General features: G+C 39.2%; 1 protein-coding gene across 1 annotated transcript; it reads left to right on the top strand.

Annotated features, from left to right (window-relative positions):
* The first annotated feature begins 71,847 nt into the window (after nucleotides 1-71,847).
* MUC5B (mucin 5B, oligomeric mucus/gel-forming) lies at nucleotides 71,848-121,453 on the top strand. The gene is made up of 46 exons (XM_061999692.1): nucleotides 71,848-71,920; nucleotides 73,704-73,775; nucleotides 75,368-75,436; nucleotides 76,337-76,598; nucleotides 77,474-77,588; nucleotides 78,005-78,095; nucleotides 78,552-78,664; nucleotides 79,159-79,375; nucleotides 79,720-79,845; nucleotides 80,979-81,096; nucleotides 81,750-81,888; nucleotides 83,204-83,314; nucleotides 83,703-83,772; nucleotides 84,505-84,642; nucleotides 84,726-84,890; nucleotides 85,611-85,705; nucleotides 86,657-86,783; nucleotides 87,341-87,596; nucleotides 88,182-88,231; nucleotides 88,841-88,941; nucleotides 89,063-89,214; nucleotides 89,763-89,901; nucleotides 90,002-90,115; nucleotides 90,444-90,623; nucleotides 91,107-91,346; nucleotides 91,936-92,092; nucleotides 92,787-92,915; nucleotides 93,263-93,404; nucleotides 94,649-94,692; nucleotides 94,792-94,995; nucleotides 96,260-108,976; nucleotides 109,139-109,362; nucleotides 110,170-110,344; nucleotides 110,527-110,777; nucleotides 112,236-112,419; nucleotides 112,798-112,993; nucleotides 113,951-114,129; nucleotides 114,352-114,421; nucleotides 114,733-114,833; nucleotides 115,154-115,185; nucleotides 118,134-118,256; nucleotides 118,364-118,462; nucleotides 119,090-119,218; nucleotides 120,014-120,068; nucleotides 120,645-120,753; nucleotides 121,228-121,453. Exons 1-46 carry the CDS (start codon nucleotides 71,848-71,850, stop codon nucleotides 121,451-121,453), a joined length of 18,879 nt encoding a protein of 6,292 aa, XP_061855676.1.
* The last annotated feature ends 15,391 nt before the right edge of the window (nucleotides 121,454-136,844 follow it).

Genomic DNA, 136,844 nt, shown 5'->3' with positions numbered 1-136,844 from the left:
ACTATATTTTCACCCTTATGGCAAGTCCTTATCCAACTATTTGCTGTCATCAGACCCTGAACTGTGTGTCAGGTGAGAGACTGATGTTCAGTCTCACTACTGGTTCCATGGCTTTGATTTGAGTTACAAATTACTAACTTCCAGTTAGGATGTCAAAAGTACTGGTGACAGTATCTTATGTGGATAGAGGTGAAAATGGTCCAGGAATATCTTCAGAGTACACAAGGCTGACGCTTCTGGTACTTTTGGTCTTTTATGATCTAAAAGGAAACTGAAGACTGACTTTCTTAGGATGCAATGTCCTACAGCCTGCCATGTGGAGGTTTTTGGAAATTGTTTTGAAGGAAGTGCTTTTGAACTGAACAAGTAGATATGAAATTCATTAACTTTTAGTTTTCCATTTTAAAATGCTGTGGCTATTGAAATCTAAGCAATATTTAATTTAACTCTGTTTCATAATAAAAAAATTCAGCTGATATCAGGTTATTTTCATGGGTACTGTTTCAGTACAATATTACTGGTCTTAAAATTGTGAAAATCCTTGACTTTGAATAGACACTGAAGTTAACTCTCACCTGAGAGGCCCCTGCTTTTTGGATCACCACTGTGCTGCAATAGAACGGTCCATGTTATGCCTCTGAGGATTCAGCTCAGATTGCTTTAACTAATCTATTCTCCAGCACCTTTCTGGAATGATTTATCTCAGCCTAAGACTGGTATAAAAGACCCTGAGAAATTATCAGTTTCTCAGCACTGGTTATTTTAAGAGCCAAGGTGGCCAGTTTAGACAAATGAAGTGAGAGGAGATGGATTTCATCCTTTGTTTTTATTCGATTTCCTTATAAAGAAAAAAAGAGATGCTGGATGCACAGCACTGTATCTTTGGGGAACACAGACAACAAAATCCAACGTCTTTGTGTTGAAGTAATAAATACACTATCATCTATCTCAGGTTGGAAGGGACTCATAGGATCACTGAACTGAACCTAACCCACCCATTCCCAACCTCTGCACTAGTCAGTGGACCAGTTTGCTTGATTATAAATTATTGGAATCTCCAAATAATTTAGTTAACTGTCAGTGCAGTGCAACTCACTTGGAAGGCATGTGTTGCAATTGCTGGACAGTGAGGATCATGTATAAATTTCACATTAGCCCAGAAAACCATTCTTATTAATACAAGTCAAATCCATGCAGCTTTTACAATGGGAAGAACAGCATCAGAAAAAGACCTTCCTTTCATTCTTCCTTCCTAAGGGAGAAGGAATCCTTCCTGAGTGCTTTTGTCATCAGAAGAGTAAGCAGACTCTGTAAGCAGTCAGATACACACCCTGCAAATCAGTCATTGTCAGTGGGATGGCTTAGCAAGAACAAAACCAGAAATCTTTCCCTTCTCTGTCTTATCTTGGAAGGGCATAAAACTTGATTGAATTTTACCCGATGTACTTAGACTTCTGCTTTCCTGTGTGTTGAGGTGAGACTTTATATAGAAACTGAGAATGGCATTGATTTAAAAGTATGATTTCCTGTTTATTTTTGTCATGCATTTTGTTTTTCAGGCAAGTGAAATGTTGGAACTGAAAATATATTCTCATCTCCAGAGTGCTTTCAAACAGAGGATCATGTGAAACCTCTGTCACATGGTCCTTCTCCATTCCCTTTTAGACCTAGGACTTCATTTACTCACTCAGTCTAGTGTTTAACTGGCCCCTGAAATGCTATTTACGGCTCCCATGGCCAGGTATTAAAATGAATGCATGGGTCTTCTGTTGGCAGATGCAGAGTCCTGTTTTGCTGAGATGCAGATGGCAAGACAAAGACTCTTTAATGAGAACTTTCATAGAACTGTAGAATGGGAGGGATTGGAAAGAACCCCTAGAGATCATCCAGTCCAACCCCCTACTAAAGCAGGTTCACCTCAATGAGGTCACACAAGAACACGTGCAGGTGAGTTTTGAAAACCTCCAGAGAAGGAGACTTCACACCCTTCCTGGGCAGCCTGTGCCAGGACTCCCTCACTCTCACAGTAAAGAAGTTTTTCCTTGTGTATAAGTGGAACTTCTTGTGTTCCAGCTTGTGCCCATTACCCCTTATCCTGTCACTGAGGATGACAGAAAAAAGTGTCACCCCAGTCTTTTGACATACACCTTTTAAGAACTTATGTTAATGAGGTGTCCCCTAAGTCTTCTCTTTTCTATGCTAAACAGCCCTAGGTCCTGCAGCCTTTCCTCATAAAAAAAAGATGTTCCAGTCCCCTGATAATCTTGGTAGGCTTGCACTGGACTCTCTCCAGCAGTTCTCTGTCCCTCTTGAGCTGGGGAGCCCAGAACTGCACACAGAACTCCAGATGAGGCCTCATCAGGGCAGAGTAGAGGGCAAGCAGAACCTCTCTCGACCTGCTGGTCACACTCTTCTTGATACATCCCAGGATGCCATTGGCCTTCTTGCCCATGAGGGCACCTTGCTGGCTCATGTTTAGTTTCCTATCTACCAGAACTCACAGATCTCTCTCTGCAGAGAGAGAGGTTAACTCCCAGCTTGTGCTGGTGCATGGGGTTGTTCCTCCCCACATGCAGGACTCTGTACTTGTCCTCTCCATCTCTGAGACAGTCATGGGTCAAACACCAACCTGATCCAGAATGCACAGAAAAATCATCCTGAAAGCTGTTCAATCTTAGTAAAGCATCATATTGGAAGAAATAATGACCCACTTGCAAGCTAGCCCTTCTTGCTGGGTGGCTCTGCCTCTGCATGCAGCAGCAGTGCTGTTTGCACAGGGCAAGCTAAAGTCTATGTCTCCATTAGGCTGTTGTTACAAGCTCTCCACCAGAACTGGAGAAGTTAGGCATAGATGTCTACCAGAAAAAGCTTCCCTGTAAAAGCTTGACTTGCCCATTATCTGGCTTCCCCTGCTGTGTAGCTGGTTCTCAAGTGTGCATGGTGAAGCCCTCATCTGTATAGCCTCAGGCCATCTCTTCCAGTTAGTGACTGGTCTCTGCAAGTCTAACATTTCCCCAACTCAAGAAAAATCAGTGGCACTGCTCCAAGTACTTTTACAGTGGCTTTTGTCAGGTATCCCAAACATGGTTTTGGAGAAAGAATTGTGACAATTTTCCAAAGGCACCAAGACAAAGGTATCAGTTGTGAAAATCTTTGTTTTTTACACTTCAAAGGGACTGATTATTCAGTATCTTTAGGGCAACAATGGAGTCTCAGTTTACCATGTACAAGGCCATTATCACATCCATTTAATTATTTGACAACTGCAACCCCTCAGTTAAGCAGCCCCAGGGAAGCTGTGCCTAGGCCATTGACTGTGTGTCAAAAATAGGGCAGAGTGTCAAAAGTAGGGCAGAGTTTGGTCAGAGACGTTGTAATTTCCTATGCACTTCACTTTTCTCTAGGTGTGAAGATCTAGTTTTCATCAGTAGTTTCTCAGGCAGTTTAATTGATGGTTACTGGCTTTAATTTACTATTTTTTTTTTTTTTATTCAAAGAGAGTCTGTCCAGTGGCTTCCTGTAACTGTAGGATGATGCCTTTATTGTATGGATAGACTTGTTTCACTCAAGCTTGCTTTCTGTGAAAGTCTCTTTTAAAAACTATCCTCATCATGGGAAAGAAAATTACTTAACCACTGATCCCCCAGGGGATCCAGTCCAGTCAGGTCTCCCACTGATATGAGTGAAGAAATCAAGGAGAACTGAGTGAGTAGGCTCTGGCTCATCCTATCTACCTAAAAAAGTGTGTACAAATTAGTATGTATAAATCTTTCAGTGCAAATTTCTATGCATCTTATCTGTGAGCTCAACCATCTTCTGGAAATGGCCCCATGTCTCCCTCTTTTGACTTCATAGGCAATCTAAGTATCTCATCTAAATCCTTTAAAACAAGCTAAGTAGTTGATCCCAAATGCCAATTTTATAGATTAGTAACAGGAAGAACCAGCCATCTATTGCAAATTCTGTCAATCCTATATTCTACCCTGAACATCTCAACCATCTTTAAGACTTTCAGCAAAAGATCCTCTGACTCTGATTTCTAATAAGAATGATGCTAAGAACAGTTTTGGTTTTTTTAATAGGTTCTTTGCAAGAAAGAATGTCTTGCTTTTAACATTTGTAGTGGTCTTGTGAATTTTCCCTTTATTCCATTTTGATGTTTTAAATGTAGTCCTTAGTAATCAATCTCATTCTCAACTGTAACACAGAATTAGTTGTACTTTGACCTACACCAACGTCTCTTAGCATGACTCCAGCAACAAAAAGGGAGTTTAAAATTGGGTAATTTAGTAGATAGGGAGTTTGCTGCTATTCCTATGCAGTTTATACATAAGTTAGATTTAGATTGAATTTCTGAAGGCACTGAATAAGTGCATAACTTTTTTGTGTTCCATCTCTGAAATGTTTTTTTTTTTTTCTGGGTTACCATCTCTTCCTGCACTGCTATTAAAAGACAAGTCATGAGACAAGTCCATTGCCAGTCCTTTACAGCATCTTGCCTTCACTTCTTTACATACCCAGACACTTTTCTATATTGACTGATCCATTTCCCGTAATGTCATAAAAACCTGGCTTAAAACCAGGATTTAATCTGATCCTCAGTGAGCATTATTCTATAAATGAACAGTTACCAAAGTGGAATATAGACATCCCAGCTGCCACTTTATTATCTGGAAGTAGCTTTTCCCCCAAGGCTATTTCTTTCAAATGCCACAGAAGATACCTTCACGTTCTCAAGCACACCAACTTACTTCTAGCTTACCCCCTTACACTTTCTGTTTGTTCTTCATTATCTTCTCTGGCTTTTTCAGATACAGTCATTTCAGATTAGGTGTGGAAAAGATTTCCTGGGTGCGCAATACATGATATAAATCCTTCTTTCTTCACTGTTAGCCTAGGAAAATTTTCAGGAACTACTACAATTTATATTCCTAAATAACTTGTTTGGAAAATCATTCAAAGACTTTTTATAGCCTGCAATACTTGCTCTGCATTGTGAAATGCCTATCTGGAGACTATTTATTGAGAATCAGAATAGCCCCTGTAGTGTGGATGCCTGTTCATCTCCATCACCAAATAAATTTGGGGATCTTCCTAAAGACGTCTGTGCTTTTCCAGCAGCAAGTAGTTGATTTGGTTACGTTTTTGGTATCCTATGTTTTGCTGTGCAGCCTAGATTATAACAGTGACATTTACAGCCTTTGTAAAAGGAAAAGCAGTCTCAAGCACATTCTCACCCTACATCCACACTTTCATAATTGGATAATTAAGTATTCAGTTACTGGTCACGCAAAGACTTCTGGCAGAAACAGAAGCTATGCTTATTAACTTGCCTTTCCCCCCAAGCTTGAAAAACATCTGAAAAAAGTGAAAAGGTTAAAAAAAAAAAACAAACAAAGTTTTCCCAGCAGTCTCGTATTTTGCTTTCAAAGCAACGCTTGGGAGTGTACTCAACTTCTCTGACATGTTTTTATTAATAACTAATTAATAAAGCTCTGTGTTTTTGATGATGATTTTTCACTGCAGAGTAGAAGTCAGTGAAAGGAGTTTGTTTGCATCCTGGACATGAGTGTTACTGCTATGGCTGATATTTGTCCTGGGCCTTCTGAGAACAAAATTGTCTGTTCTAGAAAAATCCCATAGAAATGAGTCATTATTTTATTTGATGAACAGTTCTACATCACTCTGTAACATTACCCTTACTCATGGATACTGGAGGATTCCATAATACAGTTACATTTCACTGTTACCAAATAACTTTTGATTCTCAGGTTTTAAGAGCTTTGAGCCTGGTTCTCTTGTAATGTATAAATCCAAGATAATCCAGGAACCTCCCTGCTAAAAACAGGTCCACCTATATCAGGTAACACAGGAATGCATCCAGGAGTTCACCTTTTTAATACAGGTTTGGAACTGAACAATGTTTCTAGTTTTCATTTCTCTCATAAGGTGGACTGCATTGCCTAGGAAGGATTCTCCTAAGAAAAGAATAAATGTTTGTCATTATCATCAGAAAAAATTAATACTTTGTACACAGAGCTTATAAAACACTTCAGATATTTCAACAAAATAGTCTGTTAATAATGCATGCGAAGGATTATTAGTAATTAAGGACTGTTTCTCCTTGTTCCTGTAGTCAAAAAAACAGAGCAAACATTGAAATATGTAATCTTTGTTGCTAATGAATTCTGGCTGGACAAGCAGGTCCTGTTTCATCTGCACAGCCGCCTGTGAAGGAAATACAAATTAGTTATGTGTCCAGTCTGCACTACAGCTGGAGAGGGTCAGTACTGTCCTTTAGAGGGAAATACATACTTACATCAGCAGAATTTGAAAGTGGGAAAAGCCCTTGCTCTCTGGGAAAACCCCAATCTGTTATTCAATATGATGTTATGATGTGACAGAAACTTGGTATAACGCAATTCCTAGCCAGCTGGTTCACTGAGTGGAATGTTTTTAAAGTAAAAAGGCCTTTTCTCTGCCAAAGAAACACAGATACTTCCAGTTCCCACAGCTGGATTTTACTAGAGTACAAAATAGTAATCTACAAGAGGATAACTCTCAGTAGAGGAACTGCAGATTGGTGGGTGAATCTGATTTTTAAAGGTTTCATTACATAGGTCCGCTGTCAGCTGTGTTTGTGACAAGTTAGTTTTGTTCCAAATCAAATCCCTGCCAGTACCACTGGGGTTGCCAGGTCTCTGCAGGATCCCTGGGAAGCCTCTTTCTCTCCCTTGGCTCTCAAATTTGGCTTTGGGTCTGATCTCATCTGCAAAGTCCCTGCTCCTTCTCTCCTTATCTTCACTCTTATTGGAGGTTCATCCCATATCTTTCACACCCTGCCTAGATCCATTTACCTGCCCAAATCCTCTCCAAGCTAAGCCTGTGCAGTTACTCTCAGGAAAAAAGCCATCTCATCTTCTTCAAGAGATTCTGCTCCAGGCTACACCAAGTATTGAGTAATACCTTCACAATCAGTGCAGAGGGGGTGATGGCTTGACTGAGAGCAGTTCTGGAGATATGGACTTGGAGGAGACCAATGGATGGAAAATTTGACATGAACTGGCAAAGTGAGCTTTCAGAAAGCCAGCTGCACCCTGGGTTACATTAAAAGCAGTGCAGCCAGTGGGTTGAGAGAGAGGATTCTGCCTCTCTGCTCTGATGAGACCCCACTTGCAGTACTGCATCCAGCTCTGGGGTCTTCAGTGCAGGAAACACATGGATCTGTGCAAGTCCAGGGGAGGCCATGAAAAATGATCAAGGGTCTGGAATACCTCCCTTACAAAGAGAGGCTGAGTTAGGGTTGTTCAGCCTGGAGAAGAGAGGGCTTCTGGGAGACCTTACCGTGGCCTTTTAATATACAAAGAGGGGTTATAAGAAAGGTATAGAAAGACTTTTTACCAGGAGTTGTAGTGAGGCGACAAGGGACAACAGTTTTAAACTAAAAGAGATTAGATTTAAGTTGGTTATAAGGATTTTTTTTTTTTGTGATAATGGTAGTGGGACAATTAACAGGCTGCCCAGAAAAGTTGTGGATGTCCCATCACTGCCAGTGCTCAAAGCCAGAATGAACAGCACTTTGGGGAACCTGATATAGTGAAAGATGCACCTGCAGGAAGGATGGACAAGATGAAGGGCCTTTTCAACCCAAACCACTCAATGTATCTATGATTCTAAACATTATTCTCTGCAGAGACATACTCTTTAACAGAATATAGACGAAACAGCAGTTATTTTCACCAAACTGAAAATCAGTAATGATTACTTAGGAGGCTTTTAGTTTTAATAAACAAAAAGATAAAAGTAAAGCATGGCAGTGCTCTGCATGCCTCTTAGGTAGAGGAAACCACTCCAGAAGATCCCATCACGTCCAAAAATCCCTCCTTGCTTGTTCTCCTGTCCCTAACTTGAAAGAGCACACTGTCTGACTTTCTAGTTAACTCGCAGCTGGTGTCCTCTATTTTGCAGAGCCATACCCCAGGCCTTTGACCCACAAAAATATTAGCAAAGTAACTGTAGATTGCAGTAATTTCTACTGTTAAAAAAAAAACAAAAACAAAAAACAAACCAACAGAAAACCCTACACATCATTGTATCACCATGACAGTAGCCTCTTGCAAATCTATTTTTCCTCTTCAGTGACATTGTTACTCCTGGACTCACCACTGACTCAGTTTGGCATCTTATTTATTTCACATAAACCCTGGTCTTCTTTGAGGAAAGATTTGCAACACTGTTGCAGGTACTAACCTTGGTCTGAACATTTTGCATTATTTTTACATGTGACCAATTGCCAAGTCAAGAAAATTCTGAAGTGATTTTTTTTTTTTTAAACTGTTAGACTTAGATTAAATTACTATACTGCTATATTCATAATATTGTTTTTGCTCTCTTTTAAATAGGATATTGTAGACATTCTAGAAACCAAACATTACAAAATGCCAGTTCATTCTCTCTGTCAGGCCTTGCTCATTCCTATACAATATCTAGAGAGCAAAATTAATATGATAAAGCTATTAGCAGAACAAGTTAAAAGCCTAAAAGTAACACCTAAAAGGTGTAACATCTTATTACACCTAAAAGTAGCAAGATGCTTTCAATATTTTGATAGAGGATTAAACTATACTGCATCCACAAATGTGAAATTTTAAGAAAATAAAAAGCCACAGTTTGACTATGTGTCAATCCTGGGGACCAAACCCATTGTCTTGGTTTTCTGGAAATTGGTTTTGGGATTAAGGGAAATATGGAGAGAAATTCTTTTAAAGCCAATTCCAGAGATAAATTACTAGATGGCTTTCTGTTTCATTAAATGTCAGAATATTTAGCATGATGAGGATTTTATTTATAATCCTTTCAGCTGTACTTAACTATTCTTAAGTGATCTTTCACTTTGGTAGATAAAACTTATGAGTTCCAAAGAAGTATTTTGGTAGTCTTTCTTTTTTTTCACTTCTGCTTGCACTAGGATCTAGTGCAGTCATACACTAATGACATTCTCTCAAAACATTTATATCATCAGCTATAGTACATCTTTTATGGATCATCACTTTCGGCATAACATTGCATATATAGAGAAAATATTAGGTATTGCTGATTGTATTGCCCTTTGAATTCATTTGAAACAATCCTAAGTTGTTATTGACAGTGTTACTGCTTTTACTTAGGCCAATATAGACAGAACAAAATCAATTTAAATCAACAGAACTTTAGCAAGAAGAAATTACATGAAGAGAGAGTTATTCTTTTATTTACAGTAAAGCATAGAATTTATTGCTACTACATCCATTTTTTTATACACCAATCCTTTTATTTCTTGTATCCTGTATTATAGTTCTTCTAATTCCTAGTTATAACCATAGTCCTTCTGTCTGTAAATATGAATGTTTGCTGAGAACCAAAATGATGTGGTGCTGACAGAGCTATTTCAGGTGAAGTACAAAGAGATAACTTGCATCTTTTGGTGCACACACCATCTGCACCCAGAAAGTCAATAAAAGAAGGGTGGAATAATTAACAGGTTTGACGGAAGTATTTGCTTTTGTTCTTTAATCTGAAGGCAGGCACAGTTTGTAAACCATCAAAGGTGAAAGGTCCTGTAACAGACTTAGGAAATGGCAAAGGCAAAAAACCTGTTGGGTTTAAGGTACAGATCAATATGTTTATGAGAGATTATTTGATATGATTCCTTCTAGATACAAGAAGGGAGTCTGATGACCTGAGAATTCTGTTCCACTTCTTAATTGCATGGCTAGACTAGCGACATGGGTTTTAGTGGCACCAGTCAGGAGGGCCATATTGATGCTTTTAGTGCACATTAAAGTCCATATTGCCAGTTCGAACAACATGTTCCTGATCATTGGTATATTTCTGTGGAGGAAGCCAAGTTAAACTTCATCCTCTTGTTTTCAGTACATGTTTTGACATAAATCATGGCTACAATGTCATGTGTAGGACCTTTGCCAGCCTAAGCCTTTAACATGGTTTGTTTCCCGAGCTTGCATTCCTTACCCAGCTCCCACACTGCGCTTTCAGCACCACCTTTGTAATTTCTGTAATTTTGTAACTTCTGTAATTGTAGTAATGTCACTGAATGTCACTTTATCTTATCCATTATATTTTCTTCACCATAACCATGCTGATCTCAAAGTTCAAAAGTAAATCAAATGACCTGACTTTCTTTTGCTGTGATCTGAATTTCTTTTTCTGTGCCTGACAGGGAGATGTGGAGGCTTGTAAGGCTGTCTCTGTTTCATGATTCACGTTTGAAGTTCACTGTTGCAAATTCAGACTCTTCTGGATGTTCACATTGCAGAAAAGGTGACTATATCTCCTTCATCTTAGCTCAGCTTATTCTTTTCAGGATAGCATATCCCAAGGGACCAAGTGTTATTCCAGTCACAGTTTGGGAGATCCCAAAGGAAAACATTAGTGAAGCAAATGGCTGTGTGTTACTAGAGTTCTTGCACTGGGCAATGTTTTCTTTTGAAAAGCCGTGTTCAATAGAGGTAATAAATCATTTAATTGCTTTCCACATGTCTGCTGTAGCACAGCTAACCTCCTGTTTAGCTGGCCAGGCAGACTCCAGTAAGCATTGTACACCGCGGGGTGAAAAGGGGCCCAAACATAATGGCAAGAGAAAATTTGTTTCTGTGTTGGCAAAAGCAAATATTTCTCCCTAAATCAAATGCCAGCACAATGGAATCACCCCAAAATACAATATATTGTGTTATTCTTAGGTTTTAGCATGGGAGTCTGTGCCCTCATTGTTCTTTCCCATATACCAGTAAGCAGTAGTGTTTACTGTACTATTTCCATGGGTTCAGCTTTTGTGCTTAGTTAATTGCAAAGTAGCAGCTACAATTTCAAGTCATTGCATTTCTGAAAACAGGACGAAACACTACCAGACAAAACTTTCACGTTTTATAACTGAGCAGGCACTTTTGAACAGTGTTAAAGGCACCATGGTCTTCATTCTTCCTAGGCATGTCCAGCCTCCTCTTCTCTTCTCTTCTCTTCTCTTCTCTTCTCTTCTCTTCTCTTCTCTTCTCTTCTCTTCTCTTCTCTTCTCTTCTCTTCTCTTCTCTTCTCTTCTCTTCTCTTCTCTTCTCTTCTCTTCTCTTCTCTTCTCTTCTCTTCTCTTCTCTTCTCTTCTCTTCTCTTCTCTCCTCTCCTCTCCTCTCCTCTCCTCTCCTCTCCTCTCCTCTCCTCTCCTCTCTTTCCCTTTCACTTCTTCTTTCAAAGGTTTGTTTAAATTTTTGCAACTATTTTATGTCTTGGTTCTCAGTTTATCGTTTTTACAAAGTTTATGCTGGCTTGTTAAAAATGTTTTTTTCTGACAGAAACTAGTATGGAGCATTTGTCTCATTTTACCTTTGCCTGGAATTAAAAAGATATCAAGTGGAAAATAAACTAAGTAGTGAAATCACACCTCCTGTTATGGTTTCTCCACTTATTCTGGTTGACTAGTGAACTTATTGAAAACTTATCTCCTTACAGAAGTGAATTTAGATTGAGGGTGTGTGTATGAATTTAAACTGTGTTGCTTGTCATTGATTGGTTTCCTGGGTGATTACTCTTATCTGGGAATTGAGTGGTCTGTGCAGAATGCCAATTCAGAATAAGACACTCTTTCCAGCTTCAGAAGCCTTTTTTTCCTGATTTATCTTCATCTACAAAGTACTGGGTCACATACAGAGTGAGTGCAAGTCCTAGCATGACATACCCAAAGGAACCAAGAGTGACAGGAAGACACAGGCCAAGCTATTGGCCCTGTAGAGTATCAAACATGAACCTTTTCCCTAACTCAGGAGAGCTTATAACAGTTGAGACAAAAGACAAGTATTTACTGCTGTCAAGTCTCCATATGCCTTCTGTGAATAATTTGGAACCTTGGACAATACTTACTTCCTTATTCATGGGCAATACAGTATTTATAGTATTTTCCATAGGAGTAGAAGTGTTAACAACCTGTCATCCTGGATATATTCCAGCATGAATATTTCCCGTTTGCTTGTCCATGTTAGTCCTGTAGATTCAGCTCCTGTAGCTCCCTAAAGCATTTGCTTCTTCTCCTTCTAAACTAGCCATGTTGCCAGTCTATTGACTCACAGGGCAGGGTGTTCCTGTGGCTTATACTATTATTACATCTGTCTGGCAAAGAAAAGCCTGTTACATCACCAGTGCACAAATCAATTTAGCTAACACCATTTTTCTTCATTCTTTTAACTATTCAAACATTTACTTAAGAAATAAGTATTTTCTGTGCTCGGCTGACAAAAGTCTTGGGGTTTGTTTTGTTTTGTTTTTTTTTCCTGGAAAGTAGTTTCCAGACCTTTTTTCAGAAAGGCATTTTGGCTTCCTGGAATTTTTTTTTCCATCAGGAGTGGTTGCCATTCTTTCTCTTTCCCTTATTTTCTGATCTTTAGATATCATTAGGGCCAAGAGGTACAATTATGACACTAACTCTAAGATCAAAAATAAAAAACTACACGAAGATGAGTAGATATTGATTTAATCTTAGCACTGGTCTTGTGAACATTGCCAATATTGACTACTTCTTCTACCTACATTGGCTAATGATAATAATAACACTATACTCACAGATTCTAAGAGAGAGTAGCACAAATTTTGTGCTCTTATTCCTATTGCTCAGAGTTGTTGAAGCAGTGAAGGTAGTGATGGGATATGCTCTAGTTACAATGGCTGTTTGTCATACATGATGGAAAACATTTCACTGTCCAGTTCCTAACATATTCCTCCAAAGTATCTTTGTTTAAACCTTGAGCAGTAAAAGAAGAATCATTCATTTAAAGCTTATATTATTTTTTTTTTTTGCTTTTGGACTTAAAGAAATATCCATCTCCCTTAAACACTACTCCGTATGTGTTAGTTTTTGATGCAACCATCTCTGTGGACCTACACAAAACTATATGAGTCTTGCAAACCAGTCCGTGTTAACTGAATCAAGATTTTAGAGGATTTTTGTTAGTTCATCTACATAAAGATATAAGGATTGTTTATCTATTTTTAATTGAAATGCTTGGTCTAAATTGCCAGGATGTATAGTTTAGTGGACTAATAATCTAATGTACATCAGGATATATAGTCTAATGGCATTAAACAGTATGAGCTATTTTTAAGACCGTTTTTCCAAAAGTTAACTTCACATACGTTTCTTGAGTAAAACCAGCATGCACCTTCCTGCTTTCAAGACTGGGCAATGAATGCTTACCTCATGTTTTCCACACACCCAGAGTGTCAAGAGCAATGGCCGAGTGGAATCAATTAAGGAGTCTTTTTTTCCAACACCGATGTCTTGTTTTTTTGAAAATCAAGGGAAATCAAACTTAACCAGAATGGCTGAGGCACTGAAAAGAAACAAAGAATTCCCCTTGGAAGATTGCCTAATGCTGCAGATTTCTTACAAGTCTATTTTGGTATTTGATATTTCATAAACTCTGTGGAGGAATGAACAGAGGCATATCTAACAATAAAAAATCCAATGATTTGGTAGGAAAGTTAATCTTTTGCATTAAAGTGTGATTTACAGGCAGAACTGTGATGTCAGATATATTCTGAGTTGAGATAGCATACACACTGTACAATCACTTTATTTCATAAGAGCATTAGGATTCTTGGTAAAGAAAGGCATTATTATAAATGTAATACATAATTACAATTATTAATATGTTAACAATTGTAAGAATAATTTAAAAGGAACTGATTATTGGCTCAAACAATATAATTTTATCATCAGTTCCTATCTATGTACAATATAAATGGGATCAAATCCAGTCCACAATAATGTCAAAATCCAACTGAATTTCATTTACCATGCATTAGGCAGGAAATAAAGGTAGTTTGGGAAGTGTGAGACGTTTGGACTTTGCTTACTTTGGCAAGACCTGTTCCTGTATAATACATTCCTGGCTCACATATTTTTTCACTTGACGTCTATTTTTTATTCAGTGCCAAGAGATTGGTGTGCTTCCTGAAGAATAAGGTTACAAAATGTTTCTAGCCCATGTAAAATGAGGGGGAAAAACCCTCTGTTCCATGTTCTATACTCTTAAAGCCAGTGTTGACATTTTTTTTCACTCTGTTGCAGGTAGTTAATTTTGGTCTCGCTGCAAGTTAAAAAAAAGCAACCCAATGTTTTGAATAAGTGCAGCTGTCATAGAACTAGATAGTCCCTAACCTGAAGCAATTGGGCCCATTTGGCTCTGAGCTTCCCCAGGTAGAGAGGATTTCACTGCTAGCTTTTCCTTTTGCACCTCAATTACATTTTCTTTGCACGACCTCTCCCAGAAGGAGTGAAAGAGCTCCAATGCAACTTTTTCTTCACCATCCCCTACATCACCATCTGCTCTACAGTATCTCCAGCTCAATGAGTTCTCTGGATTTACAGCAATCTCAGTAAGACTTTACTAAGACTTGTCAACACAGTTCTTCTTTAAATAGCACAAAAAGCTTCATGGTAGGTGGATGAGTGTGGGGAGCATGTCCTGAATGTTACTACAAAAGCCTGAATGAATTGCCTGATCTCCTTTCCTTCACCACCTGGGAGCACTCTCTGAGAATGATTCTGGCATCCCAACTCCTTTGTTTGTATGTGGCAGGAGTGATAGATAGGGTGAAAGAGAGAGGGAAGCGGCATTGCAAACTATTTAAGATTATCAAAGGGTCTTTTTACAGACCATGGGTTAATTTCAGCAGCTCTAGGCTCCCCCAGCCTAGGCACCTGCTGATAGAACTTGCTGTGGAACAGTTGAAGCCCCAGCTGTGCATCTACCGTCTCTATATCTGTGCCCATATCTTATAGGACTCTTGGCCACTGAAAAACTGGGGAAATTGCTCCTGTCTAAATTGATGTCCTCTTCCCTGGAGAGGTGTGGGTCATGCAACATGAGGAGGGATGATTAGGAAGAGTGGAGTGGCAGAGAATACCTACTCCAGTTTGAGAGGGCACATGTGTGATGGAACACTGTGGGCCTTGTCTGGCCCTGGACAGGTCTGGCGAGTCCTAATGGGGATGTCATCAAAATCTGTCTTCCTGGGGAACTAAAGGTTGTGCCTCTCCACTGCAGCATATACAGAATTTTCTACCTGTAGCTGATCTCTTAATCATTGACTCACTGCTCTCCAAATAAAGTTTATTTGACCTTATTTGAGTTTGTAGTCAGAAACAGGCTTCTGCATGGCCAAAGTTTACTTCATCTTGGCCCTTTTGCTATCCTCATATATTTTGCAAGTTCTCTCACTTGCATCTCAAATTCCACTGCTCCAAACTCTAGTCATTTTCAGGAAACTAAATGAAAACTGATTACCATTGCATTTTAGTCATTGCTTAGTCTGATCACTAATTGATAGCTCTTTAAGCTGGTCTCTTTTTTAAACAGAGTTGTAGCTGTCACTCCTTTGCTACTTAGTGCAAGAAAAAAAGAATCAATCTTGTTACAATTACAGAAGAAGCTATGTGTTTCTTAAAGGGTCATGGCATGCAATTCAAAATGCACTCAGTACCAGGAAGTTATTACATTTTTGCAGATGTCATATTAGAAGTACCAATTGTTTCATGGACCATATGTCTCCTGATAATGAAAAATCCTTGGTTTGTAAATGTACTACCTTTACAGATCCTAAAGCTGTGTACATTTCTGAAAAAGGGTCATTTTTTCTTTAAAGAGTTAATTACTGAGCTTCTAGCCCAACCCCTCTTGACTGACATATGTTTGAGTCACAGAGGACTGGTGTTAAACAAATATTCCAATGAATTTATTATGTCAGTTATGTTCACTCCATTGTGTCTAATGCCAAAGGTATTGAGGAAATTCTACCAATAAAGCCATTTTCCAGTCTCCCTATGTTCATTGCCAAGAACAGCATCAGCATAGCTGATTACCAGAGTAACTGTTGGTCTGTAGTATACTTTTCAAAGAAAACCAGAGCAAAAAGAGCAGAATCACTGAAATGTAATACATGTGAAATAAAAACCAAAGCTTAAAATATCACATTTCTGGTCCTCAGCCAGTTGAAAGATGTTTAAATGCTGCAAGTGACAGACTCTTCCCAACTGATTTCATGCATGGTTATTACCCTTATATGTTGTCAGACTCTCCTAGCCAAACCATCCAATTACTGTTTTCCAGTGGCTGTGCAGAAGGAGACTGGAATGAGATAGATAACATTCCTTTGTATCAGCTGGAATGTCTTTCCAGTAAAATGAAGGAGAGGATTTAAAACTCATAAAGCTATATGTGGGAGTAATTGGAACAGCTTTCACTACACACCATCTTCAGTTACTAAATAACAGAGGCCCTGTGGGTACGCATGCTATTCCTTATGCCTAAGGCCAGAGCCATTTCCTTCGCTCAAGAAAACCAAAAAGACTTCAGGTGTTTTTCAAACCGGATCCTGGAAACAAACTCAACCAAACTTTAAGGTGTTCAAATTCTGCATTTGGATTTTCTGTGTGGGACCTTTCCCTATTTCATAATTCCTCTGAAAAAGAAAATAGAAATATGTGGCTTTGCACTGCAGAGGCTAATCTCTTTTTGAATTGCCTCTCCCACTGTTTATCTCCATTTCTCTACTCATACTTTTCTATAATATGTGCTTGTGATGCAATTGCAGGAACAGCACGTGGCCTCCACAGCAGAAAAGTTATGACCCCAAGATTACTGCATTTGTAGAGTAGGAAGAGTTAATGAAGAAAGAGTAAATGGTAACAGGCAACTTGAGATGTTAAGAACTGAGGCATTGTTTTCTGAATTAATGGTTTGTACATGGAGAGGAAACTTAAAACTCTTCCTGTTATAGGCAGTTGGGATTGGTAAAGTCTGGTCACAACTTTAGGAAAAAAAATCATAGCAGTTTAGTCCAAACAATCCAAAGTAATCTGAAACTTCTTTTAATCTTCCTTCTGATATGTCATTCAGTGAAGATTTAACACTTGTGATGAGAGCTGTAGTGTTTAATATCTATGATTGGAGTTGTGGCAATGGAAGGGAGAAGTGTCCTGGATGGATTTATGTAAACCTGAGTCTTCTTGCTCTGCTAACCATGGAGGACAGTAGGAGGTGACTGGCTGAAGCTGAAAGGCATGAATGTTTAGACAGGCAATCAAAGCACCTTGAGATACACATAGAAAGCCCAACCTTAACAGTGAATAGCTAAAAAATGGCTCTCCGTTGTATTAACAACCCCTTAAATCCCTCTTCTAAGAAAGATATCAAGTTGGTCAACATAACATTAGCTGGTATGAAGAGCTATCTGTAAAAAAGAAATTTACCTCTAGGAAAAAAATTAGCACAGTTAGAAGAAATGTCTCCAGAAATAATTTTATACAGACTCCCCAGTACCAAATAGTATATGACAGTGTCTTCACTTACTTGTTGACCAGTAGATCTCATTCTCTCCTACACTATGCCTTTTCTTTCCCTAGGTGTCTGATCCTTCCAAAGGTAACTAAGATGATTTCTAAGTACTTGCATTCTTCATGAAGTTACTCAGCATTTCAACTCCATAGAAACACCAGTTTAAACTAATTACTTACCTGTAACCCATAAAATGACTGTGGCCTGATATGGAGAGAGATCCCATTGAAAACAGGTCCCACATTTGACCTTCCATTCTATATCCTGTGATTTATTGTCCAGATCTTTGCAACTCCTTCTGTTGGCTCCTTGGAGGACTGGAATGCTTTGTAAATTCTCTTGTCCACAAAGCTCACAGTCTAACCTGCATTTACATTCAGTCATACAGCAATAGACACAAGTACTGAGTTGAGTCTGCCTGGAGATCACAGATTCTCAGTGAAGATTGGAAAGGCAGTATAAATATTACTTTGGTTTCCAAAGGCAATCACTGATTCCATCTGTCCTGTAAAGTGGATTCCATCCCGTCCTGTAAAGCTGCCTAATCCTAAGGTCTCCCTTATCATGTATGCCCTTGGGATCAGAATCATTTCATGGAAGTCAGCTCAAGACAGCTGATACATGAGCTTCTAGGAAGAACCATATGTCAGCATCCAGGGTTGGTTTCAGCTTCCTGAGCAAAGCAGTCCGTTTAATACAAAACATCAGATCTCAAAGGCAGAGAAGTCAAGGGAAAGATACCCAGTGACTACAACTAGGCTCAGTTCCCATTTTCATTTCACTGCCTCTGGAGATTTTGTGTATCAACACAAAGGGAAAGAACTCCAACATAGGGTTGTAGCAACATGTAATACAGAGTGCCAGGATGGAAGCTATGCAGGGGCTGAAAGATATCAAAGGGCTTTCTTCAATGGAACAGCAGAAATAACTCAGCAACCAAGAGGGCCACCCATTGGTCAATATGCCTCAACATATGTGCTTAATATCCACTGCTTATGAACAGTGATATTGGTCGTAAGTGTCTAGGAACTTCCTGTAACACGATTAAAATGAAAGAATAGTTATTTTTGCAAAATGTCAAGGGTGTCTATATTATCATGAATTCATCAATTTATCCAGGCTCCTTGTATTCCATGAGGAATAGTGAATTTCTCTCCCAGCTGTCTGTCTTCATCCCATTCAACACAGTAAGCTTACACTTACAAAGCAACCATGCTTTGTTGGTGTTATCAGGACACTGAGCACTTTGATACTCTATTTCATGCTACTCTATGAAGTGTCACTTAAAGAAGGCTAATCCTTTTAAAAAATATAGGACTGGCCTACTAAATTCAGCTGCTGAACTTTTTATCCCACTTTTGGCCTCTACCTGTTTACCAACCCTCCACAAAGCCTTTAAATAAAACAACAGTATTATAAGACCCAGGTAAATGAATGCATTCTTTATGGATGAGGTTCTCCTACCAATTTTGGATAATAATAGTATAGGGTACTGTTAAGTTGTTGAACTTACAAAATAATATTGTTAACCCACTACCTTTACATATTAAGATGTTGTTTTTTCAACCACAATTTCAGAAGAACACTTCCTTCTTTGACCTTGTTTCTTAGATTAGAAACATCCTGATTACTTAGAACTTAAGAAAATATTCCTGTCATTCTATATGATCACCAAATTGTTATACAAAACTAAATGTGCATTGATGAATGTTAATCACTTCCGTTTGAGGGGAGATGAAGTCATAAGCAAATTTCCACAGTGATGAAACAATTGTATATTTGCATAGATATACTCAGACTAGAAGATATCCTTTGTTGGGACACTGTTATGTGTTTAAAAACAAACTTGTTCAAGTCTATGATAAACTGACTGTCTGGATGAAGCAGAGCCAGGAGTAACCTCAAAAGGATGAACTGCGTTGCTCAATTTAGATCTAATCAGTTCTTATAACTGGGCAGGGTAGTAGAGGCTCAGTAAGGTCTGTTCTACCACTTCGAGTCCCTTCCCTATCCTATCTCCCCTAATCTTCATGAAGATGCACCCTTCCTATCCATTAATCTGCTTTTACATGGGGATTGGTAAAGAACAAGAGAGAGTTACCAAGCTGTAGGTATCAAGTTTCTCTTAGCAGTGAACATCCCTATAAAGAACTATTTTCCTAACAGTTATCTCCTTCATTTTTAAGATCACATTTATGCTGACAATGGAAGGGACTGAAAATACTTGAGTAGCATCAGCAAAGAGGAATATGGAGCTCACTGTGGAACAGTTTTGCCAAGAAGTCTTTGACTTCTTTCTACTGAAGGAATGACCAGAGCAGACAAGGTTGGAGATTAGTAAGAGTCAGCTGTAACATAAAAGTCCATCAATCACATGTCCCAGCAAAATCAGAAGTGAAAGAAACGTGATCTATTGTAGGTTGGTGAGGTTGATTTTTCCCCTGGGGAGCTCTTCCAAGTATAGCCTGAGTAGTTAAAATACATAGCATACTGTTTTCTTTGTAGTGGCTACTTACGTGACAGCTCTCAGGGTTACAGTACCATAAAGCATACTTTTTTTTTTTTTTTTTTGTCAGATATATATAAATCAAATATAAACAGCGTCCTGACAAAAATGTTACACTGCTGGAATGTACAGAAGTCATTGGGTTTATATGTTTGCAGCTTCTCTTCCACCTTTTCCAAACAATGGAATTTACAGCTAAATTCAAGTTGCATGGGGCTATTTCAGTCTTTGAAGGTCAGTGATATCAATGGCTTAATAGTAACAGATTAGCTAGATAAAGAGAACTGAGGTGCCTATTCCTCCTGATAATATTACCTGATTCGTTCTAAATTGTTTTTTCAAATATTTATATGAAACCATTAACTCAAAGGCTAAGGTGGACCTTACCTCAAAAGAGTCAGTTTGTGCTGGAGTTCTCATAGCACCACTACAGAGTAGGACTAGCAAATCCACAAAGAGATGTGGAAGGCAAAACAGAAAAACTGCGATTACAGAGCAGCAGCCAAAAATTTTACCCAAAGGATTTATCTTTCTCTTTATCTAACAGTCAGAATCCTATTTTCTATGACACTTAATAGTTTAATAGAAATCTGATGAAACAACTGCTACCTTAAGACTGTGAAACGAATGGGTTAATTCCACATGGGAAAGTTTTAGTCCTGCTGATTCTAAGGAGTGCATGGAATTGAACAAAATCTAAATAGGTTACTTTTCAGTATGATCAGAGGTCTTTTGCAGATTTCATTCAAAAAACAAGTGGAATGTTGATTTGACTGGATTTATGGTAGTTTACCTGAGGGCCACTCTGTGTGCATGTGTGTGTTTGGAGTTGAGGGAATGGAACAGATAAAATCTAAGCAATAAACCAATCTTTAAAAAACTAGCAAAAAAATCCCAAATGAGTCTATTCATGTAGTAAAAATGGAATGTTTTGAAAATTACCAAATGCATGTGTATTCCCACTGAGGCTTTCGTAATTCTGGCAACCATGTGAGAAGCTTCTTATGTTTCCAACAGGAAAACACAGATTATTTTATTACAGCAAACATGTAAAATTCATTGGGAATGAATAAATAAATTTCAGAGTCTATCTAATGGTGGCATAACAAGATAACAAACAGAGAAAGATAAAGCATTTATAACAAGTTAGATCCCTTAATGATGTCTTATAAGGTTATGTGAACAGCAAAGATCAGACAAGTTAACAGTGTAATAAAGTTTATACAATATTAGACTTTAGAAATGTTGACACTTGCAGGAAAGCAGAAGGTAGGCTGCCTTATATATCTTAATAAATCTCTATTTAGGCAACACTGTTTGCTTGTCATAAAACCAAACACAGCTGTCTATGCAGTATCCTATCCACACAGTTCGGGATAAAGAGGACTTGTACCTTCATCCCTTTGTTTTCCTTGGCAAGTAGTCAGAGTCCCTCTTCAACAGTTTATCTCTTGTCAACACCTTCTGAACCATGGAAGTTTAGAAGTCATGCATATGACAAGTTTAGATGTCGGAATTTCAATAGAAAAACTAAACCACAAGATACCCAATATCCAGATCAGTTTAAAATGAGTTATTTGATGTGGCAAAAGGGGGAAAAAAGGTGTTTTTTCTCAATTTTCAATTTATTTGCTGTGGTTTTAATATATTTAAATGTCCTCACATATAAACATACTAACACACATAAGCATTTCTCTTAGTATTATAGTCCACACATTTTCTGTTGATATTTTCCCATAACATGAAACATAACCATAAATTAATGTTAGAGCAACAAAAAGTGCCTCTAAAGTCACATTTTTTGCCTTGCTGAAACATTTTTTCTTGATCAAAACTGTCATTTTCTGGAACATGGTCTTGAAAAATATTTCACTTTTCAAGACAAAAATACTTTAATGGCATTTTCATTAATATTTTTCAGATTAGCTCCATTCATGACCTGGAAACAGACTTTACAGTTGTGATACCTTCCCCATCCTCACAATAGCTCCAGGGACTGGATGTTGAAGGAGAGAGTAGGAAGCAATCATTTCCCCTATGTTCCTTCATTCATGATTTGGCTTCCAGGTGTTCTTTTCAGACTCTGAAGTCCCAGAGAATGGGCAGAGCTAAGAGGGTAAAGCAATGCTCATATCACATTCTCTTCTCATAGGTACCCAGCTGCCATAACCTGTTTGACACAGTGTTAAAACAGAGCTTGAGCAGAGAAGATGATTTTTTTTCTCACTGAAGTGTATTAGAAGGGGTTACTAAGTTGGGGGTGAGTGAGGGGAGGTTCTTCTTTTCTCTCTGATACAGTGTGACTCATCAAAGTCAATGGGCATTACAAAACCTACATGCTATTCTTTTCTGTATCCTTTACTTTGTTGTTCATTATAGGATGTCCTTGAAGCTACAGGCTAGGGTGTTTTGTGCATGCTTTCCTGATTCATGACCTCCAGGTGAGTTACCTCTAGGAAAACAGTTTTTCAATATTCAAAAAAGAAACAAGGCAGATATTTCTAGGTAACAAACTATAGTAGGGCACAGTGACATTTTAACTTTATGCCATTTCCCCTATGCAGCAATAGTGACAAGCAGGCATCAGCTCCAGCATTTCCACAAAGTCGTCTGCCTATGTAGCAAAGTTTGTTTTATTGACAGCTCCATGCTTACTTGAGAGCTTTATCCTGCTATCACTGCATTAGATGGAAAACTGATATTTTCATGCAACTTCTCAACATCATCTATGTTTGTTTTAAGATAGGCACCAGAGGACTCTGAGGCTTGTCATTAAACAGTGAGTGATGCCAAGCCTCTCTTTAAGCATATAGTCTCTTTGACATGAGGAAAATTTATGCAAGTAGAATCCATTCCTTGTTTTCTTGGCAGATTTCTGATAAGTTCACTGGGCCTTGATTGAGTTGTCTTTTGCTTTATATAGCAGTATTAACTGTAGTAAACTGGCTAGCCTCTACATATCATTTGCTACATGTTCTTGGAAAGACGCCAAATGCAAAAAGAAGTTCAATTAACCTTTGCAGTCAAGCTGATAAGGCACAAACTTATTTTTCAGCAGTAACACTGGGCTAAATACAGATAGTTAAGCTTGATGGGGACATGAGCCATCAATATATCTTTTAAGCTTTTACTTCCTTCTACATATTATTTAGGTAGTTGCCTTTTATGATATCTCCCCTGCTAGGAAATATTAGATAGACGCACATTCCTGGGAAGTCTGTGGCATGCAGTTTAAATCTCTGCATATTTCTACCCAAGGAGTGAGAAATTACCATTTTTCTATTAGAATGACAATGCTTCTGGCATATGTGTATTGGTGAATCCCCCTTAGGAATCCTTTTCGATGAAAGGTATTATTCAAATGTAAATTTTGTCTTGTTAAAAGTACCATTTCTAACTTTCTGTTAGGAATTATATGAACAGATGTTTGAAAAGCCTGGCTAATTCACTTTGAAATAAAGGGCAGAAGCTGTCACTGTTGCCTGTTTGATTTGAGTCTACAATAATAAGATTCAGGGAGCAAGGAATACTGGAAGAGACAGACAAGGTCAGTAAGGGTCCCCACTCCCTACCTTCTCTTCTTTAGGAAAAGAGACATCACAAGATAAATTGCTTGTTGTCTTAATTCAAATCTGATTCCCAAGGAGTTTTGCCACTACATCGTCAGCTTTGTTTACAGCCTTAAACTTCTCATATACCTTCACTGATTTCTTGACAACATAACATCCAGCAGTCATCATCTCCAGCAAACCTAGGAGTTGCTAAATCTACTACACTCACACATTGTGCACTGCTACATATTTGAAAAGACTTGCCCCAAGAATTGAGTCATTTTTACTATATTCATTAAAGGTGCATACGTCAATTTATAAACACAAGACTAGAAACAACCTGTGTGCCAGAACTGTTCAGTCTTTTTTGGAAGGAGATTAGAGTCTGGATTCAATGCACATCCTTTCTGCAGTTGCTAAAGAGTGGCAATCATTCAGAAGTTACCTCTGCTGATGGTCAGAGTTGATCTGTTTTGTCTTCTACATCATTTCTATCAAGTCCTCTACCCTGTACTGAACCCATACATACTATCTGGATTTCTTAAGACAGCACTAAGCCAAAGGAACATCATCTTGCCATGTGATTTCCATTCCTGTGAGGAACACCTCTGCAGACACTTGCTTCTCCTCCATATACCTCTACCCCACACAGAATGTGAGAGATGATCTGCTGACAGGTCAGAAGCCAGGAACAAGGAATTGTGCAATTCCTGTCCATCAGCTTTCTGTGTTAAGATCTGCACGTGGGTAGACTCCAACCCTGCAGACACGGCCTGGAAAGTCAGCCGCAGCCAGGTCAGTCTGCTACGTGGAGGTGACCAGATCTCCTATCACAGTCAGGCTGCACTGCTGTTTAGGGTCAAGTAAAAAAACTTAGGGTTGAGATGAGAGGCAGATATGGCCCAAGGTCAACATTAAGGACAATGAAATTTTGATGACAGCTACAGTAGAATTATGCTAGACCAGGTGAGAACACACGTACACGGATTCTTCACTTAATGCATTTGTTGGGTCACCATACCATTTGCAGTGGTTAAGCTTTAGGCAAAGCAGCAAGGTGTTGGCTTCCTCTAGAAAAAAAAATTACAAGTGATGATATCTACTATTGACATAGTTGCGGAAAAAAAATGTTGGTCTTCTACTTCCCTTAATCCTGCTACTTTGTAATGCTAGACAGTTAAGACAAAAGTGAACCAGAATGAGAAGGAAAACTACTGGAATACTACTGTTTCAACTATCTAACCTGCAGCCTTCTCTGCATTTCAAGCACATACCCCCAGTAGTAACAGTATCTTATATTAATCAGAGCCTTCCAGTCTCTATGGCTTCACAGTCCTTTTGAGAATATTGTGTAGGCAGGTGATTTCTACTTGTAGGCAGTGCAAAGCTGGGAGAAATACTGCAGAAGAGAGCACAATAGTAGTACTGTGTTTAGTTGAAAATATAGGGTGAGTTATCTAGCCATGAAAATTCCTCCAAAGTGGAATCAGACTACCATGAAATTAGTATCTTTGCTGAATTTACCTCTGATTACCAAATTTTGTCTATATAATTGTTCTTTCAGAAAAACATCATGTTCTAATAATATGCCTGATAGATGGGAAACAATGTTCCAATGCTGGGATAAAAGGTGAATGAGTTACCTTAAGGATCCTTGAAAGATGCTATTCGAAAAAAAAAAAAGGCTGAGATTATGCTATCAGATTGTGTCCAGCAAAAGTAAGGAGTCACAAGTATCATGTGCATTTACTGGCATTGAAAACTAGATAAACAAAATATTAAAAAAAAATTGCTGAGTTCAGATACGCAGTTGTTCTCTGAGGTTACTTCTCCTTTAGTGACGTTTTTGTTCATGATGCTGGGAAATTTATAAACACACAAGAACAAAATATACCTAAAGCAAAGCTCTTATGGGCTGGTCTTAATAATGAACATCTGATCATAACTCTCAGATCTTTTTTCTTGTAGAGTTCCTTTGAAAACTTTGTGGTTTTTGAGAGTTATGATCACAGTGGTTCTGCTCTAAAACACAGTTTGGTCAAGTGGATCCTTTCCATTGATTTTTACTGTCATTTTTATCAAGGTATCTGCACCTAAGACTTTACTGTATTTTCCATTTGAACAAAACAGAAAGTATATTATTTCATATATACATTACTGAGTTTTTAATGGATATGAGCTAATGGCCACTTCTACCTTTCTTGCCCAATTTTTGATAGCTTAGAAGTCAGGACTCATAGTATATTTAACAACTGCTTTACTAGAAAAAATATCCCAGGTAAGTGGCAAATTACTCAAGAGTTTGAAGGACTGCTCCAATTTTTTTAAGTATTGATGGTATAATAAAAGTATACTTAGGAATACAGAGATCATTCTGAAGACATCAGGTATTACCTGATGTTCTTCAGTGACTAAACCTTAGAGATTCCAAAAGAATAAAGGAGCAATATAGTAAAAACTTCCTTCTAAAAGACCTTTCCCTAATCTTTACCACTGGCATTCATTTGACTGACACACAGAGCCATATAATCTCTATGGATATTTACTTAGGCCTTGCTCTTGGTTCACTCTTTTTACCTAGACAACAAGATTCATGGAAACATTCACGTGTCATAGTCTAATCACCAATGAGATACTGTAAATGAGCTTTGCGTGACTGTACTAGAGCGGCTCAACAGGTTTGGTCCATGTCTAATACACTTCTGTCTGCTTTTGATTTATGGTGACATCCCATCAGATTTCCATCCAGAAGGGCAATCTAATATTGATTTGGAAACTACTTACAGTAATAATTTCCTACTTTACTTCAGCAAATTCCTTCTAGAATGGTTTGACAAATTTATTTATTTATTACATGCAGTAAGTAGTGTTTTGAACAACTTGGAAGATGTTTGTTTGTTTGTCAAATCAGAGCAATCAGTCTGAGAACTAAGTGGACACAACCTTCTTTGCAACTGTATTGATCTATTCTCACAATAAACATTGAGGTGCCTTCCTGTTATTGACTCAAGGGTGAGGAACTGATCTTTACTTCCTCAGGTAGGGCATTCTCCAAAAAACAACTAATGTGCATCCTTCCATTGACTTCAGTGAACATACTGCCTATCACTCACTTGTTAGCCACACATCTACTTATTGATCGATGCCTTTGGTATGTTACTCAACCAAAAGGTGTTAGCAGCTGTTCTGTCTACATCCATACACACGTTGATCTGCTAGGGATTCAAACAGCCTTTTTTTTAATTATTATTTATAAGTTAATTAATTCTACTGTACCATCTGTGTTAGGGGAGGTTTTTCTTCTCTGTCAATCAATTTCAATCAATGTTTCTCAAGACTTAACTGAAATCCAGGAGGCTGAAACAAGTGCAAGGAAGATACTCTGGAGAATTTACTGAGATTGTTTGGAAAATCAAATTTTAAGCCCCTTTGGAATTAATCTCAAAAGCATGATAAAGATTTTATGCAATTAGCCACAGAATCACAGAATGGTAGAGGTTGGAAGGGACCTCTAAAGATCTAATCCAACTCCCCCACTACAGTATGTACATTTAGATCAGGTGTCAGAGGAACACGTCCAGGTGGGTTTCAAAAACCTCTAGAGGAGGAGACTCCACAGCTCCAGTGCCTCATCACCCTTACAGTAAAGATTTTCTTTAAGTGGAATTTTTATTGTTCCAGCTTTTGTCCATTGTCCCTAGTCCTATCACTGGATACTACAGAAAAAATGTATTGCCCCATTCCCTTGACATAAACCTTTGAAATACTTGTAAGTATTAATGAGATCCTCCCTCAGTCTTCTTCAGCCTGAACAGTTCCAGATCCCACAGTCTTTCTGCATAAGAAAAATACTCTAGTGCCCTGGTCATCTTGGTGGCTCTGTATTGGACTCTCTTCAGCAGTTCCCTGCCCCTCTTTAGCTGGGGAGCCCAAAACTGGACACAGAGATGAGGCCTCACCAGGGCAGAGTAGAAGGGGAGCAGAATCTCTCTTGACCTGCTGGTCACACTCTTCTTGATGCATCCCTGAATGCCATTGGCCTTCTTGGTTACAAGGGCACATTGCTGGCTCATGTTTAGTTTGTTATTAACCAGGACTCTCAGGTCTCTCTCTGCAGAGTTGCTTTCCAGCAGGTCAACTTTCAGCCTGTACTGGTGCATGGGGTTGTTCCTTCTGATGTGCAAGACTCTACTCTTTATCTTGTCAAAGACATAAGCAGATATAAGTATGTCCACAAACATAAAGGAAGCTTCGGTCTCTCTCTTGTGAAAATAATATTTTTACTGTTGTCTGTTAATCATCAAAGAAAAAAAATACATCATCATCTGAACAAACTAGATCATCGCATATAAATGATCTCAGTTCTTTAAATGGTTTTCAGTTAATTCCAGTTTCTTGGATTATATGGAAACAGGAAAAAAGTGTAGCAAGGTTGTACAGTCTTTGAGATGGTCTAATAGTACTGCATTTCTTATACAACCTCTTTTCCATGAGACCTGAGAACACAACCTTTATGATAACATTCATTGAACCTTCTCTCAGTACTAAGTTATGAATCATGTTGTGTGAACAGTACTATAAAAGAGCCTGTTTCTGTCCAGACATTGCAAAGGGAGGCATAGGCATTTGATGTAAAGACTGCAGATTTCCAACAGGGCCTAAGATGAAGTCCACCGTTTTACTTTTGTCTAATTAATTATATTCAAGAAATAGAAGCCATCTCTGTAAGCTGTTATCATTGCTACAGATCTTTCGGGAGGTGCTCCTTTACGTCATGCCCTTTCATTCAATATTGTTAACGTAAAAATATGCAATACAATGTTGGTAGGTTTGTTATGGTTACTAAAGATAAACATCTACACATTCTTCTCTTGCTTATTTTGAGCTTGATGGTTTTGTTCCTCCATGCATGAGTACAGTATCTCCTGGTACTAGTGAGTCAGTGGGGTAAATGCTACGCCAAAGGGAGAATGATTCTATACATGTCTTTCTTTAAGAGCAGAGCCAGAGAAACTATATTTCCCATTCCCTCCTAGCTCAATGTATCACCAGGTTTGAGTCTGGCTAATCTGATTAACAGAAGCACAGACTAATTTTTAAAGACCCATATTAAATCATTCCAGTGGAAAGAATTTTTGACAAATATGCAAAAGTCTGTAATGCACGCATGATTTCATCACACAGAGGCTGAAACATTTCTGAAAAATAATAGATATTCAGGATTTTCTTGAATTACGTGAAATGTGTTCCCCTAATAAAAATATTTCAGATATTATAGGCATAAAAGTACAGTGTCCAGTTCACAGGTTGGACAGTGAGAAGTAAAAGAAATGACTGCACAAGTGAACTAAACTGCAGCCTCTGGATAGGTGAAAATTCATTATTCACAAATAGATCAAATCTTTTATCTTTTTCATAAAAAAAAAAGACGAATAAAGAGCTTGAGCTACACAATGGCCTTTCTTTTAATAAGACATTTTTTCTTGTGCATGACTCCCTGTTTTTTATGGATCTTGCAAGAATCTAGGGCCTTTGGAATCATGTATCTCTGTCAAATTTCACTGAATTCAGTCATTTACTTTAGGTATTATCTGAAAATAGCAGACAAATAGGAAAACAGATCCACATCGCATCATCAAACTGTCTTAACTTCCACATAAAACCTCAAAGCAAAATGAAAAAGACACGTTTTATTTGGTACAGTAGACCAACGGGAGTAACAGGTTTTTGTACTCACTTTAATGTACATTTGTCCAATATTCTGCTTTTATGTTCTTCCTTCTGTTCCCAAGCCTGGTATGTCATTGAAATGGTGCACAACAACCTAAGGTAGAAAAAGATCTTGAAGGTAAAGATGTAGAAATGCCCTTAGCACAGTTGAATCTTCAAAAACGCTCTGTGGCTTTCAACAATATGCATTTTCCACAGACCTTGCAGCAGAGCAAAGGAAGGAGAGACCAGTGCTGGACAGTGAGAAGCTTTGGCTGAGGAGTAGTGAAGCAAGACAACAACGAAAGGTTTGTTGCTTTGCCTGTGCCAGAAGGGAGCCCGAGCTTTCCTCCTACACAAACTCTTTGCACACTCTTGGTCAATGGACTTCATATGCCTTTACAAAGTCCCTTTACCTGGAAAATCACACAGTAATCTTCCCTCTAACCCCAAGATCAATTGCTTTATAGCACAAAGGAATGGTATAAAAAATCATGCTAGAGAGAGAAGGAAACCGTTGAATCAGAGACTCCCAGTAAAGGATGATCACAGAGTCAGCTCTGGGCTACGTGCTTTGAGCACCTGGTAGGTATGTGTGTTTCAAATTCTTGTTCCGAGGCAGGATCTTGACTCACAATGACAATGATCAATCAGTATATGCTGGAGCAAAATAAATTGTCTTTAATGTGGCATTTCCCTTCCAGCATCCCCTTCAATCTTGTGTGACATAGAATACAGATCCAACAATGAGGACCACTTCTTTTAGTCTATCCTCAACAAACAGCTTCAGTTCCTCATTCATTTCCAAGATGTAGAAGGGATAATGCTCCCCACATAGATTCTGCAAGATGATAGCACTTTATGTTCTTCCATCTGGGATTGTTTCAGCTGCAAAATAATTAGAAGTATATAGGTTGCTTAAAAAAAAAAAAAAAAGTTAGAACTCTAGCCTGTCAATGCTTCACATCTCTTTAGAGTTCATAAGTAACAATATATCCCATGCCAGTATTAGAGTAAAAACAACAATAGATTTCCAGCTGCTTTAAGAAACGCCGCAGAGTACAAGCTACTTGATCATGCTGAACAAGTTCTTTTCAATTCAAATGAGATATAAACCCATAAGATCTTGACTAGATCTTACCATCCTGCAACAGACTTTCCATGAGTGATTGCCTCAGTCCCTTACAACTTTCTGGGAAACAGGATGTAGTTGTTGTAATTTGATTTGAGGATTACAAATGATCAGCTTTAAGATAGAAGGAGTGGGAAAATTATTTTAAAACTCTACTATCATTACTTTAATTTGGTATTTTGACTTAGAAGAATTGTAGCAGCTCTCAAGGCGGAAGCTCTGAAGAGGTGTTGAATGTATTGATTAAGGACACATGCTAGATTATAGTTAACAGAAAGGAAGGAAGGAGTTTTTATGATCAGTACACAACAATCTTTTTACTAAGACAGAAATGAATCCTTGTGCAATTGCCAAGTGACATTTTTGTTTGTTTGTTTGTTTTCCATATCTGTGAAAGCATTTTTAACTTTACAAGTGGCTACTTTGCTGACATTAAGAGTGCATCTCACCAAAAAATAGTGGTCACTGCTGAAACAACAATCAAAATTTTGCTTGGACTTCCATCCAGTGATAAACAGAGGAAATGACCACATGGATAGAATGTCTCTATTTATTGAATGATACAAGTCTAAAAATGACATTAAAACAGGAAGACTCAAGGGAAAGGATGAGAGTATAGACTGATTGAATGTGACTGTAGCAGATCTATGTTTTCTTCCAAGTGTAAGTACTCTATACAACTATTTGCAAAGCTTCACTGCTTTGCTGTCTCTGAATTTCAGCAAATATAACTGAACTATGGATATTTGCCTTCAGCTGTCACCAGAACACAAATACTTCAAGTTAGTATCTACAGTACATACCTAGTTACATATTTAATACCTCAAAATACTGCAAAAAATAGTTCAGTATTAGTTTAATGACTGCAGTGGTAAAGTTGATAAAAAACAAAGGAAAAGGTTTTGACCAAAGGGATCAAAAGGAAAAAAAAAATGGAAATGTAAAGAAAACTAGTTCATAACCTAGCACATGGTGGTTTAAAAACAACTAGCCTGCTGTCAAGATGCCACAATTACTCAGTAAAAATTTTATCCAGGAATATAATTTTTACTTTGTGGCTTTTGAACATCTAAGCCTGGGGCTTTACTAGAAGCTGGATTCTGCCAGTAAGTTCTCTGGTGCTGATAGATCTTTCTAGAGGGTTTCAGGTTTAGATGAAAACATTACACATTTAAAACATTTGTTTTAAAATGGTTCAAAATTTGATTTTGATTTCTTGATCATGAACTTGTAAAAAAATTGCAAATAAAGACATGAAACAAACTAGATACCACATAACAAAAATCATCACTTTCTACATTCTTCCCAAAATCACAAATGTCTCATTAAAAACAAACCAAAACAAACCAAAACAGTTGGTTTCTGCATATCAACAATATTTTCTTAAATAAGCAGTATGGTTAAAAAGGTAGCACAAAATATTGCAGGCATTGTTTCCCTTGCTTGGACACTATGTAGAAAGAATTAGAAACTATCTGTTTATCTAGTGTTTGTCTCAAAATTGTGTGATCTACCAAAAGTAAGAAGAAGCTATACGTAGGGAACAAACATCTGTTTCCTTATCTACTTTTCTTCAGGCCACTGACTCTTAACTGGTAAACAAAAAAAAAAAAAAAAAAGTTTGTGGCTCCAAGACTTATCAGTCTTCATCAGAAACATTTATTTACAAGCAGTTTCTTGAAGTTGAATGTATTATGCAGTGAATTCAAGTGTTTTATAAGCTAAAAGCCAGCACTTAAGCAAACTGATAAAACACCATTTACGTGAACAGCAGCACATCTACATTTTTGACCCAAGGTCTTAACTCATAGCCAGGGCATTAGTCTCAATCTAGAGGTTTTGTTACTCTACAGTAGTAGAATTATTTTTGAGACTGACAAACCAGCTCAGTCTATCCTCAGGGCAAAATATCTGTGATCCCTCTTTTCATTAGAGGTACATACAGAGGCTCATACAGAGCATGCTGCATATCTGTCTTTCCTCACTCGTCACCCTGAACTCCACCAGAGTTACCAAATCCTGCTGAAAAGTCATCATCCCCTGTGTCTCTACTGCTCATTTGTATATCCTTCATATTCGTGTATTTTCTCTCTGTTCCTTTACATAGGTCAACTACGTCCACATCAAAAACAGTAAACAAAGCTGCAAGTTCACCATGCACCAAGTGGCCAGATCTCTCTAGCCAGCAGACAGATAATGAAGATATTATCCAAACCTTCAGGCTCCATTGTCTGAGGAGAGGCAGCAGTTAATTCCTTTTATTGGTGAGCTATTCCTTTTCACAGCCTATTGTGAGGTTTTTTTGCACTTTCCTTGGAAGGTCCTACTTAACTAGTCATTGCCAAAGGCATTTTACAGAATTTGCAGGCTTGACTGCCAGAATTAGTCTGATACCTCTTTGTGAATGTATTCTCGGTGACTGTAAGTGCTTTACAGCAGTTCCTGGGAAATTACAGAAAGGCTTCTTGGACTGCCAGCACTTGAGAAGACTATACATGGAGCCTGCCAGCATCAATTTCTCTGCTTCTCAAAAGTGAGAGTTATTTTATAGCCTGGAGAGACTATAACTGTGCAATGAGGGAAGAAGGTCCTGAGACACCAGACCATGAGTAGGAGAGACAGGTGGTTCTAGCCTTTGAAGGACTTAATCCTGTGAAAGAGGTCATGTTCCTCTGTGAGCTCTAAAGATGACTTTGGTTTCAGATTGGGGTTTGTTTCTTCTTCAGACACTGGTGGTTTTCCTTAAATCTGAACAATGCCTAATTTAGAGAGTCAAGAGACAAAAAATACTCCCTTTCATAATGTTTGTCTTAGAAATATGCACATCAAAGCATATAGACTGTAATTAAAATGATATGTAAAATTATTCCCCTAAGAAGTTTTGTCTGTGCTTATAGTTTATTACAAGCATAGATCCAAATCTATCGAGACAGTGAGATTAAAAATTTCCCAAAAAAAGGAAAAAACAGCTTGAAAAATTAATCTAACAAGAAATCCCAGTCTCTTCAAATCTTAACTTTTTTTTTTTTTTTTCAGTAGAAAAACGTTCTCATATTTCTCCTTTCTCCCTATATTTACCTTGAAACCCACATCCCTACTTTTTCTTGAGGGATGCTTGAATTCCCAAATTACAATGAAAATAATTCTTCTGTTTCTGCCCATTTAGACATAGATCAGTAGTATTTCAATATACTTTTCAGTCTGTCAGCACGGCCTTGTGAGCACATTTGATCACAGAGGTAGATGGCAGAGCTGCTCCCCTACTTGAGACAATTTTAAAGACCTTCTCTGTAATCAATACAATTTCTAAGACAAATACAATATCTATTGGAGGTTATGCTTGTCTTTGTCTTACCATTGTGATTGGAACTTCACAGCCACAGAAGCACAAAACTAGAACCAGGAAAGAAGTTGCACTTTCCTGTTCCATCATTCCTTCATCAGCAGTAAACCCTCACAAAATGTCTCAGTGGGCAGTTAAACTTTTACATGGGTCATATCTCCATGAATCATTTTAAGTTAGAGGGTTAATAGACCAGATCTCCATTAGCTAAAACTCAAGGTAAACTTAGTGAAATTGAAGCAGCAGGGACTGCTGACAACAATCACAGACCACAGTCTGTTCAGGTGCCCCCTTCAAGGCATGCCCATTTTCTTTTGTCTTTTTGACAGAAATGAGATGATAGTGAGGCCATATAAGCCAGGAAGGATCTCCAGGATTCCCACGTACCAAATAATTTTATTTCATTGTGGCAGAAAAAAAGTCAAAAGACAAACTACATAAGGGCCATAGAGCTACATCTGCCTAGGCATGCTGGAGAGTAACTCCAGTTTTACATATCTTTATGTTTCTTGTGTTTACTTCTCTCAAGTAATATTTGCAATCTTCATCCATATAAAGAAGTTTATTATTACTTAATGAGTTGTAAGAAATATAGGGACATTGAAGCATCAACTATGAATAGGTCAGTAAATCAATTGCAATCTTTAGCTTCATTAAGAATAAAAATTCTGTCCATTATTTCCCTCCTACCAGAAACAGAAAGGCATTGTTTTGTATCAAAATGAAACTCATTTCATCATTAAGTTTCCTAATTTTTTGATAAGTCCTTTTTTTGAAAACCAGACTTCTAAGTCTTTCACTTACTTTTCTCAATCCCACTGTTGAAAAATTCTTCCTCACAAAGGCCATAGTTTACAAAAAATCCAAAATGGAGAAGATGGAAGGAAACATGACCAATTCTAAGCCTAGTTCTTGCAGACTGCTTTTCTTCTCAAAGCCATGAACATATTTTTTTTTTTTTAACCAACTTAGAGTTTTCTTTATATATAAGTAACCTAAAAGAGTTATCCAAGCCAACTGTGCAGAGGGACTTGTGCCTCACTCTGTGAAACTGTGAACTTCAGAATTTTGAAGCTGGTCTGGGAACAGAAACACACAATCCACTTACTACAGATTTTAGTATCTTAATTTAGTTTGTGACAGTTTTCTTAGTTTTTTTTAAACTGCTTCTGAATTTGTCCTACCTGTCCTGAATTTGAACCTACCTGGTTCCCCAGAGGCTTTTCTCCTTGCTTATATTTTCCTAAAGCAGAAAGACTAACAACCCTTGTTCATTCTCCATTTGCCTCTTCCCACCGTGTAATGCCACAGGTTGTCAGACCACTCTGTTACTGGACTAATGCTAAGGGACCTCTGCTTTAGACAGAAAATCAGGACACCAGATCTGGAAATGCCTCTTGGAACACATTTTTAATAAGTTAACTAGAAATTAAGAAGTGAACTTAAGGAAGCTGTAGCTGAATATTACACATGCTGAAGAAGTAGAGTTAAAATTTCCCCCAGGCAAATGAAAACAGACAGATTCAATCATTTCCTGTATTGTATTTTCCAGAAATCTTTTTGTTGTGACTAAAATACAACTAGTGACTTCCTTCTCAGTTGCTGAAGGACTTACTGAGGTGGCCCTTCCAAATGCCTATTTTTGCAGAACCAGGAAGAGAATCTGAATCCCCATGCCACACACAGTCTACAGTAAATTTACATTGATAGTAAAGCAACCCAACACTCCCTCTCACCCTCTCCAGGAGCATGACAAAGACCAATAACTCATGTAGTGTAATACATGTCACATTACTTGACAAATCCACCAGAAGAACTGACCCTTGTGTACCACTTTGATAAATGATTCATTCATTCTTTCATCTTTGCGTGTGGATTAAAGACAGTGGAGAAAAGGGCAAAATAAGGATGTCATACCGGGAAGAACACAAATGAAAATGCTGTTGCAAGGAGATCTAAAATTTCCCCGCCTGCTTTCTCAATTTCTCCAGGAGCTGTATGTGATTTGAGAAGGTGTGTCTGTTGCCTTTTCTGCCTGATACACTGATAGAAATGCCTGCATCCTGCCTGCTCTCGAGCATTTGACCGAGGAAACAGTATCTCTTCACCTACAGGCATTCCAAACAGGGTGTAAGGTCATTTTCTGTGCACTAAAGGGATGACAGAGCAGTCCTTGTTTTCTGAAAATGTTGGTAAATATGACTTAACTTTCAGGCAGTAATATGTTGAAGTGGGCTCTTTCTTGTACAAGGCTAAAGACTGGCAGGAAGTCACCTGGAGATTTGAGGGCATGACAAAGCCAAAATACCATCCAAAAGATGCCTATGGCTAACTTCAACAAGGAAGGGAGACAAGGAGGGCTGATGCAGATGTATACAGCACTGTGCTATGTAGGTTTTCTTTGGGGTAAATTGTCACTGTAGTGGCTTTACCTGGGCCAGGTTTTTGGTAGCAGGAGGAGCTACAGGGGTGGCTTCTTTAAACAAAGATCTACCAGAAGCTTCCTCTGTAGCTCATAGGGTTAGGGTCAATCTGTTCTTAACTGGACCCTGCACCTGACCAAGGCCTGGCCAATTAGTGATGGAGGTAACACCTCTGTGAATAACATATTTGAGAAAGGGAAGAAGTTGCTACACAGTCATTAAACTGCAGCAGCAACAGCGAGTGAGAATGTGAAAACATCTCCACAGACACCAAGATCAGTGGAGAAGGAGAGGGAGGAGGTGCCCAGGGTCAGGAAGAAAGATTCCCCTGTGACCTGTGGTGAATACCATGGTGAGACAGCTTTGCCCCTGCAGCCCATGGAGGCCACAAGACGCAGAGATCCATTCATAGCCCATGGAGGACACTACATCGGAGTGGGTGGATGCCTGCAGGAGTCTGTGACTCTATAGGAAGCTTATCCTGGAGCAACTTCCTGGCAGGACCCAGAGAGAGGAGTCGACACCAGAGAAGGTTTGTTGTCAGGACTTGTGATCCTGTGAGGGAGTCAGGTTGGAGCAGTCAGTACCTGAAGGTCTGTTCTCCTGGTGGGTGACCCATGTTGGGGTAGGGTGTGAGGATCTGCCCCCGTGGGAGGCCCCATGCTGGAGCAGTTCGTGAGGCACTGTAGCCCCATGGGAAGGACCCACATTGGAGAAGTCATGAAGTTCATATTGCCCAAATAAAGGCCCAGCTTACCTCCAAAGTTCCCAAGCCCATCAGAAAAAACTTTGAATCAGGTTTGCAATGGACCAGGATTCCAGTCTTTGACTTAGGTTTCCAAGTTTGGGAGGAAGAGCGGCCACTGTGAGTTCTCTGTCTCAATATGCATCTGTAAGATGAAGTGGTGTTTCATGTCGCCAACAGACAGGCCTGAGGGAGCATCTTCACATCTGAATTAGGTCCATCATTATTCTTCTAACTACAGATTGCACCATGCACCATATGCCCCATGGCACATGGCCTTGCACTAGATTTTACTCCTTAATATTTCACTCTGAAGCTCATCCTTGTGATTTTGTGTGAATGATTGTTTACCTGACGTGCAGAGAATCTACTATGGTATTTCTGATAAATGTACCCTTCAATGCTTGGCTTAAGAAACAAAAAAGCAGAGAAGAGGCATGGCAAATGTCCATATTCAGCTGTTAAGGGTCACTCTGACTGTTTTTGGGTCTGAAATGTTTCCTGAATTAAATGCATAGTGAAAAACAAATATAATCCTTTGTATTTGTGACCCCATTGGAAAAATGGAGTGGTAAGACACTCCATAGAGATGATAGAAAAGAATTTAAGAGCAGTTATCTCCATAGCTACAACAGATGAGTGACAGTGGAAAGCAAGACAATGAGAAAGCAGCCTTATTTCTGATAATGGCAAATTCTCACGCACTGTGTGGGTTTTAACCCTGTTTATGAACACAGGTGGAGGAAGCTGGCTCTAAAACTGTATTGGGTTTTTTTGTGGGATTCCTCAAATTTTGTATTTCCCAAAATAATCTCTAAATATACTGTTTTTAAGCTTTTTTATCCAAAGAGAAAACTGCTGAATGGATTGAATACTGAAGAAGCAGTTTTGAAATTAAGAGTTAAGAATTAACAGAAAAGAGTTTGCCAAGATGAGTGGAGCTCTCAAAATCATAGATTAGCCATAGACATTATCCTACTGTGCACAGATGACAGAACAGAGCACAAGAACTAGCACAGACAACCAGGAGACTCTCAGTCTCAGAGAGGGAAGAACAGAGAAGAAAGGAGAGGAGACCTGAAAGTGCCTTCATGACTCAAAATAACTGGCAAGAACATGATTGCATAAAAACGTACATATTTTTTTACAGTTAAAAGGAGAGCTCATTTGTTGCTCATAACAATAGTGAATGATGATAGATAACCACAGTGGATTCACCCAGTTCCAGGGCAAAAAAACCTCGTGAACAGTAGTTCCACAAGCATTGAGCATAATGAAGGCTAGTTTCCTAAAGTTTCTCTCTTCTTTGTCCACTGAAGCTTTAATGGAGTTAAACTAAATAGAATTTTTAGTTTAACTACTCTAACATTATTCATCCAAGCTTAAAATGTTATGAATGTGCCAGCTTTCAGTCAATATATATATCTCTTAGATGGCATCACAAAATCCACCCAACAAATCACAGGTTTTTTAAGGTGTGGGACAACAAAGCCCTGTTTCATAGAAGGGTAGGGTGGAAGGGACCTTTTAGAGATCATCTAGTCCAACCCCCCTGCAGAAGCAGGTCAATCTAGATCAAGTTGCAGGATTCCAACATGTATACATTTCCAACATATGCATTTTGATGTTAAGCTCTCATGTTGATTCCCTGTGCAATAAGGGTTAAATTAATATTGAAGATTCTACTGTGGAAGGGCTTTAACAGATATTCTAACAAATATTTTAAAATTTTATTTAGTTAATTACTTTCTCTAGCCTTACAGAAACTTGTGGAAACTTGAGACGTCTATCCATCTGCCAGATTTTATTAAAATTGGCCAAAGGTCCAGAAAGTGTGCTTGGGAACAGACAGACATTTACATCAGGGAACACATAATTGTTGAATAATACATGTTGCATAAATAAGAAGTCATTATTTAAAAAGGAGGTCTTTTCTACTGTAAAAGTTGGAGTAATTTGATTTGACTCACCAGGAACGTTACTTCTTTCTGGACACATTCACAAGGCTTTGGCAAGTGTCCTTAGTAAAGCAGAGTCCTGTCTGTACTCTCTACTGCTTCTGGAAAATACTATTTTTGGAGAAATGGGTTGGCTTTTGTTCAGCGAAGTCAGAAACACAATCAGTTCTTGAATGTTCACAAGGTCAAACATTTGCATGGCTCACATATTACTCCAGAGAGGGAAAAAAACCAAAAATAGTGAAAGCATTTGCAGAAGAAACAAAACTGGACAAAAAAGAGTTGTGTATAATCTGTATCAGATCTCCACAACTTCTAGACTCCCATCCTCTCTTTTAGATTAAGCATTTCCTTACTGCTTAAGTCCTGAGTCAAGAAATAAAATCTCAGTTCTCTACGATTTTCATTTGTTGCTTTATCTGTATGTGTACGTTGGCCATCACTTGTTTGATAACAAGGTCCCATTCTGACTCTTCCCTGGTATTTACTTCTTGCAGAATAGAAACTTTTTATGTCTGGAATACTCCTAGTTCAGTTTACATTGACGTGTCTCTGGGATCAGTTTATCACCCATAGCTGATAACTAGTGAAAAGTATGCCATGCCACCACCCCTTCCGGGCATTTTTCCCAGGATAAATCAGATAGTACATCTTCTGCAAGTAATAGCTAATGATTGATTTTCACTTTTAATCAATTGTGATCCATACAGAATGGATTTCTCACTGCTACCAATCTATAAATTTGCCAATGTGATCATGCTAACTGGGAAAAACTTCCTCTACACAGATTTGCCAGTACATGAACACAGTCATTACAGAATGTAGTCACTACTCATATAAAGCAAAAGACGGTTACCAGGGGGAGTCAAAATGGATTCAACAAGGGGAAATCTGTTTGATCTGAAAGCCTTCTATGAGTGCATAACTGACTGCTTAGATGAGAGGAGAGCAGTGGATGTTGTCCACCTTGACTTCAGCAAGGCTTTTGACTCTGTTTCCCATACCATCCTCATCAGAATGCTCAGGCAGTGTGGCTTCGATGAGTGGACAGTGAGGTCGATCAAGTGCTGAATGAATGACAGAGCCCAGAGGGTGGTGATCAATGGCACAGAATCGAGTTGGAGGCCTGTGGCTAATGGAGTTCCATATGGAGTTCCGTAGGATCGGTTCTAGGGACAGTCTTGTTCAGTATCTTCATCAATGACAGAGGGGACAGAGTGTACCCTCAGCAAGCTGGCTGATGATACCAAACTAGGAGGACTGGCTGATTCCCCAGAAGGCTGTCCTGCTATTCTCGACTGGCTTGAGACTTGGGCAGAGAGGAACCTCATGAGGTTCAACAAAGACAAGTGCAGACTCCTACACCTCAGGAGGAAGCACCAGTACAGGCTGGAGATTGATCTGCTGGAGCTCTTCAGAGACCTGGGAGTCCTGGTTGACAATAAACTAACCATGAGCCAGTAAAGTGTCCTCATGTCCAAGAAGGCCAATGGCATCCTGGGATGCATCAAGAAGAGTGTGGCCAGCAGGTCAAGGGAGGTTCTGCTCCCTCTCTACTCTGCCCTGGTGAGACCTCATCTGGAGTCCTGTGTCCAGTTCTGGGCTCCTCAGCTCAAGAGGGACAGGGAACTTCCGGAGAGGGTCCAGTGCAGGGCCAGCAAGATGATCAGGGGACTGGAGTCCCTTATGAGGAAAGGCTGTGGGAATTGGGGCTGTTTAGTGTAGAGAAGACTGATCGGGAATCCCATTAATATTTACAAGTATATAAATGGTGGATATCAGGAGGTTTGGATATCTTTTTTTTTGTTTTATCTAGCAACAGGACAAGGGGTAATGAGATGAAGCTGGAACACAAGTTTCCATTTAAATATACAAAAAAACTGTTTTACTGTGAGGCTGATGAAGCCCTGGCACAGACTGCCCAGGGAGGGTGTGGAGTCTCCTTCCTTGGAGGTCTTCAAGACCTGCCTGGATAAGTTCCTGTGCGACCTCTTATAGGTGAACCTGCTTCTGCAGGGGGATTGGACTAGATGATGTCTAAAGATCCCTTCCAATCCTATCATTCTATGATTCTATGATTCAGTACATTCCTCCATGCTTTTTCTTATACATATATATGCATATGTTTACATATTAGATATGATATGGTATGATGTCATATGATTAGTATAATCTCAAAGGTCCTAATGTCATCAGAGTATCTCTTTGCTGTATGTCCTTGCATCCTGGTACAATTCTAGTTAAGGCCTATCATTATGGTATCCATGCCTCAGGTCTTAAATTGATGTCCTGAGTTTGAATCCAGTTTCTGTTGTGTTGCTGCACAACAATGAGTTGTGATCTGATCCAAAAGGGACAATGTGGGCCATCTCATTAGCTTTCAGTTACATTTGCCTTCTGTCTCAGAATGCATTAATTGTACATTGCCCCATCTATCCACATACTGGCAGTGCAACTTATGTACCTTCTGGGCTCCACTGGGCAGAGTTTTGCCAGCTGATTGAGGGGGAGGGATGTACTCAGGGCTGGTGAGGAACATCCAGAGCACTTTGTGCAGTTCTAGAGTCCAGCAAACACCCACAGAGATGATTATGGGACTGATGTATCTGTTGTGTGAAGAGAGGCTGAGAGAGCTGAGATTGGTTAACCTGGGGAAGAAAAGGCTCATGAGGTGGCTTAGTCTTTTGTATAAACATCTGATGTTTTATTGCCTTGCAGTTTTTTCATGTTGCAAGAAGTTTCTAAACTGCCTGTTGTAAGATATGGATGAAATATCCCACATACTCACATATCTTACACATACCCTTTTTAGGTTCTCATATCTTTCATACAATATTTTTTGAATCATAGAAATGTAGGGGTTGGAAAGGACTTCTGAAGATCTTATAGTCCAACTCCCCTGCTAAAGCAGGTCTGCCTAGATCAGGTCATAACGTCCACATTCTTGCTATAGGTCTCTGTTCCATTTCTGGAGATCCCAGAGTTGTTCCCCTGGTCTACACTTCTGTTAGCAATGACAAATGATTGTTTTGATCCCACTCCTACCTGATCTACATAAATTGTAGTTACTATCTGACATCATGCTCTTCCAAGGGCTTCTCCAGGCACTCCCTTCAAAGGCCTGCTAGCACTATCAGCTTTTCTGCCTTCAGCCTCTAACATAAATTATTCTGAAGACTGCTGTAAAATCATCTACTGTTCTAACACTTTACTGAGGCATAATTGATTAACACAGAGTATTTGAAGATTGTTGTATAGCTGTATATGTTACTGTATGTATTGTTATAACTGCCACTTGTCTGTTAACAACCACTTCTCATATCAGCTAAGACAGCTAAGGGAAGTTTTGTGCAAGAACTGACAATTCTAGTGTCATATGTCTGCAGATGCCTATTCCACCCAAGCATTACTTAGGCAGTGTGACATTTAAGTGAGTGACATTAAGAAAGCCCTGGGAAGACTGAATTTTTATCCAACAGTCTTTGCCTAAAGGAGGAGATGATGTTTAGTAGTCTCTAAAATAGTTGTGAAAGATTGCTATCAGATGAAACACCCTCCAAACTGGGTCTCAGTTCATGAAGTACAACTGTAGTCATCCTAACAGCAAAAGCCAGGTCAGAAACAGGAAATTTTTAAACAGATGGACTTGAATCATTTAAAAGGAAAAAAAAAAACCAAACAAAAAAAACAGGAAAAAGAAAAAATGTGGCACAGTGCTTTCTGGTTTTCCTGCATGTTCTTAGGCAGGGTCTCCTTCCTACACAGGTGCTTTGTTAAGGGCTATGTTAATAAGAGTTAAACACTGATCCTAAGATTAGATACCCAAAAGGGAGCAACAGAAGGAGAACCAAACTATGAAGTAAACTACAAGTCATTTTCCCCATAGATGTTTCCACCCTTGGAAAAGGGAATGTAAGCCAAAATAGTATATCTCACAATATGCATCAAATTTTCCATTAGTTTGTGATAATGCTGTGTAACATTGGTTTCACAGAGGGAAGGGTTTGGCCACATTGTAGGAATAACGAATATGTTTTATGATACACAGTTATTGGCTTAGTTAAACAAGGAAAACTTTGCTTTCAGTTCTGCATTTGGAATTTTTTCTCAAATTTTATATGAAACCTTGACATTTCTACTCAGAGAACTTATAAAGCAGCATGTACATCTGTGATCTTAGAACTCAAGTTTCTGCATTGTTTGTTTTTTTTTTTTTCTTTTCCTTTTTTGGTTTCTAAAGATGGCAAAAAAATATGAAAGCCCTAAGGACACTCAAATGGTACTAAGGACACTGATACCAAGTCCTTAGAAAAATAATCCCTACAAGCAGATGGGCCTCACCTTGCAGAAAATTGAGCAAATAAAGATTAATTTATCTTCAGGTGCAGTAAGCATCATACGAAAGTTTGCCAAAGGCTGGATAATTCCATAAAGCTGCTCAACAAGAAGCCAGAAGTGATTAGAAAAGAAAGGTCTCATAACACCACCCTGAGTACTCAGCTTTAATCAGGTTATCAGGCAGCAGGGCTTTTCTTAATTGATATAGCCTTTTATCAAATGAGGATGTTATCTCGTTGGTGAGGTCATAAATTATGAGTCACACAGAGTCAATAGGATATCTAGCACAAAGGCAATGCCATGCATTAGAGAAGCTGAAGACATTGCAGATATTGTAGGTGTTGTTTACTTAAAAGCAACTGGTAAGTGTAGTGGCCCTCTTCAACCTTCAGAAAAAGCTGGTTTAACTTTGTTTTAAATAATATCTGCTGTTCAGAGTAATCCTGCTAATCATGATTTGATATTGTTGCCTGGGTAATGTTGGACATTTGAACTTGAGGCCTAATTTCTCATAAACAACTGTAATTCCACTGTGTGATTAACCTGGTGACCAACTCACTCATAGGAGGTAAAGAAAAATTAACATTATGAATGAAATATTTCAAAGTTTTACCAAAATGTTCTCTTCAGAATGAGTGCAGTCAACACTAGACTTCTTACCTTGGAGATCTGGTTGTCATGACTCCTGTTTTATATATGAATTCTTGTACGACTTCTGTCAAGCCTTTGGCTTTCATTTCCTACAACTCTTAGGTACCTAACTCTTTGGTGTTGTAGGCCTGTATGAAAGCCAGTGCCATAGAGTTTTCTTAGTTTCCTTTTTTCTTTTTGTCTATAAAGTAGAAGAGAATGAGTCCAGAAACAAAACCAAAGTGTTCAGCTAAAACTTAGGGTAATTCTAGCAAAGTCCACTCATTAAAAAATACTTCCATACTAGTGTCATCATCTAGTTCCTAAAGTTTATAGTTAGAGAAAACAAAACACCTTGCTACAAGAGTCAGTCCCAAGATCAACATGCAAATCATTTTCTTTCTGAAATTATTCTTTAAATCAAACCAAAAATATTTGATTAAAACATCTCGTGGACATATTAGAAATGTTTTGTTTCACATTCAAGCTTTAAAACATAGAATTGTACAACTATAAAAGGCAGATATAAAAGATATTTTTCTTATTATAGAATATCTCAAGTTGGAAAGGACCCATTAAGATCATCAAGTCACACTTATCTGTGTCTAACTCATTGGTGGTGGCGGAGTAAAGACCTCGCTGAAATGTGGATAGGTTACTAAAAGCTGAAGCTGCTTCATTTTCATGGAAAATTGCTTGGATTTATCTTTAAGGAACCTTTACATTTCACATAGAGTAGGGAATCCTGTATTTATTCTATTTGATTTTTTTTTTCTGATTATACAGTAGACCATTAACAGTTCCAAAAGCAAGTACATTGCCTTGTCATCACATCATAAGGTGTTGTCACAAGTGGTTATATGGACTTCATGTAGCTGTATCCCATCTTTTCCACTGCTAGGGGAGAATAGCAGGATGCTAAGTTTGATGTTTTAAATTTTGCTCTGGAGGAGCTTGATTCTCTCCATTGACTTTAGAGGGAATGTGCACTTCCACCTCAGATGTCTGAGGCTCAACCCTGAACATGAGTTTTGTGACAATTCACTACTGCTGTGGAGTTGACCAGTTGGGAGAAGGCAGCAAACCTAGAACCTCATGATGGCTACTGTTATGCAACTGAGCCAGTCACACTATTGTAAGCGGGAGAAGAATTCAAGCCTGTGGAATGAGGAGGTAAAAGAGAGATTGAATGGGTTGTTTGCTCTTGTCTTACCTCGGTATCACCTGTATTATTCACCACTGCAACGATTATTAATGCAGGCTGTGTGACTTCCAGTCAGACAATGAGCTCAAAATCTGCCTGAAATTCTCTAGAAACACACACTTTGCTTCTCTGCTGCCATAAAGACTCTATCAAAAGAATCTGTGGGTCAAGTACCTCTTTCAGTGTAATCTTCTGCATTCAGCTTCAGCAGCATACCTCAAAATCTTAATTACCTTCATCTCCTTGTAAACCTGGAAATTAGGTCATTCTACTTGACTATATAAAGAGCTACTTTTCTGGAAATGTTGTGATTTGATGGCAGTTGTTCTGATAGGAAAACAGAAGTGCAACATAAGTTGAATTGTATCATGTATTATTTGGGAAATGGCAAATTGTAGTCAATGGAGCTAATGCTCAGAGTTGCTTCAATGTTGGTAGAAATAAGACTTTACATTTCAGCATTAATTCTCTAATCCTTTCAGTACCTGTACTCCATTATAGGGAAATCTCTGTGTAACCTGAGATCATAGAATTATAGAATGGTAGGGGTTGGAAGGAACTTTTAGGGATCATCTAGTCCAATCTCCAAGCCTCATTTGGATAATATACTTTTATTTATCATATCATATATATCAATTAAGTAAATTTTAAAAATTTATTACTACACTGGTCTTTAGTATGACACAGTTCCTCGGTGATACAATAAGCTCCTGTGCATATGTATATGACATGAAACAAAGAATTGACTTCCAGCTTTCCTGGAGTGCCATTGTAAAGACAGTGAAGATTCTGAAGAAGCAGAACTCAAATTAAACTTTCTTCTTCTTAGTCAAATAATCTCTTTCTTCTATTGCACACAATCTTTTCATCAATAAGGTTGATGCTGACTTAAGCAGTGCTCTACTACCTGATTCGTTGACCACAGTGTGCACAAAATGGGTCTTATGGCAGTAAGGTGACAGTTGGGGGTTGTTTCTGTCTAAGAGGGTAGACAGGCAGACTTTGCCTACACTGGTAGGTAGGTCCCCAGGTAGCCTATCAGCCGGCACTGTGTTATCTTCCTGACAGCTTTCCTGTGGGAGCTAGCTCCACAGAAATTTGTTCAGTATAACCTCAAGTGATTCAAAGTCAGTGTCAGGAAGAAGCCCTTTGCTTAGGGTTTCAGACTCTCCTAACAACACTCTAATTCTCAGACATAATTAGGGAACTGAGGTATCTATATTAACTATGAATGCTTCCTTCACAGCATTTTGTCTTTGGTAGTGTGTGGGATGGTCTTTTGCAGATTTTGCCTTACTTGAAGCTGAAGGTTTAGGTCAATTTTTAGGGTACACTGGGAAGATTTTTTTTCCTTGCAAATTCATAATGAATGCAATTTATTTACTCTTTAAGGTTTATTAATTTCCTTTGTTAGCTGATACTGTCCATTCTTCTGATCGTTCTTGTTTCACTGCTACTTGGGAGCATTTCTCTGCTGCTATTGCTCTCTTTTAATAGGACAAAGTTCTTTATGCATTGATCATAATGTTGAACACCATTACTGGCATAAGGAAAAACATTACAATCATAGAATTATAGAATCATAGAATTGTAGGAGTTGGAAGGGACCTGTAGAGATCATCTAGTCCAAGCACCCTGCAGAAGTAGGTCCATATGATCTTGGGCCAATTAGGTGCTGGATCTAACTGTGAACTTTTCTCATTGCTAAAATAAGGCCTGAAATCTACTGCCAGGTATGAACATTACAATCAACTCTAGCTTCAAACTAACATGAAGTAGGAAAATGAATATTCTCATTAAAGAAAAATAATTTCCTCTTGTTTTCAGATCAGCTTGCAGGGAAGTTAAAGAACTCAAGCTGAGAAACTCAAGAAGAAGAACTGAGTCATGGTAAATGGCTAGAAATGAGAACTGCTCATTTTAAAACTCATGTGTTCTTGAGTTGGTATGTTCTACCACATCTGCAGCCACTGGAAAGAAACTACGTGTATGTGCACTGTAAAGCAGACTAGATCTTACAAAATATCTTTGCATTTGCCACCTCACATCTCATGCAGTTCATAATGAAAACTATCCAACCTTTTTTGAGTAAAGCAGTGTATGTTTCTTTAATAGTAGTAATTCATAGCAAGAAGTTGAAGTAAGAATTTACAGGATCTAATTTTCACGTTGTTTCAAATATTTGCTTACACTTGGACCACAAAGAAATGGGGATTTCCAGGCAGAGAGAAACTAGAATAAACAAGACTGTGTTTAATGGTTGAGTGTGTTTTTCACCTGGATTAAATCCACTCATGGATTTTAAAAGCCCTTAATTATAGCTCACCCTAAAGACTAATGGGAATCTGCAGGCCAAGAAATCTGGCAGGTGGGCAGTCTGCCAGAAAATGCAATTCAGAGCAAAAAAAATATATATTGGCAAGTCTAATTATTCCACATCTCTGGCACTATGAACCTGAGAATACAGACGTTAGTTCTTGTCTTAGAGGAACTCTGAATATCTATATCCTCATACTAATTTCTAAGTCCCAGTTTCAGTTGCTCACTCACATTGTATGCATGTCAGCTTACTCCCAGGCTCTTTTTGAAAACAATCTAACTCCATTCATAGTGAAACCTGGATTTGAGGGATACTCCCATTTGGGAACTTCCCCCTTGAAGCAGAACAGAGAAGCCCATGTTAGGGCTAGTTCCTTCTGACCTACATGGTTCAGCACTTTCCAGCCAGGTCTTAAAACTGTCAAGTCTCCTAGTCACATGCCCAAGGTTCACAACTCAAGTGTTTGACATTAAGCTTTAAGACACTCCTCTCCCCTCTCACTGATTTTTGCACTTTAGACTGAAAAAGACACAAACTAAACAGAGTAATGTGCTGTCCCGCATAGCACCCAGAGGAAATCCAGGTCAAGTGCTTCCCAACATGAGCGTGGCCAGTCTGCTCCAGAGGAAACTATCCTTGGCAAACAGAGATTATTTGTCTGACGTCTTTAGCTGTGAAGGCATAGTATAGTGCATTAGTCTTAATAGCATAGTGCTTACGTCTACAGACTGATTTCATTCACCTCTGTAGTAATCACACAGCTAAAACTTGGCATCTCGTATCAATTATATTGATTTTCTAAAGCCAAATACTTTTTTGTATATGTTAATCTCTACAGATTTAAACATACAACCATATCAAATTAGACTGAAATTCTTTTACACAAGTCTGACATACTTTCATTCCTTCAAGCATACTTAGAGAATAATCTTCTGAATATTTAAAATTATTACTGTTTTGTTTCCTTCTTTGACTTCTTTCCCTTCCTTTCTGCATCTCCAAGCCCTTCTTCTTTAGGACAAATGTAAACATAATAAGTCCGAGGTTCTTTTACTTTCATGTTTTCTCTTTTGGATTTATATCCTGTTACTTTCTTGATCAGTGTTGGCATAGTGATGTGGCACAGAAGGACTTTCACTTTCCTTTTGAAAGTTCTAGTAAGTCACAAATGTAAAAACAAGTAACAAAAGAACTCCACATATAATTAACTTTAGAAGAATCAGCGTAAAAAGTCTTAAAAACTTTTTATAATGGGAGATGGATATATCAAATTGTCATTCACAAGCCTCTGCAACATAGGTAGCTGTGATGGTCAGATCTCAGCTATGGGACATCTCCAACCTGTCCACCAGTTATGGCAGCCATCACATGAGGGCTTCTACAAGGTCATGCATATAAGTAGAATTTATTCCAACCCTACTGTACATGCCTTTAACCAGGCTGTGTAGCTCACCATTTTTTTTTGCAGGAGGAAGAGTTAGACAGTGTGGACATCACTTCCTGCATAGCTGCTCCTCATCTCTTCAAGGGAATGGATAGGAGCAACCATTAATGTGGACTGTGCCAACAGGATAAAAGAGGCCCACCTCCAGAGACACCACTTTTTTTTTGCAGGGAACTGATGTGTAGTTGGTGTTAAAATATAGCTTGCCACTTCACAAGCTGACTGACTGACCCCCAGGGCTCTGAGTGCTGACTCCAACCATGCAGAATCAAATCTTGCAGTCTTTCAAAAGATTTCTACTTCCCTGTTAATCCTGAGTAACAGGGGCTTTCTGTTGGTGGACATGACCAAGAGTACCAATGTAAAGATTCTTAGTGACTGCTTAGATAGAATTCCTAAAGGGACCATGAAGATGAAGTTTTTGCTATTTTGGAGTAAATAAGAATAAGTAAGAATCCTATTATTTAACTTTTGCAAACCCTCCCTCTCTTGAACAAGTCAAGTCAGTACTTTAGGGAGATAAGTTTATATAGCTGCTTAAAAAAAGAAAACTCATGAAAACTTTTATCTTCTTTTTGTGACAATAGATTTCCTGTACTATATTTTATATGCTGTCAGGAATAGAGATTTTTAAAAATTGAACTGGAAGTTTGATTTGGGGCACAAGGAAAACATGTAGAAAATGCTAACTCTTCTGCCTAAAGTGTGGTCACCTCCACTATGTCTTTTGATCATGTGAAGGGTACCATGTAGCTTGTCCCCTTTCACACAATTTCCTTAAGCAGATATTTTTTCTAATGTGTCTAGGTGCAGACTATTGTTGCTGATACTCTCCCCTTGTTATCAAGAAGAGGCTGAATGGGCACATAGAGAGCAGCCTGAGTTACATTCCTCTTTCACCATATTGCTTGCTTGGTTGGACTACGCTGGAAGAGACAGATAATGTGGTTAATAAAACCATGTGAGTAGTAATAGGAAGTAAGGGGTGAGGGACTGGAGAGAAGAAAATATGGGCTGGTTTTTTATCAGTTCATCTAGCCAGGGGCATCAGATAAATATAATCATTGACATAGAGATTTGTTGAGTTGGAACACCCAGACTTGATTTTTGGCACCAGTACAGGAAGAAGTCACTTTCTGACTCAGTAACTTTGAATGGGTTGCTATTTCTCTGGTTATTAACTAGCATCTGAGAGCTGCTATATCAGTAAATTGTTAGCATATCTGGATCTGAACTCAGCAAGCTTGACTTGCTCATCCAGTTACTATTGCACGTGCTTTGACATAAACTTCAGCAAGGAAGAGGATCTGAACCAGGAACTCCTATAAACAATTTTTCTTTGTAATCAGATTGGCAAGTCAGAAATGACAAATGATAAGAGAAAGCTTTTCTTCACAGACTTCCTTTAGCAGTCCTGAGGCAATGACATCAGTAGGACGCAAGCCTTCATATCCACCTGAACAGGTAGAAAAGTCGATTCCCTGTCATCATGAAAGGTATAATTTTGACTTCACTTCAGCCAGTCATGGAACATAATTGGAGATAAATTATTTTATTAGATATCTATTTAAGAGACATATCTTCCCAATTTTAAAAAAATAAAAGGAAAAAGTATAATCTTCTTGGAGGAAATGTTCAACCCAAATCTGGATTTTAAAAAAAGTGAAAATATATGTGACAGGGAATTAACCTGTAATGTTTTTTGCGTGTTGGTTTTGACATTAAGGTTCTCTGCAGGCTAAAAGTGAACCTTTCAAATAAGCAGATGGAGAGCTGCTTCTTTTGACTGGGGTTGGGGGGAGGGATAGAGAGAGAGAGTTGTTTCTTTTTTCAGAATTGACTGGTTTCTAGAAAGATCCTTTTAGCGCAATTACCCTGGCATGATGTTCCTGACCAGTTCTTCTGGTAGCAGCCCTTGTACTAATAGGAATTTACCAACTTAGAGATGCTCAGCAAGAGACTCAGAAAGACCCATGTTTTGGGGGGTGGTATGCTGGCTACCAAGCTGTACACTGGAATCACACCTACAAAATACATTCTTTGAAGAGTCAGATACACTGAAGCCTGTAGTTCTTCATCAAGCAGGCATGCAACATACATTGAGGAAAAACTACTCTGTGAAAGTGTAAGAGGGCAGTTTCTCTCATAAAATAACAAGTCTCCTTTTCTTTTCCTCTCTTGATCTGTGATGATACTAGCCAGTCTCAGAATTGATATCTTGTTTTTGGGGCTGACAGTCCAGGATGAAAAGTCAGTGGAAGCATGAGGATATTATAAGGAATTTATGAACCTGCAAGTATCTGAACTGCTTCCAGATGTCCAACCTCATGTTCATCCTCATGATTTTTTTTATCTCTCCCCCTCAAATTTACCTTACAAATATCTTCAAACCCGTACAAAAATGTTACTGCTACATTTTTAAACTTCTCTATGTACTAAAAACAGAGGATAATTCTACATCAGATCAAAATCTCTATCATGTGTAAAAACTGGATGGGTTTTTTTCCAAAAAGTAGTTCAGGTTTTCACATGCATTCTGGTTGACATTGGTCTAACAAAACTTCTCACTCATGGTGCCCTACCCTAAAGGGAATTGGGAATTACACTGAAGAGCGGAAAATCTTAGTGTGAAATGCACTTAACTGAGTCTCTTAAATCTAATACTCAGTTTCTTAATCCTCCCCTATTAACAGTAGAGAGAGGCACCCCTAGGAGGTAATTCAGCCCACCTGAAATCTGACTGGAACATGTAGCATAGTTGCTCATGAAGTTACCATCTTGTAGCAAATACTGTTAAAACAGCATTCAGCAGTAGCTTCTGACATCTGACCTAGGAAGATCAGCATGACTCCTTTGCTTTGATCAATTTTAACAAAAAGAAGAAAATATATTATACTACTGGAAGAAAAAAAAGAGCTAAGCACTGCACAATGAGTGTTTTCATACACAAGCTCTTGTTAGGGTTGTCATCAGTGTGGTGGGTTGTTACCCACAGGTACGATATTTCTTTTGTCAATATTTATTCAAGTCTGCAAATAAGTGGATTGTCTGCATCTATATATATCTCTGCAATGGTTTGTATATTAAATTTATTATCAGATCACAGAGGGTATAACACAAATTTGACTACATTTATTTCAAAGAGATAAGCTCCTTTCTCAACCTGATGATTTACCACAGACTCTTCACAGTAATATTATCTCCAGGATAGAGACATAAACTAAACAACAAAAGAAAAAAATTCTACTTATTTTACTTCTCTAAGTATAACATACAGTAATGCAGTCTAAAAAGTTCTTATAAAAATAAGTTTTAAAGTTAAAAAATGGCTTTTTAAATAGAAGTGAATTCATTTTTGGGGGGAAATAAAAAAGTCAAAGGAAATAAAAATAAAAAATTTCAAGAGAAATCACTCTTTTTCCATTCTCATTTTTATAAATATCTGAAAGGTCAGGGAGAAGAATGTACTGAAGATGTTACTTCCACCCCACTTTACACATCTTTATCGTATATCTGGTGAAAAGGTGATTTTCCATTATGCTTGCTATTCACCACACGAGTTTTACTACAGCAGTGATTCCTTCTTTAAAGTGAACAGAGATTTAAGGGGAAAGTATCGCAGAGGTGAACAGAGTATTACATATTTTTCTATTGTGCTTGGAAAACAACCTGTAGTACCTAAGCTGTCATGGAAAGCCAAGATTGTGTTGAGTCATTAATGCAGGATCTTCCAGTCAATGAGACAGTTTAGATTACTTTGAGGTTCTGGGTTCAGTGTCCATTTTCAGATAGTAAATGGTAGGGGTTCCTGACATCAAAGGAAATAAGTATTTGCATTCATATCCTAGTGCAAGAGTGGCGTATGTCACTGTTAGGGAAAAAAACTCTATTTGGACTTGGCTATGAATATTAATTCATCAGTTACAAGGACACTGCAATACTGAACATGAAATGAGCAACAGGTTAAGACATGCAAGTTCCAAGTGGGTGATGAAGTCCATTTTTAATGCTACATAGCATTCCAGTTAGAACTACCAATAATGAACATTTACAGAAGCACTGCACATCCATGCACTATGTCGTGATAGCACTGAAAAAAAAAAAAAGTTATATCTTTTAAAAAAATCAGGAGTAAGAGATGGAGGAATGGGAGGTTTTTCAAGTCTATAAAAGAAAAGTAATTATAACTACTAACTTTACTCCTGTATTTTTTTTATGTATTTGCTTTTGTTTTTTCTCTACTTCCTGTTAATACGAAAGTGTCTTTCACATGCCACTTGCATTAGTTTTGTTCCCAAAGGAATTTATTTCAGATTAAACTGTATTTCTGTTTCTTTTACATTTTTCTTTCCACTGTGCATATTTTTCCTTTAAAAAGCTATAAATTTTTTATTCTAATTTATTTTGAACCAAGTAACTTTCTGCTTGGCATTTCCCAGCTAATGCCAACTGATTAATTTCCCTTTTCTTGTACATCCCTTTTTATGAGCTTCTGGCTTTCTTTTCTCTGATATACACATACCTATCTCAAGCACTTTATTGTAACCTTTATGGATTTCATATATGTGTACTCTACTTTTTTAATACCTTTTTTTGTTCTCTTTAAAGGAAAACACTTATCTCTACTTTTCTACATATAGCTAACTTTTTTATTGGCCAGACAGAGCATATGAGCTCTACTTTGACACAGTAGTGAGGCAAAGAGCTTGCTTTTGTTTTCTTAGACATTAAAAATGGTTTACTTGTTTCCTAAAAAAAGTAGACAATTTTTCCTCTATATCACATCCTACTATAATTATTTATGAAGTGTTCATAGATGCTGTGCCAGGTAACAGGCTCAAGTGTTGGTTCTGCCCCTCTATAGAAGTGCAGCACAGCCCTGCATGCCTGAGAAGATAAATCTCTTTTACTCAGTAGCTTTGGGCTTTGGTTTTGAATTTTGGGGGGAGCTGTTGACTAGGAAGCCCTAATTTTGAAAAATGCAACTGTGAAATCAAAGGGATTTCAGACAGTTAAATTGGAGAGTTATATCTGTCAAGGTCTTTGCATTTTTTTGTTCCAAGAAGCATTACAAGGTGATACAAGGAGGGGTGATTAGTGCAAATTGCAAAGGGATAAATTACTTGTAGAAGCTCAGCTTCTTCTGAGAGATTTGCATATATCCACCATCCTTTCCTGTGTGCTTTGATCTGAAATATCCAATCTTTTTTTTTTTAAGTTTAAATGAGAAATACATTGTGTAACTGGGTTCCAGAAAGGAACATGCAAACTTAGCATGCAAGGTTTATGCCTAAGAGCAACTAGATGAATATAGTCTCAAATCAGTAAGAAGCTTAGCTGATGGCTGTCCAAAGACCTCTGACTTCAAAATATATAAAGTCATGTTTTTATGAAGATCAAGAATAATTTGGAGTAACACCTGCTTAAATATTAGTAATCCATCAAACTAGATAATAATCATAAACCCCACTAGAACTCTTCCTCCTTTACAGCATGGAAGGGATAGAGTAGGATATCAATGAGGAGAAAAAAATCGGAAAATTATGCAAACTAGTGGCCGTACCCATACTAGGAGATTAATAGGCCCTCTCAATTCCACCACAGACTTAGATGAAGGCAAAGAACAAGCTAGATGACTGCTCTCTCTCAGTATTCACATCTACTCAAAATATGAGTTGGACTATGGAGGGACTAAATTTCACTCTACATGTGTGTAGTGCTCAGCATTACTGGTTTTTAACCTTCAGGTCTTTAAAATGATAAAACCAGCAAAGTCACATACTGTTATCTTTTTTACCTGAACTGAATTCTGTTCTAGTTGCTGTTTCAGATTGCCACCCAGCAAGATCCAAGAGCTTTTCAGCAATTTATTTTGAGCTTCTCTAAAAGATTTTCACTTGTTTGCCAGAAATCAGAAGCATCATGCTAGTAAAACACATGTTCATAACTCCTCAAACAGCCTGACATGGAAAGCCAGCAATTTCATTTTCACTGTAGCTTTTAAATCTTTTTTTATGTCTGAGATCCTAACTAAATCTTTAAAGATATATCAGTGAGTCCCAGTATAATTAAAAAAAAACCCCAAAGCCTAGCATATTTTCTATTATTTCACCTAAATCACATCACCTTTCACACTCCAGTATAAAAGAAATGAGTTTCTAGCCTTTTTCATGGTTTTTGTGTCCACTTCTGGGCCCCTCACTGCAAGAAAGAAGTTTTAGTGCTAAAGTGTATTCAGAGATAGGCAATGGGGCTGTGGAAAGGTCTGGAGAACAAGTCTGATGAGGAGTGGCTGAGAGAACTGAAGGTGTTTAGTCTGAAGAAGAGGATGCTGAGGAGAAACTTTGTCACTCTCTGCAACTCCTTGAAAGGAAGCTGTAGTTAGGTGGGATTGGTCTCTTCTCACAAGTAAGGAGTGATAGGACAAGAGAAAATGACCTCAAATTGCACCAGAGGAGGGTTAGATTGGAGATGAGGAAGAACTTTTTTCCTGAGAGGATTGTTAGACACTGGCATGGTCTTCCCAGAGAGGTGGTGGAGTCATTACTGGAGATATCTAAAAGCCTTGTAACTGAAGTACTGAGGGACATAGTGTAGTGATGGGCTTGGCAATGTGAGGTGAGTGGTTGTACTTGATGATCTTAAAGATCTTTCCCAAACCAAAATGATTCCATGATTCATTGTTGTTAAATTCTTGTCCTTTTTCTCCCCTTTACTCTCACCTCCTGGCTTATCTTCACTGCAGCCCAACCTCTTCCTTCTCTTCTGACCCAAACAAATTCATGAATGCCTGGAAATTCCTCCCAGCCTGTGCTGAGAAGACCAAAATGTTTATGCTGAGATTGTCCTCTGCTCCAAAACTCTTATTTCCTGTTGGCACAGCAAACTTGTTGATAACTGGTGATCTATGTGGCACTGTCAAATCTGCTTTTAAGAGTATATTGGAAAAAAAAAAAAAGAAGTAAAAAAAGGTCATTATCAAGACCATTCTCTACTCTGAACATTGTTCTCTGTTGACACATTTGTTGAAGCAGCAATTAGCAGTGACTATTGGTATGAGCACCAGTTGAAAGCCTGTTCCATGAGCACCATGATACAGTGTTGATAAATCTTGAAGAAGGTTCTTGTGGACCTCTTCAGTCACTGAAGAACCGTTTCTACAAATGGTACATGTCTTGTCTAGCTCAGGTCCATCATAACAGAGAGAGAGAAAAAGGAGAAACATTAGCTGTGGATGACTAACTGAACACAAATAACTGGAGGGTAAAGAGATTTAAAATGCATCTCATTTCTCTCCTTGACCTAGTCCCAGCCTTAACTGTAACATCTTGGAGGTAAATGTTCAGAGGGGGCAGATTTTTTTCCTGCAGGGTATTTTCATTTCATTTGAAGTTTCAAGAGTTTCTCCTTTTATGAGTGTCTTATGCAATGCCATGAGCCTAGCAGAACCGGATGTGGCAGGGTGTTCTGGCATTTCAGTCTTGCACTTGCTCCTTCCAGGTGAAGGAATGCTTCCAAAAGAACAGGTGTGTATCAGCTAAACAGGTCAGCTGATATCACACACACATGTCCGCTTCCATTGGATCTGGGTAAATATCTGCAGTAATTCTTTGCTAATATTTGCTCAAACAGTTGCCCTCTGTGCATGTTCCATGGAACATTTGCGCTATACCCCATTTCCATGTTTTCCAGCTTCTGCATTTGTTTTTACCGAGACCTGTTTCCCATACACTATTACTTGCACACCAGTCACAGCCTGTTCTGTTGTCTGTTGTTTTGTTCTTTGGTTACAAGGTCTTTGTGGCAGAGAGAAATATTCTGCCCTGTGATTACATGCCTAGCAGAGCAGAGGTTTGGCCTGAGACCGAGATAGATAGATTAAAAAGAAAGAAGGAAAGAAAGAGGGAAGGAAGGAAGGAAGGAAGGAAGGAAGGAAGGAAGGAAGGAAGGAAGGAAGGAAGGAAGGAGAGAGAAAGAGAAAGAGAGAGAGAGAAAGAAAGAAAGAAAGAAAGAAAGAGAAAGAAAGAAAGAAAGAAAGAAAGAGAAAGAAAGAAAGAAAGAAAGAAAGAAAGAAAGAAAGAAATCAGTTCAGCTTCTCTTTCAATGTTCATGACTTCATATCACCTTCCACAGCAACTTACTCAAGACTGGATGTAAGTCACTCAACTCATTCTTTTTTTTTCAGTGACTTGTTCCTGTACTGAGCAACTAATTCAAGACTAGCTGTAGGACACCAAACTCCTGTTTATTTTCTCTTCCACCCTCCTCCTCCAGCCCCTCAGTTAGTTGCTCCTGTACTGGGCCATGTTTCCTCAATTCTAAACATTTGATTTTTACTAGGCACATGGTGTGACCCATGTATTATAAAAAAATATACCTTTGCCTGACACAAATGTGGAACGTGCAAAGCCCAGTCTGTAACCAGGGGTAAGAGAAAAGAATGGGATCCAGATCCAAACCTTCTCAGGCTTTTGCAAGTGATTAACTATGGTTCCAGTGTTAATGTTCAGGTATAAATCTGAATCACTACATCAGAGGGCAGAGAATTCTAGTTAAGCATCTCTTTAAAAGGTTAGATCCAATGTCTGTGTATTCTTCTCTTACAGTACATCACAGATCAGACTCATTTAAATCTAGAGAGCTAAATTCAAGTAAGTAGAAGAGGGATGGTTTACAGTACCCAAGAATTTATCTCTGTTAATTTTTGCTAACAGAAAATTTTCGTTCAGGTTCTTCCAAATAATGTCTTCCTATGATATTTGACGTAAATATTTATTTAAATTAATGCAAATTTTTCAGGTTGCTCAGGATAATTTGTACCACAATTTGTAACCAATATTTACTCCACCAGATCTAACTTGCAAGTTAAAACTTTACCTCAAGTCCTAGCTTGGCTTACTTTCTAATTTTTTCCTTTAAAAGAGCCTTTTTCAATCTTTCCAAAGGAATCATATAAGCTATAAATATCTTTATCTTATATTTAAGTTTATTATTATTATTACAAAATTAAAGACCAAATTAAATTTGTCACCAGCATTTCCTCTAAGTCACTCTCGGTAAAAATTCAGCAATGGTCTTAGAGATAGTATCTTTTCAAAAGTTCCCATCTCTTGCCTTGTGGGCTGCAGAACTAGTGCAGTGGTCAGATACTCGTGGAAGACTGGTTATCAAAGTGAATATTACATGAAATCAGAAAATGTCACAGGAAATAATTTCACAAAGGAGCCAGAGGATCTGAGCTAGTAGAAAAAAACAGTATTAGATGGTCTAGGATATTATTTTCCATGCTTCATCTAGTTTAGTGCCAATAACCAAACAGCAGATGAAAATAGCAAGTTAAGAGTTCTAAAAAAAACTACTTCCATCCCATTAATCATATGAGAAATTTTATTTCTATGTAATGCATTTCTATACTTCCAAAAGAAACCATCAGTTCTCTAAAGTTTTGTGTATCATCTTCAACTTACTTGAGGCCAAGATGATTTTCTTCTCCTCCAGCAAGAGCTCTGAACGACTGATATGCTTTCAGGCAGCTTTTCTTGCTGCCTCACCCTTTGGAAGCCTAAAGTACTCCTTCCAATCTTTTGCATTACTGGTTACTACATGCAGAAAGAAACCGAGGTGCTACAAACACGAAATACTCCAGCAACTGTGTCCTTAATGAAGTTAACAAATGGAATTGCACTTTCAGGCAATTAACTTTTTGCCCTGGAAACCTCTCCTGGCCTTCTCTACTTCTTTTGAGTTGGATCTTACTGACAAACCATGTTTCTCTGTCAAGAAGCATTAAACATTACTCTTCTATACAATCTCAAGATGGCATTATAGTGTGGAAATAACCACTTCCACCCATTTTTCCAATGTAAGAATCATGTTAAAAATGTAACCTAAATTTTCTTTCCGTGGTAAGGTAGGTGTTATTTTCTGTACTTAGCAAAACACCCTTCCCAGCTACACCTTGTCAAAATATGAAAGCTTAAATAAAAGTAGACATTCTGTAACTCCCAAAGGTGGCAGATAAAATTGGTGATCTGGAAGCTGCTCAATGAAACAAATAATTGTCAGAATAAGCACCTCTAACCACAAATATCAATTGTTAAGTTCATGTGATATCCTCTTTAAATGGTATTTGAAAATGAAATGAATTATGGTGAGTTAGGTCAAAACCTTCCTTACTCATTTTCTGACCCTACCAACTAGAAAAATGTCTTTTTTCCCCATTGTGCCCCAAATGGAGTATGTTTCACCCAAACTGCCTAGTTCCAATGTCATCTTTCTATTCTCACACGAGTATTACTCCTTGAATTCCTAGTTCACTCCTTGCCAGTACAGAAAAGCAGCTAAAGAGCGACTCTCCACTTTCCCAGGAGCAGAGTCTTAGTGCCTTCCTGTAGCCCTACTAGGACACATACTCAAGACTTGTCAGCTGAATCTCTGCCAAACAAGTTGGAAACAAGACTTGGAACAAGGCTTGATTTGGGCTGAATTTCACTGGGACAGCACCAGAGTATTTTCCTAATTAAAAGTATTACTTTTACAAGCCATGAAAATGCTTGATCTTGTCAACAGGAAGTTGCACACTGCAGGTAGTCTTGTTCTCAAACAGTCAAACAAACAATTAGAAGTCACAGGGTAATTACACAGATGTTTGGCATAATTAATTACAAGGACTATAAGGTCAACATATTTTATTACTTCAACTGTAGACTTCACTACAGATAAAGACAGAATACACTTCACAATCTGGGGTTTAACCTTACTGTGGTGTTTTGACTCAAAATAAACTTAAATTTCCTGACTGAAAAGTGCTGATCTGCAAGTGAATATAATTATGGACAGAATCTGAGGCATGCACGGTGGCAAGACAGATTTCTGAAAACTATTTATTTCCTGCTGTTGCTGAACCATTGCTATCAAACAGAACATGCCCTTTCATGCATTGCTCTGTTTAGTCAGCCAAGAGCAAAGCTCATGCTGACATTCAGAGTTGTTTCCAAAGACCTCAAACGTATACAGTAACATTTCTCTCTGTTATTGTGTGAAAGATGCCCTCTGACACCTCCAGAAGCCATATGTAAACTGGCATAGCTTAGCCTATATGCTAGCTGAGTGTGAGATTCAGCTCAGTATATTTAAACTCCTTATTACTCCACAACACCCATCAAGAACAAATGATTATTTTATTTACATTAGATTGACTTGAGACCCCTTCAGATAAAATTGCAATTTTGGGGGTTTTGCAGTCATTGCAGAAACAACTTTGTAGTGCTTGATGTGAAATTTTGTCTGAACATAGAATCATAGAATGGTAGGAGTTAGAAGGGACCTTTAGAGAACATCTAGTCCAACCTTGTGGACTGCATGGTTACTACCAGGAGAAAGTGTGATATTCATCTGGGATAAAATTGAGCTTTTTGTACTTTATTCTTATTGAACATAAGAAATTTCCTTTCAGATACCTGTCTGTATGGCACAACTTAGTGTTAAACATATATTTCTGTGTGGAAACTGAAAAATAGTATTCTTTGCTGTTGTTATTGTTCTCCTAGATAATGGTTGGAATAGCTTAGTCTTTGTTTTCACAGATGCTTGACTCATTGCTGTTCATTCAGTGTTTTGGTAGCAGAAAGAAAAAAAATTTGGCAATGCTGCGCATTCTCTATGCCTGTGAATTTGCTGAATATTTTGTTTAAAAATACTGTCATGGTAAGGATCTGTTCTTCAGCAAACAGTATTGAAATATTCACACAGCACAGATTTTACACTAATAACTAACAGGATGGCAAATTCTATAAATTAATAACTTATTAAATTAATATGGCAAATTATTATTATATATTTTACTAATATAAAAATTATTCTGAGTCTTTGTATGGACATGTACCTTGCTCTCTGTTCTGGAAATGGATTCATTTAGTATTTCATTCATGATTTGGAGAATAGATTTATTGATATCAACCTTGGATGGGCAACAAGTACTCTAGAAAAAAAGAACTGACATCCAAATTATCCAGATAAACTGGAAAAATATCTAAAATTAAGGACAAACATTAAAACTATTTGAGCAATTGATTCGGGATTGGCAAAAGGAATTTAAGAATTGCAGTGGGAATTAGGTAACCAAAGCCAGCCAGGAAAGTGGAAGTTTGCTATCATTTCCAGTCAGCATTTTAATAAAATCATCTTATTATTTCCATTCAGTTATTCTGTTTACCATTGAGTAAGTCTGAAACACTTCTGCACTCATAGCACTGCTGCATAATCCTATCTATGCAAGCTGCCATGAATTTATAGTCCAGCTTCATCCTTGTTAGAGAAATTCTCAAAACAGACTTTAATCTATAACTACCAGTGGTTCTTAGAACGAATATATTTCCTGCTAGCAGTAACAGACTGTCAGAAATCACCACAAAACTGATCAGATAAAGCAGTCAAAGATATACTAATGAGACTCAAAATGTTGGGGACATGAAGAGCAATTGTTAGTAAGCTGGGTAGCTGCATAACTCTTTAAATACACTATTCATTGTAAGAGTAAATCCCTTCTTTAAAATCAAAGATATTACTTGCAGGTTATAGTAGTGACCCATGAAGGAAGGAGTCTGTTCATAACATCTTCAGTTCAGCTCAACTCCTCTCAATTGTGTTTCCAGAAGATGCTCTTTCAGCTCATCTTAACCAGCACTATAATATTTTCGAGAAAGACACTGCTTTAAGTTGAGGCCAGAGCTTAAGACATGACACTAATATTTTAAAAGACACTGCTAACAACTGTTACTCTTTTCACTTTTTCTCATTTATCTCCCAAAATACCCATAAGAGGGACACAAGAAAACTCTCTGCATGCCTACTAGGGCACATTCTGTGGCAGCGCTTCCATCAAGGGTAGTTTTATTCTTTGTGGTTATTGAAATTAAAAGAAAAAGCAGCGCAGAGAAGATCTTCATCTGGAGCTGTTTCTCCAATACTATATATCACACACCATTTCTTCTCTAGTTTGAAGAGGAACACATCAAGAAGTCTGCCAACAAAACCATGGTTTCAAAACCAGTATTTCAACAAATACTGTTTTCACACTATGAAATATGACTTGGAGTTTTAAATACCTTGTTTTCGGACAATGGCAAAGGGAAGAGTTATTGAACTCAGTGTGGACACTTGAAATCACCAATGTCATAGCTCTGACCTCTATCCTTTCTTAGTACTTAGCCTGCAATCATGTTTTATTAAATATTGAGATTCATTATACACTGTTCTAGACAGTAGCTAGGCTTGTTGTGTATTTAAGGTTTTCATTAGATTTCTCCTGGCTAATCTTACAAGTTGTAACTGTACAGCATAATACAGCCATTGCTTTTTGCACACAAAAAAAATATGCTTAGACCAATCTATATACCTATTTATTTATAATTCTAGCACTGACCTAGTTTCTCAGGCATTTCTACTCTATCACTTCATTTACCAAGGTGGCAAGTAGCACAGATCACCGTCCCTTCAATGGCTCTGTTTTAAAAACTCCTAAGTCAGAAGTCAACTGCACATATCTATTTTCAATTACTACTCAAAAATCCTCTCACCTTTTGTAGTTTAGAAGTTAAAAATGCTCATATTCCAGGCTCATGGATTTCCCCCTAGCTTCTCTAGTGCAAAAGTAGATTGTAAGAGTATATTGCTTATCAAGGTGGATCATCTCACAGGGCCATTGAATTTAATGGATTGCACAACACAGAGATAATCATTACTTCCAGAAGACTTGAGATCAAGCTGAGCAAAAGTTTTGCTCTTGACTTTGAGAACAGCATAGTAAGTCTTGTGAATGTCTGTAAAGGAATCCTTCAGTGGACAAAGTTTAATTGAATATTGGAAGATTTTATAGGTCAGATACACTGAAACATGCTTCTATTACCTTACAATCTAGGCTATTATAATGTTGCATGAGAGAAAATTTATAAAATTTTCATTATGAACTCTGAATAATACTTATATGTTTAGCTTGGAACCACTAGAAAGGAAAGTGGTTGTGGTAAGAAAACATGTATTTCCTCAGCTAGTTTAATCAGTGCAAACATAATGAACTCATGTGAGCCATAACAAGCTGATTCAGGTCTATCATGGTGGAGTTTCAATCCATAACATGTATAAATAGCTTAGTAATTACCAAGTGTTATACAAATTTTAAGCCTTTTGATATGCACCAGTTACAACCAAGTTGAAATACATCACAAAATCTAAAGGAGTATGCTGCAGTGACCATTGTACAGCTCCAATGGGGTCAAAACACTTCTGGTCACAGAAAACCCAAATGATTACTAACACAGTGAATGGCTTCTCCCATTATTTTTTGGTCTAGAGACTGAACTTTAGCTTGATCTGATCCACCTTCACTCAGTGTGGAATAACTGGACTGAGTCCCTGGGAGCTTAAATTCTCCAGGAAAAATAAAGCAGTCAGATCTATTTCAGCCAAATTTTGTCAGTATTATGGCAAACTTAATGCTCAGCTGGGCAACGCTTCATCTGCTGACGTATGTATGCTTCCTCGTCTAGACTCTTTCCTTAGAAAAATAAGACTGTCACTTAGCAATGTTGAGTATATAACCACCAGAGCAACTTAGCAACAGAAGCAGACAATTCTCTGTCACTGGGAATCTTTGAGCCAAGAAGGGTTGTTTGCCTAAATGATTTGCCATAAACCAAATGCTAAGTTACATTTAAAAAAGTACACGAAAAAAGTGTGAGAGAATTTAGTCTGGGTTATAGAGGACACCTGGTTCAACAAAAATGATCACATTGATCTCTGGTGGCCTTGAGTTTTGAAACATACTAAAAGTTGTCTGGAATATCATTGAAAGAACTCGGAACTCACATGCAGATTTCCTTCAGTGCAGCTCATCTGAGTTATGCTGAACTATTTTGAAAGTGCATCAGCATATGAGGCTAAAGTTTCCTGGAGTCTTGAATTCAATCCAAAACTTGTAAGAAAAGAAAGAGCTCCCCACCTGTTTGCAGGAATGATTCAGAGAGAACAAATGAGCATACATAGGAGTTCCAAAACTGCAGGATCCACACCGTAAAAGCAAACTTACTTTACCTGTTTTTCTTCTAGTTGGACAGAAACCGAAAATGGAGATGGACAGCTTTCTGGATTGTGCTTGACTCAGAAAGCTGAAGAGCTCACTGTCTGCTATGAAACATATGTAATTTTTTTTCTATTTATTTCTAAAGATTGTAGTAGTCTAATTTATTTGTTCCTTCTTGTAAAGGCAAAAAACATGTCTCTATTTCATGCCAACATTTTCTCTATCAAAAGTGTTATTGAATTGATAATGGTAATAACGGAAGACAACCCTTTGGGTCAATATTAATCTGAGATAAAGTTCAATTAGAAACCGTACCTCACCTTCAATTTCCAAAGAAGTCAGCCTACAACAGCAGTACACTTCATAGCAAATTCCATGATCATGTAATTATTTCTACAATGCTCAAGCTTTCTTCAGAATTCAGCATCAACTCCATAGAGATTGTAAGATTGTCGGTTCAGGTCTGCATTTGATGCATTCATTATTGCATATTTTATTTACTCTAATGTAGTGTCCAAAACACTTTCCAGAAACAATGACGACATTCCTATTTTATTGAAGGGAATAGATAATAATGTTGATCTTAGTTTGAATCAACAGTTAAAAGCTCGCTCTCCAAAAAATTTCTTGAACTTATTCAACAATAGGACTTTAGTGCTTTCACCAGTAGGCAGGATCTGCTATTATTTCAGTAGTGAAATTGAAACATAAACCAAAAATATATTGCAGCAAATAGGTTCAATACATTCTAGCACAAACTACTCTTGTTCTAACACATATCATATTCTTAAAGGAAGGAAAAAAGGTACAGAAAACACAAAAAGAACTAACAGAGGAATATTTCCCTAAAGCTAGTCATGGGACAATATAGACAGGAGATAAATTTATGTGACAGGAACCATAGCCCTTCTACTCTGTACCTTTATAACAAGCATGTCTCAGAACTAACCGTACACGGAATAAGTCTTAAAGTAACATGATGTAGCAGAAACGCATCTGGATTTGAAAGAAAAAATTCCACTTATTCCATCTTTCCACAATGGTCACTGGATCAAGAGATAGATGAGATACAGAAGATCGAGTGTTTGAAAACACAGAGAAGCAAATGAAAAGGGAAATCTATCCTATAGAAACTAAGTACTTGCATACCATCCTTATTCTGAAAAGTAGGTGAATTTTACACTGTTCAGGGAATCTAGAAATATTATTATTTTCACTTTTAGAGTGTTTATAAACAGTTTATAATTTAGTCTTATTTTCCTAATCAGCAGTTCACCAAAATCTGCTTCAGACCTGAACTGTATGGGGGATTGTCTCTGTTCACTATTATTAATAATGCAGATTCTGCCTCTGTTCAGTTAGAAGTATTGTTAGCACTTGAGGAATAGCAATCTGGTAAATTAGCCAACACGCTACAGCAATCACTGCCAGTTTACAACACCATACTCCTACTGAGCTGCTTCACAGTTGAACTGCCATTGATAAAGTTTGCTTGATTGTGGCAATAGAAAGGACCAGAACTCTCTTCTACTAGTTGTTTCAGGTCAAGGGAAGAAATTTCAGTTCATACAATTCTTATGTACTAAATGCAAACATGTAACATCAGTTTTCAGTCACTTGCGGCGATGGATCAAAGCAGATAAAGATTTTTCATAGTTTTCAGATCAATAAAGCTGAAAATTGACTATAAAGAAGTCAACAGACAATGCATCCACTGACGTATTGAATGTTCAATACAGTATAAGTCTAGCTGCTCAAGTTTGACAGCATTCTTTTTTTATGTTACACTTTGGCATTCCAAAATGATAAGGAGACTGACAGCTCAGCTTAGCAAACCATGCAGACTAATTAGTCACCTCCATGATGCATATTTAGACAATATATCTGAAAATCACCGTCTATGGTAACTTACAGGATAGAGCCAGAGAAAATAGAATTTCTCTTGAGAAATTCTCTACCCACTCAGACTCAGAGGAAGGATCACTTACGTGAGTAACGAATGTAGGCTATCTGAAGTCTTAATGTGCAAGCTTTATGACTATGCAGTATTACACAATCTCCAAGTGCATGATTGGATCCTGCTGTTCTCCACTGGCTTTCTCTTTCACTGGGTGCACATCAAGCACCTGCTGTAGAGAGGATGAACCCGGATTCAAGGTTGAATGAGAGCATGTTGTGAGTGTGATAGTTGTCCACAGTCCCCTCATTGCCTGGAGAATTTGGCTGTTGTGTAGTGAATGTGGCACACAGATGTCTGATCAGTTAAAAACATTTGAAGACATGACTGAAGATCTCTGTCTAAATAAACCAAGAAAAGCAAGAATCCTATAAGAGACATGATATTTCACTAACATAATTTAAAATGATCTCATGAAACTGCACTTATGATTTTTACATCAATAACTCCCAATGTTTTGACCTTGCAAAATAAACAATATTTTATAAAAGTAAGCAGAAGGTTTACATAAAATTTAATAAATTAAAAATAAAACAATGGATGAAGACAGTGTTAATATAAAGCATCATATCAATAATCACACAAGTGAACATCAGGATTGTCTTAAAAGTATTTACAGTCCTAATCCCTGCTACTGCAATAAGGACTGATGGCAAGCCTTTGGCACTTACAAACCTTATCCAAATTTTGAAGTGAAAATAATTTGTGGCCAGTTTCTCCCTGTATTTTGTCCAACATCTTCCATCAGTTTAAGCCTTTCTGCTATACTATTATCTAAGTTTTTAAAGTGAAATGCTAAATATGGAAAAGGAACTTTTGAGAGTTATTTTACAGCAGAGATTCAACAAACACCCCCCACACACACATCCCACACACTCTGACTGCAGTATGTTCTCCCCTCAAGGAGGATAACATAACAGAATCTTTAATTATCAAAATGAATGGCAATATTTGAATTGAAATACTAAAGAGGTCTCAAATAACTTTTATACCAGAGCTCTAAATTTAATTAATTTCTCAGCCTTGAATTACACATGGACTAAAGGATTTTGTTTCCTTCTCCATGTTTGTTTACATGCATTTTATTATATCTTCCATACACTTTTTAGATAAAGAAAGTCTGCTAGAGATTCAAACTAAGGGTCTATTTGCAAGGGTCCAGTGGAGGAAGACAATACAACATCCACTACTAATATGACTTCAGACAAAACTCACTAGCGGTACTAGTGCATGTATCTCTACTTCTTACAGTCTATTATCTGACTGTCATTCAGCAGAATGATGTCCCCCAGAGTATTCTAATGTGTAGACTTTTTGACATTGTGCATCACAAATAAGTCTCTTTGAGGTTTTAGATTTTCTACTCAGCTGAGCACTCTGTTTCACTCACTTTTTTACTAGTACCATTACTCTGATCCTGCAAATGCTTACCAATTGCTTCTAAAGACTGTTTTTTTAATTATTATTATTATTTTGAGGAATTACTGTATGTCACTACATATCAGAGTCCAGTTTTCTGCTGGCTTTAGGCAGTGCTGCTATGATCACATGGCACAGTATAGCCCTGGGCAGAGACACCAGCTCATTTCCCAAACACAGTACCATGGTGTGAGTGCTTCAAAGAAAATAAAATTTTGTTAGCTACAACTTCATACAAATGTTGTAACACTATTTCCTATTACAAATTTACCTTCAGTGTTGCTAGCAGAGGGATCTCTGCAACACGCACCACCGCACAATGTAAATATGTCCTCAAGTATGCGTGCATATACCGTTTTTTTTTGTCTATAATACCAATTACAAATGCTAGTATGCATAGTTGTGCTGTCTGTGTTTACAAGCTATAAAGCAGCTTAAATGTTTATCCCCTTTGCACACAAAGATATCCTGGGCATGTTCAGTCAACATGGAAACCTTACGCTGATCCCTGTGTCCATACACCTCATGGTACAAGCCACATGTTATTTTTTCTGCAGAAACATCTCTTACTCAGAGCATTGCAGGAATCTTTCTGGTGAAATTGTATTTAAGATTTCATGCTTTCTGTATTTATTTGTACTTAAATTTCAAGTGACTGAATGAGAGAAACACTTAAAAGAGCAAGGACAGAATCATCAAACTGGTTGAGTGCTACAAAGTTCCTTTGTCATGCCAACCAGTTGAAAGATGTATATCAATTTACAATCTCGTTTTTTAACTGTGCATTCTTCTTTTTTTGGCCAATTGTCTTGAAACACTGAAACTGAATATACAGAAATGCCGGGCATTCAGTTACTGCTGAAATTAATACCATACTCTGAACATTTAACATTGGATGTTATTCTGGCTACTTGTAAAAAAACCCCTATATCCCAGTTTGTCTTCAACTGGGTATATGAAGAGGAAGAAAAAGGACCCTGGAGGAAGAAGAGGAAGAGATGAATGCAGAGCAGCATTATCTGCAGGTAGATCTGAAGCAAAGAAACCATAACAATGCAGATGGCAGAAGCAGTCAGTCACAAGGAAGATTTTTCTGAATACAAAAATCCTGGGAATGACAATCTGAAATTTGCAGAAAAGGTGTGAAAGAAGGCATGGGCTGAAACAATGCCATTCAACCTCTGAATGTTTTATTACAAAGAAAACACCTCATACCAGTGCAGGATTACCCTGGGAAGTTGTGGTAACCTCACATTATTGTGCTAATACTAATACTATTGTCCACTTGACCCAGTACACACCAATCATGACTTTTGAGATCTTTCCCAGGAAAATAAACTTGGTTAATATAAGAACATGGGTGTATTTGACATGCAATACTTAAAATATTAGTTCTCCTCACTAGCTTTGTGTAGGTGGAATGTCTTAATGCAGGACTCTAAGATGTCCTCTAAATTAATTTCTTTCCAAGGAAAAACTGTTAAATAAAATGAGAGATACTATACTCAAAATAGTTCACTTCCTGGCCATATTGGTGTAAACTAGTCTCCTACATTGCAGCTAGACAGCTTCTAATGCCAGATTTAACTTATTATGCTTTGCATGCATTCTTCTAAATGGCACTGTAACATTTGAAATGAACAAATAATAGAAATAAAACCAGAATTAGATTCTAACCATATTATACATCACTCATTTTACTGTAAAGCATGCAATGGAAGTCAAAGGATTATGTGCTTCGTCCTCTATGATGTACACACTAAAAGATAGCCAGAGAACTACTCTTGTTAATGAAACAGGATTTCAAATCGCGTGTGTTAAGGTGATTTGATTTTTCATCGGTGAGTTTTACCTAAGCATTTGGAAGTAAAGGAATGTATCAATGGCAGCGTGTTCAAATAAGATCTAGTAAATGATATGAGTTGTATTCCTATTTCAGTCTTTAGTTAAAGGCTTAGTTTAGATAGACTATGTTATATCATACTGCAAAATACCTAGTGCAAATGTTTGAAATGTAGGTCATCTTCACTTAATTAAGAGAATACCTCTTCATGAACACTTCTGAGTAGAAACTAATTAGTTGCCTCATTTTTCCACAGAAAGTCTCAGATAAAAAAAAGGTTGGATTTGGGTTTGCATAAATAAAAAATCACAGACAATAAGAATGATACTTCAGCTGAATGCAAAGCCTAATGTCTTAGCACCAATTCTGGAGGTTAAACTCAGCCTCAGAAGTGGGCAAATGACCAACCAGAGAAGAGCCCAGCAGACAGATCCTTGTTAACTTGCATTTTAGCACTGGCACAGAGGAAATGGCATAGTTGCTATCAATTAAAATGTTTTTTTCTGTTGAAACAGACCTATTCCAATACAGAACTAGGTAGACTAGACGCCTTCTGCCTGTGTCTATGAGTGTATCATTCTAACTCTTAGAAACATAAATGAAGACACAGATTTCAATTATTACTGCACCTGAAATTAACTGAATTTGCTATGACATTTTATTCTCATTCTGTAGAGAGGATGTATGAAAACAAGATATGATGGTCTTATTTTTTTTTTATGAAGATGCATGAATAACATCATCAGCATGGAGCTTTTGATCATGTAGGACTAAGATGAGTGGATCTGAAAAGGCTAACAACTCTTCTACAGAAATGTTTCATTCAATTTAATATCACAGATGCAGAGAGTAAGAATATGGTCCCATGAAACAGAAAGAAAAGATATAGAAAGGAGGATAATGTGATCCATCACATGTAAGAGATTTGAGACTTTCAGCCAAAACCACAGATATAGGGAACCACTTTTGATGGTTCCTTTAAGTGCAGTCAAAGAGGTTAAATTTAACTGTAGACCAATTTCATTTTAACTTGTGGTGACCATAAAAAGGGAATCACCAGTAGTGACCAAACTGGTATCTCTGAGAGGTCATAGCACTTCCCTGAAAAGGCTGGAAATGTTAACCTGTGTATGTGAAACCACAGAATAGCAATTGTTGATATGAATTGATTTTTCAGTGGTAAGCAAAGTAATGATTCATAAAGCATATTTTTCTTCTTACCGATAGACTCAATAAGCTTATGTGCATTACTCAGCTGAGTTTACCATACTATTTTGTAATTACTTTAATGATGCACCAGTTATATCTGTTAAGTTTTTTCTTTTTAAGATCTTCATCCTGGAACTTTGGTAATAACTGTTAGAGGCAACAACATTTCCCTTAAATTTTCACTACATGTATATCAGTACATACAAGTATCTTGTAATCATCTTCTTTTCCTCATTAAATAAAGCTAAGGTAACTCCTACAGATTTATACACCAATCAAGCTGCCAGAGGTATAACTCATGACTGAAATCAAGCAATTCTTTTCCTCAACACTTCCAGTTTTATTTAGTTATGTCACTTTTATTTAAATATTAGTAATCAGTTGTACTTTCAAAATGTTCAGGAAAGGTGGCTCTTTTCTTGGTTCTGCTTACTGTTTAGGGAAAAGATATGCCTTTTATTTCTCACTTAATGATGAAGTTGCTTCTTCAAATATAACTACTCCAACAGAGAGAACACATTAATTTTCAGAAAGAAAAAAAAAATAGCAATTGAGGTATTTTTGATTGGCCACTTAGTTTATTCCCCTGCCTCATGGAACTATCAATTGCACTTGTGTCATTCTCAGGTGGTGTTTTTCTAACTTGTCCTTAAAAAGCACCAGAGATGCAAATTTGACAGCTTTCTTGGACTCCAAATTTGACTCCATGTGGTAGATCCATCCTCCTAGTGATAGACTTTCTCTACACTCCAGAGTAAAACACTATAAAAGGTTAATTCACTAAAGCAATCTAGCTGTAAATAAATATATTTACATACTCACAAAACATTGTCCACCTTCTCATTGTTGTTAAGATAAGGAACATTCCAAAGGACATTCTTTCAAATTAACCCTTTTGTGTCACTAGGCAGAGCAATCACGAAGAAAATCTATATTGTTTAAATTGTAGGTAGAATCAATCTAATTGATATGGTTCAATTATATTTGCTCACAATGGAAACAGATGAAGTAGCACTAAAACTGCTTGTGTGAGAAGCATGTGTCCATATTAATGACTCTGCAATACTGATGGGTTTTCACTGCATAGTCCTGTGTTGCACCTGGCCTGTGGATAAATGTTGACTTCAGATGGCATTTGATTTCTCCATTTTCACAGGCAAAGTAGCTACATTTACAGGTATAAACTACTTTAAAAAAAATAATCCGTATCAGATGGAACTTCCTTGGGAATTTTGAGATATTGCAATCATTTACTGCAACGAGGAACATAAAAAAGAGAAGTAATTCATCCTATACTTCAGCTCAAAAATAATTCAGAAGTCCTTTAAATTGTATTTATCCCATAATATATAACCATTTGGGAAGACTAAGCCTGAGTAGAAATTCTTCCTGATCACCTCTTGACATTTCATCAAAAAGACCTGTAGAAAGAAGACTCCTCCTATAGTGCAAATAACTGAGAAAAAGTCAGAGCATCTTCTATTTATTCGTGCACCTGTAAAGGAAAACTAAAATGTCTGAAGCCCCACCTTTTAAGAACCTTGTGAAACAGTCTGGGAACGGAGCCAAAACCTACTCTCTCACTATATAAGACTCGGGAGCAGACAGGCATTTCCTCACTGGCAGGCAGTTCAGTAGTTTCTACTGGACTTCCAGAAGATGGGCACAGGTGGTGGGACGCGAATAACACTATGGATATCAATACTAGCACTTGCCTTCATAGAGATCAAAGGTAGGAAGATACACTTGCTTGGTACTATTTTAAAGAATTTATAACCTGCTTCAGAATTTTAAATGTTTTTTTTCTTGGCTTTGTCAAAATAATGAACCTGTTACCTTTATGCAAGATTTTGTTTTCTGTTACAAAGACATTACCTACTAAGAAGAGGAAATGAATTATCTCAAAAATTTATATTGTACTCCTCTCATCCTATTTTGTCCAGTCAAAATCTGGAATAACTCCAGTGAATTCAGTGGAAATCACTCGGAACTCATATTTATACCAAAATGCCTTAAGATTTGTATTTACCTTTGCCATCCATTTCAAGGTCCTACAGCATTTCTAACTACAAAAACCAAAAGGTGCAAAAGTGGATTTAGAAAGGAACAAATTAGTGGATTTTATCTGCATGCATTATGAAAGATTTTGTTTGTTTTATCAACTGACAATACAGTATTGATAAAAGGAGGGATTTTGCTCAAAAAACATTGGACAGCAGGTTTTAAAAGCTCGTATATTCTTACACAAGAGTTTGCACAAAAGCTTTGAGAACAAGGTTGGTTTTGATAGCGTGCAAACAAATGGAGTTGCCTTAAAAATTCTAAGAGCACACTTAATAATCACAGATGAGAGGAAATCTTTTTTACATATACTTCACCTGTTAATTTCCATTAAAATTTAAGGTAACAGCAATGTTTTTAGTGCATTTTGATCTCAGATGCAGACCCTATTATTTTACATTTTCCTACTTCAATGTAATTCCACAGGGAATTACTTTAAAAAGTGGTAATGTCAAAGAACAGCCTATCAAAAGATTAGTCCAGTGTACAATAGAAATGTGAATCTGCAATGCACACAGCATGAGGCAGAGTGTTGAAGACATACAATGCATGGAGAGAGAGAGACAAAGGGCTCTCTGAGGTTAGACAGTGGAGAAGAGGAGCCCAGAAGCACTGCATGGTTCACAGCATAAAATGAGCACGTGTCCTTCCATCATCAGCTGCAGACCTTCAGCTGGTGCAAAAGGGAAGGGGCTTACAGAGCTCCCTGCAGGTCTGTTTTTGACATTGATGCCTCTACCCATGCTACCCACAGACTGCCCTTGGTGTGGGATGCAGCAGAGGAGCTTGCTCCTTTGGTTTTCTCAGGGCAGCATAGCCTTCCCTACAACCTATTCTCTGATGAACTCTCAATGAGTAGTGCATTGAAAGCTCCCCTGGCTCCTGCAGATTTTGTGTGTATTCCTGTTCTCGTGCTGCAGTGGAATGGAATGAAAAAACAACAGCCGCAAATGTATCAGAAAGGCTTATTTCTTTCTGTGTGGCTGGTGCGTTTATTTTCCTTCTGCTGCTAGAAACTGTAAAATAGAGTAACTTTGGTTTTCAATAAGCAAAGACAGGGATCAGTCCTTTAACTTTAAAATGAATTCTTCCCGTACAAAATCTATTTTTAAAGCCCTCTGGCTAGAAAAAGGCTTTTACTGATGTTTAAATGACACAGTGATCATAAGAGCTAAGAAAGTTAAGTACTATGACAATAACAGAATAAAGATCTGCTAAAACTATAGTGTAATTTATTAGCCAAAAAAAAAAGGCTGAAGGAGTAGTGTATGACCACCGTGGTTGCATGTAGCACAGATCCTGATGCAAATCTGATCTCTCATAGATGGATATAGCTTTGCTGATTTTTTTATACACTACCTGTTGCATGTTTAAACAGACGTAATTGAGAAATTATAAGGGAACTCAAGAAAATTAGATATTAACATTTTCCTCCTCCACTCTTCTTGATATAGTTCAAGCCCAGGATGATGAAGCACAAACAAAATCACATTATATTTCTCCACCCATCCTGCAGCGACCAATAAGTAAGTATGTTAATATTGGTGTATTTCTAATATTTTGTCTTAAACTATATTGATAAATAGTAAGATTGCTAGAATGTGCTTATTTTTAGCTAGAACATACTTTCCCCTCTCCTGACTTGCCATTCCCCTCCCCTTCCCCCCTTCACCAGAAATGATAGATAAGCCCTCTGAGTGCTCTAAAACGGACAACTTCCTCTAAGATCTGCCCCAATGGACCTTGTCTACCAATATGATACAGTTATCTGATATTTAACTTCATGAATTCTCACCTGCCTACCATTCTATGAAAGGTACATACCTCCTATCTAGAAGTGTGTTTTCAGAAGAGGTGTGTGAATACATACATATCACCAAGGTATCTGATAGTAGGTAATAAAAGATACATTTTTTATGGTGTGTCAAGATGATTGATGACTGCCTCACAAGAGAGTAAGAGAACTGTAACTACCTTAAAGATGTGACTAATTAAGCACTACAAGATCATGCATGACACATACTGCAAATTAAGGGTAGAAGGACACAATGCTGACTGGTATATTAGTGAAGAAGGGCTGAAACAATTTAGCATTAAGCCTGCCTTGTAGTCTGCAATTTGCAGAGTTATTAGCTGGTAACTCAAATAGTGTAATAAATAAAAATAAAGTATATATTAACATCAATAGTATTAAAATAGTGTAAAATAAAAACAAACTGGAAGTGTACCACAAATTATTTACTAATAGTGAGCACATTTAATTATTGGAACAGATTGTCAAGGAAGGTAATGTGCATACTTTCCCTTAAAATCCTTACATCAAGATTAAATCAGATTAGCTCTCTAAAATACATACTTTGATCTAAATGCAGAAGTCGATGGCTGATATTACACAACCTACAGTTTGGAAGACATCATATCCTATGATTTTTGACACTTTCAAAGAGAAACTACATAAATTCTTCAGACTGTCATGTGAATAGAATCACACTGCAGGCTCTCTAAGTATTCCATTTCTTTTGGAAATGGAAAATTTAGTGCTGGATCCCACTAATATAAAGCCTTGCATGAAAAGCACGTGATTAAAGTTTCATAGAATTTAAACTTCTTTAAAAAATTTTTGCTTAGATGTAGTTATGCCAAAGTGCATGTCTCAGCACAAATAAAGAGATTAGCTTCAGGAAAAAAACAGCTCCTGTTTGTCATTCTCACCTCCTAATATTCCTCAGTAACTTTCTGCTTCTGAGGGGCAAAGGCTCAGACACAGCAATTAACACTGCTGTTTCTGCATCACTATTAGAACACTGTGCTCTAAAGATCAGATTGCTTATACTGAGTTCAGAACATCACAGCCAGCATCAGATGGGAGTCTTGAATAAGTAATGCAAGAAAGTGCTGTAGCCAAATGGCGTGGTCTTTGGGATTTGTCTGTTAGCAAAATATAGAGAAAGACAGAACACAACACATTGCCTAAAAAGTACCAATAAAACCTTATGGAAAGGTCCTCCTAGAATGTAACTAGTAGTAGGAAATGCTAATCACTAAGGAGACTAGACAATCTCTATCCATTTTTTAGGGCTTCTTATAAGATTAAATACGATCACGTTTTCTCCTTTAGATTTTCCATCGGCTTCAAAATCGCAAGTGACAATCATTCCACCTTTTCAAAACGCACTGAAAGTAAAGGGTAAGTTAAATACATGTCATGGCTCAGATATCTGTATTCCTGTTGATCACACAGGTAGAGCACAGAGTGACTGAAGAGATTAATACCTTGTGTAAGATCCTTTAGCATCATAAAATAAAATATTAAGAAGAAAAGCAGACTGCGGTACTCAGTCTGCATTTTGTTAATATGATGCAGCTGTAAAAGGTTTTTTGTAAAAAAAAATAAAAAATCATGCACAATATTTCCAGTGTTCAAAGCACTGTTGAGACGCCTTATCTAGGGTAGAGGGTACAATTCTGACTAGCTGTGTTCAAGCAAGGCAAGAGTAAATATGGAAGAGATGCAAAGAGCGATTGTGAGGATAATCAGGGAGACAGGAGGGCCTGGAAATGAAGACTGAACTCACTCTCTTTGAAGTAGAGAGGTGGCAGCCCTTCTGGCTCTACTGGCACAAGAATAATCAGGTACACTTGAGATTGGAACATGTTTTAGAAGACGCTGACAAATTTCTTCAAGCCATTCAAAGGATATAGCCATGAGTGGCCTTCTCCAGTAGAAGTATCAGCTAGTTTTAAACTAACTTTAAACTGAGTTTATGGTGAAACTTTAGAATTCCATAAATTTTGGAAAGAATTTATACAGTATGGATATCAGCAGAACCAGAGCAATAGAAATAGTGACCCAGGAGATCTCTTCCAGTTTTAGGCCCTATGTCCCTACGCAAAACAGATTAAACACAAAGACAAATGGACTAAATAAATAACAGATCAATAAAGAAAAAGTTTGCCAAAAAGGAAAACAGAAGATGGGTTTTTTTGTACAGAGGACAGTGAAACAAATAAAAAGATAAATCTGACTAGAGCAAGGATATTTAGAACAAATTACAGAAAATTCTTTCTGTTCATTTTGAATCCACAGCTGGCAATCCCTCTCACAATGGTCGTGTGTGCAGCACATGGGGTAATTTCCACTTCAAGACCTTCGATGGGGATATCTTTTACTTCCCTGGACTCTGCAATTACATCTTTGCATCCAACTGTAAATCTCCCTATGAGGACTTCAACATCCAGATTAGGCGTGCAACGGTGGACAATGCTACCGTGATCAGTCGCATCATAATGAAGCTGGAAGGAGCAGTGATTGAACTGACCCATGGCTCTGTTCTGCTTGATGACAAACTGTATGTTCATAATTCGAAATTGCCACTACTGCTTTTGCTCCCAGGTGGGAGACAGGTGGCTCCCAGGTGGCCTGACAGAGAGCTAAGTGCTGATTCTGCAGATCATTCATGTGCCCATTTTGATCAGATGAGCTATGTACTAGATGCTGCTCAACTGTTACAACTGTGTATATATTTACAATTGAGTCTGTAAGCTGGATTCAGTCAAAGTGTTAGTTTTTATACACTTTCTCATTTCCATGAGTTTTACAAGAACGGGATCTGTACTCACTTAAAATGAGTTAGGCTGGAAACTTACTATCTATGTAGTAATGGCAGCACTAAGTTTGGCATAGGGTGTGAAATCTGTCCAAAAGGCAGGGTAAATATTTATGCAGCTATCCCATAGAGAGCTGTGTATTATAGCAGCTATGTACAGTGATCTAGTCTAAAGGTAATCTCTGGTACACCTTTGTTAATGGCACTCATGTCACAGAAAACCTAACGAGTCTATCTCTTTATTATCAAGGGCTTTCAGGAGTAAATAGCAACATCCTGAAGCATATTGCCTGCAAAAGAAAAATTCCCAGCACTTTCTTGAACAATGCAACCAAAGACATATGCCAACATTTCAGCTAGCAAAATACTATTAACAGAGATAGACAAAAGGCACAGCACAGAAAGCAAGGCTGTCCCATCTGTACAATAAGAATCAATTACATAGGAAACAGACAAAATGTTACAAACTTGCTTCTCTCTATTTAGTTATTGTTCTGATTAATTTCCTCACCTAAGCAAGCTGAAGCTTCTCAAAGGCAATTAAAAAGGATATCAGTGTGGATATTGAATGGATATTCTGTCCCTACATCTACTGAATTATGATGATTTCTCCTCAGGGTTCAGATGCCCTACAGCCATATGGGAATCTTGATAGAGAAAAGTAACAACTATTTGAAAGTTTCTGCCAAGTTAGGATTGACATTCCTTTGGAATGAAGAGGATGCCCTCCTGGTAAGAAAAGATTCAAAACATGTCAAAAAGCCTGTATTTTGAAAATAGCCTCTTTAAATCTTTGCCATGTGTTTTTAGTGTATTGTTCTGCCTTCCAGTTCTCTCCCAGTTTTCCTTTTTTTTCCCTCACCATGCTTAGCTCAGGATCAATAGACACCCAATTATAATGTTCCCTCCTCACAGTGAAGTGCTCCTCAGATTCTAGACCTGGCAATGTGCTGATGTTCACAGCCCTGAGGCAAGAATAAAACCAAATTTTTCTTGGTGATTGCTGACCTTCTCAGTGGTGCTTACCTTGTTACCACATGACATAATCTGCACAGCATACATGCGTCAAATTTTGAGTACATGGGTAATATTGATATAGGCCATGTTCCTAACGATGAATCTAATCTCTCTTTCCTCATTTCTTTTAGGTGGAACTAGATAAGAAGTATGCCAATCAAACTTGTGGACTTTGTGGGGACTTCAATGGAATTCCGATTAGCAGTGAATTTATTTCAGGGAGTAAGTACCAAGAGGCATTATTAAGTACTGGTGCTTTGTTTTTCTTTCTTTTAGCAGTATACTGTAACGTTGGTTGTGGATTTTATTAACTGCAAACCTAGTGATACTTTTTTAGATATCTCTGATGTCAGTTATAAATAGAGTGAGACTAATTTTGCAAACAAAAAGTTGCATATGGCAGGTCTTAAAAGGTCTCACTAGGCTTTGAGATATATTAGGCTGCTTCTCTCACCATTAGACCTTTTAAGACCTGCCATATGCAACTTTCTCTTTGTTTTCAAAGTTAGTACCCAGTTCCTTGGATATCTTCTTCTCCTTTTGCCTTTCATACTACAGTGATATTATTTGGTGATCACTGTTCATGTCATAGTGGGTAGTACTGTGAAAGAAAATATCTCCATGCAAAAGCTAGGAAAACAGTGAATATTATTCTTATATTTGGACTGCTTTTTACAGAGACAAAATTGACTCCCATACAGTTTGGGAATAGGTACAAGATGGATGGACCTACAGAGCAGTGTGCTGATCCTATTTCTCCTGCTCCTCTGGTGAACTGCTCAAGTGAATTTGTAAGAACCTCTCTTTCAAAATTTCTTCACTGTAAAATATATTCTCCTTATCTTTGGGGAAAACTTGTTAGAATTGGAAAAAAAAAGCACAAATACGACTCAATTGTAGCTCTGTAAAGAGAATTGTTCTTAGTCAATTTTTTTATTCTTTGCTAAAGTGTATGCTAGAAAGTTACATTACTCTTCCAAGAGGAGACTGGATATTTTCATGAAAGAGAAAATCACTAAGGATATCTTAATGCAAAGAAAATATGATGCTTATGAAGTTACTTGAGCTGAAAGTAACTCAAGATATGGGAACACATGAGAGTTAATCAAAGGAGTTACATGTGTTCTTGCACTATTGTTTTAATTTTCCCTAAGCATCTATTTACAGCTACTGATAGACAAGTTACTGGATCAGATGGACCTTTTGTTTGTTCTGTTACCTGCCTTAAATAATCAGTTTGTTATTTTGTTAACATATGCTTTACATTCTCTATTTTGCTCCCTAGGCTTCTATCTGTGAGACAGTCTTAACCAGTAAAGCATTTACAAGCTGCAATGCACTTGTGAATGTTCAGGACTACATTGAAACTTGCATTCAAGACCTATGCCACTGTGACAGCTCTATAGCTGACTTCTGTATGTGCAACACCTTTGCTGAATACTCCCGACAGTGTGCTCATGCAGGTGGACAGCCTCTGAACTGGAGAACCTCAGAACTGTGTCGTAAGTATCTCAGGAAGGGATTTTCAGCTGTACTTACTACCCATACCTAGTAAACTTCAAATATGTGATTTTTTCCCCCCAAGAACACAGCTTTTTAAAGGTGCATGTAATTGTCATGAAGTCAGTTTTAACGTTGAGTATACTCAAGACTTTGGGAATATGGAAGTTTAGATGATTTTACATTATGAAGTGTTTTAAATATCTATCAAAACATAAAAAATGTTACAGCCTCCACTTGGATAAGGATTTTCCATTTATCTTCACAGAAAACATTCTAAATTGTAAACACTGGTTTTTCAATTTCAAAAGAAAAGTCAGCATTGTAATACTCTTTCTACTTTCAGCCAAATCATGTCCTTTCAACATGCAATACCAGGAGTGTGGCTCTCCCTGCTCTGACACCTGCAGCAATTCAGAACGATCTGCACTCTGTGAAGATCATTGTACAGATGGCTGCGTCTGTCCTCAAGGCAAGCCAATTTTCTGCTCTTTTCTCATAGCTAAAACTGCTAGAATACTTATCTGTACACATTTAACAATTTTCCTATTCTGTATTGTTCTCATCATGTCACAATTGTTATCATCAAAGTATATAACATTTCATCCTTGATATGCATGCATAATTTCTATTGAGATTACTAAAACTCCCCTTTTAAACAACAAACATGCCCAAGACACGTAAATAATGATGGAACTGAGAATAAGATATTTGGCTCCTAACAATAAGGGGAAGTCTTTAGGAAAATGGTTTAGTGGTGAGCTTGACAGTGTTAGGGTAGTGGTTGGACCTGATGATCTTAAAGGTCTTTTCCAAAAGGTCTGTCCAACCAAACAATTCTACAATTCTGTAAGTCTTCTATTCTCAGCATCCATATGACAAAGTATGTCATGTTTAATTGTATTTTGCCCACGATGATAACTCCTGGCATTAGCAAAGCTGCAACTCTTTCTGTCCAGCCCTATGTGTCTAAACACAAGCAGCTGTGAGAGCACTAGACAATGTGTAAAATCTGGCACTTCAGAGAACTACACATGGGAACTGAGTATGAGTACAAGGTAAACAATGTAAATGTATTCTCTTTGGATATGCCTACTTCTGTGGATGAGAATTGTTGCTGTTAAGAGTGGCTGCATGGTAGGATCTTCATCCCTTGCAGCTCTTCTGCTCATCCTCCATGATGTCTCACTGAAGTAACCATCACTTATTTGTATGATAGCATTGACTTCTCTTAGATCATGCTTTGTTTGGTATAAAAATATTTACTGTACAAATACTGTCCCTGGACAGTCTTACAAATGGTTCATCAATTCCCCATCATTATCTAGTAATTTTAATCTTAGTTCCATTCTAACAATGTCCTTGACAAGAAGATATTTTCCTAGAGGTCTCTTTTGATCACCCTAAGATTTTAGATAGGCTTCAATGGAATATACATAGCTTCAATCCCTACATAGCTGTCATCCTCTTATTTTTAAGTACTTTGTATTACTTTTTTGAGTAATAGAGAAGGAATAGAACATGCTTTCAGGCATCTGCTACATATGAGTACAAAAGCAGGTTTCGCAGTGCACAGAATAAGTAACACACCATTTTTTTCACTAGGAATGGTATTTGATGACATTAATGGTGCTGGCTGCATTCCCCGCAATGAATGCCACTGTACCTATGAAAGTGAAACTTATGCTCCTGGTGCCTCCTTCTCATCTAAATGCAGATCATGGTAACATACTCCTTTTCTGATATTTCTTCTTTTAGGGACAGTACCTTGATATTTTGAAGACAGGGGGAAATTACTAATTTCCCCTTAAAAAAATGAGGAACTACTTATCAACTGAAGTCCTTTTACATGTTTTAGAAGATACTTAGAACTCTGCTTTCTGTTCACATTTGGAAACAAAAATTTAAGATCAGATATAGGAACTTCAATTTCAAGACCAATAAATTAAAGGAGACTATCAAATTCGAATATATTTTTTCAATTTCACTATAATTACTGAAATATTATTCCACAAGTGTATGCAAATGAACTTATCTATGAATAAAAAAACCACAAATATGTATCTTATTTTGCAAGAAATACTTAACATGTTTGATGAGGGGTAACCATATGCAGCAGAGTAGATGCTAGGTTCACCAGGACTGAATTCTGCCCAAAGACTGGAAAAGAGCAGCAGTATATAAATATATATAAAAAGATCGCTAATATAAATGTGCCTGCTCTATATTTATGATGAGATTTCAAAGCAATGTTAGTTTCTTTCACAGTATGATCAATGCTTCAAGAGGAAAATGAAGGCATTAGCTACCCTTATTGTCTCTTATTTAATTTATACTTGCATTACCCAAGGTTACTGAATGCCTTCTTCATTTCAGTACGTGTGTTGGAGGTGAATGGTCTTGTGTCACCCAGTCATGCCCTGGGACTTGCAGTATTGAAGGAGGCTCTCACATTTCAACATTTGATGAGAAATACTATTCCTTCTTTGGAGACTGTAGCTATGTCCTAACTAAGGTAAAACTGAGTCACAAACCTTGATAAAACAATATGCTAAAGGAAAATGTCTTTATTAAATATAATGTTGTTTAACTAAAAGTACTGGCAATCACATCAGCTTTCTGAAACTCAGAGGGTTAATATGGAGTCTGAAACAGATTTCCTAAATTTTATTGGAGTTTTTAGATTATTATGGACTGAATTCTGAGTAGATATATAAAATAATGACTATAGATTTTCAGATTGCAGAACACTAGGTGTATTTGTTGTTTATTTGTATGGGATGAGTGATATAAACTATTTCCATAAAGACTTCATATTAATAAAATCTGTTCTCAAAAACCTCAAACTGAATGTTACCAAGGAAGAGAACCATAAAAACTTAGGAGTTAACTAGAATGAGGTAATTTAGAAATAGATTACACTGATTCAATGAAACTTTTCTATGAGATTCACAAGCACTGGGCTTGATACACAATGGGACCATAGATCAGACACACATTAAATTCCCCTTTTGGCACCAACAGGTAAAGTTAGATTCTCAGACACTCTGGAGGTACAGAAATCCCCTCAACTTAGACACAAAAGGTCAAAAAGCCTTAAATTATACCATTAAATTTAGAGATGACTGTAATTCTGCATCTCAGTTGTCTTTGATTTAATCTTCATTATGCCAAGAAAATGATAAGACACATTAAGAAATAGAGCCTTCTGTGTGTTTCCCTGGAATGTTTTGGCCATTATTCTTGCTTTAAATATAGTTTGTGGAACACGATCCAATGAAAAGGAGAATCAAGATAAAAACTGAATTTTGCCTTTACTCAGTAGTTTAGTTTATTAGCTTTATTTAGTAGTTTAGCTTATTCTCTCCTACAAGAGGATATTGAAATGTGTATTTCCTGTGTGTTAAAAGAATGTCCATATCACCAGGCTTTTTCATAATCCATCCACTGCAGAAAAGACTAAAAATAAATTAACTCCCCAGTGAACGCCATAACCAATGGGCAAGAAAAGCAAACTTCCTACTTCTCCTCTAGCGTATTAAACTAGTGTTACCCAAAAATTAGAAACTGGTATTAAATATTCAGCTTAATGTGTCTAACTTGCCCTTGAATGTCGGAAGTAACAGCTTTCGATGTGGAGACTATATGAATGTCAGCTACCTTGTCAACTGTATATGTATATGTAAAAACACATGGGCAGAAAGAAAAGAAATAAACAATCTTTTAAAAGACTTACTTTATTAAGAACACCATTTGAGTGTCAATCTTTTAAATATAACTATATTTTATTATAACAAACTCTTTTAACAATATATTTTGTTTTCTTCTAGCTCTGTGACAGCAATGAATTCACTGTTCTGGGAGATATAAACAAGTGTGGCCTGACTGACACTGAGACATGCCTCAAGGGTATAGCTGTCAGCCTAAGTGGAGGACAAACTGTAAGTAGCAAATGTAGACACCTAACATTCTGCAAGGATGTTTCCAGAGCTTAATAAACAAGTAGTTCTCAAACAACATATAACAGCAGAGACAAGAAATCCACACGGATTTTTTTTTTTTTGGTTTATCTCAATTGAACATTATTCAAGGGAAAATTAGGAATAAAGCAGGCATATTGGAAGTCAAAATCCTAGTAGTTTTCTGTTATCTAGTTATCTTTGGGCTTTTGATTGCTTGTTTTGATAGTCCATGGATCACAGTAATACAAATTAGAGAAGCAGTGTAAGAATGAGAACAGTCTCCCTTCACTTTTTTTTCCTTTTGTCCTGAACAATACTAGTCCTTTCCTAAATATGCTTAATAATCATTGCCTTTTCTTGTGGACAGAACATTGTGATCCAGCCCTCCGGCAGCGTATTTGTGAATATGATCTACACACAGCTGCCATTCTCTGCAGGTAAATTCCTTTGAATGTTTCTGTAATGTTTCTTGGTTTTGACTTTAAGATATTATTACAACAGTTGATCTAAAGCTAAATTATATTTTTAAGTACTCTACTCAAGGTCCAATAAAGTATAATCTCTCATTTTTAAAGTAATAGTGCTTGCCTATTCAAGTCCTACAATTTTAGCAAAATTATGATCTAATTTTAGAAATATGTAATTAAACAGAGATTCAGTTGAAGTAGGTAGTACAATTACATACTTCCAGATCCAAACATTGTTGTAAGAGAAGAAAGAAAAATTCTGATATGCTAAAGAACCCAAATGTCTGAATATCTCAAGTGGTTTAATTCCCTGTCATCCCTCTGTCCCTTTGCTTGGTGCACATTCATCACTGGAGAGTTTTTCTCAGATACTACTGCACCTGAAGAGAAAGTAAACCATGAAAGAACAGACTAGGTCCAACTTTTCATCAAGCAAAGGTGGTCTTTTTAATAGCAACAGAAGTGTGTGTTGTTCCCCTTATTTTAAAACATCTGCCAGAAAGTGGAGATTTTTTAATATGTTGTTTAGGGTAAAGACAGTCTGTTATGGTGCTGGATTTGAAATTACATATAGATCATTTTCCCCCTAGTTCTTCAGAAATTAGGATGATATCAGACACAGTTGTAGAATTACTCTAATGAACAGTTATTTCAACTCCTCATCTCATATGGATTTATAACTCTTATGTTCTTATGTCCTAGCGAATGTTACCATCTTCAGACCATCATCTTTCTTCATTATTCTGCAAACAACTTTTGGTATTCAGATCCAGGTTCAGCTCGTGCCTCTCATGCAAGTTTTTATAGACTTAGACCCATCACATAAAGGGCAGATCTGTGGTAAGTGATCTTGTTATAATAACTGCTTTTATCAGTACACTTCATTCTGAGGAGACTTTCACAGCCCATTTGCTTCCTTTTAGGTCTCTGTGGAAACTTCAATGACATGCAGACAGATGATTTCAAAACCACCAGTGGTGTAATAGAGGGTACTTCAGCTGCCTTTGGCAATACTTGGAAAACTCGGGCAGATTGTCCTGATGCCAAAAATACCTTTGAGAACCCTTGTACTATCAGCATACAAAATGGTAAGTTCAGCATATAGTAACAACTTTTATTCTCTTTTAAGATAGAAAGAAAGTACAAGTTACTCAATCACCAAGTATTTAGCAAAAAGAATAGTGGATCACTTGTACACATGGTATTTCCTTCAATTGACACAGTAGAAGACTTCAGTTAATAAATAATAGCTAGGATAATATTTTGGAGCTTCAAAAATATTCCTTTAAGTAAAGAAAGCAAGTGTTTTTTCCAGTTTACTTAAGGGAAACTGGAACTATACCGCGTATTAGTAATCCATCCCTGGAGAGGACTGATTGTCATATAGGAAAAAAGCTGTGCACAGCCCTGTTGAAGGCTGAACTCAATGTTGTCCTTCAACTGTTAAATTGAGAATCAGACTTAAAATTCAGAGCTTCATAGCTCTCAGGTTCCATGTGAGCCAATGAAATATGTATTTTTTTGAGCATTCACAAGCCATTCTTTCTGTTTTCTGTTCATAATGTGAACTTTCGTTTTCAAAATTCAACTAAGATTGTCCTAGTTTCCATGACAGCTACAGTGGATCAAGAGCATTCAGTTTATGAAGAGTTCATATTTTTTGTATAGAGGAAGTAAAAGACTGTTTCAGCAAATGCAGAGATGATTTTTATTGTAAAATTAAGCTTTTTCAATTTCCTTGCAAGAAATATCAATATATTGAGAAAAAGAAGTGCCGTAGCAATTCTTATACTTTTTTCAATTCGCAGATGAGTATGCTCAGCACTGGTGTGGACTGCTTTCTGATACCATGGGACCTTTTGCTGAATGTCACTCAACAGTGAATCCAGAAGTTTACCAGAAGGTATTTGGCTTTTAACTTTTTCCCATTTAAATAAAAACCACTCAGATTTCTGACGCTAACACCTGAGAGAATAACTTGCCAAAGGGGAGGAAATGCATTCGTAATAGTTCTTTTCAAGCCAAGGGTTCATTCTTACCTACACATCATAATAATTGCTCCTTTGTAAAGATATCTTTCCATTCCCAGGAGGATAAACTTACAGGTGCATTCCCATTGCCCATATTTTTAGGTACTAACCTAAATGCTTAAGCTAGGAGTTTGGACTCCCTGGACTTCTTATTAGGTTAAAGGACAAAAACTGACCTCCCTGTTTTAGTCAGAATCTTAACTAGTTGCTCTGATCTATCAGAGCCTTTGGCATATATCCTAGGACAAGGCAAGAATGGTGTGTAAGAAGCAGCGAAGAGATTAAATAAGATGTGAACTAAATTATTCCAGGAATTTAAGTTGATGAAGCTCTGGAACAGACTGCCTGGAGGCTTTACAAGGCCTCTCTATTGGAAATTTGTAAGATTATGCTCTACAAACATGTTCTGGAATGGCAATATTATAATTGTCCAATATAGCAACACATTAAATGTCCTCTTGTTTTCTTTGTTCCTCTGATGCAAAGAGCCCAAGCTCCTCAGCTTAAGCCCTAAAAGTTGAGTGGTATCAAATACCCTTTACTTGTTATAAGTACGTATGGCACAGTGGCTACAAACCAGAAGTAGGTGGGAAGCCAATCAACACATGAAAAGGTAAAAAAAATAACAAGAAAAAATAGTTTACAATTGTGTGCCTTTTTGAAAGTGCTCAGTAAAATCTTCAAATGAAAAACAGGCAGGTGTTTACCCATGTATATGGATTACACACACTTTTAGCTCTAACAAACAGGACAACCTGAAAAGCTTAGAGTGCCATGGTTTTGACATGATAATTTCATGATCATTTTTCATCCTCTGTCCCTAGAACTGCATGTTTGACACGTGTAACTGTGAGAAGAGTGAGGACTGCATGTGTGCTGCCCTTTCCAGCTATGCCAGGGCCTGTGCTGCTAAAGGAGTTCTTCTCACAGGATGGAGGAGCAAAGCCTGCAGTAAGTTCTACATCCCTTTAGCTCTTGATAATGATCATCTAGAAGACCCACAAAGCCATTCTCAGAGATTCCTACGTAAATTGTGTTAAATTGTCTTTTAAGTATAGCACTGACTTTCAAGAATCTGAGGATGAAGGGAATACAAAAAATGACAAGCAGTAAGCAGGGAAAATACAATGAAAAAAGGGTGTTAGATTATTTGCTCAGAACCAGCAGAAGCAACATGGACCTCAGTACTCTTGCAATAGGAATAAACTAATTAGGGTGTTTTTCAATTTGACAAAAAATATAAAAATAGTAATGAAACAAAACCACACTGTGCATTAATTCACTTAAACTGTTATTTTATCTGGACTTTTGCATTTATGACACACGTATAAGGGAAAATTCTGCTCTAACAGTACAAAATTAAAATTACACTATCGAGGATGTCAGTAAGGCACATGGATATACATTGCTATGTTCATCATACAGATGTTCTTTCCTTCAAATATTGCTTTATATCTACATTGATGCTTAAATGAAGAACTCATGAAACTTACCTTTTTACTTTCAAGCAAAATATACCACCTCATGTCCAAAATCCTTGAAGTACACTTACAATGTCGACTCCTGTCAACCTACCTGCCGGTCTCTGAGTGAGCCTGATGTCACATGCAGCATCCAGTTTGTCCCAGTTGATGGCTGCACCTGCATAAATGGAACCTACATGGATGAAAGTGGCAAATGTGTGCCTGCTTCTAGCTGTCCCTGTTACTATAAAGGATTGCCTCTGTCTTATGGAGAAGTTATCCATGATAATGGTGTTGTCTGGTAAGAGATTTATAAAGAAAATAATGAAACTGGATAGAGGCAATTGTGAAATCATATATATATTCTGCCATCTACTACAACCTAATGCTTTTCTATCCTTAATTATTTCAATACAGAAAAATCACATATTCTTAAAAATTGATAGGGCTATCCGCATTTAAAAAGATTGTGCTTAGACTGTTAAAAAAATTCAAAAAAACAATACAGTGGTGAGTTATCCTGGGCTAACACCCAAACTCCCAACTTGTCACTCACTCACTGCCTCTCCACCACATGCACTTTTCTTATCCGTGACTGAAAGATTCGTTCTGTGGTGGAACATTACAGTTTATTCCCATTCTGAATAGAATGTGAACTGTTCTGAAGGACAGCTTTTAACTAAGCAAATGGACAGACCAAGTCTGTCTCTATATAGAATAAACTTGTGTTTTGGTCTGCCTGAATATAAAATATTTTTGAACAGTACAAACTATTCTGATAAGGGACACAGTTTCTTTGTTTTGTCACACAGTAATTTTTCATTATTATGAAATAAAAAGGAAAATGGAAAAGCTAAAACATATCCACTCTCTGTTTTTTTTATAGCACTTGCACATCTGGAAAGCTGAGCTGTGTTGGAGAGAAACCTGAACCAGGTATTATTCTCCCTTTCTACTTTTACCCTTTTTAGCTCTCTTTTTTTCACCATAATCATAGAATCATATAATAATATGATGCAAGTTGTGCAAGTCTGAAAACAACAAGAAAACTGATGACTTCTGTAGTGTAGAGGCTATTCCCAAAATAGAAACAAACACTGTCTCAATATTTCCGATGGCTGAAACAAGTTATAAACCTTTGGGTTACTCATGGGAAAAGAATACTTGGTCAGCTCGCTGTGAGAAAAGGTCCACATTTTAAATAAAATAAAAGTAGTAAAAGTAAAAAAAATACAAAGTAAACAAGGATCATTGTTTTCTTGTTTTCTTTTGTTTTTCTAAAAGGAAGTGTTTCACAAAGCTAAATAAACATTAATTTCTACGAGTAGTCCCAGTGTAACAGAGTCCCACTGATGAGCATGACTTCAAAACAATGTTTAGTTTCTTTTTCTGGTCGAATACACTACGTTAAGGTACAAGTATCTCACAAATTAATCTTCTTTTCCTTTTTCTTTTTTTTCTGTTTTCTTCAGTCTGCCTTAAGGAAAAACAAAGACATAAATACATGATTGATCTCACATTTCTTGTGGCTTTTCTCTCTTTCAGTCTGTGTACCTCCCATGGTCTACGTTGACTGTAGCAATGCCACTGCAGATGTAATAGGAGCAGGATGTCAGAAGAGCTGTCAGACTCTAGATATGGAATGTGTAAGTATAGATTCTTTAAACCCAGTTGAAAGCATATTAAACTAGATCTCTTTTACAATTTCAGTTGGACTCTTCTATCAGGGAAATGTTTCAAGCCATGTTTTCTATATGGTTCCTACAGTACAGAACCCAGTGTGTCTCTGGCTGTGTATGTCCTCATAATCAAGTCTTAGATGGCAAAGGTGGCTGCATAGCTCCAGAAGACTGTCCATGTGTTCACAATGAGAATTTCTACAGTCCAGGAGAATCAATCAGAGTTGGCTGTAACAACTGGTAAGTGCATATTGAAAAATATAATTTTCAAGCATTTGAAAGGGAATAGTTTTAAGCTCTAAGTGAGTTACAGGATTTTGCTCTGTCAGTATTTGTAGGAAGGAATTCTAGACAAGATGACCCACTTAGTACCTAAAAGGAAAGCTCTGTCTGTTCTTACAGTGGCACATAGCACGGAAATTGGAAAGGGTCACAAGAACAATATGGCTTGCATGTCCTCATAATCAATCAAGTCAAGAAAGCTTTTTTCCTTGCAGGCAATTTCTATGATTCAATACATCTAATATGATCTGGAAATAGGAAAGATTTAAAGTATTTTCTAACTCCACTTATTCATGACACCATGAAGTAACACAGTCTTTGGGTAACTCCCAAAGGCTCTTAAGCTATGCTGCATTTCTGAAGATAAGCAAAACTTATTTTTTCATTATAAACTTAACCCATTTTAAAATCAGATTGATGTACAATGCAGAAACAGATGTGTAACTATATAGTGTGCATGTCTGGTTTTTTTTTTTTACATTTGGAGTGGTTTTTGTCTTATGTAGCACGTGTAGAAACAGAAAATGGCACTGTTCTGAGGAACCTTGCCTGGAAACCTGTTCTGTTTATGGAGATGGGCACTACACCACCTTTGATGGCAAACGCTTTGATTTTGAAGGAGACTGTGAATATGTTCTCATCCAGGTAACAGAGCCTTCCCAGATTTTTGCAATACTGAAGTGCCTCGTATTTTACATATGATCATGTAGCATAATTAACACTGAATGTCATTCCTTTGTTTCAGAACTACTGTGGTCAACAAACTATGAATCAGGGAACCTTCAGAGTCATCACTGAGAACATTCCATGTGGCACTACAGGAACCACGTGCTCTAAGTCTATTAAAGTTTTCATGGGGGTAAGTATTTTCTTTAATAAATTGTATCTCGGGCCTGATGTGCCAGAAGGATGGAACAAACTCTTCATTATAGACATACAGAAGTGTCCCTCAAGACAGTGAAAATATTACTACACTACTTTGCTTACTGCTAATGATTCTGTTCTCTGCTACAGAAAGCAAAAAAGGGAATTCTAAAGAGAAATTGCTTAACATGAAGTTGTTGAAAAGAATACTTTTTACTATAATAGTTATTCTTATTTCAATAATAGTTACTGGCAATATATAAAATTGTACCAAACAGGTGTTTTTTTTAATCATCCTCATACTTTTTCTTTTCCTGTCATAGAACTATGAGCTAATACTCGGAGATGGACACTCTGATGTCATCCAGAGGACACCTGGAGGAAAAATGCCATTCCAAATCCGTTCCATGGGCATCTACTTAGTCGTTGACACTGATGTTGGCCTGATACTCATGTGGGACAAAAAGACTAGTATATTCATCAAACTTAGTCCCAGCTTTCAGGTACATTTTAAAATCCAAAATCTGGACAAAATTATTTTTTAAACATACTCATGTTATCTCTCAAAGAAAAAAATGGAAATTTAGGCTGTAACCAGAAAGAGCAGCAATTGCATATTGCTAGCTTTGTAATGTTGATTTAGATTGTCCAACATATTTTTCCTTAAATCACATTATTCAGCAATAGCATGACAACAACTACACCAGTAGCTTTCTTCATGGAAAGCCCTCACTGAAGAGGCACATTCAGGAATAGATAAAACTGATTAGCTCAATGGTAAGAATAAAAACCATGAGTCTAGCTCCTATCCTTATCCTTCCTAAAAACAAATTGGACACATCTCTTCATGAAAGAAGAGACATCTTTTCATTATGAAAATGTCCAAGACTCCTACTGGAGAGGCCTAGATAGAATGTATAAAAGATTTACTTGCAGATACTGAGAAACTATATCCTACTATCTCTCTCGGTTTGTGTCCCATGCAGGGACATGTCTGTGGACTTTGTGGAAACTATGATGGCAATGGAAATAATGACTTCACTACTCGCAGTCAGTCTGTGGTAGGAAATGTCCTGGAGTTTGCCAATAGCTGGAAAGTGTCTTCAAATTGCCCAAATGCCAACCGTACCAAGGATCCATGCACTGCAAACCCATACAGGAAAGCGTGGGCACAGAAGCAGTGCAGCATCATTACGAGTGAAGTGTTTGCAAAGTGTCATTCCCAGGTATGACAAAAACTCCAGTCTTAAATTCTCCTGAGGGAGAGATAACAGTAACTTTTTTATGTGGGATAGCTGAAAAATACACCAAAATATACTTTGTCATGGCTGAGAAAGTGAAGTTGGGCTAAGTTCCAGAGAGACTGCCTAGAAAGTGTTTTTGCTTTCATTTTCTCAGTTTGTGCTTCCAACTAGTACACTATAGACATTAATAGTTGGGGTTTTTTTAATAGAAGGGACAATCACAGATATGTCTTAGGTTATGTTTATTTTTTAATGTCATAATTTTCTACTGCTACAAATATCAGCCACCGAATCTATATGACTATGTGCTAGCTTGTACTAGTATAATAGTATTCTTTCTAGAAATTTATCTTGAACATCAAACAGTTCTTAGCATTACAGCTTACTAGTAATACCTTTATTCTACCTTTTCTTCTTGATTTTTCAAAGCATTCTCATGGTTTGTTCCTTTCTTATCTTTCTTTCACATAAACAGTTGTCAGTTTTAGATATTTTATTCAATTCTTTTAGGACAGTGTATGCCTTTTCAAAGAGGATAAGTGCATGAAAACTCAAATGTGTTCTCCAATAGGTTGAACCAAATGAATATTACCAAGCATGTGTGGATGATGCTTGTGCCTGTGACACTGGAGGAGATTGTGAATGCTTCTGTACAGCAGTAGCTGCCTATGCTCAAGCATGCAATGAGATGGACATTTGTATTTCATGGAGAACCCCAACCATTTGTCGTGAGTTTCACCCTATCACTCTTTGAAGGAGTCCAGAGAGGAAGAAAACAGAAAGGAAAAAAAAAGAAAAGCAAGTAGAAAGAAAAAAAAGACAGAAAGACAGAAGGAAAGACAGAAGGAAAGACAGAAGGAAAGACAGAAAGAAAGAAAGAAAGAAAGAAAGAAAGAAAGAAAGAAAGAAAGAAAGAAAGAAAGAAAGAAAGAAAGAAAGAAAGAAAGAAGAAAATTGTACTTTTAAGAGGCACTGCTGTATTCTAAACATGGGAAAAAAACATGGGTAAACCTCTGGAAGCCAATCTATCTTTTAAAAATGAATTTATTGGTAGTAACTTAATAAGTGATCTCATTGGTGTCTGATTTATTTGTCAATCAAGATACACAGCTGATGAAGCTGTGATTATATTGTACTACACTGCCACCTGTCTACATCAGGCTCAGTATAAATAGTGCATACTAGCTAAAATCAGTGATTCAATTAATTGATTTTTCATGCTTAATGTCTAATTCCATTCAATGTTTTATATCTTTTTTCTTGGTAGAAGTGTAAGAATTATATTAAATTAGAAATAAGACAAGATATTTTTCACCATCAATGTGGTTATGCTAATAACCATGCAATTTTTACCCAGCAAAAATGAAAGACTGTAGAGCAAAAAGATAAGAGGTCTTTTCCTGTCATTTCTCCTTCCTCTAGCTCTGTTCTGTGATTACTACAATCCACAAGGTGAATGTGAGTGGCACTACAAGCCATGTGGAGCCCCTTGCATGAAGACCTGCAATAATCCAAGTGGGACCTGCCTTCATGAGTTGAGAGGTTTGGAAGGTAAGCATAATTATGCATATCTCATTCCACTTATAAAAAGTTAAACTGAAGTATGATTGACAACACGTATTACTCTGTATATGACATGTTTATATCAGAAATTATAAGAAGATATTTTCTAATTAATGTCTTATTTCTTAACTAATCATGAACGTTTTTGAAGATGAGGACAAAATGCACCAGATCATAATGTGAAATCGAAGGAAAAACAGTAACAGAATCTGAAATTCCACTGACCATATGGGATATTTTGGGGAAAGCAGATCAAAGCAGAGGACAGAGTTACTTCTACTTGTGAGTGAATGACCTAGTGTCAACATAGCTCTCACTTTATTTTTTAATTGCAGGTTGCTATCCACATTGTCCAAAGAATAAGCCCTATTTTGATGAAGAAACCATGACTTGTGTTTCTAATTGTGGTTGTTATGAAAATGGAAAAAATTACAAACCAGGAATGCAGATGCCTTCAAGGCAGAACTGTCAATCATGGTAAGATTGGTAAAGATTTTAAAACGCTGAGTTTAAAGTTGTGGAACATAATTCATCAGGCATTCATTTATTTTTTGTTTGCCAATAAGAACTAGGTCAGTCATAGGATGCCAAATAATGTCTATTTTTTTTCCATTCCCAGGAATTTAAATAATGGTACAATTTTGCCATAGAGAGATTAATTTACTACTTATCCTATATTCTTATTAAAGTACTGTAAAATTATTATAATCATAAAATTTAGTGAAAACAAATTCAAATAATAATAATTACAGCAATAGTCTGAGAATATTTATTAAGATACATCTAAAACTATTACGTGAAAATTATTTAGAAGCTAGAAGGCAACTGATTTTCATTGTTTTGAGCTTGTTTCTCTTATTGCTCTGGTACTTATATATTTGCTACAGTCAGCAAGTATTCCCACACTTGCTATCAATCAGAATTGATAGCCTGTTGGGACAAATACTGCTAAACCTTCTATCAACTAGCACAGACTTAATAGTAGTAGTTGTGAAGCAGTTGACAGCTGTCCTAAGATACCTTTAAAGTAGCAAGACTTGAATCTTGTAAGTGCTGCAGTCAGGATGGCAAAATACTAGTATGAAGCCTAGATAAGCTAATCCAACTTTCATGGCTTGTTTTGCAGTTGGCAGACAGCTTTACCTGGATCATCTATGTCAATAATAGCACTAAACCCACCCTATTAAACACATATCGATATTTTTTCAAATTTATTCAGTGTACAGATGCTCTTAATCGCTGTAAATAAATATATCAGGATGCAGTTCTTAACAAGTAATAGGTAAATTCCCTTTAAAATGGAACACAATCGTGCATCTTTTGGAAGTCTGATGGAAATTTGCTGTGTAATCACCCTTGGTAACTGTGATACAGTGATCCTTTCTCAAATGGTACATTTACTTAAATTTTCTTCCAGGGATATAAGAATATTTCATATCACTCCTGTTTACATCATTGCCCAACCCCCCAGTGTACCAATAAGGATGCTGTATGTTTAGTATGCTGGCGTAGAACTTGCCTTTCTTGCCAGAAAACCAAGTGATTCTACCTAATCCAAATTTGTACAGCAGAACTGAATATCTAGGTCAGAGAAGATATGATCTTTCTACATTTAAAGACACAATGAATGGCAAAGGATCAACAGAAAAAATGCATACAATAAAATGATCTTATGAACCAATGTATTTGTACTCAACATCTCCTTTTTTTCTCTTTTCCAGTGAATGCACAAATCATGGCAAAGAATGCAAATATGATGAACATGGTATGTTGTCAAAATGTTTTTTATTTGAATAGGATGCATTTGAGGTACTCTACTCTTTGTTTTGGATACCAAGGTATAACATCCTCTTTTGATTTACAGACTGTACCTGCATTTATGAGGGAAAGAAATACCGCTATAAGGATGTAGTCTACAATACTACAGATGGCACAGGAGGCTGTATTGTTGCAACCTGTGGTCCCAATGGCACCCTTCAAAGAGCCATCTATGAATGTCCCATCTCAACATCACCCACAACGCCACCATTTCACTTCAGCACTACACCACCTGCCACTACCTCCACAGGTACAGATTCCATAGCTCATAAGAGCATACTCTCTTCATTAGTGAGTAAAATATAGCTACAAAACTGTGTCTGCACTCGCAACATAAATGAATTAACACAACCTCAAAATAAATGACAGTATGTCTCATTTCTTGTTAGCATTTGGTGACAAAACTAATACAAAGAAATAAACTTAAAAATTAAAACCACTCTGAAGCACTAAATTGGATACCACTGCAAACTAGCTCAGTACTACCATTTTTCATAATTAATGATAAAAAACCAGTATCAGATTTATTATCTGTCATTGTATCTTTCTATACCTGGAGCAATCGTTACTGTTTTCTCCTCCTAAATTACAGTATTATTACTTTCTGTAAAATTCCCGGTAGGGCTCATGCTATTTATAGCTACAGTACTGAGTGGATTCTACAGATATTGGCATTGAGCTACTGAAATTTTCATTTCTAGAATTCCCGTTCAGCATTCTTCAGGTTGGTAATATCTAACTGTTATAGGCACACGTTCTTTAACAAAATAATTATTCAATATAAAATTTAGAGCTATAAGTTTTGAAATCACAGAAACCATCAGTGCTGCTGGAAATCATTAACTAGTGTCAAGCCATTTCACAATGAGAACTCACCTGCAAAAGCTTATGGACTGTTTACGGACAGCCTCCAATTGATACATGGTTTCTTAAGACCAAAGCCAAAGCACAAAGTGTAGGAGTGAAAATAATGCTGTATTAAACAACTTTTACTTTAAATCAAGGAACAAAGACAATGCAGAAATTGCATGAGAAGTCAACTTATTTGAGGTAAAAAAGTATCTATAAACGTAGATGCATAGAATAATATTAGTGTCTCAACTAGATTTGAATCAGACTTTGACATTCCAAGGAGAAGAGTAAATACTGAAACAAGATGCAAACCAAGCAATTTAAGTGAATCTAACACAAAAGAAGTGAGATTTTTATTTTTTTTCCACAATGTGTATAAATCATGTCTGAGATTTATTCCAGCACTTTGTAAAGGATAATTAACATTTGCTTTGGAAGTAACAGTTGTAAGTACCTATTACAATAAATAGCTGGGTAATGGACTTTCAGTTCTACTGCATATTAAATTATAAGTACACTAAACTAATGCATGATAAGTGGTTCAAAGTGCAAGCAAATTCTCTTATCAAAATTTTCAGGTTGTTTAATGTGACAGAAAAAGAGAATATCTACAGATATTTATTCTAAGTTTTGAAGTCTCATATATTTTCTCTCTTTTACAGTGTCACCAACTACATCAGTATGTGTTTACGAAGTCTGTGAGTGGTCACAATGGTATGACGGGAGTCAGCAAACCCCTGGCTCCAATGGTGGAGATTTTGAAACTTTTGATGATTTGAGAACTAAAGGTTATGAAGTCTGTAAAGCTCCACGGGCTGTTCAATGCAGAGCAGAGAAATTCCCAAATATACCACTGAAAGACCTTGGTCAAAAAGTAGAATGCAGTACAACAGCTGGCCTTATATGTTACAACAAAGATCAAACATCGAGGAAGTGCAACAATTATGAAATAAGAATCTTATGCTGTGTTTATGAACCATGTTCTTCAACAACACATTACAGCACATCAACACCAATCAGCACTACATCTGAGAGCACAGAAACATCAAGTTCCACTGAAAAAACTACATATTCAACCACAACACTAACACCATTTAACACATTTTCTAAAAGTACAACATTCTCAACTTCAACTCCCACAAGCACAACTGTAACACCTGTCACAACTTCTTCTTCAACAACTCCACTTTGCATTAAAGAAGAATGTCACTGGTCAAGGTGGTATGATGCATATTATCCAGGATCTGGATATGATGATGGAGATTTTGATACAATTAAAAACATTGAAAAAAAAGGATATAAAGTCTGTGATAATAGAAAGGCTGTTGAATGTAGAGCAGTACGGTTTCCTAATACACCCTATCAACTCCTGGAGCAACACATTACATGTAACACACAAGAAGGTTTGATATGCTATAATAAAGACCAATTGCCACCCATCTGCTATAACTATAAAGTAAGATTTGAATGCTGTAAAAATATAACTCTACCATGCCATAAAACGGAACAGCCACATATAACTACAAAAACATCAAAAACAACCACTATTTTTACAAAAACTCAAAGTACCACATCTACGGAGCAGTCGACAACACCACATGTAATAACCAAACATAAGACTACAACAAAAACGCCAAAAACAGAACATATTCTTACAAGAATAACCCAATCAACGACGACACCATCCATAAGAATAAAAAGCTCCACAACCATATCTACCCCATACAGCTCAACAGTAACAACAACCACCACCAAGTCAACTAGCGCCTGTGAAAAAGTGTGCTCCTGGAGCGAATGGTTCGACGTCGACTTCCCCTCCTCGGGGCCAAAACAGGGAGACTTTGAGACCTACCAGCACATCCGGGCCGCAGGCAAGGAGGTCTGTCAACAGCCACAGGAGATCGAGTGTCGGGCGGAGGACTTCCCCGAGCTTCCCATCCAAAACGTCGGCCAGGTCGTGCAGTGCGACGTCCACTTTGGGCTCGTGTGCAAGAACGAGGACCAGACGGGCAAATTCAAGATGTGCCTCAACTACCGCATCCGTGTCCTCTGCTGCAGACCTAACCGCCACTGCACAACCACCAGCCCCGTGCCCACCAGCAGCCCCACCACCACCCACAGATCCACAAGCACCTCACCAACCTCCTTCCCCGTCACCACCTCCACCTCCACCCCCTACACTCCCACCGTGACGACAACCTCCACAGAAATCTCATCGTCAACCTCCACCACCTCCCCCACCGTTCCCACGCAGACGTTTACCCCTTACAGCCCCACCGTCACCACCACCACCACCAGCACCACCACGGCAACCAGCGCCTGTGAAAAAGTGTGCTCCTGGAGCGAATGGTTCGACGTCGACTTCCCCTCCTCGGGGCCAAAACAGGGAGACTTTGAGACCTACCAGCACATCCGGGCCGCAGGCAAGGAGGTCTGTCAACAGCCACAGGAGATCGAGTGTCGGGCGGAGGACTTCCCCGAGCTTCCCATCCAAAACGTCGGCCAGGTCGTGCAGTGCGACGTCCACTTTGGGCTCGTGTGCAAGAACGAGGACCAGACGGGCAAATTCAAGATGTGCCTCAACTACCGCATCCGTGTCCTCTGCTGCAGACCTAACCGCCACTGCACAACCACCAGCCCCGTGCCCACCAGCAGCCCCACCACCACCCACAGATCCACAAGCACCTCACCAACCTCCTTCCCCGTCACCACCTCCACCTCCACCCCCTACACTCCCACCGTGACGACAACCTCCACAGAAATCTCATCGTCAACCTCCACCACCTCCCCCACCGTTCCCACGCAGACGTTTACCCCTTACAGCCCCACCGTCACCACCACCACCACCAGCACCACCACGGCAACCAGCGCCTGTGAAAAAGTGTGCTCCTGGAGCGAATGGTTCGACGTCGACTTCCCCTCCTCGGGGCCAAAACAGGGAGACTTTGAGACCTACCAGCACATCCGGGCCGCAGGCAAGGAGGTCTGTCAACAGCCACAGGAGATCGAGTGTCGGGCGGAGGACTTCCCCGAGCTTCCCATCCAAAACGTCGGCCAGGTCGTGCAGTGCGACGTCCACTTTGGGCTCGTGTGCAAGAACGAGGACCAGACGGGCAAATTCAAGATGTGCCTCAACTACCGCATCCGTGTCCTCTGCTGCAGACCTAACCGCCACTGCACAACCACCAGCCCCGTGCCCACCAGCAGCCCCACCACCACCCACAGATCCACAAGCACCTCACCAACCTCCTTCCCCGTCACCACCTCCACCTCCACCCCCTACACTCCCACCGTGACGACAACCTCCACAGAAATCTCATCGTCAACCTCCACCACCTCCCCCACCGTTCCCACGCAGACGTTTACCCCTTACAGCCCCACCGTCACCACCACCACCACCAGCACCACCACGGCAACCAGCGCCTGTGAAAAAGTGTGCTCCTGGAGCGAATGGTTCGACGTCGACTTCCCCTCCTCGGGGCCAAAACAGGGAGACTTTGAGACCTACCAGCACATCCGGGCCGCAGGCAAGGAGGTCTGTCAACAGCCACAGGAGATCGAGTGTCGGGCGGAGGACTTCCCCGAGCTTCCCATCCAAAACGTCGGCCAGGTCGTGCAGTGCGACGTCCACTTTGGGCTCGTGTGCAAGAACGAGGACCAGACGGGCAAATTCAAGATGTGCCTCAACTACCGCATCCGTGTCCTCTGCTGCAGACCTAACCGCCACTGCACAACCACCAGCCCCGTGCCCACCAGCAGCCCCACCACCACCCACAGATCCACAAGCACCTCACCAACCTCCTTCCCCGTCACCACCTCCACCTCCACCCCCTACACTCCCACCGTGACGACAACCTCCACAGAAATCTCATCGTCAACCTCCACCACCTCCCCCACCGTTCCCACGCAGACGTTTACCCCTTACAGCCCCACCGTCACCACCACCACCACCAGCACCACCACGGCAACCAGCGCCTGTGAAAAAGTGTGCTCCTGGAGCGAATGGTTCGACGTCGACTTCCCCTCCTCGGGGCCAAAACAGGGAGACTTTGAGACCTACCAGCACATCCGGGCCGCAGGCAAGGAGGTCTGTCAACAGCCACAGGAGATCGAGTGTCGGGCGGAGGACTTCCCCGAGCTTCCCATCCAAAACGTCGGCCAGGTCGTGCAGTGCGACGTCCACTTTGGGCTCGTGTGCAAGAACGAGGACCAGACGGGCAAATTCAAGATGTGCCTCAACTACCGCATCCGTGTCCTCTGCTGCAGACCTAACCGCCACTGCACAACCACCAGCCCCGTGCCCACCAGCAGCCCCACCACCACCCACAGATCCACAAGCACCTCACCAACCTCCTTCCCCGTCACCACCTCCACCTCCACCCCCTACACTCCCACCGTGACGACAACCTCCACAGAAATCTCATCGTCAACCTCCACCACCTCCCCCACCGTTCCCACGCAGACGTTTACCCCTTACAGCCCCACCGTCACCACCACCACCACCAGCACCACCACGGCAACCAGCGCCTGTGAAAAAGTGTGCTCCTGGAGCGAATGGTTCGACGTCGACTTCCCCTCCTCGGGGCCAAAACAGGGAGACTTTGAGACCTACCAGCACATCCGGGCCGCAGGCAAGGAGGTCTGTCAACAGCCACAGGAGATCGAGTGTCGGGCGGAGGACTTCCCCGAGCTTCCCATCCAAAACGTCGGCCAGGTCGTGCAGTGCGACGTCCACTTTGGGCTCGTGTGCAAGAACGAGGACCAGACGGGCAAATTCAAGATGTGCCTCAACTACCGCATCCGTGTCCTCTGCTGCAGACCTAACCGCCACTGCACAACCACCAGCCCCGTGCCCACCAGCAGCCCCACCACCACCCACAGATCCACAAGCACCTCACCAACCTCCTTCCCCGTCACCACCTCCACCTCCACCCCCTACACTCCCACCGTCACGACAACCTCCACAGAAATCTCATCGTCAACCTCCACCACCTCCCCCACCGTTCCCACGCAGACGTTTACCCCTTACAGCCCCACCGTCACCACCACCACCACCAGCACCACCACGGCAACCAGCGCCTGTGAAAAAGTGTGCTCCTGGAGCGAATGGTTCGACGTCGACTTCCCCTCCTCGGGGCCAAAACAGGGAGACTTTGAGACCTACCAGCACATCCGGGCCGCAGGCAAGGAGGTCTGTCAACAGCCACAGGAGATCGAGTGTCGGGCGGAGGACTTCCCCGAGCTTCCCATCCAAAACGTCGGCCAGGTCGTGCAGTGCGACGTCCACTTTGGGCTCGTGTGCAAGAACGAGGACCAGACGGGCAAATTCAAGATGTGCCTCAACTACCGCATCCGTGTCCTCTGCTGCAGACCTAACCGCCACTGCACAACCACCAGCCCCGTGCCCACCAGCAGCCCCACCACCACCCACAGATCCACAAGCACCTCACCAACCTCCTTCCCCGTCACCACCTCCACCTCCACCCCCTACACTCCCACCGTCACGACAACCTCCACAGAAATCTCATCGTCAACCTCCACCACCTCCCCCACCGTTCCCACGCAGACGTTTACCCCTTACAGCCCCACCGTCACCACCACCACCACCAGCACCACCACGGCAACCAGCGCCTGTGAAAAAGTGTGCTCCTGGAGCGAATGGTTCGACGTCGACTTCCCCTCCTCGGGGCCAAAACAGGGAGACTTTGAGACCTACCAGCACATCCGGGCCGCAGGCAAGGAGGTCTGTCAACAGCCACAGGAGATCGAGTGTCGGGCGGAGGACTTCCCCGAGCTTCCCATCCAAAACGTCGGCCAGGTCGTGCAGTGCGACGTCCACTTTGGGCTCGTGTGCAAGAACGAGGACCAGACGGGCAAATTCAAGATGTGCCTCAACTACCGCATCCGTGTCCTCTGCTGCAGACCTAACCGCCACTGCACAACCACCAGCCCCGTGCCCACCAGCAGCCCCACCACCACCCACAGATCCACAAGCACCTCACCAACCTCCTTCCCCGTCACCACCTCCACCTCCACCCCCTACACTCCCACCGTGACGACAACCTCCACAGAAATCTCATCGTCAACCTCCACCACCTCCCCCACCGTTCCCACGCAGACGTTTACCCCTTACAGCCCCACCGTCACCACCACCACCACCAGCACCACCACGGCAACCAGCGCCTGTGAAAAAGTGTGCTCCTGGAGCGAATGGTTCGACGTCGACTTCCCCTCCTCGGGGCCAAAACAGGGAGACTTTGAGACCTACCAGCACATCCGGGCCGCAGGCAAGGAGGTCTGTCAACAGCCACAGGAGATCGAGTGTCGGGCGGAGGACTTCCCCGAGCTTCCCATCCAAAACGTCGGCCAGGTCGTGCAGTGCGACGTCCACTTTGGGCTCGTGTGCAAGAACGAGGACCAGACGGGCAAATTCAAGATGTGCCTCAACTACCGCATCCGTGTCCTCTGCTGCAGACCTAACCGCCACTGCACAACCACCAGCCCCGTGCCCACCAGCAGCCCCACCACCACCCACAGATCCACAAGCACCTCACCAACCTCCTTCCCCGTCACCACCTCCACCTCCACCCCCTACACTCCCACCGTCACGACAACCTCCACAGAAATCTCATCGTCAACCTCCACCACCTCCCCCACCGTTCCCACGCAGACGTTTACCCCTTACAGCCCCACCGTCACCACCACCACCACCAGCACCACCACGGCAACCAGCGCCTGTGAAAAAGTGTGCTCCTGGAGCGAATGGTTCGACGTCGACTTCCCCTCCTCGGGGCCAAAACAGGGAGACTTTGAGACCTACCAGCACATCCGGGCCGCAGGCAAGGAGGTCTGTCAACAGCCACAGGAGATCGAGTGTCGGGCGGAGGACTTCCCCGAGCTTCCCATCCAAAACGTCGGCCAGGTCGTGCAGTGCGACGTCCACTTTGGGCTCGTGTGCAAGAACGAGGACCAGACGGGCAAATTCAAGATGTGCCTCAACTACCGCATCCGTGTCCTCTGCTGCAGACCTAACCGCCACTGCACAACCACCAGCCCCGTGCCCACCAGCAGCCCCACCACCACCCACAGATCCACAAGCACCTCACCAACCTCCTTCCCCGTCACCACCTCCACCTCCACCCCCTACACTCCCACCGTGACGACAACCTCCACAGAAATCTCATCGTCAACCTCCACCACCTCCCCCACCGTTCCCACGCAGACGTTTACCCCTTACAGCCCCACCGTCACCACCACCACCACCAGCACCACCACGGCAACCAGCGCCTGTGAAAAAGTGTGCTCCTGGAGCGAATGGTTCGACGTCGACTTCCCCTCCTCGGGGCCAAAACAGGGAGACTTTGAGACCTACCAGCACATCCGGGCCGCAGGCAAGGAGGTCTGTCAACAGCCACAGGAGATCGAGTGTCGGGCGGAGGACTTCCCCGAGCTTCCCATCCAAAACGTCGGCCAGGTCGTGCAGTGCGACGTCCACTTTGGGCTCGTGTGCAAGAACGAGGACCAGACGGGTAAATTCAAGATGTGCCTCAACTACCGCATCCGTGTCCTCTGCTGCAGACCTAACCGCCACTGCACAACCACCAGCCCCGTGCCCACCAGCAGCCCCACCACCACCCACAGATCCACAAGCACCTCACCAACCTCCTTCCCCGTCACCACCTCCACCTCCACCCCCTACACTCCCACCGTGACGACAACCTCCACAGAAATCTCATCGTCAACCTCCACCACCTCCCCCACCGTTCCCACGCAGACGTTTACCCCTTACAGCCCCACCGTCACCACCACCACCACCAGCACCACCACGGCAACCAGCGCCTGTGAAAAAGTGTGCTCCTGGAGCGAATGGTTCGACGTCGACTTCCCCTCCTCGGGGCCAAAACAGGGAGACTTTGAGACCTACCAGCACATCCGGGCCGCAGGCAAGGAGGTCTGTCAACAGCCACAGGAGATCGAGTGTCGGGCGGAGGACTTCCCCGAGCTTCCCATCCAAAACGTCGGCCAGGTCGTGCAGTGCGACGTCCACTTTGGGCTCGTGTGCAAGAACGAGGACCAGACGGGCAAATTCAAGATGTGCCTCAACTACCGCATCCGTGTCCTCTGCTGCAGACCTAACCGCCACTGCACAACCACCAGCCCCGTGCCCACCAGCAGCCCCACCACCACCCACAGATCCACAAGCACCTCACCAACCTCCTTCCCCGTCACCACCTCCACCTCCACCCCCTACACTCCCACCGTGACGACAACCTCCACAGAAATCTCATCGTCAACCTCCACCACCTCCCCCACCGTTCCCACGCAGACGTTTACCCCTTACAGCCCCACCGTCACCACCACCACCACCAGCACCACCACGGCAACCAGCGCCTGTGAAAAAGTGTGCTCCTGGAGCGAATGGTTCGACGTCGACTTCCCCTCCTCGGGGCCAAAACAGGGAGACTTTGAGACCTACCAGCACATCCGGGCCGCAGGCAAGGAGGTCTGTCAACAGCCACAGGAGATCGAGTGTCGGGCGGAGGACTTCCCCGAGCTTCCCATCCAAAACGTCGGCCAGGTCGTGCAGTGCGACGTCCACTTTGGGCTCGTGTGCAAGAACGAGGACCAGACGGGCAAATTCAAGATGTGCCTCAACTACCGCATCCGTGTCCTCTGCTGCAGACCTAACCGCCACTGCACAACCACCAGCCCCGTGCCCACCAGCAGCCCCACCACCACCCACAGATCCACAAGCACCTCACCAACCTCCTTCCCCGTCACCACCTCCACCTCCACCCCCTACACTCCCACCGTGACGACAACCTCCACAGAAATCTCATCGTCAACCTCCACCACCTCCCCCACCGTTCCCACGCAGACGTTTACCCCTTACAGCCCCACCGTCACCACCACCACCACCAGCACCACCACGGCAACCAGCGCCTGTGAAAAAGTGTGCTCCTGGAGCGAATGGTTCGACGTCGACTTCCCCTCCTCGGGGCCAAAACAGGGAGACTTTGAGACCTACCAGCACATCCGGGCCGCAGGCAAGGAGGTCTGTCAACAGCCACAGGAGATCGAGTGTCGGGCGGAGGACTTCCCCGAGCTTCCCATCCAAAACGTCGGCCAGGTCGTGCAGTGCGACGTCCACTTTGGGCTCGTGTGCAAGAACGAGGACCAGACGGGCAAATTCAAGATGTGCCTCAACTACCGCATCCGTGTCCTCTGCTGCAGACCTAACCGCCACTGCACAACCACCAGCCCCGTGCCCACCAGCAGCCCCACCACCACCCACAGATCCACAAGCACCTCACCAACCTCCTTCCCCGTCACCACCTCCACCTCCACCCCCTACACTCCCACCGTGACGACAACCTCCACAGAAATCTCATCGTCAACCTCCACCACCTCCCCCACCGTTCCCACGCAGACGTTTACCCCTTACAGCCCCACCGTCACCACCACCACCACCAGCACCACCACGGCAACCAGCGCCTGTGAAAAAGTGTGCTCCTGGAGCGAATGGTTCGACGTCGACTTCCCCTCCTCGGGGCCAAAACAGGGAGACTTTGAGACCTACCAGCACATCCGGGCCGCAGGCAAGGAGGTCTGTCAACAGCCACAGGAGATCGAGTGTCGGGCGGAGGACTTCCCCGAGCTTCCCATCCAAAACGTCGGCCAGGTCGTGCAGTGCGACGTCCACTTTGGGCTCGTGTGCAAGAACGAGGACCAGACGGGCAAATTCAAGATGTGCCTCAACTACCGCATCCGTGTCCTCTGCTGCAGACCTAACCGCCACTGCACAACCACCAGCCCCGTGCCCACCAGCAGCCCCACCACCACCCACAGATCCACAAGCACCTCACCAACCTCCTTCCCCGTCACCACCTCCACCTCCACCCCCTACACTCCCACCGTCACGACAACCTCCACAGAAATCTCATCGTCAACCTCCACCACCTCCCCCACCGTTCCCACGCAGACGTTTACCCCTTACAGCCCCACCGTCACCACCACCACCACCAGCACCACCACGGCAACCAGCGCCTGTGAAAAAGTGTGCTCCTGGAGCGAATGGTTCGACGTCGACTTCCCCTCCTCGGGGCCAAAACAGGGAGACTTTGAGACCTACCAGCACATCCGGGCCGCAGGCAAGGAGGTCTGTCAACAGCCACAGGAGATCGAGTGTCGGGCGGAGGACTTCCCCGAGCTTCCCATCCAAAACGTCGGCCAGGTCGTGCAGTGCGACGTCCACTTTGGGCTCGTGTGCAAGAACGAGGACCAGACGGGTAAATTCAAGATGTGCCTCAACTACCGCATCCGTGTCCTCTGCTGCAGACCTAACCGCCACTGCACAACCACCAGCCCCGTGCCCACCAGCAGCCCCACCACCACCCACAGATCCACAAGCACCTCACCAACCTCCTTCCCCGTCACCACCTCCACCTCCACCCCCTACACTCCCACCGTGACGACAACCTCCACAGAAATCTCATCGTCAACCTCCACCACCTCCCCCACCGTTCCCACGCAGACGTTTACCCCTTACAGCCCCACCGTCACCACCACCACCACCAGCACCACCACGGCAACCAGCGCCTGTGAAAAAGTGTGCTCCTGGAGCGAATGGTTCGACGTCGACTTCCCCTCCTCGGGGCCAAAACAGGGAGACTTTGAGACCTACCAGCACATCCGGGCCGCAGGCAAGGAGGTCTGTCAACAGCCACAGGAGATCGAGTGTCGGGCGGAGGACTTCCCCGAGCTTCCCATCCAAAACGTCGGCCAGGTCGTGCAGTGCGACGTCCACTTTGGGCTCGTGTGCAAGAACGAGGACCAGACGGGTAAATTCAAGATGTGCCTCAACTACCGCATCCGTGTCCTCTGCTGCAGACCTAACCGCCACTGCACAACCACCAGCCCCGTGCCCACCAGCAGCCCCACCACCACCCACAGATCCACAAGCACCTCACCAACCTCCTTCCCCGTCACCACCTCCACCTCCACCCCCTACACTCCCACCGTGACGACAACCTCCACAGAAATCTCATCGTCAACCTCCACCACCTCCCCCACCGTTCCCACGCAGACGTTTACCCCTTACAGCCCCACCGTCACCACCACCACCACCAGCACCACCACGGCAACCAGCGCCTGTGAAAAAGTGTGCTCCTGGAGCGAATGGTTCGACGTCGACTTCCCCTCCTCGGGGCCAAAACAGGGAGACTTTGAGACCTACCAGCACATCCGGGCCGCAGGCAAGGAGGTCTGTCAACAGCCACAGGAGATCGAGTGTCGGGCGGAGGACTTCCCCGAGCTTCCCATCCAAAACGTCGGCCAGGTCGTGCAGTGCGACGTCCACTTTGGGCTCGTGTGCAAGAACGAGGACCAGACGGGTAAATTCAAGATGTGCCTCAACTACCGCATCCGTGTCCTCTGCTGCAGACCTAACCGCCACTGCACAACCACCAGCCCCGTGCCCACCAGCAGCCCCACCACCACCCACAGATCCACAAGCACCTCACCAACCTCCTTCCCCGTCACCACCTCCACCTCCACCCCCTACACTCCCACCGTCACGACAACCTCCACAGAAATCTCATCGTCAACCTCCACCACCTCCCCCACCGTTCCCACGCAGACGTTTACCCCTTACAGCCCCACCGTCACCACCACCACCACCAGCACCACCACGGCAACCAGCGCCTGTGAAAAAGTGTGCTCCTGGAGCGAATGGTTCGACGTCGACTTCCCCTCCTCGGGGCCAAAACAGGGAGACTTTGAGACCTACCAGCACATCCGGGCCGCAGGCAAGGAGGTCTGTCAACAGCCACAGGAGATCGAGTGTCGGGCGGAGGACTTCCCCGAGCTTCCCATCCAAAACGTCGGCCAGGTCGTGCAGTGCGACGTCCACTTTGGGCTCGTGTGCAAGAACGAGGACCAGACGGGCAAATTCAAGATGTGCCTCAACTACCGCATCCGTGTCCTCTGCTGCAGACCTAACCGCCACTGCACAACCACCAGCCCCGTGCCCACCAGCAGCCCCACCACCACCCACAGATCCACAAGCACCTCACCAACCTCCTTCCCCGTCACCACCTCCACCTCCACCCCCTACACTCCCACCGTGACGACAACCTCCACAGAAATCTCATCGTCAACCTCCACCACCTCCCCCACCGTTCCCACGCAGACGTTTACCCCTTACAGCCCCACCGTCACCACCACCACCACCAGCACCACCACGGCAACCAGCGCCTGTGAAAAAGTGTGCTCCTGGAGCGAATGGTTCGACGTCGACTTCCCCTCCTCGGGGCCAAAACAGGGAGACTTTGAGACCTACCAGCACATCCGGGCCGCAGGCAAGGAGGTCTGTCAACAGCCACAGGAGATCGAGTGTCGGGCGGAGGACTTCCCCGAGCTTCCCATCCAAAACGTCGGCCAGGTCGTGCAGTGCGACGTCCACTTTGGGCTCGTGTGCAAGAACGAGGACCAGACGGGCAAATTCAAGATGTGCCTCAACTACCGCATCCGTGTCCTCTGCTGCAGACCTAACCGCCACTGCACAACCACCAGCCCCGTGCCCACCAGCAGCCCCACCACCACCCACAGATCCACAAGCACCTCACCAACCTCCTTCCCCGTCACCACCTCCACCTCCACCCCCTACACTCCCACCGTGACGACAACCTCCACAGAAATCTCATCGTCAACCTCCACCACCTCCCCCACCGTTCCCACGCAGACGTTTACCCCTTACAGCCCCACCGTCACCACCACCACCACCAGCACCACCACGGCAACCAGCGCCTGTGAAAAAGTGTGCTCCTGGAGCGAATGGTTCGACGTCGACTTCCCCTCCTCGGGGCCAAAACAGGGAGACTTTGAGACCTACCAGCACATCCGGGCCGCAGGCAAGGAGGTCTGTCAACAGCCACAGGAGATCGAGTGTCGGGCGGAGGACTTCCCCGAGCTTCCCATCCAAAACGTCGGCCAGGTCGTGCAGTGCGACGTCCACTTTGGGCTCGTGTGCAAGAACGAGGACCAGACGGGCAAATTCAAGATGTGCCTCAACTACCGCATCCGTGTCCTCTGCTGCAGACCTAACCGCCACTGCACAACCACCAGCCCCGTGCCCACCAGCAGCCCCACCACCACCCACAGATCCACAAGCACCTCACCAACCTCCTTCCCCGTCACCACCTCCACCTCCACCCCCTACACTCCCACCGTGACGACAACCTCCACAGAAATCTCATCGTCACCCTATCCCACTCCCACTTACTCTCCCACGCAGACATCTACCCTGTACAGCTTCAGTACTTCAACTTCCATATCCACTGCGTGTTACTGTAAAATTGGCGATGCCGTATATTCACCTGGTTAGTTTTTAGCTATTTATATTTAAATGTATCTTACATGAAATTTTTCATATTTTTGTTCATTTTTTCCCATTTTGATACATCTTTAATATTTTTTAACAGATTTATATTTCTTGATCTTTTTACATTTTAATTTTTTTTTAATATTCTCTGTTGTTTTAGGTGATGTGATTTACAATCGAATTGATAGCGATGGATGTAGATTTTACGCTATCTGTAGTTCAAAATGTACAGTTGAACGTCACAGCGTACATTGTAACATTAGTACTCCTTTAACTACGTCTTCACCTCTATGGTCTTCTACAACAACTTCAGTTCCTGTACCTACCACTTCTGGTAAAGCTCATGCTCATGGTTGTGTTTCTGGTGTTTACCCTCCTCTAAAGGTATGTAATTATTTTATTGTATTGTGATAGTGGAAATTAGATCACTGCTATCTTGACACAAGAAAGGAACAGTTTGCAGTCTTTATATCTGATAAGTTTAGATTTCCAGAAACAGTGTTTCTAGTCATGGGCAACTTGAATGATGTAATATTTTATTTTCCTTCTTAATGAGAAAGCAAGATATCTTTTCTGATAATTTCAATGCTAGCAAAATACTTTTGAATCCTCTGCACTTCTTAAATAACCATGTTTCTGAAATAATAGAGATTTTCTTACTCATTTTGTTTCCTAAGCAGAAAAAATATAATCTACTTTGGAGGCTTGTACCTATTTCTTTTCTCCTGCCCTCTTACCTCTACAGAGGTACATAGACTTTCTTGGACAGTACTGTACAGTACATATAGCTAAGAGAATGCAGATCAGTTCCCTTATCTTAAGACATATACACCCAAACCACAGAAGAATTGCTTATGCAGAAGAAACGGATGGAATTAATGTTCTCACTTCCTTTTAGATAAAAATAGATAAATATTTGTAAAATATTGACAACCTTGTACAACAGCAAAGATTTTCATTTTAGGTTTTCTTCACTTTTGGAAACAGTTTCTGATCCTTCGTATCATCATCGAAATTTTGAATATCTCTGATCAACACTGCAAATCATTAGTATGACAAATTAAAGCGAAGTAACACTAACAATTTCCCTTCCAATGCTACCATTACTGAAATCAATATACCATTGATAAAAATCTGATTAAAGTTCATATCTGTTTGTAAATTTCTCAGTAATTTTTGTTCATTTTGCAGCGTGGAGAAAAATATAAATTATCCAACTGTACAGAAATCACCTGTAATGGAGACAACAAGATACAAGTAAATCAAACAACATGCCCACCTGTAAAGGAAATTACCTGTGCGAACAGATATCCAGCAATACTGGTACCTGATGAAAACGGCTGCTGTTACCGATACCAGTGTCAATGTACGCACCACTAGATTAAGGAATAACTTTTTTTTAAAAAAAAGCAAAACTTTGAGCAGATGATACAAGCATTTTGCTTCCTTAGAGGCGTTCTATAAATTGTAGCATATCACTTCACTTTCTACATTCTCTCTTCCACATTAATTTTCATGTTAATCTTCTAAGTATTTTCTCTCTGACAGGTGTTTGCAGTGGATGGGGTGATCCTCATTATATTACTTTTGATGGAACTTATTACACTTTCCTTGAAAACTGCACTTATGTCCTGGTGAAACAGATTACACCTAAATATGACAACTTCCGTGTATACATTGACAATTATTACTGCAATTCAGAAGATGGACTTTCCTGCCCTAAATCCATCATTATTTTCTACAAATCTGCACACGTGTTGCTGACCCGTGAACTCATGAATGGTGTCATGACCAATGTGGTAAAGTACCTATTTTTATTTCTTCTCTTTTTATATAAAAAAGACAAAAGTTCCATAGGCGTTACCGATTCTCATCATATATATATATATTTTCTCTTCTCATATGCCACTGATTAGCACATCATATCACAGAGATGATAACAACAGAGGATATCATTAGGAAAAGAAAAGAGATACAGCAGTTTCTAAGACCAAAATTTCAAAAGCAGCTTTGCACTATGAAGATATGAATCTATTATGCATGTGCATGTGTATATAAAAATAACACTAGAAAACGTAATAATATAGCTAATGGACAGAAATATAGCTAAAGACAGAAAGAGTGTTTACTCTGGTGCTTGATTCATGGAAACTGGTATGTTATGACATTTACTTACGTAAACAAACACATTATGGAGAAATACAAATGAAAATCACAAGTGTGACTCTTCTCTCGCAGAGGAGATGAGTATGTGTTCCTTATTAGCTGCATGGCTAGGGACTGCTTCCTTTTCATAGGGAACTTCAGGCCCCACGCAGAGTCATGGCATGATTTCTCCTCCAATTCCCTACTGAGGGGAGAGGCATGAATGAAAAAAAGGAGTGACTAGGGGGTGACACTTTACCTTCATGATCCTAAACTAGCGCTGGCAAGCCATTAAAAATAAGTCAGTCTCACTGTTACACTGGAGAGAATCTATTAGTTGAGTAACGAATACCAAGAAGTGGGAGGAAAAGTTTGTGTCAATACACACCCTACCCCCACAAAGGCATGATAGTTCTCTATACCTATAGTCAGAAAGGCATTCTGAAACAGTCCAGCCATTCCCTGTGAAAGAAAACAGCTTCAGTTCTTACTTTATCCCAATTCAATGGGAAGTTAGTTGCAGAATATCTCCTTACAAAAAGTTATTAAGCAAATATGTCCACCATCATGAGCTCATGGAAGATACAGGCTACAAAGGGAACACTTTAACAAACAAATATGACTTCTACATAAAACTGGCACCATTGACATTGACTTAATTTTGAACTCAGACAACTTCCAATGCCAAGCAACACGTAGTATGGGGACAGATTTGGAGGCAAGCAATTACATAATAATGGCAGGGATGTTTCTGTAGTGAAATAAAACTACTATCCATTTTCACATGACGAATATGTTCAATAAACAGAATGATGAGTGATGCAAAGAAAATACTTGGATTTAGAATGCTGTGCATCAGCACACAACCTTCACAAATACAATGCATAGAGGCCACTTAGATTATTATCACACTGTGGCAATAGTGTGATAATACAAATACAAACTGAGATATTAACCACATACGTGCTCTTATTGTGACACCAATGGGCATAAAATGTGTTGCACAACAATATGGATTTATGCATGATTATGAAAATATATTATTTAAAATAATCAGGCCAAAGCAGTGCTTGTTCTGAAGTTGTGGTGGTTTTTTTTAACCCTGCATTCAGATGTACTTCAATGGAAAGATTGTCCAACCAGGCTTCAAAAAAGATGGTCTTTTTTTCTCAAAACTTGGCATCAACATGATTGTTGAAATACCAGAGATTGGTGCAACTATCACCTTTAGTGGGCTGATTTTCTCCGTGAAACTCCCCTACAGCAAATTTGGCAACAACACCGAAGGACAATGTGGTAAGACAAATGCACTAATCAGAGGTGGGACTCTTTGCCCATCCTACCGTGGTTATTCTCACTCTGGCTATGCCATCCTATGATTGATAGAAATGTTTAAACAACTGTAAAACGCAAATGAAAACAGGTCTGTTGTTCAACTTGTGTAGGATCCAAAGCTCAGCATTTCAGCAACCTATTTTTTCCTTGGGGTTTAGGTTTGTTTGCTTTTCCCTAACTTAAATTACAGTTTATATGATTGTAAAGAGAACACTACCTATGAAGCAATGCACGTTATACATTTCATGAGCTCAGCACATCTAAATGTAATACCATCGCAATAATGTACTGTGCATCCCTGATGTGGCATATGAGACTTACAAAATTCGTCTCTTCCAGGAACATGTACAAATAATAAATTAGATGAATGCCGCTTGCCAGATGGTAAGATTTCTTCCTGTGCTGAAATGGCTCATCACTGGATCGTTGATAAGGACAAGACATGCCACGGATTGCCAATACCACACCATGTAACCACACCTTCGCCAAAGCCTCAATGCAAAACACCTTATCTCTGCAAGCTTATCTGGAGCGAGTAAGAAAAAAAATGGAATTCACTCTTTCTAGACAAAACTGTCGCAGCATCTAACAAGAATAGTAAGAACTATAGACCGGTAATGTGACAGTAGCTGAAAGTATGAGCTTAATGACAAAATACATGTATAGTAAAAGGCCTTTGCAAAAGAAACTGCTCTTTTTCAATTATTTGCATGCCAAAGAGAACTGAGCAAGGAGAAATGAAGTCAGAAAAACAGGGATGCAGCAAGCTCTAAAATCCATATCCTCTGGATTGCAACCACAGGGATTTATATTTATCTTTCTCCATCCCTATATTCCAGATACGCTCACTCGGTCTTACACTATTAAGTAAAGACTGAACTCTATATTTGAGGTGGGCCTTCAGTACCCACTAAAGAGCCTGGTTACAAACCAGATTAACAGAACACACAGAAACATTTCAGCCAAAAAGCATCCTTCATTCTTTGTATACTTTATGTAAAACATGAAGCTCCAAAAGCACAAAGATCTTGTTTCCTGCAGTATTTCTCATACTTGTGTGAGCTCTGACAAAACTTTTTTTCAGCTGGGACACTTGTAAAGGCCCTATAACATGGGCTTGCTGAGGTGTCTAAAAAGTTATGAGGTATTGTATGTGCAATTTTCCTCTCTCAGCTCTTTTCATCATCCCTTTTCCCTCAAACTGATGCAGATGTTTTTTTCATGAAATTTCTGGTGTCAGACTGATGAAAAGTTTTGTACACATACAGAAACACTACAGTCACTGGCCTCCTTAGGAAAAAAATGAAGCTTCAAAATTTCCTAAGCTTTCCTTTACCAGATTATTGGCCATTTTTAGATTTTTGTTTTTTGTAGTACATTCCTTTCTGAAGCAGAGTCGCATGCTGTTAACTGAGAAGTGCTGCCTGACAGGAATAGATTTTATATAATGACTGGTTAACATAAAAGTGCTGGGTTTCTTTTCTGTCTGCAGGATTTTTGCAGAATGCCATGACGTGATACCACCAGAACCATTTTTCAAAGGCTGTGTTTTTGATGGATGTCGTATGGCCAATGAGTCCATGCAGTGTTCCAGTTTGGAGATTTATGCTACAGAGTGTGCTGCTAGAGGTGTCTGCATTGACTGGAGAGGAAAGACCAACAATGTATGCCGTAAGTATTGTAGAACTCAAAAATCTCTGTGAAAAAGGGTAGTAACTAGTTTTATTTAGTAAACCCATAACATTTCTGACACTTGACTACAGTTTACAAAACTACAGCGACACCCTAACTCACAGAAGCCACAGATGAAGGTGGCAAGGCTGTAGTCACTTTTGATTAAAAAAAAAAATGTAGCTATTTGCAATTTTTGATCACTCTTCTTTTCCTATACAGCATACAACTGTCCAGCAAACTTGGTATATAAGCCGTGTGGACCAATTAATCCTGCTACCTGTAACCCAAGGTATGGAAAGACAAAAAATCCATTAAAAAAAACCCGCTTATATTTTTCTCTTTTTCTATTTTTAGCAATCTCCTTTCCTTAGGAAAAAAAGTATTACTTTATAATGACATGCCTTGTGAATTTGGATAATTTATTCAAGAGTTATAGATATCCATCTACTTGATAACTATGCACTTCCTGTGTCACTCCATAAAATGTAAATTCTTTTGTCTCCTCTGTATCTGACATGGCAACCTTCTACACAGGCTGCTCTCTCTCCTGCTTCATTGTGAAAACACTGTACTGAAATACATACATTCCTCCCATTCTAGCCTTGATAAGCTTCCTGGCTATGGAGTAACTGAAGGATGTTTCTGTCCTGAAGGAAAGAAATTCATAAATGAGGACAGCAGCATCTGTGTCTCTAAATGCTGTAAGTAATCTGTAGCTACTTTATGGAATAAATAGAGATGAGGATTGATAGTCAGAATGCTTATGTTCTACTGTTCTTTAGGCTCCTTTAGTGTCCCCATCTCAAACATGAATAATAACCAATATTAACTTTTTTTTCCCTCTTTCTCTCCTTTACATGAGGTCTACCAAGATGGTATATTTAAGAAGAACTAGTCTTTGTATTAATTTTCTTCTTAGCTTTATCTTCACTGTATCTGTTTTTCAAACAGCACAAATTAACTCACGTACATCAGTTTTCAGTGTTCTAAATTTCCATACTTTTTTTTTTTTTCTTTGTAGCTTGTAAGGAAACAAATGGAGTATCCAGACAGGTGAGTATCACAATCAATGTGGTTTATGACAGGCAAGTCAAGCAAGAGGATATTTAGTATTTCACTGAAACAAAGTTTTACTTAGGGGTTTGTTTTTTTTTTTTTTCCAAATGTCCATTTCCCTTTAGTCTTAAAAACAATTCTGGGTACCACAGCAGAAATCATGTTACTAAGAAACTTAACAGTAAGTGATGGGACATTCTTTCAATAACCATCACCTCACATACTGAGCAAAATAAAAGACAAAGGAAGATAAGATTAAAAAAGAGATAGATAGCAGCAGTGGAACTTCGGAATATGCATTTCTTTTATTTCCACAAATTTGACATGCTAAGGTTACTAGAAATAAAGGGAGAGATGGATAACAACTTTTACCTGTTGCTGCTGATGTTGATAATCTTCATTCTTATTTCCTCAGCTGCATACAAATTACAGAAATTGCTCTCTGTAATTTAATCTGCAAATAAATGTCATATGATTATTTCTTATTAAAAATGCATACAAAGCTCAATCATTTCTCCTTTAGACCTCTTGTATCACTCATACTACGCTAACAAACAGAAAGTGATAGTTCTGTGAATATGCTCATAACCTCCAGTGCCCTCCAACATAGAATCACAGAATCATAGAACGGTAGGTGTTGGAAGGGATCTTTAGAGATCACCTAGTCCAACCCCCCTGCAGAAGCAGGGTCACCTAGATCAAGTCGCATAGGAACATGTCCAGGTGCGTCTTGAAGACCTCCAAGGAAGGAGACTCCACAACCCCTCTGGGCAGCCTGTGCCAGGGCTCTCTCACCTGAACAGTGAAATAGTTTTTCCTTATATTTAAGTGGAACTTTTTGTGTTCCAGCTTCATCCCATTACTCTTTGTCCTGTTGCTAGCTACTATAGGAAAAAGGGATGTCCCAAACTCCTGACACCCACCATTTGGACCTTTGTAAATGTTAATAAGACCTCCCCTCCAGACTAAACAGCGCCAGTTCCCACAGCCTTTCCTCATATGAAAGATGTTCCAGTCCCCTGATCATCTTGGTGACCCTGCACTGGACTCTCTCCAGAAGTTCTCTGTCCCTCTTGACCTGAGGAGCCCAGAACTGGACACAGGACTCCAGATGAGGCCTCACCAGGGCAGAGTAGAGGGGGAGAAGAACTTCTCTTAACCTGCTGGCTACACTCTTCTTGATGCATCCCAGGATGCCATTGGCCTTCTTGGCCACGAGGGCACATTGCTGGCTCATGAACATCTTCTCTTTGTTTTCTTCAGTTGGAGGGTTTCTTATAAAATCTAAAAATATTAGAAATATAAACAGAGTGATGTAATCAGGTACCACTATATCCATGAATAAGTCAACCGAAACAAACAGCATTGTCTTGGCGTGATTTTATGTATAATCTTTTTCTTGCTTTTATTTTCCTTTTACTTTTTTAAAAAGCCAGGAGAAAGATGGACAAAAGATTGCCAGGAATGCATCTGTGACAAAAATACTCTTGACGTGCACTGTACAAAACATAAATGTTCTCTGACACATCACACATTTTGCGATGAACCAGGTTATGTGCCTGTTCAGGTACAGGTACCAGATGATCCATGCTGTTCCAAGACTGAGTGCTGTAAGTACTGTTTTAGTTCTTTAACACAGGGAACATATTACATTCTTACATTCCATATACTTTCTATTGATTTTATCATGCTTTTCTCCCTCACCTTATTCCTTAGGACCTTCTTGCAGAGCATTTATTAGACATCTGAAGAGAATAAAGATGAAAAGATTTTACATAGTTAGACACAGAAAAGCTACTGGAAATTTCCTGTAATTTAACAGTGAAAACTTTCAATATTGCCACTTCCTGAAACAGTGTTCAAAAATAATTCAAAGCATTTTTAAAGAGTACTATAAAAAATTATTGTAACTTAAAAAATGAAATCTTGAACATTAAAAAATTTTTCAAGAAAGTTTCTGAGCCTCTAAGAGTGATCAGGTTTGGTAGAAATTTCTCTTTGGAAGCATCTCTTTCTAGCAGTCACTAGTCTATTCCTCTTTACCAAAGGTTATGGAAAAGCCCATTCACATTAAAAATAGCTGGGCAAATAGACTGAATTACTCATTAAACTAGCTTGTGTAAACACCATCATATTTGCCCCCTGGGAAAAACTTCTGAAGTTCATACAAACCAAAATTGCTTTTATTTAAAACTTTAAAACTGAGTTCTTCATTTTCTGTATTCTTTTACATTAAACAGACTGCAACACTAGCCTCTGCTCTGCCATCATACCCCAGTGCTTAGAGGGACAGGAAGTAATCACAATAATGCAGCCTGGAAAATGCTGTCCAAAGTTTGAATGCAGTAAGTACTATGCACCTTCTTTATGTGTCATTCACAGCTATATTTTTTTTAAGTTTATGAATACAAAAACTTTAAAAGAGAAAGTTGAAAGTTATCTGTGTTACCATATTAGGCCAATAAAGCAGCAAGTTTTTCCTATACTTCTGCTTCTTAAAATTATGCCTCTATGACAACATCTTTCTTACTTCACAGGACATGGCTGTGTGGTCAATGAAACCTACTATGCAGTAAGTATACAGAGTAACTCACTATAAAATATGCCTTCCCATAGTTTCACAATGCAGTGTTTTTGAGACTCCTATCACAAGTATGTATTTTGCAGAAAGGCCTGAGATAAAACTAGAATAGCTATTTAATCAAGGTCAGCAAATGAACACTCTCCCTACAAGCAAAGGCATTTTCTGCTCTCCTGTCTTCATTATCAGAATTTAATTCCAAAATGGATATTATCAGCAACAGAAACTGCTTAAATAAAACAACAAAAAAATTAAGGATAGTTTATCTCATACATAGTTCAGCTTTGTATTTTCTACGATGTGCATAGACAAAGTAATTTGCTTTTACTGACTAATAATGACTTTTTTTTCTGACTTCTTCTAGCCTGGAGTTGTCATTCCTTCAGGCTCCTGTGAAGAATGCGTGTGCTCTGAATCCTCTTACTCAAGCCCTCATCATGCTACTGTCAAGTGCAAGCCTGTTACCTGTGACATATACTGCCCAGAGGTGAGTGCTATCTTCCTGTCAGTAATTCCCACCTCTCTCAACTGAAATACTCACCAGCTAAGGTCAGTGTCCTCACTCAATATCATTCCCTCTCTCTCTCTAAACAGGGTTACAAGTATACAAAGAAACCTGGACAGTGCTGTGGCACGTGCGAGGCAGTGGCTTGTATAGTGACTGTGGGAGACAATATCACACGCGTGCTCCAAGTAACTATCTCTGTTTTAGTTCAGTTTTGGTGAACACTACCAGTCTCTTCACTCTTCCTTTTCTTTGCCTTTGTCACATTTATTTGCTGCATCTTTTCTCAAGTTAGTCAAATGCTTATTCAGACAGGAAATGAGCTATCTCACACAGCTTGAATAATCTGAGCCATCAAACTCCAGTTCTGAGACTTCTGGAAGCAACTGAAATACTCATAACCAGTTTTCTGCTCCAAAAAAACAATTTCAAGTTAGCCAAGACATTTAGAACAGAATGAGTCAGTGATGGCAGCAGAAATTCTGCTCAGAAATTCTGTATGAGTGCATATATCCATAAATTCTGATGGCAAGACCATTGGAACCCAAATTAATCTTTCCAGATGAGTCCACATACTTAACCTATTCACACAAAAAACATGCCCATATCCAGATATAAGCATAGCTTCTTCACTTGGTTAATTAAAAGACTTACAGCAGTATGATACAAGAAGTAACTGTCAACTGAAATTCAAGGAAATTGTTCAGAGTAATTGAATTGCAGCAGGCAGCAATGATAAGACACTGGATTGGGGTTTTATTTGTTTAATCATTATGTATTTTATTTTTATTCACCTTAATTTTAACTTCTTTCAGGTTGGAGAAATCTGGAACCCACATGATAATAACTGTAGAACTTACAAATGTGAAAAACACGATAACCAGTTCATTGAAGTCATCTCACAGATAATCTGTCCTTCTGTTAACCTGGAGGACTGTGATCCAGTAAGTACTCTCCTATTATTTCTTTTTGTCTGAAAAGTTTTCAGTGGCCAACACCAGAGATAGGAGGGTTATGTCGTCCAAGGAAAATACCTAGGAGAAACATCATGCTGGATATAGCGCTCTTTTTACCCTCTGAATCTAGTCCCCATCAAATTTCATTGTAGAAAAGCAAATCAAAACTAAAAATGGGTCATATATCAAATCTCATTGAGGACTGGACACCAGAGAAAAGGATACAGCATAATGCTATTTTCTAAAATAGTCTGGTAACCTATAAGCAAGATTCTTATTAAAAAATATGGGATTTTTATTGCTAAATTATTTAAAATTATAAATTCTTTTTAGAATTGACTTATTGAGAGCAAAGCTAATGAAAATAAGCTACTTCAGTTTACAGCATCATTCAACCTAATACAGCTCAGCATAAATTAGTAGCAACCATACACATTTAAGGAGTCATTATACCCTCTTTGACACAGTCCTTGATCTGTACTGGCTTTGGTCACTCAAAATATCCCATGTGTGCTACAAGCTTTATGTTGGAAATTTTACTACTGAACTCCAATGACAACAAAGCAGTTCCAGTCTCTCATCAGATTTCAAAGAACCATTATTAATACTGAACTGAAGTAGTTATGTGCCCTTAACATTCAGCCTTGCTTGAAATTAGATTCTGATACAATAAACATTCCCAACATTCTGGTGCCAGACAAATTAAGGAAGCAGGGAAAATCTCTTCTTTAGTATGCAGATTTGAAACCTGAGTCATCTTGTCATCTTTTTTTCCCATTCAAGGATAACATCGAGCTATCTGAAAATGGCTGCTGTAAAGAATGCCGAAAACCAGAGAGTAAGTAATGATGATTTAGTTGTAATGTAATATATGTCTTATTAGGTGTATTAGTCCATCTTGCATGGTAGATACATAGACAGAGGAGGTTAATATATCAAGTTTTGATCACTTCCTCACACTAGAGTGAGAAAGCAAACACCTGTCGAAAGAAAGGCACAGAACATTTCCACGTATGCCTTGGAAAACATGGATACGGTGAACTTTTCCAAGCCAATGTTTGCCTTTTTGTGGTAAGGAGAGGACGATTCTCCAACTTCCATAGATACATTCCCTTTAAGGAAGAAAATGCAACCAGTCCTGGGAGGTGGGTGTGCATTGATAAGTTGCCACAGTACTGCTCCTTATTTCTGCATCTTGCAAAGCTGCATAAGCAAAAGAGAACTTTTTCATTCATTGATAGGACAATTAGCAAGACTCTCCATTTTGCCCTTGGCAATTAAGAGAGAAATGCATTGTGACCTAATTTCCTATTTCAGCTCCATCCATCCCAGTTTTCTACTACTAACTGTCTGCCATACACAACCTATTTATATGTACATATATTTTAATCTATTTTCTCTTGGTTTGTGATAGCCTCAGGTTGTAGGAAGTGGAGCAATACTACTGTCATTGAATATCAAGGATGTAAATCCGAACCTGTTGAGATCACATACTGTGAAGGGAACTGTGTTGCTTCCTCGCGGTAAGTGGCATAAAAGATAATTATATCTCTTATAGTCTTTACACTAGTTGCATAAAGAAAATTACAAGTAATTTTCTAGTATGTCCAACATCCACCCAGTGCTCAGACAATTATGCTAACTAGAAGTTTTAAGACACTATGTTGTACTAGTTGAATTACCTCACGACTCACAGTGTTTTCACAGCCTGTCCAGTGTCATAGTGAGTAGAGCTAAGATTTGATTTTACCCATGTAAAAGTGAGGTTATTGATTTCTCACTATATTCTCATGTTGGAATAGCTTAATATGTGGTTAATTAATTTACTTTTTCTGTGTCTTAATGAAGAGTTAGATCAATCAATTTTTACAGTAAGGAGGAACATACTTACATTTCACCACATTTGGTGACATTGAGAAATAGTCACACAACTTCAGGCTATGTTTAGTAATGAGTGAGATTTCTGAATCTTTCTCTTCTATTGGTTTTGCAATCAGATATTCTCCAATTACGGACACAATTGAACATAAATGCTCATGTTGTCAAGAAGCTGAGTCCAGTTTAAGAAAGGTGACTCTGAAGTGCAGAGATGGAACCCACCTGGATCACTCATACCTCTATGTGGAGAAATGCACCTGTGGGAGGGCTCAGTGCAATGCCCAACAGGTGACAGACCAAAAAAAGTCCTCTCAGGAACAAGTGAATGTCTTAAATTCAAACTAGAGGGAAGAAGGGCTGAACACAAGATTAAAAAAAACTTTGAAAAAATAAAAAAGTGACAAAAGCAGCTACAATTTTTGATGAACAGATGATATTTTCTGCATTAAAACTTAGTATATCTGTCTACATTATTTCTGTTTTCATTGACCATACATCTCCATTGTTTTTCATGTCTTGTCTTTCACATCTTGAGAGGTACAGCATAAGGTCATTTCGAGATTTTTCTGTTTGTTTGTCTTCTGAGCAGTGCTATACCATGAGGCTGAGAGCAAAATTTACACTTGCACAAAGTCTGAGACTAAGATTGCAACTTGCCTGTGACGGCATAATACAGATATTTGACTATATTTTTGTTGACATAGACTAACCTTTTTTACAACGTTGATTTCAGTTTGTTGAGACAAATCAGAAGCTAAAGTCTAGAAAACAAACAACCAAAACCCAAGGAAAATTGTACCTCTCTTTTTGTTTATTTTCCTTTTTGTATTAAGGAAAACTTGGACTGCAGAAAGCCATACCTTCTCAAACTATAAACTTCAATTTATGACAGGAAATCCTTGTGAGAAAGAAAGAAATTCTGTCATGAAAAGCTGCTGCATACTACTCTTTGTTTACATAACACCATCAGCATAGTAACTGTATGAAAAATACGGAATTTTTTTTACTTGTTTGTTTGTGGTTAACTGTTTACAGAAGAAGCATATATATATATATATATTTTTTTGCCAACAAGGGCACATGAAGGATTTTTGTAAACAAAAGTTAATAATAATATATATGCAAATTGTTTCCTAGGAAGTTTTTAAAAGTTGAACCATTGCTATTTATTTTGTTTTTTGGAAAAATGATTTATTGGGTCAGTTCTGTCAGAATTAATGTTATTCCATTTCTTAATCTTACCTGTGTTATCTGGATGTGGTATATGCTCCTGTTTTGTCTTGGGATATTGTTTTATTTTTGTTCCTCATGAAAAAAAAGTAACGATGATTAATAAATTTTAAGCATTTTACAGCATGTCTCCTTTGAGTTTTCACTGAATCTCTCACATATGGGTTGCTGGTCCCATAAAATATTTGCTTCTCATCCTACTACAGTCATTTTTCAATAGCTCATGGTCCAAAAACAATCTAGTCTGTGATACCTAAACTCCTGTAGAGCTTTGATGCTTCTTTGAATGAATGACACTCAATAGCAAATACTGAAAGTCTTCGAAGCACATCACTTCAGATGGTATCAAATAGTGAGATTCCAGTCTGTACACAGACCCTTGAGTAATTGTACATATTTTGTAGCTCCAGAAGTTCTCTGTCTGACAGATAGAAACTACCCTAAGTATTCGAAATTAGTCTTATATTTCAGAACCCACTGCAACATACACAAATCTCAAACCTGAAACTGCACTATTGTAAATCTACAGATTTTGACAGGTTACTATGCAGCTTTAGTTACGCTATACTTGGAAGCAGACACCACAAATCTGACTGTAGATTGTATGACATAAGGATCAGTAGGAGGAACAGTAAAAAATTAAAGGTTTGACCTTTCTCCTAGCCTACAGTTTGGACAGCTCAGCAGAGGGAGTAAGAAGGTAACAGAGGCTTTCTGCAGATGTCCTGCAGCAGCTCAGGCTGCTTTCTCACCCATTTTTCTTTAACACAACAATAACAGGCCATATATTCCCTCCACTCAGAGGTGAACCCTGAGGATCACTAGTAACATATGCTTCCTGCTGGAAAAAATGCCTATTTCCTCCCAGCTTCCTGTTACTTCACTCTCTGGTTTCCTCAGTCCTTTGTCTCTTCTGCTTCCTGAAGAGGTCCCAGGTGCATACTGCTCTATTCCCTCCTTTCCACCTAACACATCATGCTTCCTAATACGCCACTATTTCTCAATTCGTGATTGGTTTAGTGAGTGATAGATTCTCTGGCATTCTCAGGCAAGCTAGGAAATTATTTTTCTACCTATCTATTGTTCTATTCTGCAGAATAAATTATATAAATTATAATATAAAATCAATTATTATGCACTTCTTTGGTCCACAACAGCTCCCAGTCCACAGTTAACTCACTAAAATAACAGATTTCCTATATATTGCTTCAACATAATTAGTTTGTTTTTCCATGCAAAGCCTGTATCAACATCCCAGCAGCTACTCCCTTCTTTGGAAAACTGTATGAAATTTGTGCCACCAGCACCTTCATACAACTCACTGAAAGAAGAAAAACTAATATGAAGAGAAATAAAAAAACGAGACCTAATATGTGGCACTTGGGAGAACTGAGAGGTGATAATGATAGGGACAGCAGAGGCAAAAATGAGCCTAGAGTTTGATGGCATTAGAAGAAAATTTAAAAAAAGAATCAGAAGCGGTGGACAGACTTTGGTCCTGACGTGAGGAGACAAGGAGGTAAAGAAACAAGGGAAACATAAGCCAAGGCAAACCATGAAGGCACACAGAACCTGTGGCTTAATACACACTGAAGATCCTGTCTTGGAGAAGGAAGGATCTTCATCACAGACACAGTCCCAGTGATGGGAAAGAGCAAATGGGAACCCTTAGCAGGGCATGAAAGAGCACGTGGAAGGACTCACAGGGACTCCCTGGCATGAGACACATAGTAAGTGAAAAATGGAGAGTGGCAGTGGATGTAGTAGATCAACCTTGCAGACATCCCAAATTTTCCTTTACATTTCCATGCCTGTCTTTGTTATTGCTGACACAGACTGGGTACTAGCTTCAAAGAAAACCTTTCTAAAAACTGGGATGAATGAGATCAGTTGTGTTCCTCCAAAATAAATTGACTATTTTATTAAACTACAGATACGTAATTAAGTAAAGAAAGAAAGTGGTTGTCTGGATAGCTCTGACGCAGGTTTGAATACCTCTCAGGTCAGGCGGAACAACGGCAGTGTTAAGCAATTGTCTGTTCTACGAGGGCTAACACTAGAGGGCTCTGGGTTCACAGTTTACAAGCCTGCATGAAAAGGTTTTCTGTCAAAAAGGTTTCTTTCAAGACACTTCGAAGAGAACCAAATAATTGTCTTACTTTCAAATCATTAAGACAAAATTTGTTCTTAAGTTACTCGTGAGTCTACAGACATCAATTCCAAGATCACTTTATATCGTGATTAATTTTCCCCTTACCTATCTTTACAACACATGTAAATTGCAGCAGAGAAATAGCTCGCTTAAAACAAAACTTATTCCAGTTGTAAAAAAACCACAAAACATTCCGAGGTTTTGGATCTTATTTCAATATTATCTTTCTGCACTAATTCCTCAGGCATTCATAAACTTACTCCCCACTCAGGACTCCAGTTATGTAGCCTAACTACAACATGACCAGCATTTTTTCCACTTTTCCAAGCAGCATTTTAAAACTCTTCAGTGTAAATAACAAATCAGTAATTATCACGTTTTAACCATGCTTTGTAATTATCAGTAACATATAAAATATAACCTGAAATTATATTGCTATTCAGATTTACTGCCTAGGAGTCTGCTTCAAGTAATTAATTTGACTGTGAAAGCCAACTTTTAAGCCACTTCAGATTCTGAAAAGAACTATGGAAAGATTTAAGATTGTTTGTGACACAACCCAGCAGCAAGGCTGATAAAAGACAATGCAAGAATAGAAACTACACTTGATACTAGCAAAACCCAACTCAAAGGAGGAAAATCTTCTTCAATAGGTTTGTCCTACCACTGAAAAAAAAGACCAGAGCTGTTGAAACCAGTCAAATTAAATCAGTGCTTTATAATAGAACAAGAGAGAAATTCTGTTTGGACAATATTAATATAGCATATAATAGAACAATTATAAATGCATAGAAAGTACAGTTTTGCAAACGATGCAGTGCACATGACTGTCACATGTTCTTTTGCTCCTTACTGTTTCAAAATATGTCTTCCTTCTTGAGTCTCACATCTCTTGGCATTCATCATAACTCTTACATATAGCTACATTTTGGTTATAAGGAAGAAGTAAATGTGTGCACTGTTACAGTAATTGTTGCTAATTATTCATGTAGTTGAAGTCTTTTATAGAGACAGAAACTTGCTCTGTCTGTTAACTCCTATCCTACTCTTGCAGCCACTAATGCAAACAAAATCCTGCTTTTGACTCCCTCTTTTAAGAAAGTAAAGGTTGTTCCAGACAGAAGCAATTAAATATGAGCCATTATAGTAATCTCATGCACTAAGTCTCACAAAATGCTGTAGATAAGTGCATCAATCTGAAACTAAATCATAGCTTCTGCACTTACACCAGTCTAACTGCAGAGATATCCCCATGGCTGTTGCTGGTTTTCACTGAATTAAAAAAAATAAGTGCCAGAAATATTTGAAGAGAACCCAATTCCAAGGCAAAATTGGAACTAGCCTAAGTTTTAGAGAATATCAAATGTGGACTCTGCAGCTCTTCTCTCAGCAAGGAACCAGTGAAAAACCTCTCATTCCACTGCTGCTGGTCTCTAAGGAGGCTTGGAGTCAAAACTCAGCTCAATGTCATATCTACTGAGGTAAATGACTGCCAACTGCAACACAGGCACAATATGAGAATTGATAGAAAAAATGTGACAGTAGGTGATATAAGGTCTGTGGAAAAGGCATAACACCATCATGGAATGACTTCCTGCCATAGCAGAACTTTCTTATTCACATTTGTTAGTGGTTGCTCTGGAGAACAAGATCATTCTACCTAATGCAGTTCTATCATTGCTCTGCTATTAATGCTTTTATGCTTTATGCCCTCATTCTAATGGAAATTCAGGACCTTTGTTCAGATATCTGCTATTTTACAGGAAATGAGCATAATAATTGCACTCAATTTCAGCTCACTGAAGATAAAGCAAAACAATACCGAATCATATACCTCTTGGCAAAGTGCAGTTGCATAGCATACATCATAGAGAAGTTATCACAGTATACTTGGTCTAATGGGGACATGTAGAAAACTTTTAGCACAGGAGCTAGGGAATCGATATAATTCATGCCTCAGAAAGCTTAGACAGAATTTTAATGACCAATATCTCAACAAGCAGTCTTTCAATTTCAGCTGAGGTTCCATCAGAGGTAATTTTTCAACCTAAACCATTCTCAGTTTTCCAAGATAGTCTGGGCTTTTGTAATAGAAAAGAAGGAATTATTAGTAACTGTAAATGCATTTTATGTTGTTACAGATTACCTATTTATTCATATATATGTGTATGTGTGTGCAAAAACCATCAAAGGTGGATGTATCTACAACAAACTCATCAACAATCTTTCCTACCATTTATCTTCAGTCTGAAATGGTGAGCGCCAAAGGCTTCACACACACAACCTGCTAATTCAGAGCAATTACTAAGCAGAAATAACAGAATAGCCTGCGATTTTGTTTCAGCCTACCAAGCCGGAGGTCCCGGAGAAAAGGCATAAACAAAGAATAAGCCCTTACCATGTTAGCTTACCATTGATTTATGGTAAGCTAGCTCTTAAATTCTTTCCCAAAGCATTCTTCTGTGTCACTATCTGCAAGAGGAATGGTGGACTTGAGGAAAACAAAGGAATGCCACCAAAAAGTGTATGAACTTCAGTCAGCCATCTGACCACATGGATTCACTTGTGCTTTTCCACTACAAATTCACCCATGGAAGGAAGTCCTTCCATAGCAGTGGGTGATCAAGGCCTCAATTGTACTTACATAAAACCAACACAATCAGTGTTGAAACATACCCTGGAAAAGACAGGACACTTTTGTGGGACTACCAGAAAAGCCAAGTATCAGAGGGAATAACAAAAAAACTCACCTCATGGAATACTTGATCTTACAGATTGCCATTATTTGTTGAATGCAGAGATTTATTTATGCAAAAATCTATGCCTAAGTACAAATCTTCGTTTATACTTAACCTCTCACAAGTTCTCCTGGGACCACGACTGCACTAGAAAATTGCTTTAAATCATCAGTCACTTACTTCACACAAGAAAGACTCTGGCTGATTAAAAGACTATATGATCTACTCTAATCTGCCCCTTCTTAGCTCTCAAAGCTCAGAGTACACGGCAGGAACAGGACAAGGAATATCTCAAGTCTCCTCAACTCCTGTGAACCTCAAAGCTCATGAGTTCTTCTGCCTCAGAAGAAGTAAATTTTGTACTCCCAAAGCAGAAATTCACACAATAAGTAATCCTAAGCCACAAGGCCAAAGTTAGCCAGCACTCTAAGAGACACTGAAAAACTTGCCAGTGTTACACTAACATAATTACAATAGACATGATAAATCTCAATTTGCATTATAGGAAAATACAAATATGTGCTGTGACTAATACTTGAGACTTTCAGGAAACTACAAAAATAACTTGGAAACTCTTTTTTACAGTTCATCCACCCTAATTAAAAAAATTACTGATCATCCCAAATGCTTCAGTAAGCACAGTTCACTTAAACAATTAAGGAAAAAACATTTGAGCAACACATAAGAGCTAAAAATAAATACATAGACAAAAGATACCAAAGAGAGACAGAGACTTTCTCCTAGCTTGGTTCAGTCATTCTGGTATGGTCACACGAGTGTTATTCCATGATTTTTCTAGCATATCACAGAATCTTAAGGGTTATGTGACAGGATCATCAGTTCTTTTTATACTGAGAATCAAACACACGGTAGAGCATGAAGATTATGATCTTTCTTCCATTTATGAGGGCAACAAAAAAGAAGTGGCCATATCTCTAAAGGCAGGTTTATTTCTTCAAGGTTTTTCATGTTTTTTTAAGTGGTTTGAGATTAATCTGATCTGATTACTTGGACAAGCGTTAGGAAATTACTCATAATAAATCCACCTGTTAACAAATTGCTTCATTCCTGGCAACTGTGTTTTTTGAGAGTTTATGTCAAAGATAGAAATACTGCAATGCATTACAAATAATTTCCCAGATATAATTTAGTCACAAAGGCCATTAAATAATAAAGAATCAAACTGCACTGTACCCCATACAGCTCTTTGAAAACTCTATTTACAAGGGCTCAGAGCAAACAGTATGGGATGAAACAAATTTATCTGAATGTGCCACAGTCTGTTCACCCATGATGTAAGAGCATTTTGGGAGGAAGGAAAGAGAACAACCACCCATTGCCTTCATAGAGCATTTCACACTCAGAACGTCATCATGGCTGTCACAAACTGCTGAAGATAATGCTGCAAAAAGGAGCATTGCATCATAGGAGCTGTGACAGGACAGGCAGAAGGAAGTTGTGACCATCACAGCACCTAGATTCAGAGGGCTACATATTACCTATAAAAGGTGGAAAAACAGTAGTGAAAAGATGTCCTGCAACACCCTCAGGCCCTTGTAGGGCTGCCCTGGCCCTGTTGCACACCCCGGGCCAGTTTCCCTTGGGCCCTGCAGCCAGGGCATTGGCACGGGTATTGGCTGGCTTTCTCCTATATCACCTGTGGTAAATCACACCCTACAAGGTATTTATACAGGTGTCATAAATACACAGTACTTATACAAAGGTGAACAAAGCAAGTTACCCCACCATTCTCCATAAAGTCCATTTTCTAATAGCACTGGAATTTGGTACAGTTTTAGATTCTTTAAAGGTTAAAAGAGAAAACTGAAGAAAATGTCTCCATCTGCTTTTTGATCCTTTTCCCAACATGGTTGATCCTGATTTCCTGGCAGAGCAAAGCTGCATAGTAACTGCATTTTAGAGCCATCGTATGCCTTAGCAGATGCTACCCTGTCTCTGCCTGATGCATATTTCTGCTTCATTCACAGGCCCTTGGGGCAAGGCTGAGGATTCTCTTGGTTTGGACAACAGGTTGAACCAGAACAGTACAAGGAAGGCTCAAAGCTGTACATATTCCTCTGTGTAAGGTGTGCTAAATGGTGTTCTGGCACTGCTAAGAATCTGATGTGTCATACAAATGAACTTTGGGATCCTAACTGCAAAAGTAATGACTGTCAAGATCAAACAGGTCGCTTGTAAGGCAGAATGTATGCAAGGACAGCCTATTTGACACCTTACTCAAAGAGCAATTCTATCCTTGCTTATATTTCTTGAGGCTACGTCTGTCTTGTTATTTATTCTTTGTTTAATTCTTAATATCCATTGTGTCATGCAGCTTATACATATTTGCACTGATGATACATGATGTAGGCTAGTGACTGTTTCATTCTGTTTACTGACATGTGTAGGCTTTCTTAAAGTTTCAAAATATGTATCTGAAGATATCCTTTTAAAAAAATAATGTGTATGTATTTTTCAAATTAAATCCATAAGCTTTCACTTTTCTGAAGAAACTACATTATTAGTCTCCAAAAAATATAGCTAGCTGCTTTCATAATCACAGAAGTTTCACAGTTGTGTATTTGATTTATTCATCTATCAGTGGTTGCTTAGAAGATCATTTCAACAAAATTTTTTCATCTTACTTTCAGTAATAAATCTAACTTGTTCCTTCTTTGAAACTATCCAGCCTTCTTGTTCTCAAATGAATGTCATAAGCAATATAAGGGCTTTAGAGATAATATTTTATTGGCACAGATGGCATAATTAGAAAAACTGGGCAAGATTTTTGGCATAGAAAACCTTCAGTCAGCTTCAAAAAACACATGACTACATATTTTGCCATCAGAGCTGTTTCTCAGATAACTACCTAAAGAAGTGGTGAAATCCCGACAAATTCTACTCTCCTACCCCCTTCAGCTGAAGCCAGGAGGATTGAGTTTGCACAGTCAGATCAGAATTTGGCCTACAGTCAATGTCAGGATGATATTTACATCACTGACACTTGAAGTGACACCCTGGGTTACTTTAGCAATGTGTTCAAAAGCTCGTTTTCTCCATGTACTTCTATTCCACTATAGACACTGAAAAATTAGTACTACTACAATTAAATATACATGTTACTAGATGTAAAAAGGACTTGTAGGAGTCACTCCCACTGACTGTACTGGTGTAATGTTGGTTTTTAACTTCAAGTAGAGCATACTGTACTCTTACATTTAAATGTCTCTACATTGCATATGACTCATACATATGCAACAATCATGTAGACAAATTAATAAACAAGCAGTCACTATTTCACCTGTAAACACATCCCAGCAAAGGCTTCTGCCTCTTGAGGGATTGTTCCCAGCAGGAAAGATTGGTATCTCTGGTATTTAACATTGCTGTGTTTGGAGCAGTGGTGGATTTTTACTGAATCTAGTTTCATGGTAGGTTGTTTCAGGGCCCTCCACTTTCACCCATGCTGTGACATCACTGTAGCGGGCAAAGTCCTCCTTCTAACTGGAAAAACGGCTTTGCCTTTGAGCCCTTTAAAGGTTAGGAGTACTTGTCATTTTATCCCTGATAATAAATCTCCTATTCATTTTGACAAAGGTTTAGCTATTTAACAGGCGTCACACAAACTGAATCCATACAGAGCAAACAGTCAGACAGAGGCTGCCATTGTGGATGAGATGTGTTACCTTCAGCTTTGTACCTAAAAATGTCCTTGACGCATAGTCTTGGCTCTGCCCCAGCACAATGTACATGCTGACAGATCAGAGCATTATAAAAGAATTCCTGCTAGATAAAGTAAATCTTCATCAAAAAATCTACTCTGATAAGAAGATAAGTAATCCAGGCATGCTGGGAGCTTTGTGAAGGCTACAGGAACACAGAACAATGACTGGAGTTTTGGGTGAAATATTTCTATAAAAATCATGCAACAGTATGAGCAACATTCCTTTATAGAAGAGAATGAGTAGCAACAAAAAGGACAATCTTACATTGTCTACTCTCAATTTTTTTCTTTTTTTAACTTCCACTCTCTATATTTTTTTTTCTAGTTTGCTGATCGCATTTCATGAAGAACATTCCTGTTTCAGGGCTGTGGAGCACTGGTTCTTAGCTGCTAACACAGTGACAATCTTGAGAATTGATGAAACTCTAAACTCATTAATGGTTGTGTTGGAACCACTATTTCAGATCTCACTTAATGCCCAATTCCATTCCACATACTTATACAGAAAGGTAGTTTAAAAACATATGTATTTTAGAATAAATTTTGGAATAAACTCAACCACTTGCTTTAGTGTTGGTTTTAGTCTAATAGCAATGAACCTTACTCACATGGACCAGGATTTTCCATTGTTAGGCACTATAATATGCTACGGTCTAAATCAGTTCTTTGAAACATCCATAAACTAGAATAGAGTCTCGTTTTGCTTACATCTCCCTGCATTGTCCTGTTGTTATTTACCTAGGTATTTATTAAGCCATGGAAATGCTTGTAGTAGAATCGTATAGAATTACTCTCTACTGTGCTGTACAAATATGAAACATGAGAATTCTTAGAGGTAAAAAGCAATATAAAGACACGGAAGAGAAGACAGAGGAAAATGTAATCTGCATCTAAGGTTACCTAAGCTATTTATGAAGCTTAAAGGAAACAGACAACTGCTTGAAAGTCATATTTCACTAGTTACTTCTGTAGTAGCATGGCCCTCGCTCTGCAAGTTTTCAGACAGTAGTCACAGTGTTCATGTAGTGAACGGCAGTCAAACAGAGAGGAGGGTTGAAAGCTGACTAAGGATAGAAACTTTTCTTAAACTCTGGCATACAAAGTCATTTAAATGAGGCTCTGAGATACAAGGATGTCCGAGCACCACCTCCAAGACAAATAAAATTCAGAAGCATGACGTCCTTTCCATGGCTTGTCCAGAAGAGAAAGGAATTCTTTATAACAAGTTGTTTAACACTTTCAGTCAAGGGCAGTCAGTATCCTTAGTTGTGTTTAATTTAGTTTGCCTCCAGGATCTGGAGATACAAATAGTTATGTTATCCCATTCATTTTTTCACTTGCTACCTCACAAACATTCTCAACTTCCTCATTTATATGTGCCCGCTTCCCTCTGACACCTCTCTGTCTCCTCACTAGACCCTTTCTAGTTGTTCTCCCTTTATGAACTCCAAGCCTCACTTTCTTCCTCTTCCCTCTATCCCAGTCAATAGTACAATTTCCATCCCCCTTTGCCTCCTGTAAGAGAAAGCTGTCACACTCATAGTCCAGTAGCAGCAATAGAAGAGGTCAAAAAGAAAAGGGGCAGTGAACTGGAAGCTCATGTGCTCGCAACAGCTGAGCTGCAATAGAAAGTCGTAAAAAGAAGGAAATTTGTCTGTCTTCAAGGTCTTTTAACTTATATTTTCTTTGCTGCTTCTTCACATTGACTGCAATCATGTTTCATATGTTCTTTTAGCTTAATATAAAAAACAACTTCACAAAGATAGTGAACCCAAAGTCATCACATCAGGAACCCTTGAGTCACATATTTATGGAGTATAGGAGGCTATTCTTCAGAATTATCACTTCATGCTTGCTCAGCTCTTTCCTTGATATGCTCTGTTGGTCATTACCACAGATGGAGTATTGCATTGGATAGACATTTCCTCTCATCTTCTGTGGTCATTCTTACACTAAGTGAAAAGAGTGGAAATAGTTCTTAACTGGGTAAAACCCAAAGCAATTTACCAATCGTTCTTGTTTTACTTTAGTAGTTGGGAGGAAAAACCTCCCAATATTAGCAGAGCAAACACATATTTATCAGAAAGGTTTGATTCTATTTCCCAGTATCTAGGTTTTTTTTCTGTTGAATTACAGGAAGGTTAAGAGCTTTACTTGGCATCCATTAAATGCTTTACCACAGAATAAAAATACTGGGATCTCTCTGAGCTAATTGGAACATTGGAGGATGGCATCAGCAGTTGTAGGAAAAACCTGAATTCCAATAATTTCTAAGGAACTGTGTTTTGCTTTTCAAGTGTAGTTGTCAAGACCTGCTTCTTAAACAGAAGTAAGATCCTCCAAGTTCCTTTATGCTGTAACACATTGATTTGATAAATGATATATCAAGCAATTTATTCTCTTACCACATTCTGGACATTCTGGATCATTCTGACTTACATATTTCCACTTCCTCCTTCAAAAAACTCTCAGCACAAGTAGGTCAAAATTTTATAAAACATCAACTAAATGATTAAAAGCTTGACAAAGTCATAGCAATTGGAAAGGGTCTTAGCATGGAAAACATTGTATTATCACATCTGGCAGTGCTATAAATTAAAGATATAAGAAGGATTCAGGAACAAATCAGAACTAGAGGCAGGCATGTTATCATTAATGTATAACTAATGATTCGAGATAATAATTAATGTCAGTACATATTCAATCATTCAGCTTCCACGATTCTGCATTATACTTTGCCTTGGGATAGGAAGCATTTTTCCCATTTATTAAGCCAGCATGTGAAAGGATATAGTCATTATCAAAGCATACATTGTTATAGGATTAATAAAATTTGTATGAGCTTCCATAGAACTATCTTCATTGATTTCCATGGGAGGTGAATATTGTTCTACATATATCAAATTCTTGCCCAACTGTGAAGAATAGGAGCTATCTAAGGTTAATCACTAAAATACAAGTGCAAATTCTTAATTTTAGAAAATTAGTATAATTTAAGATAAATAGAATTTTGCATAGATCTTTATCATCACTTTCATTATCTGGATCTCTGGACCACATAAAAAAGAACTGAAGACAATTAATTTCTCTAAGTGTCCACTAAATCAATTCAGATAATCTTCCTGCTGGTAAGCTGACAGCAAGAACTTTCCCATATTAACATTCAAGGGCCACGGTATAAAAAAGATCTGAGGAAAATGATTTTGTAAATAAATTTTAGTGTAGAATTGATTAAATTACATGCATAAATATGCTTACATTCCTTTCTCTTTATGAGTAAATATTAGCTAAAATAGTGAGTAATTAGCAGGTACTCCCAAAAGAAAAAACATGAGAATTTCCTGACATTCTATTCTATTCTCCTTGGTTTCAAAATACAACATATAGAAGTTTTTTCTCCATTCAGAACTTCTATATGATTTTGATCCACAAATATCCTAGCAAATAACTCTAGAGCCAGGTGTCTTCTTGGGTACAGCTAATGTCTCCAACATACAGAATGAGCTCATTCGGTTCTTTCATGACTGGTCAAACTGGAATTTCTTTCCCAAAGTCCTACTTGTCTTTGATCGTGATATGTACAGGATGTTGCTTCTGTTAGGAGCAAAATATCATAAAACAGAAAAATCCACTGGATTGTCTAGGGTGTATATACAGCACGATCTGTGGCTGAGACCACTTTAGCCTTCACATTTTAGGTGTGTCTGATGTTAATCCAGAAATATGGTTTTATTACATACAAGAGTCTCAAAAAGGTTTCCCCACAATTGACATGATTATGTTCAAACTGAATACAGTGGAAAAATTCCTTATGAACTTGAAAGGGAATAGAAAAGAAGTATACTTCACTCCCAAAAGTACAAAATGTGCCTAGAAAGTCCTTGAGTTGGCCCAAGTTTGTGGCTTGAAATTTCAAATGTGATTTTGAAAGGTCAGGGAACTACTGTACCAAACTCAGGGCTGCTGTGATACTGACCCATGAACAACAAAGAATAGACTTAAGGCACTGCATATGCCTCCATGTATAAAAAGAACATGACAGAGCAGATGTTTGGCTTCATCTGAACGTTGCTCAATACAGTCAAAGTGGGAGGTGAAACACTGCTTCCCTGAGCTGAGCAAGAGAGGACTGGTTCTTTAGCTCAGATTAGCACAGACTGAAAGAGACTTTAATTTTCTCCTCATGCCAAGCTATAACAAAGTCATAGCAAGTGGAAGAGTCCATTCCTACTGTCTGCAGATTAAAATCTAGGAAAAAAGGTTAGCATTTTTAAATAACAGTAGCAAACAGTATCAAGTTCCTTTCATATTAGTATGTAAATATAGAATTCGTTAGTTCTTTCTTGAGACATGAAATCAAATTATTTTAGCCAGGCAAAAGATAGGAAATTAGACACACGGAGGAATTTTGCATGTTGGCATTCTGCAAGGATTTATTTTCAACTAGGATTTCCAAGGATGCACAACTCTCTGCAGACTCCCATGGCCACTTCAATAGACTGCAGCCCCACTGGATTCCTGTTAATGATCACACCACTGCTTTGATTCTAAATTTGAGCTAGTTTATTTATCTATCTTCTCTACTAAGATTTGTTACAATACATAACAAGATTCTTACTGTCAATTGTGTCTTATCCACATTCCTACTCAAACATAAGCAGAAATATCCAGCTTTTGTTTCCCAAATGTTTTGAAATAGTTGAACTGCTTTTCCTACCTCATCAACAGATCAGTTGTTTAAAATATTTCATCTTAGTCCTAAGCACAGAGTACATGAATTTAAGTATGCCCTACACAGACAATGAGCTAAACTATCTCAGGACAGTTACAGGTATTGGATACCCTGAAAAACATGTAATGAAAAGATCTGTATCCTCCTTTTTCCTTTGGATGGAAAATTTCAAGCACTTTGATATGCAATGCCTTTTAATAAATTACTTTGATATTTAATCATGACTTGGATACTATAAAAAAAATAGAGGCAACAGGTTTGAGTAGTTACCTGAGCTATGATAAGCTACAATTGGGAATTGTTATCATATAGTATGAAGACATGTCTATTATAGAACAACTGTACTTCTGCTTTTTAAATTCATTTTCCAATATTTCCTCCTCTTTAATTCACTTATTATACCCCTCTCCACTTCCCCTTTTTGGAAGGGCAAGACATGCTTCTGCAGCCAGAAACAGTGATTGAAAAGCAAGGCTGCTTCAATTATACACAGCCAGCAATACGTCCAAAGATCTTGTTTCCATGAAGGGTTAGAAAGCATGGAATGGCAGGCTTAATACTGAAGTACAAGTAGAGATGTTGCAGGCAGCAGGGTTGAGTTTAAAGTGGGAAGGTCATTTGGTGGGATGCTGAGGTGAGTACAGAAGGCTTAGATTTGCAGAGGTGATTGGTTGCTGTCTGGGATTGAAGAGTTAGGTACGGGATTGAGGGCAGTTGCAGAGTAGGCAGATGAGGTGCATGGAAATGCATAATCAAAACAAAAAATAGAGTCATAGCACTCTCACTTCCTGACAGAGAACCAACAAATTCAGCAATGAGATGGCAGCAAGATTTTCATTCTCAGGGACCATTTTTCATATTAAAGTCTCCTCATCCTAACAGGATCCAAACAGTTCATACCTTAATTCACAAATTTGAAGAGATTCTATATCAAGTGATATGAGTTTCATAAAGAGCCTGCGATGAGCAGGTATTTGGAAGATGACCTTCAGGATATCAGACCAGCTCTTCAGCATTATTTTATAACCTCCTCTCTTCACTAAGCCACTTTAATATCACGACATCTGCATTTAATCTTATTCTCAGGCTCCTTATCTGTAAGCAGAGTACCTGAGTATCTTTGGCTATGGTATGCAAGAATCTAAATGAGATTAGAATCT

This window comes from Colius striatus, chromosome 7 (assembly GCF_028858725.1).
Source record: "Colius striatus isolate bColStr4 chromosome 7, bColStr4.1.hap1, whole genome shotgun sequence".
Lineage (NCBI taxonomy): Eukaryota > Metazoa > Chordata > Aves > Coliiformes > Coliidae > Colius > Colius striatus.
The sequence above is the reverse complement of the archived record's forward strand: the minus strand, read 5'-3'. Positions and strand labels throughout refer to the sequence as shown.

Coding starts and splice junctions, on each gene's coding strand:
- MUC5B (XM_061999692.1), top strand. CDS start 71,848: ATGGGCACAGGTGGTGGGACGCGAATAACACTATGGATATCAATACTA. Junction 83,773..84,504: donor ACAGCTGCCATTCTCTGCAG/GTAAATTCCTTT, acceptor CTTATGTCCTAG/CGAATGTTACCATCTTCAGA. Junction 118,463..119,089: donor ATATCACACGCGTGCTCCAA/GTAACTATCTCT, acceptor AACTTCTTTCAG/GTTGGAGAAATCTGGAACCC.